At 39.2% G+C, this 141,585-nt stretch overlaps 10 protein-coding genes, 4 long non-coding RNA genes and 1 pseudogene across 25 annotated transcripts; 7 read left to right on the forward strand and 8 right to left on the reverse strand.

Moving 5' to 3' along the window:
* Positions 1-1,029: 1,029 nt before the first annotated feature.
* On the reverse strand, positions 1,030-2,624 carry LOC143882560 (protein TPR3-like). Its single transcript, XM_077386031.1, has 6 exons — positions 2,530-2,624; positions 2,330-2,355; positions 2,035-2,125; positions 1,757-1,936; positions 1,561-1,674; positions 1,030-1,478 (listed from the first exon to the last, which is right to left on the reverse strand). Exons 3-6 carry the CDS (start codon positions 2,112-2,114, stop codon positions 1,316-1,318), a joined length of 537 nt encoding a protein of 178 aa, XP_077242146.1. The 5' UTR covers positions 2,115-2,125; positions 2,330-2,355; positions 2,530-2,624; the 3' UTR covers positions 1,030-1,315.
* Positions 2,625-7,001: 4,377 nt separating this feature from the next.
* LOC143883965 (organelle RRM domain-containing protein 2, mitochondrial-like) lies at positions 7,002-18,452 on the forward strand. Its single transcript, XM_077387299.1, has 4 exons — positions 7,002-7,216; positions 12,369-12,437; positions 17,116-17,222; positions 18,036-18,452. The coding sequence occupies exons 1-4, from the start codon at positions 7,084-7,086 to the stop codon at positions 18,132-18,134; spliced, it is 408 nt and encodes a 135-aa protein (XP_077243414.1). The 5' UTR covers positions 7,002-7,083; the 3' UTR covers positions 18,135-18,452.
* A 2,018-nt stretch (positions 18,453-20,470) lies between these two features.
* On the forward strand, positions 20,471-22,114 carry LOC143882455 (transcription factor ABORTED MICROSPORES-like). The gene is made up of 4 exons (XM_077385942.1): positions 20,471-20,575; positions 20,822-21,016; positions 21,668-21,844; positions 21,933-22,114. Exons 1-4 carry the CDS (start codon positions 20,471-20,473, stop codon positions 22,002-22,004), a joined length of 549 nt encoding a protein of 182 aa, XP_077242057.1. The 3' UTR covers positions 22,005-22,114.
* Positions 22,115-22,452: 338 nt separating this feature from the next.
* Positions 22,453-31,075, reverse strand: LOC143883966 (phosphoinositide binding protein). Its single transcript, XM_077387300.1, has 3 exons — positions 30,812-31,075; positions 26,308-26,476; positions 22,453-26,201 (listed from the first exon to the last, which is right to left on the reverse strand). Exons 1-3 carry the CDS (start codon positions 30,923-30,925, stop codon positions 22,930-22,932), a joined length of 3,555 nt encoding a protein of 1,184 aa, XP_077243415.1. The 5' UTR covers positions 30,926-31,075; the 3' UTR covers positions 22,453-22,929.
* Positions 31,076-32,678: 1,603 nt separating this feature from the next.
* On the forward strand, positions 32,679-39,191 carry LOC143883967 (Rab3 GTPase-activating protein catalytic protein). 5 transcript variants are annotated; one of them, XM_077387302.1, is made up of 3 exons: positions 32,679-32,741; positions 32,923-33,008; positions 34,129-37,124. In XM_077387302.1, the coding sequence occupies exon 3, from the start codon at positions 34,284-34,286 to the stop codon at positions 36,978-36,980; it is 2,697 nt and encodes an 898-aa protein (XP_077243417.1). In that variant the 5' UTR covers positions 32,679-32,741; positions 32,923-33,008; positions 34,129-34,283; the 3' UTR covers positions 36,981-37,124. The 5 variants fall into 5 exon arrangements, 4 of the variants coding, with proteins under 4 accessions (XP_077243417.1, XP_077243416.1, XP_077243419.1 ...); XM_077387301.1 differs by having other exon boundaries at positions 32,686-32,741; positions 34,109-37,124; XM_077387304.1 differs by having other exon boundaries at positions 32,723-32,741; positions 32,950-33,008.
* A 1,024-nt stretch (positions 39,192-40,215) lies between these two features.
* LOC143883968 (BTB/POZ domain-containing protein At3g22104-like) lies at positions 40,216-44,152 on the reverse strand. Its single transcript, XM_077387305.1, has 3 exons — positions 43,734-44,152; positions 41,249-42,343; positions 40,216-40,814 (listed from the first exon to the last, which is right to left on the reverse strand). Exons 1-3 carry the CDS (start codon positions 43,794-43,796, stop codon positions 40,362-40,364), a joined length of 1,611 nt encoding a protein of 536 aa, XP_077243420.1. The 5' UTR covers positions 43,797-44,152; the 3' UTR covers positions 40,216-40,361.
* Positions 44,153-48,398: 4,246 nt separating this feature from the next.
* LOC143883969 (uncharacterized) lies at positions 48,399-52,238 on the reverse strand. 4 transcript variants are annotated; one of them, XR_013252619.1, is made up of 4 exons: positions 51,954-52,238; positions 49,803-49,866; positions 48,752-48,853; positions 48,399-48,673 (listed from the first exon to the last, which is right to left on the reverse strand). It is a non-coding gene; the product is annotated as an uncharacterized LOC143883969 (long non-coding RNA). The 4 variants fall into 4 exon arrangements; XR_013252617.1 differs by having other exon boundaries at positions 48,399-48,853; positions 51,954-52,236; XR_013252618.1 differs by lacking the exon at positions 49,803-49,866 and having other exon boundaries at positions 51,954-52,221.
* A 3,346-nt stretch (positions 52,239-55,584) lies between these two features.
* On the forward strand, positions 55,585-59,911 carry LOC143882561 (uncharacterized). The gene is made up of 2 exons (XR_013252267.1): positions 55,585-56,051; positions 59,699-59,911. It is a non-coding gene; the product is annotated as an uncharacterized LOC143882561 (long non-coding RNA).
* A 1,347-nt stretch (positions 59,912-61,258) lies between these two features.
* On the reverse strand, positions 61,259-68,541 carry LOC143883970 (uncharacterized). The gene is made up of 5 exons (XR_013252620.1): positions 68,384-68,541; positions 66,851-67,063; positions 62,550-62,585; positions 62,383-62,438; positions 61,259-61,795 (listed from the first exon to the last, which is right to left on the reverse strand). It is a non-coding gene; the product is annotated as an uncharacterized LOC143883970 (long non-coding RNA).
* Positions 68,542-71,325: 2,784 nt separating this feature from the next.
* On the forward strand, positions 71,326-91,277 carry LOC143883972 (histone-lysine N-methyltransferase ATXR3-like). 3 transcript variants are annotated; one of them, XM_077387306.1, is made up of 21 exons: positions 71,326-71,571; positions 71,744-74,376; positions 74,490-74,546; positions 74,952-76,205; positions 77,221-77,612; positions 77,699-78,250; positions 78,355-78,455; positions 79,183-80,026; positions 80,149-80,349; positions 80,498-80,569; positions 82,615-82,725; positions 82,830-82,930; positions 85,007-85,106; positions 85,185-85,280; positions 85,635-85,802; positions 85,888-86,013; positions 86,176-86,229; positions 89,498-89,745; positions 89,858-89,966; positions 90,060-90,362; positions 90,770-91,277. In XM_077387306.1, exons 2-21 carry the CDS (start codon positions 71,856-71,858, stop codon positions 90,944-90,946), a joined length of 7,587 nt encoding a protein of 2,528 aa, XP_077243421.1. In that variant the 5' UTR covers positions 71,326-71,571; positions 71,744-71,855; the 3' UTR covers positions 90,947-91,277. The 3 variants fall into 3 exon arrangements, with proteins under 3 accessions (XP_077243421.1, XP_077243423.1, XP_077243422.1); XM_077387308.1 differs by having other exon boundaries at positions 71,744-74,367; XM_077387307.1 differs by having other exon boundaries at positions 71,326-71,546.
* A 1,420-nt stretch (positions 91,278-92,697) lies between these two features.
* DPMS2 (dolichol phosphate-mannose biosynthesis regulatory protein-like protein) lies at positions 92,698-94,124 on the forward strand. Of its 2 annotated transcripts, none has more exons than XM_077386033.1 (3): positions 92,698-93,029; positions 93,593-93,735; positions 93,831-94,124. In XM_077386033.1, exons 2-3 carry the CDS (start codon positions 93,646-93,648, stop codon positions 93,981-93,983), a joined length of 243 nt encoding a protein of 80 aa, XP_077242148.1. In that variant the 5' UTR covers positions 92,698-93,029; positions 93,593-93,645; the 3' UTR covers positions 93,984-94,124. The 2 variants fall into 2 exon arrangements, with proteins under 2 accessions (XP_077242148.1, XP_077242147.1); XM_077386032.1 differs by having other exon boundaries at positions 92,702-93,029; positions 93,630-93,735.
* Positions 94,125-96,045: 1,921 nt separating this feature from the next.
* Positions 96,046-97,878, reverse strand: LOC143882456 (organic cation/carnitine transporter 4 pseudogene; annotated as a pseudogene).
* Positions 97,879-100,339: 2,461 nt separating this feature from the next.
* On the reverse strand, positions 100,340-109,110 carry LOC143883973 (organic cation/carnitine transporter 4-like). The gene is made up of 2 exons (XM_077387309.1): positions 108,589-109,110; positions 100,340-101,707 (listed from the first exon to the last, which is right to left on the reverse strand). The coding sequence occupies exons 1-2, from the start codon at positions 108,992-108,994 to the stop codon at positions 100,551-100,553; spliced, it is 1,563 nt and encodes a 520-aa protein (XP_077243424.1). The 5' UTR covers positions 108,995-109,110; the 3' UTR covers positions 100,340-100,550.
* Positions 109,111-122,833: 13,723 nt separating this feature from the next.
* LOC143882564 (uncharacterized) lies at positions 122,834-124,073 on the forward strand. Its single transcript, XR_013252268.1, has 2 exons — positions 122,834-123,264; positions 123,923-124,073. It is a non-coding gene; the product is annotated as an uncharacterized LOC143882564 (long non-coding RNA).
* A 3,460-nt stretch (positions 124,074-127,533) lies between these two features.
* Positions 127,534-132,542, reverse strand: LOC143883974 (chitin-inducible gibberellin-responsive protein 1-like). 2 transcript variants are annotated; one of them, XM_077387311.1, is made up of 3 exons: positions 132,421-132,542; positions 129,450-129,577; positions 127,534-129,284 (listed from the first exon to the last, which is right to left on the reverse strand). In XM_077387311.1, the coding sequence occupies exons 2-3, from the start codon at positions 129,470-129,472 to the stop codon at positions 127,748-127,750; spliced, it is 1,560 nt and encodes a 519-aa protein (XP_077243426.1). In that variant the 5' UTR covers positions 129,473-129,577; positions 132,421-132,542; the 3' UTR covers positions 127,534-127,747. The 2 variants fall into 2 exon arrangements, with proteins under 2 accessions (XP_077243426.1, XP_077243425.1); XM_077387310.1 differs by having other exon boundaries at positions 127,534-129,577.
* Positions 132,543-141,585: the final 9,043 nt, after the last annotated feature.

Raw genomic sequence — 141,585 nt, forward strand, 5'->3', positions numbered from 1 at the left:
TTACATCCTTCCAAGAGAACACTAAAATATATCGTTCAACCAAGATTGTCTCATTGGTCACTAGATACCACTTGGAACACTTGTTCAGTTCAGCCAATCAGTCCCACTTTTGCAATATCTCTTGCTAAAGGAACGAGCTCCTCTTTCTCACATCGAAGCTTCACAGTAAGCACTGGTGGGTCAATGGAGGAAGATTCAAAATGTCGCTGTTATTTGGGCTCACCTCGAATAAACGAACCAGCTCTTTTGTAGCTTCATTGTCTTGTTTCGATATGTTAAAAAAGTTATGTAAGATCATCCTAGGAAGAAGATTTTTGGGGCACCACTTATGTATAGATAGTACAAACAAAGTAATGTTTTGGATCATCTAAATAGGTAGAGTCCACTGCATCTTTTTCGTAAACATTATTTGCCCCATATCATACAAAAACTCGTGAAAATAGACCCCAATTTTGGTATCCCAAGAAGAGTTCCAAGTCACTTAACACATCATGCATCGGAATTAGGGTGTTTGCATATGGGGAAAAAATATGGAAAACCAATACCATGGAAGAAAAATTCTAGGGTCTAGTCGGTTTTCAATTTTCCATAAAAACTAAGAAAAATTTTCATTTTGGAAAAACATTTCCATGAAAATTAGTTTACAAAGCACAAAAAAGTTCATTTTCCATGAAAGTTTTTTTCCACTATGGACACGTTTGGCTGCCCGGAATTGGTTTTCATGATAAATTGGGCATCTCCAAGTGGGGCCCTCAGTTTTACCTCCGAAAACATTTCCTTCTTTTTTACCTCCGAAAACATATAACTTGAACCAATCATATTCAATTTTTATCAAGAGGGGCCCTCAGTTTATGATAGCATCCCCCTAAATTAACCAAAATCATAAAACAAGACCGACTCCATGCCAGTTTAAATAGGCTTGATTACCCCATGTGCAACCCAATTGAGGAAAACCTCCCGCTTTGGGATTAGACCTTGGGGTTTTAGAAAGCTAATTAATGCTGCCAATTTAGGCTGCCAATCTATGTAAGGACATCAGTTTTCAATTTATAGCTAGCCTCAAAAGAATAGCATTGTATCAGTCTGGAAACCACTAGATCTCAAATGTTAGGAATGAATTAACACTCAACTCTTAAGCACTTCATCCCAATACTATAAAGCATCTTGCAAGACTATTACCACAAAAATATGCATAAAAGTAGCAACCGATGTTGTAGACGACTATCTGGAATGTGAATAAAGTCTCACCATTTTTCATGCAAACAATATCGATTAGCCCCCATGAACAAGAGCTTAAAATAATATGGACTTGCAATTACCTTCGATTAACGAGAGTGCGTAACCTCGCATTATGGAGGTTAGGAAACTGCAGTTTGTCACGGAAAAGGGGATTTGCTTCAATCAGCTTCTTGAGCTCAGCCCATATTAATGGTCTTACAGCCTCTGTATCTCCATATTTGGAAAGTTTCTCATGTTCCCTAAGCAATAGATGTTTGTTACATTGATTTTCATGCAAGGCAAGCTAAAACGTGAATACAATGAATATTACAAAAACCATACCTGAAATTCTCAAAGGTCAAAAGTTGCGTCATCTCCTTGTATAGTTCTTCATTAGTTGAAGCAAAACTTTTCAAATCCTTTGTAAGGATCTCTAAAGCCTTTGCATGGTCATTCCTAGAAAAATTTGGACCAAACTCAGATATAAAAAAAAAAAAAAGAGTAAAGATTCAAACTATGGTAAGAAAAGAGGCCTTACTTTTCCAATGCCTCAAGGTACTTTTGCTTTCGTATTTCAAAGAAGGTCTTGGTAGAGTAACGGTTATCTTCCACTTTAGTGAACCCTGAAAGGTATGTCTCTGCTTCATCCCAATTTCCATTGCTCACCACTTCCTCGAAATACTTCAGGTTGAAGAAGAACCCAGATTCTTGCTCCAGCCTAAGCAAACCAAAACCCTAAAGAATTAAGCAAAACGAAAAAAATACAAACAGATATTGATTGAGAGGATAAAATAAACTCCACAAGAAAACACGTACGTATGAACGGTGTCCTTGAACTTCTCTTCATCGAGGAACTGTAAAATCATGAACATGAGCTCTCTACTGTGAGAAGACATTGCAGATTCACCTTCCAAGACAAAAAAAAAAAAACTCAGACCTACTCCAGAGAACATAAAAGAACCCCTGTTTCAAAAACCCAGATTGAAAACTCTCCTAGAAAATAAAGAAAGGTATTTAACCGCTCAGATGGAACAGAAACAAGAAAAGATTCAACTTAAAAGGCAAGATTCAACCAGAGAGAAAGATAACGAGGGAGAGCGATCGAGATTACCACGAAGAAGCCCAGAGCGATCAGACCTACTCCAGAGAACATAAAAGAACCCCTGTTTCAAAAACCCAGATTGAAAAATCTCCTAGAAAAGAAAGAAAGGTATTTAACCGCTCAGATCGAACAGAAACAAGAAAAGATTCAACTTAAAAGGCAAGATTCAACCAGAGAGAAAGATAACGAGGGAGAGCGATCGAGATTACCACGAAGAAGCCCAGAGAGAAACCCTAGATTTTGCAACGAAGAAGAGAAAATCTATCAAAGAAAAGAGAGGCCAAGAAAGAAAGAAGATGATCTCTTTCTCTCTTTCTGAAAAAAGAAAATAGAGTCTTGAGTTGCAGAAAGGGCTTATTTATAGGCAGAGGAGACGGAAAATAAGATAAGTAGTTTGTCTTATTAGAAATAAAGACAGCGACTTATCAAAAAAGGAGTTTACATGATAAGCACAGTGGAGTGGGCCCTAGCAGGACCGGTTACGTTTTTAGCAGACAGTTGTCTTTCCTTTTCTAACGCGGAGAGTCCAAGAGAGAAAGAAACCTCTCAATAGATTTACTATTTTAGCCCTAAGTATTTATAATTTACCCGCTATATCCTTATTTTTTAGTAAAAATACGCAAGTGGTAACGAATTAATGATACAGCGATATTTCTCGGTTCCAAAAATTACGATCACTTTATAATAAGGGAAAAATACACTTAGACCCCTATGGTTTCTGACACATTCAACTTAACCCCCAAAGTAATTTCAAAACGTGACAAGTACACCCCCTCCGTCAACTGTCCGTAAGTTTAACCTGACGGAAAGACTAAAACTAACCATGGTTAATAATTTGAGGATAAAAATACCCTCATTTGTAGAGGGATTAGGGTTATGCCATTTCCCACCGCCGTCGTCACCCCTCCGGCCACCACCTTCGTCGCCACCTCCGGCCACCGCCGTCGTTGCCATCTCCGGCCACCGCCGTCACCTCCACCACAGACAATCGAACCCCACCCCATGGCTACATCAAACCCACATTTCAAGAAAAAAACTTTGATAAAAACAAAAAATAAAGCTCTAAAACATTAGGATTTTTGTGCAAATCATTTTAATGATGTGAATGAAGACAAATAAAACTCCTAAATATAGGGTTTATGTTGATAAATCAACAAGGTTTTGAATCAAACCCCAATTTTTAGTTTCAAAGTATGAAAACCCTAATTTTCAGTTGGGGAAGACGAGGGTATTTTGGTCTTTTCCCCCACGCCGTTAGCTCCGTTCAATTAAAAGAACCCAATGAAACCACAGGGGGTCTACTTGTAACTTTTTAAACTTTAGGGTTTAAGTTGAATGTGCAGAAACCAAAGGGGGTCTTAGTGTATTTTTCCCTTATAATAATGGGGAGATTTAGTTACTAGTGGGACCAACTATCATGCATGGTTTGGGAGTTATTTAAGATTTAAATGAAATAGAACATTTGATTTAAATGAAATAGAACATTTGATTACTGAACATAACAGTTGAGGGGAGCAATGCTATGAGTTTTTACCTTTGGGCAAGGACCGGGAAAAAGACCCTAAAAAATAGGATTCATAACCAATCTTAAGGGAAAGCGATCTTAAGGGACCTAGGCCCTCTTCGATTGGGATTATGGACCAACCGATTGCAATTGTTGTAATCGATTACAACAATCAGCTATTATAAAAATAATCTCTTATGGCATAATTGTGTTCTACTTCATTATTTAATAAGTGATTAATTACCGTGAAAATCATAGATTACACGGTTTATTATGAGTAGATTTTCTTGAAAAAATTCGACAAGATCAAGCATTAAAAAGCAACAGCAAAGAAGATTTTGAAAAGAAATTACAATGGGATGGCATTAGAGATGATATATATACCACGGATGGTATGAATCATAAAAGAAAATTACAAATAGCAAGAATCTGCTTCAAATCAAATAAAATCACAGATTAGACAATCTAAACCTTCATTAAACCTGCAGATAGAGCATATTTCTCAAATAATTCTTGCCTTGGCCTCGATCTCGAGCCAAGATGACAAAAAAAGAAGAGAGAAATCCTAGATTTTGCCTATCGTACCTGTTAGGGTTTTGTAAGATCAAGAGGGAGAGAATGACGGCGCGCGATAGAGAGCTAGGGTTAGGATTTTGTGTAGAGAGAGCGCTAGGGTTAGGGTTTGGTAGAGAGAGGGGGTTAGGGCTTTGTCGAGAAAGAGAGCTGCTCGTTTTAAATGGAGTAAATCTATCGCGGTGGTAATTTTGTCATTGTGGAAATATACTGGGGTATTATTGGAAAGTAATGTCATAAATGCAGTAATCTTCGTTAGGGGTGGACATGGTTCCGATTCAACCCGAAGAACCACCGAACCTGCCTATTTTGTCCGGTTCGGTTTGGTTCTAGGATTTGGTGGTTCGGTTCCAGTTCTGGGCTCCTGGAACCGTGAGAATGCGGTTCCGTTCTGAGTTTGGGATCCTGGAACCGAGTAGGATCATATTTTCTTGAAAAAATTGGACAAGATCAAGCATTAAAAAGCAACAGCAAAGAAGATTTTGAAAAGAAATTACAATGGGATGGCATTAGAGATGATATATATACCTCGGATGGTATGAATCATAAAAGAAAATTACAAATAGCAAGAATCTGCTTCAAATCAAATAAAATCCCAGATTATACAATCTAAACCTTCATTAAACCTGCAGATAGAGCATATTTCTCAAATAATTCTTGCCTTGGCCTGGATCTCGAGCCAAGATGACAAAAAAAGAAGAGAGAAACCCTAGATTTTGCCTATCGTACCTATTAGGGTTTTGTAAGATCGAGAGGGAGAGAATGACGGCGCGCGATCGAGAGCTAGGGTTAGGATTTTGTGGAGAGAGAGCGCTAGGGTTAGGGTTTGGTAGAGAGAGGGGGTTAGGGCTTTGTCGAGAAAGAGAGCTACTCGTTTTAAATGGAGTAAATCTATCGCGGTGGTAATTTTGTCATTGTGGAAATATACTGGGGTATTATTGGAAAGTAATGTCATAAATGCAGTAATCTTCGTTAGGGGTGGACATGGTTCCGATTCAACCCGAAGAACCACCGAACCTGCCTATTTTGTCCGGTTCGGTTTGGTTCTAGGATTTGGTGGTTCGGTTCCAGTTCTGGGTTCCTGGAACCGTGAGAATGCGGTTCGGTTCTGGGTTTGGGATCCTGGAACCGAGTAGGATCATATTCCCCCCCCCCCCCCCCCCCCCCCCAATCAGATAAAATACGCCCACCCCCCAATATGGTTTCCATGAGAAAAAATACTTTAGACTTTACACTTACTGCTTGAGGATAAATTCACCCCCCTTTAATGTTTTGCTTTGCCTTTTAAAGTTTTAATCGTAAGTTATTAAAAACAAATAAAATCTCAATCGTTATGTGGAAAAAAATTATAAAATAAAGGTTGGGTAAACCCAGAACCGAACCGATCTTCGGTTCTAGTTCGGTTCAGTTCCAAAGATATATGGTTCGGTTCTGGTTCCAAATTTTGGGAACTGATTGCATATGGTTCAGTTCTGGATATACCCCAGAACCGAACCGAGCCATGTCCACCCCTAATCCCCGTCATCAAAAGCGCAAAATCAGTCAATAATCACCATTTTTTGGTGATTATGCATACAATGGTTTTTAGTTGGATCTTAATAATCACTTGATAAAATACAATTGCTTGTTAGCAGTATGAACCGTCTTTTGCGCAGTCGATTGTAAAATTGATTATAATTGACAATCGCTTGTCATTAATCCGAAACGAACACGGCATTGGAGAAGTCCACAATTAGATTACGATTATGTTTTATCGAGGGCAGTGATAAATTCACCCCGTTTCACTTTTGAGAAATTATACGATGAACGGCCTTATGAACAGGACTCATCATCCCATCCTTTGACCTTTGATCCAACAACAACTCAATTTTTGAGGAGCTATCAAGGGTGGTACCATACCACCTCTACCACCTTTAACTGTTCATATGGCCCTCCATCATATAATCTCTCAAATGGCGATTTTTATATGGTGTAATCCCAAATAGACCATTATTTTCTTAAAAGTATTGTACGGACCACACGCAGTAGGATGATCCAAACCGTCCATTTGATGGGCCACAATGTAAATAGGTTGTGTCCCGAAATTATTCCGATAGGATGATCCCAACCCTCCGATCTATATATAGAGGTTTCCATAATACGAGGTCTAGGATCCTCCTATTGAAATGATTTTTGGGAAACAACATATTTACGTTGTGACCCATCAAATGGACGGTTTGGATCATCCTACGGTGTTGTCGTACGGTACTTTTTTGAAAAATACGGGACTACAAGGGCTTACACCATGTACAATCTCTTAAAAAAAATGGATGATTTAGATTTTTTTTCAATCAAAAGGCTAGGATCATCCAACGGCCACCATTTTTGGGACATGACAACTTGAAACTAAAAAGGGCACAGCTTAGATATTCCAAATTGAAAGGCTACGATCATATCATAGACATCATTTTCCAGGCATGACCTATCTAAGAGAGATCAAAAATGAAAAGCTTAGATCTTTCCAAATACAAGGGCTAGGATCATCTTATATGTCCCTGTCTTAGGAGAAAGGCCTGTGGATGGACTTTAACTAAAAATAGAGGTGTTTTAGTAATTTACTCTGTTTTTGGCTAAAGAACGCCTCTATTAGTATTAGCCTATTATTAGGTGGGTGGGAGAGTAGGGGTGCGAAACGAAAAATCAGGAGATGATGACGGTGAGAGCGGCGGTGACCAGTGTTAGGGCGAAACGCCTTTTCTCGACCTTCTCTTTCGCAGCTCCGCCTCCTTCCGCCGCACCTTCTCCGCCCGCCGAACCTTCCACCAATCTTTTCGTCTCAGGCACGTCCCCTCCTTCTAGGGCTTTTACCTTTTTATTTTGATTCTGTTGCACTTGCTTTTAGATCCAGTACATTTCTCTTCTATCTGTATCATAACTGATTGTTATCTTTGATTTGATATTCTTGGAACATCTGATACAATTTCAGATTTATTGAATTGTGACAGCCGATTGTGATTAATGTACTGTTTGTTTTAGATTATGATTAAACCGATTGTGGAGTCCAATAATCGGTTAGGGACTCCACAATCGGTTTAATCATAATCTAAAACAAACAGGGATTAAATGTAATTTTGAGTACATTAATCACAATCGGCTTCCCGTTGAGATTATGCCAACCGATTGTGAGTCCAAAACCAATTAATAATTGGTTTTGGACTCACAATCGGTTGGCATAATCTTAAACGAACAGGGCCAAGTACAAAGGAATGTTATCTAGTTCATTTCCAGGAATAAAAATAATAAGGCAATATCATTTCATCAATCAGCATAACTGAGCAATATGGTGATTTCTTTAGCCAACTGCTGGCCAGACATTATGTTGTTGGTTACACTCTGTCGAAGTATTGCGTTTGGGTATACACCAGCATTTGTAAGTCGCAATTTATGTGTAAAGTGCAATATGATTTATTGAATAGAGAATTGAAATTCATGCCAGAGGCAATTTTTTTATTTTTTTTTAGAATTTAGATTATAAAAACGCGGTAGATGGAATGAAATAAGCTGGTTTTCAACCCAAATATTTCGGATCATGCATAGTGGTGAGAAAAGCGCTACCATTCTTCTCAAATGTATGCGTGGTTTTTAATTTTGCTTAAACATTTTGTTGACATCTTGATGTCATGAAAATTTCCCTTTGATTTGGTATATATCTTCTCTATTGTTCCCTTCTATATTAGCTGACTAGCAATAATAGATTTCTTTCTCATTAAGCTCCTAATCTGCTTCTCAAATTACCTGAGCCAATAAAGCTCTGTGGGCCCACTGATTCTTTGGTCGACCGACCTCCCTTCAGATACCACGGTGGAATCTTCTCCTTCCTGTCGAAATCCTCCCACAACAAGTTTTTGTTGAGGCTGTTCGATGCCCTTGATGACCGCAGGAGGGCATTTGAATAGAGAAAGGTAGTAAACGGGAAGATTTGATGGTACTCAATTAATCAAAGTGATCCCACCCCCCACAGTGAGAAGGCTCCTCTTCCACAGAGATAGATGATTCTCCACACGTTCAATGACTGGGTGCCAAAACCCTTTTTGGGGCCTCCCGTCACATAGCTGTAAATCAAGATATCTTATGGAGAATAGCCCCACTTGACAACCTAGCAAACTAACCAAGATATCTCATGGAAAATAGCCCCACTTGACAACCTAGCAAACTAGCAAACTGAGCCCTATCCTCCTCACTAATGTGAATGACCATCGCAACTGAATCATTTCAAAGTATATTGGTTGAAACATTCTGAGACATTTCGAAACAAACTAAAAACCAAGTTGGGTCTGTTTATTTTTGGGATGGGCATAGCATATTGAATCAATACAGTTGAAATTTTAAACGCTAGCTAGTAACAAATAGTAGAGATAACCATTCAAAAAAAAAAAAAGTAGAGATAGGCCAAAGCACATGGAGGTAGATACTAAATAGTCACTTTGTTAGATAGATTCCTTGATGTGACTTTCCTTGTCGTATCTTTGACCTTGCTGCAACTTTAAATTTCTGGGATGGGCATAGCATATTGAATCAATACAATTGAAATTTTAAACGCTAGCTAGTAACAAATAGTAGAGATAACCATTCCAAAAAAAAATAAAAAATAGTAGAGATAGGCCAAAGCACATGGAGGTAGATACTAAACAGTCACTTTGTTAGATAGATTCGTTGATGTGACTTTCCTTGTCGTATCTTTGACCTTGCTGCAACTTTAAATTTCTTCAGCAGATTTTTTTTTTTTGTTAAACACTAAATGGTTTTGTTTGATTAATATGAGATTGAGGGGAGTGTTAGTGATGCAAAAACAAAAGGGTAGAAAACTAGACATTGTAGCTCCAATACCAAACTGATGTAGGACTCATCAGGTAAGATGATTCAGGTCTGCTGGATTGATTCATAGTAGTAAAGAAAGGGTAAAGTTTAGGGTCTGGTACCACCTAATTGGAGTTCTAGGATAAGGCTGTAAGGGAACAATGAATTTGTGCGTACATATTATTTCTCTACTTGATTTTCAAATCTCACCCTCATTAGTTTTGCATTATTAATTTTGAGCATTTGTGCATACATATTATTCTAGCTGTTGCAAATTTCTTGTGTGCAACCTCAGCCATGGTGGCTATTTTTTTAAATTGTTTCAAGAAAAGGCAATTATCCCGGGAGATTTGCGGATGCTTTTGTGCAGAAAAGGCAATTTTCAAGAAAAGGCAAATTATCCTAGCAATCGGCCAACTCTGATGCTGATCTACTTGCTCGCTCTGGTGTAGATAGAGAGTCAATTTTGTTTCTTGATCCTTTCCCTCAATGAGAAAGCATTGACCCCTAGTTTTTACTGGTTCTAGTTGTTTTTATTACGTTCTCTTTTGTTGTGCATTTTCTTTTCTTTTTTTCTTTTTCTTTTTTTTTTGCTTTGCAGTGCTTTTCTTTTACCATCTCGGTTAGCTCGCTTTTTAATAATATTCCAGCATAATTCAAAAAAAAAAATGTCTGTGTTAGAACTATGCTGAATGGTAGTTTGGTGCTTCCCATCAGCGTCGGTAGTTCAGAGTTTTTGCAGTGGCATTGCCTAGTTGAGTAGATCAAAAATAACTTACAGGGTTGTACAAATGACATAGCTTAATTGCATATAATTTAAAAGAGAAATGTTATCAGCACTCCATTGTTTTGATATTGGCACTTCTCACATTATTAAACACTTTTTTGATTGGCAGTTGAGAGATTTTGGGGAATTGTAACAGCCTTTTAACAGCTAGCTGGAGGCTGTAAACTGTAGAGAGGAGTACCATTATTAAAACAAGTAACTGTGGATATCATTCCCATTGGGAAATTGAAGATAATGACAGTGTACACGACGTGTATTGCTAGAGTTCAAAAGCTACACCTAACAAAGAAAAATGATTATTTGCAATATGAATCTGATGTCTAATTTAATACTAGTGGTAGTATGCATGGGTGCAAACTGCAAACTATGCGATGCACCATTGACTTCGTTCATATGTATTTGTTTAGTGTGTACATCTTTTACCATTCAAAAAAAAAAAAAGAGTGTGTACATCTTTTATGCTGAAAGATGAAAGTCATTTTCTAATACTTCACATTGATAGGATTAAGTATAGGGGTGTAAACAAGCCGAGCTTGCCAGCTTGGCCAGGCTCGGCTCGGCTCGTTAAGCTCAAAAGCTCGGCTCGGGCTCGAACCAGGCTCGGGCTCAGCTCGGCTCGGTCAGGCTCGGCCAGGCTCGCGAGCCTTACCGAGCTCGGGTTATATTAAGTTCACACCCCTCATCTTCCCTGGACAGCTCTATCTAGTGTAATTTGACTACTTTTTTTACACTATGGGGGGTGGTCCAAGTAACAAATGGGGTTCCAAAAATGAAGTGACATATTTTGCCTCCCCCTTTCACTCCCTGGACAACCCTTTTAGTGTATATATTAATATATAGTATATATATATTTAAATATATTAAATTCTTAACGAGCCTTAACGAGACGAGCCGAGCCGAGCCTGGCCTAAATCGGGCTCGGCTCGTTAAGGATTCGAGCCGAGCTCGAGCGAGCTTCCAAGCCCGAGCCAAAATTGACACCCTTAATTAAGTATATTCTCTCAAATCAATTCCCGTGCCTTCTCCAGCATCATCGTACAACGTGCAACTAATAGAATCTAAAGTACATAGAGAGTTGATTGGGCATGATTTGGAAAGTTATCTTCTAGTGAACTGCAACCACTCATATGACCGGTAGATTGATCTTCAAAACTTAGAAATTCTCAATGTACAATAACTCACTATACATTGTTAACATAGCCACAAATATCTCTGATAGGTTAAAAAATATCGTGATATTTTGCGATTTTTTGAAAAGACAAAATTATCCAGAAAATTTCTCAAGATTTTGAAAGATCATCGACATACCTTCATATTTTATTTTTTTAACTTGAAAATATCACAAAAATATTGCGATAAGTTCATGATATCATCTGTTGTTCTAATTTTGTTCTTAAATTTTATATTCTTATATGTTTTAAGAGGAGTTCTAAAATGAAGGGCCATTTCATCCCTTTTTTGAAAGGGCACTTCAGTTTAGAACTCCTCATGGTTTAAATACTTTAATTTTCCAGTTATTTCTTGATATAAACCGAAAATTAACAAAAAAAAAAGATATCTCGAGATACACTTCTCAAGAAATTCCTGAGACAATTATTTGTGACTATGATTGTTAGGACACCTGTGCTACTTTGCCCATCTTAAGCTGAAATTTCATCCGGTGGAGAGTTTCACTTTACTATCATAAGAGGGAATATTTCTCACTGAAATTTGTACTCATGGAACTGCATGTTTGGAAGTTAATCATTTTTTGGTTTAACTTTACTATCATAAGAGGGAAAAGACATTTATATTTCTCACTGAAATTTGTATCTCATGGAACTCCATGTTTGGAAGTCCATCATCCCAAATTGGTGTTGTAATTCTGGTACGTACTACAGTTTTTGGCGGGTTATAAGCTAAAAGAACTTGTTTGTCGTAAAACTCAAGAATTAAGTATTCTTATGCATGATTACTCGCTAAAATTCTCTGTTGGATCAAGCATCTATTGGTTGATAGAATCGAAAGGATTCAACCGGATCATTACCTTTTCCTGTAAGTTAAGAAAATCTGCTAAGCTACTATCCTTTAAGTGAACTTATACTTTAAGAGAAAACAGAACCTTTGATGATCATGAATGCACATTTTCAGGTTGTTAGTTCCTTTTTTCTTCAATTCTAATTATCTGCAATAAAAATGCGTGTATGTTAATATTATTCCTTGTTTGATTGTTTCTATATTTATGTGATTCCATTTTCTGTATCAGGAATTCAATTTTACTTGTTATGGCTAAGTTATACTGACTTGAGAAAGATCCCATCTCAAATTCACATGTTATTGCTTATTTCTAATAGTGCTTGCAATTACAGGGCTCAGCAAGCGTACCACCACAGAGGGGCTTAGAGAAGCATTTTCCAAATTTGGCCAAGTTGTCCATGGTAAGCTTTGAAAATATGTAGAAAAAAATAGGGAAAGAAATTGTGGTAGAACCCATTTTGATTGTGTTTATTTTCCTCGACATTTACAACCATGCCATTTTTCTAGCTGGATGCTCCATGGTTCTGTTTATTTTCCTCTTTGGGAGAATTATTAACGAGTTTTGAATGAAGTTTACTAGTTTCTCTCAGTAGATCCAATGCATATATTCTTTGTGAAAAGAAAATACTCTCTTTGGTTATGGTATCTTGGATGCCGAGGAATTATCTAAGAGCACATTGATCTTTGATGCTGAATGCGGATTACCCTGCTCAAATACACTTTAGCCTCTTTAATTACTTTATTATCATTGCTAGTACAATGTTACTGCTGTAATTGAGCGTTACTGTGATCTCTTTTTTACAAAAAAGTAAAATTACGGAAAAGGCAGGATTGAGCCTCTAGCTCCATGGTAAAGGCTTTTGCCTTCCGCCTTGAGGTTGGAGGTTCGATCCCACCTTACCTACCCAAAAAAATGACAGAAAAGGCAACTAGGGGAGGGTTATTCCATGGATTGAAGGTGGAGAATTCAGATTTGGAAGTGAGCCAACTACAATACGCAGGTGACTTGATACTGTTTTGTGGAGCATCAATCAAGCAAGCTAGAAGACTTAGAGCAGTGTTTTGTTATGAGATATTCTTTGGCCAGTGGGTGAGTTTCACTAACTTTGCAGTTATGGAGGGTGAAGGCAGACGATGGATTAGTGGAAGAGATTGCTAACATGTTTGGGTGTGCAAGAGTGGATCTCTCTAGCTCATACTTCGCTCTGCATTTGTGAGTAGGTAAGCCGAATAAAACCCTTTGAATTTGGTAATTTAGATGTTGAAAATGAAACTTTCCTTTTGTAGGGGGGAAAAAGTGTGGGGGGTGTTGTTTTCATGCCAATGTAGTAGTTTACACTGAATGGAGAGAATTAAGAAGAGATATTTATGGAACGATAGGATTCCTTTTCCAAATATCTTGTTTGGAAAAGCGATTGAAGATTCTAGAGAGGCGTATCCACCGGGGGATCGAAGCGATTTGAAGGGCAAAAAAAAGGCGATTTGAAGCGCTCCCTCCCTAGGTCGACGAAAGCCCTAGGGAGGGAGGCGCTCTCTCTCTCTCTCTCTCTCTCTCTCTCTCTCTCTCTCTCTCTCTCTCTGTTTTTTTTTTTTGGAGTTTCGCCCTCTCTTTCTTGTCTCTCCCCATTGCTGGCTCTCTCTCGTCTCTTTTCCTCTGTATTTTTTGAGTTTCGCCCTCTCTTTCTCGTCTCTCTCCATTGCTGGCTCTCTCGTCTCTCTTCGTCTGTATTTTTTTAGTCTCGCTCTCTTTCTCTTCTCTCCCCATTGGTGGCAAGAGATGAGCCATGGAGGCCGGATTTGGAGTATGGCCCTTCCGTGGCGGCTAGATCTGGTGTCGTGGAGGCCGTGAAGCTGGATCTAGAGCCGAGGAAAACCATGGAGGTTGCCGGAGGCCGTGAAAGGCTGTGGGTTGCTGGACCTGGAGCCGTGAAAGGCGACTATAGGTGGAGCGAGGCAGTGGAGGCCGTGGAGGATCTGGGAGGCTGTGGATTGCCGGATTTAGCAATAGGGTTGTTGGGTTTGGTCGTAGGAGGCTGTGGTCTTTGGAATCAAGATCGTGGATGATGGCCTAAGGATGGGCGTGGTGGTCAGCGACAATGGAGGTCGCTGGATTCTTGATGACGGTCGTGGTGGCTGAAACTCCCTCTGCGGAGATGACTTTTGTGGAGGAGATGTAGAAGTGACTGGAGGTGGTGACCATGGAGAAGGAGGTGGTCGACGGTGGGGAGGATGACCCGCCGGTGTTTGGTGGTGGTATGAGGTGGAGGCCGCCGGAGATCCGACGATGTTGTTGGGTGGTTGGCTATCGTGCACGGTTAGGGGCGCACGATAGCTCTAGGCCTTCGAGTGGGATTTTTGAAAATTGAATTCGAAATGTGATAGAGAAGTCTGTGTGACGTGGCAGGTCATGATCTTGACTTGGTGGGCCCCACAATATGGCACTTTTGGTTGGATTCGATACAATTGAGGCTATTGGGTAATGTAAGGGGTAATGGGTTTTTCTTCTGGGCCAAGGAGAATGCTCGTGGGCAATTCATACTATGTAAATCTGGTGGAACTACTAGTCCCCGTTGTAAATTTTGCTGGTATGAATATATTTGTCAATTCTCAAAAAAAAAAAAAATTAATGGAACGATAGGGAGGAATGCTGTAAATATCATTTGGTAACATGAGATATGATCTATGAACCTAAACGAGAGGGTTGCTTTCGACTGGACGGCTGTGCTAGATAAGATCGTGATGGTCAATCATCTTCGCAATCATAAGGTATTGATAGTGACTACTGTGCTTTATGTTTAGAGGCAGGTGAAACTGTAGATCTTATCTTCATTCAATGCAAGATTAGAGGTTTGGAACTACATCCTAGAGCGGTTTGGCATGATGTGGGTCTTCCCCGCCCGATTTAAGGTTCTTTTTTATAGTTGGATCTCTATTCCATTGTTCAGTGAAAGAAAGTATTTTAGAGATTGGCATTGCTTGCTACTGTGTTTGTCTTATGGAAAGAAAGAAATAGTCGTATATTCAAGAATGTCTCTAAAGGGTTCTATTCCATTTTTGCAAAGATGATGTACTTAACTAGAAGATGGGTGCAACTTTAGCAATGTTTCAGGGACTTTTCTACCTATGCTTCGAGTCAATTTTGGAGGGAGGTTTGCATGAGTGTGGAGATGACCGGACATTCCTGCTCCTAAGTGGTCCCCTCGCAAGCCAGGCAAGTTGAGACTAAATTCCATTGAGGTTCGCAAATTCCATTGAAGAATTTTATGAGTGAGGGTCATGCGGTTATTTTTCAGCTTATTAGAAGATTGGCTAACGGTGATGCCTATCATTTGGCCCCATTAGGAGTTGGGAGAGTCCGTTTAGAGTTGTTCGATGTCCTTTCTCCTTGATTTTCCTATCTTTTGTATCTTATCCTTTTAGGTGCTTTATGTATCCGTTTTCTCTTTTGTATTTGACCACATCAGTCTCCAGGATTTCTCCCCATTTTTTAATAAAATCTATCACCATTCAAAAAAATAAAAATCTAGCCCTCCCCAGACCCTGCAATAGTGGGAGCCTCGTGCACTAGGCCACCCTTTTTTTTTATCCCCATTCAAAAAAAAAAGGGACAATCACCATCGATGTGTTTCATTTCTTTAAAGGAGAAGAACAATCACCATCAATGTGTTTCATTTCTTAAGGAGAATATACAACCAGCGAATGAGGATAAGACCTGTAGACTCAAAATTTTGATTTGGTGTTCCTACCACTTAAATATCTGAATTTCATTTTACGTGCCTCAAACACTCAGTACAGACTGTGCCTGACAAATAATTTTGTCCTTTCTACTTCACTGAAGTGTTATGGATACATGGTTTTTCAGTTTGGGCCAATGAGCATCTTGTAATTTCTATGGAATTATTAAGAGGGGTCATCTTCAGTTTCCAATATGATTCTTTTCCTTTATTAAAAGGCAAGGATAGCAAATCAGCTCCTCTTTAACATGCCAAACAACTACTATCCTCTAAAGGAAGGCATGCTATACTTCAAAGCAAACAATTTCAGACCACCAACAAGATTGTAATAAACAGTCTGTTACAAAATCATCACGAGCACAGAAAATGCAAATGAGCAGGCTCACATTTGACGCAATTTCCACTCCATGTATTCAGAATTCAATTGTTGATTAGAAACACCTCCCACGAAAACCCTCTAAAAATATCTAGTTCATGCCATGCTCTTCCATAAAAAAAATCATCCAAACATTTAAATACCAAAAATAAAAAACAGTAAAATATCTTTCAAAATTTTTTGTCCCCATACATTCATTCTTTAGTTTAAAAGAGGACCACAACCATCTGATATGTTGCTTCGAAACCACTCCTTTGGAGCTTCTTTCAAGATTATCCCCGAAACGAAGAACAAAGGGGCATCCAACAGGTTTCAGATTTCATCTTTTCATGGTTCCCCCTCTCCTCCCCCCGCCCCCCTCCAAAATCTCCTTTTTTTTAACCCCGAAATCTCTTTAAAATGACATAATTCCCCTTAATCCTTCACAGAGCATTTGGTGAAAAATGTTACAAATTTCTGTATCATGGATCCAACAGCTGGAAGCTATTTCTTTTTTAATGGCTGTGGTTTCTTTGTGGTTCCTAATAGTAGTCTGTGAGTTGATGATATCATTAAAATCTTTTAGCAGACTTCCTCTAGTGTTTAATGATCTTGTAGTTGTGTTGGAGAGGAGAAGGAAGAGGGGCAACTTTCCTGTGGTACCTCAGTATGAGCCCATGTTGAAATAAAATATTGAAATGAAGAACCAAGAAGGGAATTACGATGCATTCCTGTCTCATTATGCTCTTTGATATTTACAATAATAGCAGTGATTAGTTGATTAATTATGAGTAGAGGAATGAGGTACACGTGAAATATATACAATAACAAGTTTGGAAAACAGATAGTATGTGGAAAGTCCAAGAACAAAACTCCCTGTAGTAATATTAATGATTCTTATCAGTAAGTTTTGGATTTTGTTTCTTTTTATAATTCTCTTGGACATTGCATTGGTGAAATATTAATTCTCAGCTGATGCATGATTTGCAGCTAGAGTCGTGACTGACCGTGTTTCAGGGTATTCCAAAGGGTTTGGTTTTGTAAGATACGCGGCACTCGAGGAGGCAGCAGAAGGTATAAAGGGAATGGATGGCAAGGTGAGCTAAGATTTCTCTCATACTGATTAACCCTATGCCACTTATTAGTGACGAATACCATTTCCAGGTGTTTCTCTGCATATGTATCTCATGGAAAAAAAAAACTGCAAAAAAGATAAGGGATTTAAAATTGGCATGAATACTAATATTTCATGAAAATATTGTGATAATATTGCAATCTATTGTATAATATAAGAAATATCTGGAGAACGTCTTCTAATGTAAAAAATATCATAAATGTTTTATTTTGATAGTAGTGGCACTATATAAAGAAAATTTCAAAATCTGGGAAATGTTTGTCACTATGCTTGTTAGTATACCTAAAAATCTGCTCACTAGACCTGTCAAAATGCAACAATCTCTCGTTATGAGTGACAAACATTATTGTCTATATGAATGGAAGTAGTCCAAATGATGAATTTATATAAAGATCCATTTGTCCGATCAGGATTTGTCGATTGGGTTCTTTAAAAGCCATTTCTTGATTCTTTGAGTCCTTCAAATTGATCTAATCTGGAGGATGTTCCCTACTCTGTAATTTGTTTCAAAAGCCATTTGTTGATTCATTTGAGCCCATGAAATTGGTCTGCTCTGTTTTCTCTGTACTGGGCACGGGACATCTTGTCTCGACATGTTCTTTAGTCTGTAATTTGTCTGCTCTGTAGACATGTTCTCTAGTCTGTAATTTGTTTACTTTGTCTCGACAATAATCAGACGTGCTTTTGGATGTTTGGGTCATTTTTGGCCTTTTGTTGAAAATTCCGAGTGTTCTCACGTTCTTCTATTGTGACATATATTTGTCTTTGGATGCAGTTTCTGGATGGTTGGGTAATTTTTGCGGAGTATGCAAGACCCAGAGCGCCAATGCCACCTAATCAGACCACCGAGCCTCCTTCCTCGGGCTTCTGTTGATTGAATATGGAGTGAGTTGATACTTTCTAATATGTTTGCCTCTACTAGTTCTCCATTTTTGCCTCACAGCTTTGATGGTCTTCACCAGACTCCTATTGCCTGTTGAAGATTTTACCCCCGCAGTACTAAAACTACATGAATCTGTTGGGTTTATCTGATGGATTCGATGTATGAAATTATAAAAGCAACCATTCAAAAAAAGAAGAAAAAAAGCTGTTATAGATGTACCTTGATACATTTTTATGTGTAGCGTATTTTTTATAGAAATTGGATTCCTGCTCTCTAAGATATGTAGATGAGGTATTATCTGTTGCGAAACTTTAGTCATTCACATCGGTGCTGTTTCACCACGAGGATGGAAATCCTTGGACAAGCTGTTCCCAGATTAGCTATCCTGCATTGATGAGTTTATCTTGAAATTATCTTGTCCGTTAAGATTACTAATTTTGTTTTGGTAATATTTGATCCAAGAACAAAGATTGACATGGATGGAGGATAGGAAGTTTGTCAAAGGATAAAATAAACCCCAGGTTGCAACCCATTGGAGGTGTTCACCATGGGGATAGAAATACTTGGATAAGCTGTTCCTTGGATTGCCTATCCTTCTTAGATAAGTTCATCTTGAAATTATCTTGTCCCATGTGCTCCAATTTTATTCTGGTAATATTTTATTAAGGATCTCTCTCTCTCTCTCTCTCTCTCACACACACACACACACACACAATTGGCCATGAGTATTCCATGGAATAATTTTTCATGGTTGCCAAACGTGCCCTTACTAGTTTTCTTTATCCACTTTTGTACGTACAATTTTATAAAGGGGTGATGATAATTTTCACCCCCCTTGTTTTGGCATCATCCACCCTCTAATTGAATGCTTCCTTAGGCCTGTTGGTTTTGGATTATGAGAATTGATTTTCAGTCCAAATCACATTCAATTTTGAGTAATTGAGTCAAAATAAATTCTCATAATCCCAAACAAGCAGGGCCTTAGGGTGTCGCGACTCATTGTAATAGGTGCATACATTACAATGTAGTCGGTCCCACCTTTGAACGATCGGAACTGTCTATTTGGATCTCCTATATCCAAAGACCACATTAATGGCTCGTCCCAACATCCAATAACTTGTACTTTTCCTCATTAAACGTAGACATTACAAAACCATGGTTTTAAATTTCAGCTGAAATCCGAAATTTCTTTCAGTCAGGACTGAAACCGAAACGTTCCGAAACCGAAAATTATCGGCAATTTCAAAAGTTTCGATTAAATATTAATTTTTTTTAGAGTTAAGTGAAGCTACAAATACGTGTAGCTAACTTGGCTACACCGACGGCTTAAAATACAGTGGGCTCACATTATTTGGGTGATCCAAACCATTCATTTGATAGGACCTCACATTGATAGGGTGTGCCCAAAAAATCAGCTCCATTGGATGATCTCAACCCTTCAAACTGTGGAGGCAAAAATGGACAGATTTAACACGTCCATTTTTTCCTCCACAAATCGTAGGGTTGGGATGATCCTATGGAGCTGATTTTTGGGCACACCCTATCTATGTGAGGGCCCATCAAATGAATGGTTTGCATCACCCAAACAATGTGGGGCTCACTGTATTTTAAGCCGTCGGTGTAGCTAAGTTGTGTAGCTACACTTTTCTCTTCTTTTTATTTCTTTACAGAATTGGCCAAAATTTTCATTAATTTCAGCCAACATTTCGAGTTCTTCTACCGAATTTCGGCTGAAATTTCGGTTTCGGTGAGTACTGAAATTACACCCGAAACCCAAAATTTAAAACCTTGTCCAAAACTACATCAAGGCAATGGTTCTGGTTCACCAAAAAAAAATATACATTACTGGAAGTTAAGTTTGCATGAACGGTTTGATTTTTAGGCTATAGGAGATCTGAAGCAACACCTGTCAAATGGACGGTTCTGATTTGAGACCCACTATGCTGTAGTAGTGTAGTGTCTGTGCCTCGCAAAATATTCTCTCTTCACATGGAAAAGAAAATAAAATTGATATTTAACAAAGAAAAAAGAGTACCCAATCATGCTTTTACAAACAGTATCAATAAAGGGGTAGCAAAATATTCACTCTGTTACAGAACACCCTGACACACCTGAACTTTTTTCTAACAACACTAACAGCCATCCTCTTCAACTCCAATAGACTGCTCTTGTTCATGCTAAAACACCCAACAAGGGCAACGAACGTGATCCCATGGAATAAAAGTTCGGCCAAACAAACTCCATCCCAACATATTCCCCATCTCCCCCTTATAAATATGTTCATCTTTTGTGAATAGCTCTATTCAAAATAGTAGAAAGGTTTGAATATGGAGCAATACAAGTCTAAGAACTTAATAGCTGAGAGGAATAGAAGAACTAAGCTCAACAACAGACTCCTTGCCCTGCGTGCTTTAGTTCCAAATATCACCAAGGCAATCAAACACCCAATTCGTTTTGGATTTTGAGAATTGATTTTAAGTCCAAACCGATTATTGGACGGAAGATTGAGTTTAATTTCGAGTCCAATAATCGGTTTTGGATACAATCAACTCTGAGAATCCAAAAGAAACAGGGGCAATATTCCCCAAGACTGATTATTTTTGGGTTTTTCTTTCTTGTGTTTTCATCTTGAATTCCTTTCAACAGTCACTTACCAGCCTTGAATTGTTATTTTTCAGATGAGTAAAGCGAAAATACTTGACGATGCATTCGATTACGTTAAGGAGTTGCAGAACCAAGTGGAAAAACTACAGCAAGAGCTTTTGGAAATTTCAGATGAAGATGGAGACCACCAAGAGACTGATAAAAGTACAATAAAGAAAGAGGTTACTAAGAGTACAATTAGTCAGGGAAGAGGGATGGAAGAGAGAAAGGTACAGCTGTTTTTCTTTTCTTAATCTGATTTTTTAGTTTCAAATTAAGGAATAATCTTGTTACAAAATTAATTTACAGCCAAATTAAGTGCATAAACCATCATCCACGTCTAATTAATTGGTCAAAACTTAAGAATGGAGTGCTGAATGATACTGTACTAGAATCCATGTTTTGGGTCAATCTCATAAACGCTAATTAGGTTTAACAAGTTGTAACTTATACTAACAGTAATTGGATTATGACATTAATGCAAAAGCCTACACAAAACATATGCCTTTTAGTGCCTCACAAACTGATTAGAGAACAGACCATCAGTTTGTCTTTGAACACGATGAAGGAAGTAAAGCTCAGAAACAAAATGGTAATCCACCTTGATATGTTTTGTGTAAGAGTGCAAGTGGGGACAATTTTGGGAATTCGGATTGAGCTCTTACTATAAAATAAGGTCAGGTTTGGGTTGATCCCAATTTATTTTTATTGTAATTAAAATGCTTGATCAATGGGTCTTTGAGATCTTTAGATCACAGCTAATCTAAATGGTTTAGCCCATTACTTAGATGGTTATAGATGTTTTGTGCATGGTTTCAGTGCATAATCATATAGACAGTCTAATTCCTAGATATAAAGTAATTTGGTTTTGCTTCATACAGGTTGAGGTTGTGGTGAGTCCTATAAATGCTAGCAAGTTGGTCATGAAGGTTCTTTGTGAGAATAGGAGAGGGGTGCTTGTAAAACTGCTGGAGGCCATAAGTGATCTTGGCTTGGAAGTGACCAACATCAATGTCACAACGTTCGAAGATTTCCTTTTGAGCATGATTTGGGCAGAGGTAAGTTAGTAACACACAAAAAAAGAAAAAAAATCCATGTACTAAACCAATTACTAAGATCTAATTTTGTTTTCTTGTATGATTTCAGGGGAAGGATGCTAAAATGATCCAAATAGAACACGTGAAGGAATGGATGGTGGAAATTGTTCAATGTCTTTGACGTTTAAGTAAAATCTCAAATGTTGGTTATGTTAAATACTATTGTGAAAATGAAAAAGCTTATGAGAAAAACAATACTCTTATATTTACTTTTTCCAATATACATGGATTTTAACCATGTGTGTGAAGTGATTTTCTAGTTTCTGATATTATTGCTTTCTTAGTATTTTTTAACTACTTTGAATTAGATTCTTCTTTCTTTGAGAATGGTATTTGCACTTAATTGTTTTGATAATAGCACTCCCTTTGTTGAAATTTTTTACTGGTTGTCGATGGCTTTACGGAAATGTCTGAGAAGAATATTTTAACAGCTAATCATAAAACAAGTGTCTTTCTGTCTTCATGTCATTTTCCATTACTTGTGCTACTTGTACGGGGAAGTAAAAGGAAATGGCATGGCAAATGGAAAGGAATTAGAAAGAAAAAGAGGTGGCATGAGCCCAGGAAACTGTAAAGAAATTAAGCAGAAAATATTATAAAATGACATGTTGCGCTAGATAGAAAGCACCACGAAACTCTACTTAGATATATTACATGAAATCAATGTTTGGCAAAAGAACGCTCATACGATCCCTTTAAAATTGCAATAAAATTAGTGGGGTCGGCCTTCAGGTCAGGTCGGGTAGCTTCAACCATAACACAGCCCGAAATTAAATCTGATTCAGCCCAACCTGGGGAAATACCAACCCAACCCAAGCCGAAATCGGGTAGAACCTGTCAGGTTTTGGTTGAGACCGACCCAAGTTGTACTTCTACTTGGAAGAGTCTGGTGCTTGTTCAAAATTTCTTTATTTCCGCCATAAAGACAAGCAAGTTTATATCCATAAGACATGGATAATCACACACATCTACAAATTTCCTATTACAAGAATGCAAACTTTGTTACATCGGAAGAAGCTTACTTGCAAGATGTTCAGACTGATGTGCTATGGATTGAGCTTCTTCTCCAGCTGTTTGGCCCTGCGAAGAGCATTCAAGGCCTCGCCTTTTTTTCCCGCTTGTTTCAAGTTATATGCCAGCATCTTCTCAGCCTTGATCTGTTCGCTTAGCTGAGCTTTCTCTTCACTGATATTTTTGCTTTCAGAAACACTAACTCTCACTTCTGATCTTGGTTTTATCTGCTCAGCATCTTGCCACCCTATAGCTTTAAGGGCAGATAATAGTTGAGGATCCAGAAGATCATCAACAACTATGTCATCCATTGGTAAAGCTTTGTTCATAGAATTAGTAGAATTTGAGTCATTGGCAGCCAATTCCTCCAACTGGGTCTCAAGAGCCTTGGCTAATTCGAATTCGGAGTCAGATTCCTCTTTCCTACCCTCTCTTCGCAGCTTAAGAGCCTGCCGTTTGTGAGCAAGGCACTCCTGTTGCATTTTGAAACGATCCCGACTAGATATTGGTTTTGGAACTTGATTTGTTTTGCTCTCTTGCACGATACTAGTAACGGAGGTAGAAGTTAATACTTTATCATTACCCACAGCGTCATGGCAGTCATCTTCCTTTAGACTTTTTTCTAAAAGCCTCACATTCCGTAGTTCCTCTCGGGCTTCTGCCAACTTTCCTTCTCTCTTCAGAGCAATTGCCTTTCTTTTATGAGCTTGTATCTCTTGTCGACTAGAACCCTGACCTTTTTCAGAATTGTTTCCCTCAGAGGAATTCACTTCATGGCTTTGAACTTTATCCGCAATAGGAGTCTTCTCTTTCCTTGGATTGCCAGATAAAGTCTCATGTGTGCTACCCACTTTTTCTTCAGGACTGATTGGAATTTCTAGCTGAGTGTGCATATTGGAAAGTGAGAGAATGTCGATATCTGAATCTCCTTCATTTGAGGATTTCTCGAGGGGTGTATGAGAATAATTCCAGTCATCGCCTGTTAGTAAATCCATCATATTTACAGATTGTGCTGCTTGAGGTAAAATATCAGCATTTTTCGGAGGACTTGGTTTCTCAATTGACTGATGTTTGTATTCATTGATTTGATAAGTTTCAGGAATTGTAGTGGCAGAACTTGCCACAGTCACCTTATTTCTGTTGCTTTCTTTCCAACTCAAATCCTGCAATGGTTTAGCAAACTTTACATCTTTCATGTCAACATCAGAAACATCCTCTCTCAAACCTTCCTCACCATTCAAACCTGTGTCCTTAATTGATGGCGGTAACATAGCATCACCTAGTGTTACTTCCTCTGCATGTTCTACGTTTCCGCGTTTCTTTCGAGCAAAGATAGACCCAAAATCATCCTGTTCCTTGTGCTGATAGTCATGCGGCAGCTCCTTCTGTGGGACGTCCATCTCTGTAATTTGGTCCTCTAAGACTTTGGCCCTTCTCAGCTCTTCCTCAGCCTCTTCGAGCTTCCCTTGGCGTCTTAGGGCAAGGGCCTTTCTTTTTAAGCCCAAGAGTTCCCTTTGGATTTCAGCCTTACTTCTCCGTGCCTGGACGGGGATGTCAGACGAGATTTTGCCACTACCATGAGCAGGTTGATTGTCCATTTGTTTAGAACTTGACACTCTTTCAGATTCAACATCTTCATCTTTCCATCCTATATCTTCTAACAGTGACAATAATGCCGGATCATGCATATCTTGTTCTGATGTATCTACTTCATCTCCTTCCTCCTCAAGTGATAAAGTACTCGCAGCACTCTGATGTTTGCTTGGAGGTTCTAAATTTTTCTTACCAACATTCACTTTTGCAGCCAATGCTTTTGGTGCATTCTCCATCTCTTCCAGTTGACGCTCCAGGACCTTTCCTTTCTTCAGTTCATCCTCTGCCTCATCTAATCGTCCTTCCCTTCTCAATGCAAGGGCTTTCTTCTTCAGACCCAAAAGCTCCTTTTGGAGTACAAGTTTACTTTTTGGCGCTGGTTTAGGATCTACATCATCATCCATAGCAATAGACACAGATGATCTTTGTGCCATTTGAGGGTTAGAACTCTCTGGCATAGGATTGTGTGCAAAGGTGCTGTCTTGAGTGTTAGATTGACCCTGAGACACCAATTGCTCTATATCCTTTTCAAGTACTTTTGCTTTCTTTAGTAGCGCCATTGCTTCTGCAACATTACCAGCCCGTTTTTTGTTAAGGGCCTCTTTTTTCAGAGAAAGCACTTCACGCTTTAGTGCTTCTGGTTCCATAGGAATAGGAAGAAATACATTTTCATCTGAATGATGCACGTCCTCAGTCCAACCAATTGATTTTAAGGCTGAAACTATATCTGGGTCGTTCATATCATCAACTGTTACTTCAAAATCATCATCAATGGCAAGGTCAAGGTTTTTAATGTTAAAACCACTGTCGTGTGCATAATCCATTGAGAAATCATCATGCTTATCATCATCCATACTGCGAATAAGAGAAGACAGCTCATCATCTGACTCTTCAGCCTCAGCCAAAAACTCCTGTTCTTCTAGTTGCTTCTCTAGAACTTTAGCTCTCCTTAATTCTTCCTTTGCTTCATCACGCTTCCCTTCACGCTTTAACATAAGAGCTTTCTTCTTATGTGCAAGGACCTCACTCTTATCGATGCCACTTACGCCACTATGTAGAGAGGACTTTTGAGAAACCTCCCCAAGAAGACTAGACAATTCACCCTCCAAACTCATAGGTGGCTTTTTATTTGCATCCTGGTGCAGATCAGCGTCAGACCATCCCAGTTCTCTCAGTTCCGACGCAAGATCATCCTTTCCTTCTTTAGCTGTCGAAATTAGGAGCTTATTCTTTCTAACAGACACTTCTAGATCATCATTTGTTTTGTGGATGCCGGACAAACTACTCGAAGATGAAGCTTTTCTACGGCTCTTTCTTAATGCAATTTCTAAGGCATCAGCTTGCCTCTCTAGCTCCTTACCTCTCTTAAAGGCTTGTAATGCCTCCTCATTTTTTCCTTCTCTCTTTAGAATTCTATGTTTTTTCTTCTCTTCCACTGCTTGCTGGCGCAACTCCTCTGGGCTGCTAGACCCCATCTCGTTCGTAGCCTGATTTTGCATTCCAATGGAGGTACTATTAGGAATATCTCTATCCTCATTTTGAGCAACAGTCTCTTTGCGCAAATTTGAAGAAGACGCACTGGTGACAATCCTTTGAAGATCAGTTACCACATCACTGTCAGACTCTTTGCCTGATAAAAAGGACTGCTCTCCATCAGTACCAAGAATCTGATTCAGAACTTTGTCCTCATACTTTGTTGCCAGTTTTGTACCGTCTGAAAAAAAGCAAGCGAATAAGAGAGTAGTACTAAAAGAATTAAAGGCATTATACCACAGACTTCTATTTGACATGTCTTTATTAAACTGTTAAACAAAACCAACCTTTTCCTTCTCTATTTTTGTGTCCATATCGCATTTCAAAGCGTGCTGCATCCTCAAGTTTTTTACAAGGATCGCAAATTCTCACAGGTGAATCACCTTGACCACGCAAAATCACTCTCTGTATGGTGCAACTGTTGCAAAACAAGCCTCCACATCTGCGACAATGATGCTAATCCAGAGACAGAGCAACAAGAAGAAAAATGTGAGATACCATAATTCTCATCTTCAGAAAGTAGAATATTAATTTATTTTGGTCAAATAAGCTCTAGAGCTCAATTATGTTGTTGAATACTAAAAAGATGTCAACGCGTATACAATGTGGAGAATCTGATCTATCCAGTCTAACAGACCACACTTAAGGCATGTCTGCTACAAGAATATGTTGCACATCAATACCTTTGTAAAGTAGAGCTTTATATAACAGAAGGAAGTATAGGTACCCACCGGATTTGAACTTTTGGAATAATCCAATACACACATGAAGACCAACTTGACATAAAGTTCTATTGAAATACTCAGTAATTACAATAAAAAGTTAAGTATGTATGTATGTATGTATGGGCACCCAAGAAAATCTTTAGGCACATCAAACAATGGTCAAAACCTGTAATATTTTCAGAATACTATCATTTCAAGCTTCTTTAACTCTATGTAAACCCACTGGAATTAAATATTAGTGCATAGGAGCCTGTGAACAACACTGACAAACTCCTCAGTTCCTTGAATTCTATTTGAGAAAGAATAGTAAATGCCTGGATTCTTTCGCTTCCAGACAAACTATTATGAGCGATTTGTCAGTTAAAGCAGGATTACAATATTTTCATTACTAATGAAAGTGACAGTTTGGTCTTATTTTGTTTAATTTCACTAAAATCGTGAAGATAACATAATTCCTTTATTCATATTATAACGTATAATGTTGACCCTATTTTTTTGAATGGTATATAATGTATAATGTTGATCCTTATCATGCTAGTTTCGAATATCGTAAGATTCTCCACTGGATAACGATCAAATTTGAACTCTCAAACAGTCCATAAGGGTAATGATCAGAGATCACAAGAAGCTATTGTGGCCTCTCTTCTGCCCAATGTGGTGCCCTCCTGTTTTTGGTTCCCATCCCATTGGGTTCATCCTGTTCACAGGTTGACCCCATGGCAGCAAGTAAAGGCCATAGTCGGAAATAAGTTTCTATTTCATTCGAAATTAATAAATGAATATGGGTTTTATGCTGTGATTTATGGACACGGACACAGAAAATCCCCCCAAAATTTAGAAATGGAGACACGGCTAAAATAAAAGGTATATGTAATCATGATTTGTAAATACGGATTTGTGTGCCGAGTTTCAACACGGATAGAGTGTCCGACATGGTAAGCTTTAAAACCTAGCAATAGTGGCACAGTAATACACGTGCATACATATAAAGTTACCGACACTACTAGCAATACATTTAAATGTGACGAAAGGAGTGTCGACACGTGTCAACAATATGTTCAAAGTATCAGCAAAATCATACGTTTTATGTATGAGACAACTGAGAAGCAACTTTCATGATATTCATGAAGCCAATGAACTGACATCTGCCCGGCTTTTCCAGCCAGATCTGCACAACAAGCATCTGAACTACAAGAATATCATTTCATAACAAGAAAAGTAACCACTTCTAAAATCTGATTATGTCCATGGATCAAATTATTTCATGGATTGGATTTCACTTGACAATCTACGGTTCTGTTGCGTGTGCTTGGGGTAGAAGTTTTGTATAAATTTATCACCGTGTTTTCACATAAAGAGCCATATAGCTTGTATGATTGCAAGCTTGTCAGTCCAGACAAGCTAAATGGTTCACTCATAGTCAATCTATCCTCAACTAGTTTCTTGTTGATTGATCAATAACATCATTTAGATGCAACTGATACTAGACAACAATAGAATTTTGTTTTTTAAAAATAAAAAATTAGACAACAATAGAAATCACAGCCTCCATATTTGCATACAGTACTGATAACCAACAATAAGACGGTCTATTGTGTATCTTCCTTTCATTTATCCTCACCCATCCATACAGACTTAAATTTAGCATCCCCAGGCCATTGTTTACTAAATTCATCCGTTGAAGACCCTCTTCTCATGGTTTCACTCTCCAATCGACAATATGTACATGGATGACACTGTATTCATGGATAAGATAAACATAATGAATGAGTTTTCTCCTAGATTAATAGTCTGATAAAAGAGTAGTCCTAAAACGGATTCTATTTTTTTATTTTTTTTTAGTGCTTAAGCGGGTTTCAATATTGTTACATCAACATTGCAACTCCCAAGTCATAACCATTAGGGCACGGGGCTTAATCATGTCCTGAGTAGCAATTAAAAAACTGTTCGCGAGAGGTCAAGCTAGCAAGACTTGCTATGTATGAATATAAGTTGAAAAAATGTTGGAGGTGTTATTAAGAAGCATTTTGTATACAGGCAGTTAATGAATGATTCTCCGTATCCGCCAACGACTTGTCGAAGTAGACTGCATTAATCAAATAACATGCGCTAATTAAATAACAGTGCATTCTTTAATCTCAAACTCTTCCGTCTCCAATATACAACAAGAAAGGGAGACCAAAATGATCTGATGAGTATAGTATTGGAATAAGAATTTATTTAGTGTTTTAGGTTTAGAGAAGGAATATAACAGCAAATATGAGTTTTTTTTTTTTTTTTTTGAAAGGGAAAAGCAAATATGAGTTAAAGAACTAAAAGAAGAATTTATAATAAAAGAAGAGTTAATAATACAAGAGGTAAACACAATACTCAATAATAAAACAGAATGTCACACTTGACACGATACAAAAACATGTCCACACACCCACATTAAGTCTAAGACTTCTAGAAGGACATTTAAAAACGTCCAAAGGAGTGTCGACATGTGGACACGAGTGTCGTGTCCGACACGACACGGCACGTGTGTCGGCAATAAATTCAATGTGCCGGCTAAATCACAGTAAAAAAAGTGGTCACTAGAGGTCAAGCTAGTGAGACTTGGTATGTAAGAAAATAAGTTCAAAAAATGTTTGAGGTGTTATTAAGAACCGTTTTGTGTATATGCAGTGAAGGAATGATTCTCCGTATCTGGTAAACTGCATCATGTATATCAACTAATTCAAGCAAGTACCATGAAAACCAAAGCTATAAGTTGTCTACTAAACACACTATACAACACCCACATACAGCATATCTTGCTTGATTCTTATCTGGGTATCTTTTTATTTCTCAGTACTCATGAGCAGATGGATAATGGGGGTTAAAATCCCTTCAGAGAGGAAGCAAATGACAGAATATTACATTTTACTAGAAGCAACCATGACATTGTCACCCAGAATACCAGATTCAAGACAAATCCCATGCTTTACTTGCCACAATTAATTGAAATGCAGTGTGTTAACAGATGCCTCCTGAATAATTGAATAGATTCTGGTTGCAAGATCTGTAAGATTTACAGAAATGCGACATATACAAAAAGACCAAAAAAAAAAATCAAACGGTGAAAATCAAGGGGGAAGGAAATTGAATTGCTCCAAAGCCTCTGAATGAACCCCGTCTCCAGCAAGCTAATCCGCCACACCATTAGCCGACCTCCTAATATGGCGATAGGAGATGCGCAAACTACCCACAATATCTATAAGGATTCCAATCCTAGCAATAGAAACAGACACAAACACATGCTGTGTCAAAAAAAAATTATGGAACCGAAAGTAATTCGTAAACTAATCAACTCCAGCCAAAAACTTCAATAAACTCTTATTACAGAATGTTATTACAAGGAATTTCAACCAAAAACATCCAGCAGAAATTAAAGACTATGCATATATCTATCAATACATTCAACAACTTTGGATCCCTAGACTGCCAAATGCACTTCTCCTTCTCCATCTTATAGTCCACAAAGCCTATAAAACTACTTGATCAAGTGATTAAATTACAAAAAGCATAAAACCATTGATTCAGCCCTATTTTTAAGAATTCATCATAAAATGCTAAAATTACTAAAAGCCCAAAAAAAAAAAACATAAATCGTGCAAACACCCACTTTATCGAACCCTATCATCATTCTTAGATTCTTAATTAAAACAAGAAAGAAAAGTAGACTTGCCAGAATGTATTATAATGTCAAAATGAAAGTCATCTTAAACAAAAACAATAGCAAAGCAAGACCAAGATTTTCCGTTATCATGTCTTCCAATCATATAATCTTATTAGAAAAGCAAAGAAAAAAAAGAGAGACTTTCCAGAATTTCATAAAACCCATCTGGAAGAAAAATCAATAATTTTATCGAATATCACTAGGGAAAAGTAAACCCTAGATCAACATATGCAGAGAAACTCAATTAACAATCCAAAAATGCTAAAAGGAGATAATTTCCAAGATGGGTTTTGATACAAATAGACAGAGTAATCAAAATAAGAAACTAGTACATAGGATCGGAGCAAAAAAAAGAGAGATTAAGACCTTTCGGTTAAGAAAGGTGAACTGAGAAGAACATCCCTGACAGTGAGATGCATCGATCACCCAATTGCTGCCTCGCATCGAGGGCTTTGCAGGCAACCCGATCTTCTCCAACATCTTACTTTTTCTGTTCAAAGCAATTGAACAAGATTATGAAGAAATCCAAGGAAACGTTCAAAAAACAGAAACCCCTTTGAACGATTAATAGAATTCCTCCTCCTCCTCTTTTGTTTTTGTTTTTTTTTTTCTGACCTTCAAGATGTGGGTGATGTTGTTGTCTTGTTGGTCATCTTTATGGAAAAGTAAACCATCTGACAAAATTGCCCCTACTCTTTCAGAAAAGCAAATAGTCAATTAGAGGGTTTTGTAAACTTCAGTTTTTCGTTTGCGGCTCTGTTCACTTGTTTTCCCGGGAAAGGAAAAGAAAAAGTTTCACAGGAATCTGACATGGCATTAGGAAAAGAAATTCACGGAATCTGTGCAGGAAAAGGTTTCCCTTGACTGTTTTTAGACTATTCACTTGCGCAGGAAAAGGTTTCCATTGAAACTGCTTGCCCTTCCTTTTGCACTAGTTTCCCAGGAAAACAAAATTCGTGTATTTTTGGTCGGAAATGAAATCCCTAATGCTCTGTTTGGTTGCCGGGTTTTTTTTGTTCCTGAGAGTTTTGTGGGAGAGTAAGTTAAATTTTGGTCCCATCCCATGTTTGGTTGCCTTTTAGCACTAGGTTTTTTTAATCCCACTCTTGTAATGATTACTTGTGGGGTGAATTTTTTAATCCCACTTTTGTAATGATTGCCTTTTCATCTCATCCCAAGATAACCCCAGGAACAAAAATAAACTCAGGAACCAAAAATAAGCTTGAGAAGAATTTTTTTCTACCCAACAGTTCAAGCAACCAAACAAAGGTTTTTTTTTTCCCACCATATTTCCCAGGGTATTTTTCTCTCCCACATAACCAAACATGGGATTTTTATTTTACCAGGATACTTCTAGGACTTTTTTTTTCCCACCTATCTCCCAGGGTATTTTTTTCTCCCACATAACTCCCAGGAACAAAAAAAACCCGGCAACCATACAGAGCATAAAGGTGGGGGAAATGGGCTTTTCCATGTCATTTTTTTACTTATTGCAGAAATTCCACATGTGTAATTCTATTTTCCCTGGAAAGCAAGTGAACACCAAAATTTTGTCTTGTCACGATCTTGTCAAGGAAAAAAGAGGTTGTTTTCCAAGGATTTGCTTTCCAAGGAACGCAAGTGAACAGAGCCTACAGGTACGTCTCGGTCATGGAAGCTAAGGGTGCATGTGAGAATGTCAAGCCGGTTTGATTCCGGCCCAGCCCAACACGAGATAGTATTATTCCCTCAACCATAGCCTGAGCCTTTTGGGTAGGGGTGCAACTTGGGTCGGGCTCAACCTGAACCCAACGGATTCAACCTGATTTTGGCTCGGGTTGGGTTGGGTTAGAATTGGGAGTTAGGGTTGAGAGGCCTTGGCAACCCGAACCCGACCTCCGTCCTCTATTTTTTTTTTATGATTTTCCTAGGATTATGTTTTTCTCCTTGTATTTTTCTATTTGGCCTTAGATGAACCCTGACCCAACCCGGCTCAACCCGAACCCAACCCAAACCAATGTGGAGGTGGGTTGGGTTAGGGTTGCCCATCCTCAACCTGAGGCTTGGGTCGTGTTGGTTTGGGTTAGCCTAGGGCATAAAAAATATATATAAAAAGCAAAAAATTAAAAAACAAAAACATAGCCCTAGGAGTCTAGGACCATGTTAAGGATAAGCTATTGGCTAGCTTGGTGCTATTTTGTCAATTGTAAATTTGTAACTAACAAACCACCTCATGGCTTAATTGCACATTACCGTACACACAAATACATGGTCATAATTGTCAACAAATTTGGTGATCCTTGGCACATCGAGAAAGGTATCTGGGCTTCTTTTTCCTTCACTGTTTTTCGATTTTTTTTTTTCTTCTATTTTCATCTCGCTCTTTGTGGGTTTTCTTCTTTCGGCTTTTTAGCTTCTGGATTCGATCTGGTTTATGTTAATATGCCTTATGTTTTCTGATTTTGGTAGCTTAGGAATTTCCCTCTGTTTTTTATTAGGGTTTTTTGGTTTTGCATACACATAAGGAGATGAAGGACATACTTTACAGGTTATCCGACCAGCAATAAGAGGCTCAAACATATAGGTATTTTTCTAATTTTTTTCCTAATTATGCAATCTTTTCTACTTTTTTTACTTGAATTTATTCTCATTCACTATTTGTGGACTGGATATTTTCTTGTACATGCTAATTTATCTCTCTTCATTTTTTTTCTTGTTGGTGATGAAATAGTTTATAGAATTATTCTATATAGGTTTCTATTGTTGTTCTGATTTTTGGGTGGTCTATGAATTTAATAATTTTGGATGGATTTAGTGATACTATGTATCAACCCTGGGAGAATTCAAATTGTGATCTTTCATGTCCATCTGTGGGGCTGTTTTGGCTTTTGGGTTGCTTGTGAAATGAAAGTTTGGATCTTTTAAGAGGTCCTGATAAATTTAGTAACACGTTTTTGCATTTTGGTTTTGCTTTCTGGGTATTTTATGATATAGGGTCAAGGTTTCTTTTATTTATTTATTTTGTTTGAGTAGTGTGTGAATTGAAGTTCTGCATACAATTAGAGGTATTAATACGTTTGCCAGCCTAGTCTGTGAATCTATGGAACTCAAGTCAAATTAGTGATGGTGCTGGTGCCATCGTGCTCATGAGAAGGGCAGTTGCACAACAGAGATTCTTGCCAATAATAGGAACATTCACGTATTCATTGCATGTGCTATGATCAACATCTTCCAGTGTTTATAGTGAATTTTCTCCCTGTTTTTAAGAGCTCTTCTAATCAACGGCTTTGAAGATTGTCATCTACAAAGCTCCTAAGAAGTTTTTCCAATATGTGAAATAATCAGTAATAAATATGCTCCATATTCCTCACTACTCCAATTGTTCAACTTCAATATGATCCATTTCACGTATAATTTTTTGTTATGTTTCCTAAGAAATTCCAATATGCAATAGGATTTACAATTTCATGTGAGAAATGCGCCAGTTTTTAAGTGTACCAAAGTTTGACAACTGATGCATCTGTAATACATCCCTTTTTCCTACAATAATGGGTATTCCTAATAGTATTATTTCCTTTTATTCCATTCTCATATGATAATGGGTATCCCTTTTCCCATAATAAAAATACATAGATATTATTCTGTTTTTATTCTGGATCTTTACTTTTTACTTTTGGATTGCAGCTTTTACATTTGGATTTCAGATGTGTCTATCAACTTGCCACAGGATTGCTATTCTTTATTTGGGATTTCGATGGGGGCTTTTCTTTTGGTTCTTAATTTTCTTTCATTGTGGAAAGGTAGAAGTGATAGCATGATTGCCTCATCTTAAGAATTCACAAAAGGTAAAAGTGATAGCATGGCGGAATCGAATGTCCTGCAATCTCAACGAAAAACAAGACAGAGTATGATGAACCAATTACATAGACATGAAGAGAAGCTTGAGGGATTTGATGATTTCACCCTTGCTTCTTCATGGGAAAGATTCATTTCAGAAATTGAGGCGGTTTGTCGTCTATGGCTAGCAGATGGTCCGAAAAATTTGTTGGATAAGGGTGCAGATTGTTTGGGTTCTCCAAATCACTTATACAAGGTTAAATTCGAATTAAAGTGTGGTACTAAATGTTATTGCATAGAGTACTACTTTGAGATTAATAGTAAGGACAAAGTTGTGGAGTGGAATGATGACTTGCACAATCTGCAACTATATTTTGGAGTAAAGGAATTTTTGGTGATTGCACCTATTAGTGCTAGTGGAGTTGTTCTTGATGCACCTGAGGCTAGCAAACTACTAAGTGCGGTTGCAATCGCTTTATCAAACTGTGGCAGCACGTGGCCAGCATTTGTCCCAGTTCATGATCCTTCACGGAAAGCATACATTGGTATCCAAAATATGGGAACCCTTTTTACTAGAAGGTTTGAGGCAGATCATATTGGTAGCCAGGTTCCAATAAGGCTCATGCATTTGGAAGGACTATATGAGTTGTTTGTCTCTAAATTTGCCTTTTCCACGGTAGACTTGTCAACGAATTTTTTTAACGTCCACTTTACAATGAAACTTACTTATAGAACACCTCCCCGCAATGAAGATGATGACATACAAGGTGGGGAATTTGAAGTTACGGAAGCTGAAGGAAATTCTGAAAGCAATACTCGTAACAAAACACAGTGGGATGACGATTGTCCTTGGACAGAGTGGTACTCTGCTGAAGACCCCGTAAAAGGTTTTGAGTTGATTGCCATGTGGTCAAGTAGGAGTGTCGAAAGTTCCCTCGACATGGCTGAATTAGAAAATGCTTCATCTCACGAAGCCAAGAAATGGCTGCTACTTCCAATGTTGACCCCAAATTTAAATTCTGATCCCAAAGGAAACGTCGTTGGATTTGCTTCCCAATTGCGCCTTCTAGTAAGTGCATTGGAGTTATCTTTCAAGGCCCAATTTATGGAAGACTTTTTGTCGGGTGAAAACCCAGGTTCAGAAAATTTAAAGCCATCGGCAGCCACACCTCCTCCAACAGTTGTAGACCGTGTGCTCAAAGATCTGTTCCATGAAGGAGAGCTAATTTCAAATTATGCAAAGGCTGAACAAAAAAATTCTCGTGTCATCAAAGGCGCACCTCTAGAATCGCTTTTTGCCCAATTTTGTCTGCATTCTCTTTGGTTTGGCAATTGTCACATACGAGCAATAGCCCTACTCTGGATAGAATTCGTGCGAGAAGTTCGTTGGTGCTGGGAGGAGTCACAACCATTACCAAGAATGCTAACCAATGGTGTTATTGACCTATCAACATGTCTAATACACCAAAAACTACAAATGCTTGCATTGTGCATTGCGAAGAAGCTGAACAATCATCATGGTTCTGAAACACCTGAAGAAATATCTAGTGTTAAGCCTGAAAATATGGTGGCATCTGAGGATGTGGACCCACCAAATAGGTTGAGGAGGGGATCAGCCGGTGTCGTGGGGTCCACAATGCTTCTAAAATCTAATCAGAGGTTGCATGCGCCATACACTCAGGATGCACCAATTATGACCGAAGATATGCATGAAGAAAGGCTCCATGCACTTGAAGCTTTTGGTAACACATTTAGCTTTTCTGCTCAATTGGAGAGAGACGTTCTCTCTTTAGACATGTCAGCATTCAAAGCTGCAAATCCAGAAGCAATTTTTGAGGACTTTATTCGATGGCATTCACCTGGAGATTGGGAAGATGATAGAACTGAATTAAATGATAAATCAAGAGATCAAAATGATTGGCCTCCTCGAGGTAAACTTTCGGAACGCATGTCTGGAGGTGGGAACTCATGGCGGCAAATTTGGAACGACTCCCCACCTTTGGCGGCCTCTGAACAAAAGCCTCTTCTCGATCCAAATCGAGAAGGAGAAAAGATCCTTCATTACCTCGAAACACTGCGGCCGCATAATTTGCTTGAGCAAATGGTTTGCACTGCCTTCAGGGCATCAGCTGACAGTCTAAACCAGACCTCTTTTGGCGATTTAAAACAGATGGCAATGAAAGTTGAACAGCTCTACCTGACAATGGCATCCTCTTTGAAGCCTTTGCAAACAAATCATTTAACCGAGAAAGGTGAGTTCATTGATGACCTAAAACGGCTGTGTCTTGTTTTCGAGCACATTGAGAAATTACTTATCCTTGCGGCTTCTATCCATCGCAAATTGTTGCATGCACCGCGCCTCTCTAAAGCAATTTTTGGCGACTATTTCGACTTTTATGTTCCAAGAATGGGAACAAGCTCAATTGGAAATGGTAATGAAAAGGAATTCAACAAGAGGCAAGCTGTAACGATGTCTGAGAGAGAAGTTGTGGCAAATATGTTTACGGTGCCCACAGCCAACCAGTCATGGAGGAAAGTTCTGAGCATGGGTAATCTTCTCAATGGCCATGAACCCATTCTGAGGGAAATCATCTTTACAGTCAATGATAGTATATATGGTGCTCGGGGTTATCATCAAGAAATTGAGACACACCGCATGTACATTTGTGGAACATCCAATGATCTGCGGGTTGCTCTTTCTGTCACCTCTTGTGATTAATTTCCTTAAGAAAGGGAAATTCTATGCTCTTTGCTTATTATTGGTTTTGTTAGTGTGATTCTTTGTAAAATAAAATTGTACTTAAATGTTTTTCTAGGTGGTGCTTGATTTACATAGTAAAAGAAAAATCATTTGAATTGGGTCTATTTCTCTTCATCTTTCCCTTCCTCTCCTTTTAATTTATTCTCTGAATTTTGTGTTGATTATAAAAGCCATGCAAACCTATTGATGTAGGACTGGGAAGAGAAATAGAAGAAGAGGGAAAAGAAGAAAAAGAGAAGATTAGAACTAGAACAGAAGAATTTAGGGAGAGAGAAATAGAAGGAAGAGGAGAAGACTAGAAGAATAATAGGGGAAGAAGAGAAGAAGAGAAGAGTAGAAGAAGAATAAGGGAAGAAGAGAAGAAGAGGAGAGGAGAACTAGAAGTAGAAGAAGAAAAGAATTAGACAGGGAGAAATTCTCAATTAATCATCCAAAACTTAAAATTCCTAATACGAGAGGCCTATATATGGGCAACGGAACTAAAATTCCATGGAAAATAAAATTCCTAAAAATAACATGGAAAATAAAATCCTAGAAACTAAATAACATGGAAAATATGCCTACTACTATGTGCATCACCTATACTTTTGCCCATTCTCATTTTTTATCTGTTGAAGTATGGTGTGTTCATAACATGAGAGGTATCACATTAACCATAATGCATGGCAACAAGGAAATACTGATCGTATCGTTATGAATTTATATGCAAAAGAAGCTTAATAAATTGATCCAACCAATAAACACTATACTTTCTAAAGATCTGACCACTTTGTTTTTTTTTTCCTTTTTCCGAATGGCTCTTACCACTTCGATTTTCTACCAACCATTCTATAAAGACAACCATCAATTCACTTCGATTTTCTACTAACCAATCCATAAAGACTACCATCAATTCACAACCTATGGCTGAGAAGGCAAATAATATCAACAGAATGAGAACCCATCTAAGAAATTTATATAAATAACTGATCAAAGGAAAATTTTGCAGATTCCAAAACCTACTGAAGCATTACCTACTGAAGACATTAGCTGATATAAGTTGACATAGCCGTTTGTGTGAATCATAGGATGTGAAGCATTTAGCTCCCAAAAGATGTTCCAATAAAGGAAGTTTTGAGGAACAAGTTCACTTTGGTAGAATTATCAATATATTGCCATGTAAATACCTTATATGAGATTGAGAAACAGAGCTCCTGATCCATTGTACAACTTGGTACATGGGTTGTTTATTGAGAGACAAAGAATTACATCTGGACATTAGTTTACGCCAATGATTTACATCTTTGCTTTTTGCCTATTCTGTTGGGAGTCTACATGATTAGCATGAAATGGAGAGCCAGACATGCTTCAGATGTCTGGCTCTTTAATTCATTTACTTTCTAAAAATAGACCAGAAACTCACAATTTGCAAAGTAATCCGAGATTTCATTGTGGATACCATTCTCTAGAGATTTCCATACCCTTCTTCTCCCTCTCTAGGGATTTTTTTAAACTCTTTTTTATTCCATTTTCGTTGTTTTCTTTTGGGTTATCTGTTTTTGGCAAAAAAGTGTTCCTCACAGACTTGCCAATTTGAAGGTGTTTCGTGTCTGTTTTCGTTTGTGTGATGTCAACTTACATCAATAAACATGATGTCAACAGATATCGATAAATTTTATCTACTAAGGTTCATTGTATCTAGGAGGCAAATTCGCGAATACCAGATGCACATCAATTCAAGAGATGGTTGGAGTGAATGTTGTCTTAAGGAAACCAACTTCATTAATGCACCTTGAAGCATCATTTCTTTCGTATCTCCACCAGAGTTTCATCTTCACCTACAACATTTTCATCAAGAGAGAGTGAGACTAGTTGCAGCTGAATCAGGCTTCTAAAATTAGTTTTTTTTTTCTGTGTGTGTGACAAACTTCATGGCGATGGATCTTTTAGATCAAAGAGTAGTTGCTTTCAATTTTATGCTAAGATGGATGTGATAAAATAATGTCTTGTGGGAGGTGTACGACATGGACCACAAAACACTAGACCTGAAAATATGTCATTAGAGCAAGCATAGTGGGAGGTGTACGACATGAACCCACTGCCAAGTGTAAATAGATCAGGTCCATAAACATTGTTGGCCCTCCAAAATCTGGCCTCTTACCAAGCATGATGAAAAAGAGAGTCCCAAAGATACATTTGAGCAGTTGATTTTTACATACTTATCTGACATCAGAACTGGACCTCCTGATCACCAAACACATAAGGTGCCATGTGTGCATTTGATCACTGTCTTTTTCATTCATTAAAACAAGATCATCTCATCTTGCTAGTGACTTATTTCTTACCAATCAAATCTATAAGCTGAATAAGGTTTCTAACAAGGACTGCCTCAGTTTAAATTTTAGGGTAAACTTAGGGATGAAATATTTACCGTTTTTCTTCCCTGAGCCACCCCCTCTAGTGTATTTATGACTATGCTTTTAACACGATAATGAGGTGGCCCGGGTAAGAAAAAGGGTTCAATTTCACTTCCAAAGAATCGGAGCCTATGTGATAAATTCTCACTCTATCGGGACATAGCAAATTAGCAATTGTCGTATCAACTGAGACATACCAGTTGTTTACTTGTTTTAATGTATTCGATATAGTTATTATTTCATGAGAAATGCTAAAGTGAAGGTCGACCTATCAAAAGCAATCTCCACAAGCACACCTCATTGAATCCACATCATCAGAGCGCATTTATAATAGCCCTTTAAAAATGTTTGAAGGAATGATTGGTGCACTTTAGTTTAGTATTCCGCATATTTCATATCATGGTACCAAACACAATCTTTAATGCATTTCATCAAGTCATCTGGTACAATGTATTTGCCAACGTACGGATACTTATTTATAGTAGTTGGTATAAGCTTGATCTTATATTACCCAAAAAATCAAGAGAAATGTTTTTCCTGCAATCCAAACAGGAAATTAATGATAAGGTAGATATTTTTAGGTCCTTTTAAGATCATGCTCGATATCTTCGGCTTTCTATCCACCCTAAATGTTCTCTTTTTTTGTGAAAACTACTTGTCAACTTGCATTCTTGTGAGAGAGAGACTAAGAAAAGGACCATACATGAAACCATCTATAGAAAGGATATAATACATCACCCATCAATGAAATTTTCAGGCAGTATCCACCCACTTTTTATGAATCTGTTAAAGACACTGCTTTTAATCATCTTTACTTTTCTTAAAGATAGAAAACTGTTAGAGATACACCAACCCAAATTCTCATACTGTACAAAAGGATATGTGAATAGATAGTGAGAGAAAAGTAATATGGAAATGAAATAAATATAGATTTTTTTTTTCATCATGGACAAAGCTTGGGTAATCTAGCATTACTAGAACTTGATAATCTGGACTTCATGACCTTTGCCATCTGGGTTTGCATTTTGCTGCAAACTTTCTCCAATTTCATCACCCTACATTGCATTCCTTGCAAATGCGCTTTGAGATTTTCGTCCTCCATTGATAAATCGAGCTTTTTCCCATAGAGAATGATTTGATCTCCTCTATTGCCTTTCTTCCCTTCAGTAGATTCATCGGAGTGATTAAAGGGCAAATAACTAAAGGGTTTGAGATGATTGGTGTCATGGAGCAAGCTTTCGAGGTTGGTTTGCTGAGAGATAAGTGCTTGAATTACTGTTCTTGATGGGAATTTCGAGTTTCGAGCAAGGTGCTTGCAAGCTTCTGATGAAAGCTTCTCATAGTTCAACACACAACATATCTTCATCTTTTCTTCTTCTGATAATCCAGTATGAACCTGCACAAACAGGCAACCAGATATCATAAAAGCCAGATGTTCGTTACTAGAAATCATGCAATTTCTCACTTTGTATTTGCATTGCCATTAGCACTTATGCTGTAATTATGTGATCTTTGTAGATCAAGTTGAGAAATCTATTCTTGCAATTCTACAGAACCCTCATAACATTTTTTCAGTTATGTGATCTTTGCATAAGCAATTAGTAACTTTCAGACATTTTCTTATTGAATGTTAGCATCCTGGATCAAAAAGGGCCCTCCAAACAACTTCATGAACAAGAGGTGGTTTTACTGTCTAAAGTTACAGTAAATGTCAGACAAATCCTACCAACAAAGTAACAAAACTCACAAGCAGAAATTTCACCCTGAAACCCAAAGTTCGATAACTTAATAAAACTCATTCCTAAAATTCAATAATTCCAAAAAACGTACCTCAAGATACATGTCCGTGGCTCGGTAAATTCCATCATAGGAATCTCTAGCTGAATCAGGCAGGGCCATGGCAAGCTCGACAAATTTCAATGGTTTTAGACAGATATCCGGAGCCACTTCAGAAATATACAAGTCCATCAAGGCTCCTACCCTTTTCAATCTGGTCAAAGAAGCCCAAAATCCGCTTCTCAGAAAAGATTTCAAAAACCTCAAAACAAGATTTACATCATACAGAAAATTCATCCGAAGTGGAGAAGGAACAAGTAGATTATCCAGCGTTGCTTGATCAAGCTGAGAGCCAATCATACCCTCTAGCCTGTTCTTGCAGCATTTGCTTATATTCAAACTCGAAGCGACTCGAAGAATCCCAAACAAGCCCTTGCAAGAAACAGAGCTTCTATCAAGCAAAGATAGCAGATTAACAACAGTCTCCACAATTTTGCGCTTTTCATTGGACATGCCAGTGGAGACCCTAGACTTGAGGTAATAAAAAAGAAACCTACTGATAAGTACATGGTCAAATTTTCGGGCAATCATGGTTTTGATAATCTTGTCAATGATATCAAAGTTCAAAACCGCAATGTGTTCGAACCACCAAGCTCTACCATAGCTCTTTTTTGTGCTTTCAGTGGTTCCAGTATCGCATGAAAAACGGAAACTAGAGCTGTTTGGGGAAGATGTGGAAGGGCTTGCTTCGCTGCCTGAAGAGATTCTTACTAAAAGAGAATCCAAGTATTTCTCAAAGATTCCTGATGGATCTGCTGGGAAAAATAAATCCTGGCACTGTTTTAGCGCAACCAGGATCTCGGACCACGTCCAATAAGTAATCAGTTGAAGGGACTTCTCAGTTTGTTCAATTAAATTGTGGGAGTGAGAGATGTTCTCTGTCATTTCCATGAAATGGGCAATACAGTGAAGGAGGCTGATGTTGGAGGGTGTTATCTCAGCTCTGCCGTTATTGTAGCAGAACCTAACCATGAGCTCAAAAGCCTCTGGCCCTCCAGGTAAATCGTGGAATATCACTTTCAGCTTTGATCCAGCTGTTGGTTTATTGAATAATTTACTGAATTTACCTGAGAAAGATGAAAGAATTCTCTGCAGAAAGGGTTTCCATAGGGAATTAAAGTCAGATCTTTTAATAAAAAAAAGTAAAGCTTAAAAATGTCTGAGCAAGATGAATTCAGTTGATATCTCAAACTAATCCCATGTTAAGATTAAAAATTAATAATAATATCAGTAATTGACACATATATATAATAGCAATGTGGATACAGATTTCTTCAATAAAGTGATGATAAGCTAGAGAAAAGTCATATGGCTAGAGTGATCCAAGGAAGCAGTTGTATAAGGTGGGAGCATTAAATTAACAATCTTAAGGGAATATTGATGAGCTGTTTCTTTTCAGATTTTGACAAGAATGAATCAAGAAGAAATCAAAGACAAATATACCAAATCAAAACCCAATCCCTTTCAAAGGTGAAAGTTTTGTCGGTATCCAACCAAAGCATTAAATTCATGAAATGAGTTAGAAACTAGGTAAGAGAAAAGGAGAATCTTCCACCGTTTACTGCAAAAAATATGGTGAGAGGTCGTTATAGACAATAAATTGAAGCAATGAAATGAGGAAATCAAGAGTGCAGATCATCTCAGGAGAAAATGGCTAGAATTGAATAATGAGACTAATCCCAAACCCTCACAGAAGAGGTGAAAAACAAAGAAAAGTATAAACATTTTAATCCTTTGAAAGCAAATATCAGAGAAAAAAAAAACCAATCTATTACTTTATAAATTAAAAAGAAAAGGTGAAAAAAAAAATGGACATAACTGAGTAAAAGCACTGAAACCAGCCATAAAACAGATGAAAAGTAAAGACCCAAGTTTTAGAAAAAAATACTAAAAAAGGGCAGCAAGAACAGGAAAAAAGAAGAATGAGTTCATAACAGGGAATGAAGATTGAAGAAGTAACAGTTAATACAGAGGGAACAAACTGCTCATTCTCTATAGAAACAGAGGAAAAATACTAAAAAAACGTAAGTTCAATTCTACCAAAAACTCTTAAAAACCAATAATCAACCCATATACAAAATGAAGAAATCCAAAAGCAACTGAAAACCATATAACAGTTTCAGCAGATTAAAGAAAGCTTCAAAATAGAGATACCAGAAGATGAAAGCCAATCAAATCAAGCAAGAATTATTAATCAATGACATAATTCATCAAAACCTTCCAAAAATAAAAAATAAAAATAACAGAAACACCCATAAAATCCCAGATTAGAAACCTACCTTACCTACAGCCCAAAAATTCAAGAATACTTACCAAATACAAAATCCAAATCAAATACAAAACCCCGTAAAACAAACCAAACCAAATTCAGCAAAAGTTTGAAATGAATAAACAAAATAGAATCAACCCATATTTATTGGGAAAAAAACGTTTGGAAAACACAAACAAAAGAGGGAACAAAAAAATTAAGAAGAAATACCTTATCGACCAAGAAAAGCTCTTCCCCATTCACATCAACTTCCAGATCACAAGCCACATCCATTGTTCCAGAAAGACCCAACTCAAATCAGTCCAGCCCCGTTAATAACACTTCCCTCTAACAAACATCCTTAGATCAATCCCAAGAGACAAAAAGTGGTGGAGAAAAGAGAGGACATCAATTAAGCCATATTCTCAGATTACATATGAGACAATGGAAAGAGAGCTCTGTTAGTCAAGTAAAAGAAGCAACATTTATAAGGCGCCAAAGCCCACAATGCAGCGTTAGGAAACTGATATAAAACTAATTCTCATATCAAGGAAACCAAACAGTTGCTTTGGACTTCACATTCCTGCAATTTTCATTTTCTAATGCCAAAGAAGACAACCCAAATGAGGTTTTTAGGAAAAAGGCCAACCCAAATGACATTTTTAGGAAAAGACAAATGTTGTCGTTCTTCATCATTTTCTTATGTTATTGATCTACTGTGCATGCACTTGCAGCCAAAATACAGTGGGGCCACATTATTTGGGTGATCCAAACCATTCGTATGTTGGGCCCTGATGTAGATAGGGTTTGCCCAGATAATCATCTCCATGGGATGATCCTAACCCTCCAATCCGTGGAGGTTTCTATACAATGCCGCCCATTTTAAACCTCTAAAAATCAGAGGGTTAGGATCATCCTATGGAGAAGATTTTCTGGGCACACCCTATCTTTGTGGGATGAATGGTTTGGATCACCCAAATAATATGGGCCCCACTGTATTTTGCGCCGCACTTGCATGCACAGCTGTATAACTTTTCGTGGTATGCCTACGACAATAACAAATAAAAGTTTATTATTAATGAACAATGATTTTGTGTATAATGAAAGGATTAGATCAATAACAATAAGAAGAAGATAAAGAATGCGAACTGATCATTTGTTATTTATTTCCACACACCCTTTATTTGTCTTTTCCTAAAAATGGCAACGTCACTTCATTGTCTCTTTTTCTAAATATAAAGTCACTTTTTATACATCAAATCATTTTCCTGATATACATAATACACTCTAAAGCAAAATAATCACTGTTATATCATGATTTGAACGTGATCCCACATGGACTACTTGGTGGGCCCACTTCCATGCAGGGGATGCGTCTCAACGGAGTGCTCCATTGCATCGTGCTGACATCGATTTATAAATTTACTTTGGAAGCTATTTAATAAACCTATGGGCCCGTTTGGATACCTCATGCATTTGTATTTTGATTTGGATTTGAGTTTCGGATACAAAATACATCCATCATCTTCATGAACATGTTTTAAGAGAGAGGGAAGGAGGAGGGGATGTCTCGCTGCTGCTCGAGGAGCAGCGACCGTGAAGGTAGTTGCCACAAATATTGATGTCCAAATAATTTCTTGCAGAAAAGATTTGAAAATTGGAATTTTTTACACTGTTGTCACTGATTTGGAAATTTTTAAGATCTGATCGAGTTCAAAATGTCAACTAAATCCAAATCTAAATCTTGTGGCTATCCAAACGTGGCCTATAGGAATTCACATCTATAAAGTTTCAAATAACTAGGGGAGTAGACATGGCAAACCGAGTTTTAATGTCCATTATATTTTCCAAAAGGGGGGGAGGTTTATTTTTATTTCCATTCAGTCAGGACAAGGCCATTGGCTCAACCCATCTTAACCCAAATAAAAGTAGAAAAAGATTAAGATAACCCTTTTTTAATAACCTGAAAAAAAAAATCAGATTTATAAAGTTCTAATTGGGTTTTTCAGCTGAGGATAGCAACGGACTTTATTTTATCCTAGGAAAGATTTGCTATCCACTGTTCTCGTCAACCGACCTTTGTTCTTGGAGGTTTAACTATAAACAAAAGATAAACTGATTCAACAAAGACAGCCGATCATAAGAATCGCTAATCCAAGGATTTCTATTCCCATGATGAAAGCACATTAGGGATGTTTGGCATGGGGATAGCTGTGCCCTAATTCTTACCGCATCCTTATGATTCACTTTATTAAGAGAATAGTAGATGATACATATAAGAGGATTCACAGGGTGCATGACTACCTTTTTCATGACAGTAACCATCAATCTATTGGGGCCCACTGTGGGCAAGGCATACTTAAGAATCTCCTCCATTGGATGATAACTTTATAGCAACTACAATCCTAATCAAACGGTTAGGATTGTATGATGGAAAAGAACTTTGGGTTATGGCACCATTGGAGCTATTCTCAGGCTAGGAGACATGGGTTTGTTTTTGCTATCCTATGCTCAAGTTGACCTTTGTTTTTGGATAGAATATTAGAGGAACAAAATTGGTGAACAACAGACAAGATGTTCTAAGGATTATGCCACCCTGCTTGGTTAATTTTAGTTTAATAAAACCCTTCAGTTTTCTTGTGTAAAAAAAGTTTATTTTTTTAGTGGGTAAAAAATTTAAAAAATTTAGAAATTTTTTTTCTTACCAAACTTTTCTAGAAAATTCCAGCAATCCAAAGAGGGCCTAAAAAGGAATGGGAGATGGAATCAAAACATTTGGACCTCAAAGAGACTCCAACCCTTCCATGGGCACACACCAAAATTCATTTTTTTGTTAACCACTCCTAAATAGGTGCAACAATTTCTATAAACATGCATTTGTATCATCTAATCCATATCTCTCATCCAAGAAATTGCTATTGCTCTCTTCTTTAGCACTAATGACTTGCAAAAACAGAGACATGTTGCGGATTTCATTGTAGAAAATATCAAAGCTGGTCATCGCCATTCATGATGCATGGGAGAAAGATTCTTGGAAAGGTGCTTCTGAATTAGTGGCTGAGGTTAGAGTCTTCACACTTTTGAGCCATTGACACCTGCTACAACATCGCCTTCATGGAAAACAGCCCACCATGATCATGACAATTATCATTAGGTTTCATCTAGTGGTGTCGAGTTTTTCTACCGTACACTGGGCAGATATGTAGGCTGTTAGTCATTATTCAAAACCTGTGCCCCACATGGGTTCTTTATAGAACAAAATTTGCAACGCTTTTATGTGTCGAAGTATACATGATTGGTATAACCCTTTTAGATCTCTTTAAACATAAAAGAGAAGAAACATGAGCATCTTGTATCAAAACATGTTTGGGTTGAAATCATTTCCCTTAAAAAAATATTATAGTGTTATTTAACCATAGCTAGAGATTAACAAATTGTGAGGAAACCATTCAAAGCACTTTAGTTGGGCTAATGATCCATCCATGGTAAAGCCCTTTAATTGGTTGGTCCACATCACTGAGTATGTGTTAGATCTTTGGTGGAATGTCGAAAACCACCATGACCTGTGGAGCTGCACATGAAGAAATGTGAATATTTGAAGAGGATCAATCACTCTTAAAAAAGTTGATTGTTAGCTTTTATTGCCCTAAAAAGAAGAGAAGAGGGAACTTCTAGTGCCACTAGGTCAAATGATCAAGTAACAGACACACGGGCATAAAAGGCATGGCCTACCAAACCAGCTTTGGCACATGACCAAGAACATAATGGGATTGATATTCTTGAAAATTTTTGGAAGATGAACTATAGAGGGGTAAACTGGTGAAACAGATTAGTTTCTTTTGTGTTTACAAAAGAGGAAAGCCAATCAAAACTACATGGCCCTAGGTTTGGCTTTACAACTAAACGGGTCTTACCAATATATAAAGAGTGACATGGGATTACCCTCCCTCCCTCCCTATCTAATTTTTAAATTAGATTTAATGCGTACTCACATAGTCCCTATGCTTATGGATTAAAGAGAAAGATGTATTTCACACCACCGGACTAACCAATTCTCAAATAGTGTAACCAAAGTTTACACTAGCCCAAGATCAACGGCCGAAATAGAAGAAAATAACCAACAAGATGCACTTCAGTATATGATAAAAGAAGATGAGTATAAGAGAGGAATAGTAGAAAAAGAACTCCTGAAAATATGAAGAAAAAAAAAGTATCTGCTTCCATGTGACAGCAGCCGGGCTCACTTTTCAGCACATTTTGTCTTCATTCACGAGGTGGCTGCTGTCACATGCAACAGACCATCCACGAAATGCCTTTTGCGATGGGCGCTAGCAAATCCCTAAAAAAATAGGTCAAGTTGGCACTCTGCTTCAAACACAAGCCTGCACACAAGAGAGCTTCAATGGAGGTCTTGCTAGTGGAGAACCTCTACAAAAATGAGCAAATGGAGATTGGCTTAGTCAATGGAAAGTAGAGAGTTAATAGCATAGGAAAGTGGTAGCAGGTATGGGAAAGTTGACTGAATGACTTGGGAAAGTGGCGGTGAGTTTTGAGTTTCATAAAAGGGTTTGAATTTGAAATAGGAGAGAAGTAGGAAGAGAAAATATGGAGCAAACATGTCTAACTCACAAATGTGCAAGCTAGACCAACAAATGACCAAAATACCCTTGGACACAAAATTGCAATTTGGTCCATACTATATCTCTTAAAAATGAAAATAAAATAAAAGCTAAACAAAATAAACTTGCAAAAAACAAACTTAAAAAATTAACACATAAGGGCCGGATGGTCTGGCGGTATTTTTATAACGCAAAAATTACATAGTTTTCATGTTTGGGTAGGATTTTTGCACTGGAATTGGAATTAATATAGTGATATTATATAGAGTCACACGGATGTTTATTGACGTTTATAGATCGAAATGGTGACTTCCAAAAAAAAAAACGAATGACTGCCAAATGGCTGTTTCTGACAAACCTCAACTACAATAGAAACAGGGCAAAATTCAGGTATAGAGACACTATTCAAAGAAAGAGCTCACATAATCACCCGGACAAATAGATAAATGAACAACAGATGAGGATCTCGATTACTGATGCAAAGGTCCACTACAGAAAATGTGGAATCCATATAGAAGAGATCTTACTTCATCTTGATGTACATACCTATCTCTGTGAAAAAGAAACAATTACTAAAGATACATTGTTCATAAGTAAAGGCAGAAGAGTCTTAAGGGTAAATAATATTACTCTCGGCCTCTGCTGATTTAAGCCCCCACTGCAATCATCAAATACCGATTGGAACGGGTGCTGGCTTTGGCTGTTGTTAATTGAAGAATGCATCCTATATTCCTATGTAAAGTAACAAACACTTTGAATATGTGCAAAGGAGAAATCTCATACATTCTATTGTATACAAATGCCAAAAAACAAATGATAGTAGTAGAAAGAAATAGATGGTATCCTATAAACTCAGAGACTGATAGCTATTCTGTTGATCATTCACTCTACTTTAGAAGTGAGAAGAAAACGATGAGACTGGATCAGAAGAAAAGGCAACCAATGGCGCAAGAGAAAAATAAGACATAAATTATACCATCCACAATGTTCACAATCAGCCTATTATACCACATGTATGCATATAAATGACAAATGCATACATCATATGATGCGAACCATATATACAGAATACATGGTTGTATGTAGGCAGCAACCTTGCTGCAAAGTTTATGTGCATCAACTGAATGGACAGCGTGAATTTAGAAGTCGAATGCAAATGTTCTTCCCCATACACACGATGAGATAGACTTCAAATTTATAGATCATGAAAAGAGGAAGGAATGGGTGCTGCAGACAAATGTCTATGGTAAAAGCAGAGTACAGTACAAGAAGAGAGGAGAAGTTTTATCTTTGCTTTGACCCAACACAACAATTCTATCAATACAACATCATCTGAGAGGTGAACCACAGCAAGGCCATTTCCAGAGCTTATCCTTCAAAGCCCATGTTGGATTGCAGGAATTCATTTCCAGAGCTTCTCCTTCAAAACCCACGTTGGATTGAAGGAATTCATTTGGAAGCATTTGTACTGCATGAGTGAATGGCTAGGTGATCTCATAGCTGCCTTAGCATGCCCAAAGCTGATGCAATTACTCAAAACTTATGGTAGTTGTATGATATATAGCTTCTCGTTTCATGTTTAGTTAATTCATTCCATGAGAAACATAGAACTACAATCGTTAAAAAGCTCCATTACTTTGCATATAAGAGTATGGAAAAAGAAAGAATGCATCATGTTTACCTTGAAATGAAAAGGTGTATAGAAGCAAAATCCATTCACCATCTCACGTTCTTCTAAATTTTATCTGCAAGATTACCAACAACATCTGACCAAGACTTTGAACAAAGTAAATGAAACCAGAGTGTCTCCAAAAATATGCTGTGGCGAATTTTAACGTGTTCATATCTGAGAGAAAAAGAAAGAATAAAGAAAACACAGGGAAAGAGGAGAAAGCTTATGAGACTAGGAAATCTGAGCTTGAGTTCATGGCAGAAAAGTTCCCGGTGACATTGGTGCTAACTTTGGGGGTTCGATCTCTGATGATCTAGAGCTTTGACTATTTGCAGGGACATCCTAAAGCAGAAGCATAAATTCACAGAAGATGTTAAATTCAGGGTTTACTTCAGTGACAGAGTTCAGTTTTGGCAAGATAAATGGTGCTCAGAGAGATCCCTATTGGAAATGTTTCCTGATCTGTTTAGAGTGACATGAAGAAAAGAAACCCTCGTTCGAGGCTGTTTTCCAAAGGAAGGAAGCAGGATTTTGTGGAAAGTTAATTTCAGCTGAAACTTATTTGATTGGGACATTGATAGGGCCGCAACCATCACGAATCTTTTGGAGAATCTTTATATTGGAAAAGCTGAAACTTATGGAAGGTTGCTCTCTTGGCCGCAGTTTGCGTTTTATGGAAGAATGGAATACTTTCAAAAATCTAGTAAGAAGTGCTCCTTACTCATTTGAGAGAATTATCTCGTTAACAATCTCATGGGCTAGAATTCTCCCTTGCTTCAAATTGTACTCTCCCGTCAGATATCAGGCGAAAGTTGGAGGGAGATCTGTATGGGCTAAGATCGTGAAGGGGAGATTGTCCCGAGATGGAGCCCCCCTTATACCGGACTTGGTTTCGAGTTCTACTCTCTCCACACCCGGTTGGATGAAGCTTAATTTTGATAGCTCTAGTTTCGGCAATCCGGGTTCGGATGCCATTGGAGGCCTAAATAGAGATGAGTTTGGTGTCACCAAGTGGGCCTTCTCAAGGCTTATGGAATCAAGGACTCTAATGAAAGGGAAGTGAGGGCTGCTCTTCAAGGCATCAGACTACTGGCTAGAGAAAATCTAAATAATACTATGGTGAAGGTGACTCCCTGAATGTAATCAGGTGGCTTGACGGGAGGCACACTCCCTCTTGGAAATTCGTTGAGTTGTTAGATGAGATATTGGATGTTGTGAAGGGCCACTCGGTTCGGTTTCAGCATACGCGGAGGTTGGCAAACGGGGAGTCAGACAAGCTAGGATTTTTTTTTATCTTGTATATTAGAAATCATCAAACCTTCAAGGCTCGACATCTCATAGATGGTCTCCTTATCTCCCAAGCCAACAACATTGCAGACTTACTAGCTCAAAAAAAAATACAAGGTACAAGGCCCTATGGCACATTGATGGCCTTGAATTTATCCCTGTCGCAGCTTTTCCAGCACAACTCGCTCTAACGCAATAGAATTTACTAGTACAATTGACGCACCACAATTCATATCCCTTACTTGACCGGGCATTTCCTTTGTGCTTAACAATGTGTGTCAAGTTCTTCGTCATCCCGCTACGGATCATTGGGTCATGGTTAAGTGTAATCATGACCCAATTATCCATAACCACGGATCATTGGGTCGCAGGTAAGCGTATTCGCAATCACTTATCCTTGGTACGTTTTTCGATGCTGGCAAAGCCACTAACCGCAGATCTACTAGCAAATACTGTGTGTTTCTTAACCATAATCTTATTCCATGGAGCTCATGCAAGTTGTCCGATCGTTGCTTGATCGAGTACTGATCAACCAATGAATAGATAACCAATCTGTTAGGATTGTTGTTATCTTGTAATTTCTCATTAGGAAGATCCTATATTGGAAAGTTGTGTGGGTTTGCAATTAGAATATTTAGATATCCTTGCTTATCTCAATTGATATCAAGAGAAACAAGGGTTTGGAAAAGGGAATGCATAAAATCTTAAAAAGGGAAAACCCTTAACAATGAAACCTTCTAATAAAACAGATTTTCATTCTCTGAGATGAACAAAATGAGCATATATAAGAGACAATAGATCAAGGATTGAAATGCTTTAATAAGACAAGGGAAAAAATAGCAAATATAGATTTTTAGGGCAGAGAAAACCTACTCGAGAAAAGTATGCATTAAATCCCCACTTTATCTATCTCTGCTTGCTCCATTTCCACCGAAAGCTACAGAGAAAAACGCTGTTATAGCTCAAAACCTCATTTTTCTAGGTGTGAATTTTTCCGATAAACCCTCCCGTTGGAATGTGAGAATACCATTTCTCGTTTAGTCACATGCTATACAAAGCGTTTGGTAGTGTTTGGATTCGGGTATGGGCCCACATTATTTGGATGATCCAGAGCGTTCATTTGATTGGTCCTGACATAGATAGGGTGTGCCCAAAAAATCAGCTCCATCGGATCATCCTAACCCTTCAATCTATGGACGAACTTTCAGCTGAGGGGGCAAACCTTAAACAAAACGAAACTAGAGGGGATGTCTTTGTCACCTATAGGGGTTGAAGTGGATGTGTCAAAAACTAGAGGGGGTGTAAATGTAATTATCCCAAAAAATTATTAAGGGAGATGTTATCTGCGCTACTGAATTTATTTTGATGAGGGCACTCCTCACCTTATTCAAAATACGGTATGACCCGCACCATAGGATGATCCAAGCCGTCGATTAGATGGGCCACTGTCTAAATAGGTTGTGCCCCAAAAAATTTTCATAAGTTGATCCTAACCCTCTGATCTATAGAGGGTTAGGATCAACCCTCTAACATTCAGATCGGAGGGTTACGATCAACCTATGGAAATGATTTTTGGGGCACATTGTGGCCCATATAATGGACGGTTTGGATCATCCTATGATGTGGATCATACAGTACTTTTAATAAAGTGAGGAGTGCCCTCATCAAAATAGAGTAGTGCTGATAACATTTCCCTTAATATCCCTCGTCTATGGACATTTGCTTGAGAAATCTATAGAAATAATTTAGACTAGCTTTTGGGTCACTGCCCCAACCCTCATCAGACGCTGTACAGGGGCTTTAGGGTCAACATTATAATCATAGGGGCATAAGAACATATGATAGAAAATGAGACAAAAATATAAAATGGTAATTACATTATGCACTTTAGGAGCCAAGTCATGAATCATTGTAATATAATAAACTGCTATTAGTGATTGAATATTACCACATCAACTCAAATAATCCCCCATATCAACTAGATGTGTAGAATGTGTTCTTTCATTTAATGTTACTCGTTTTTTTTTTTTTATGGGTAAGCTGGGGTTAGGCAGGATCCGACTAGAAATATTAAAGGGAAATGATAAATCCGCCCCTTTTGATCACCAGGAACGGGGACCCCTCTCAGTCTTTGTGGCAATCAAGGGCATTGAATTCTTATGACATAAGTACAACAACCCCTCTTTAGTCACTGATACACTGACACGGGTGTTCCTGGTGATCAAAAGGGGCGGATATATCACTTCCCATACTAAAATGATAAAATTTAATGTTACTTTTGAAGAGAAAAGATATATGGATATCCTCGGGACTTTCAATCTCATCAAATTTGCAGCTTGCTTTATCAAACTTTGAGAAACCTCAAGAATTGGCTATTAGCTTTTGTGTTTGTCTGCAGAGTAGGTGGGCAGTGACGAAGCCAGGATTTATTGATAAGGGGGGCAGGTTATACATATGGGGGCCATTATGCATAAGGGGGGCAGGTTATACATAAGACTGGGCCCAATTGAGTTGGGCCTATAAAGGAGTATGGCCCAACTCAAGAGGGGCAGCTGCCCTCTTTAAGCTACATGTAGCGGACTTAAGCTACGTGTAGCTCCGCCCCTGTAGGTGTAGGTGGGTGGGTGTGACTGTGCTTGTGTGTGTGTGTGAGAGAGAGAGAGAGAGAGAGCTCCACGGTTTACATTAATCTAGAAAAGAAATGTTGCTCCGAAGCCATTATTGATGGTCCAAAGATTACATTTCCATAGAAAGCTCACCAAAATCATGGTGTTCAAGAGAATTTTTTGCTACTCTTGTAAAAAGTGCATGATTTGGTAGATTTCTAACTTCACACAAATTATCAAACGCGTGTCTATCTAAAGGCCTCTTCCACTTTTGATGATCAACGTAGGATAAAAATAACATAATGAAAAGTGTATCTAAGATAAAGATAAAGATACAAGTAGCCTTTTGGAGCTACGGTTGATGTATTCTGGCCAAATCTCCATCACAAACATTACACTTGTACACATACTTTCAAACCTCTCCGGTGCATGTCACCGTCCACTTGACCGAGTGACTTCCTGTTACTCTGGCCTAGTTCTTGTTCGAGTCTCTCCCCCACCCTTCTTCTCAACGACTCAACTCCTCTTTCACAATTGGGCCCACCACTATTCCATGAAATAATTTTTCATGGTTACCAAACATGGCCTTAGGGTGCACTGCAATGCCACTTCTCGAAGGTAGTTGTGTTGGTAAGGGTAGACAAGGTTGCAAGCATGTAATGCCACATCAAAAAGACAAGTGGAGTAGCCTCTTTTGCAACATATGTAACCCCCCCTCCCCACATGCTCGACACCTGGCGAAATGTGAACCAGCTCCTTGGATGCATGTGGTTTTCAGTGTCTCATCTTATAGGGACAACAGAAGAACACCTTTCTTCATAGGCAACCTGAAAGATTTATTACATGAAAGTAGCAAGACAATGAATATTCTGAGCCGATAGGGCAAGTCAGTGAGTCACCCGTTTAGGAATACCTACTTTTAGTTGAAATGAATACTGAAAAATAAATTTGAACTTGGATTCATATAAATAGTGTATTCCCTTTCCGAAAATTGAAGTACTGGGCGCACTGAAATTGATGGGTTGTTAGATGTTATGAGAGCCAATTTTCTTTGATGAGTGGGAAGAATTCCATGGCCTCACAAACGCTTTTGTATGGAAAAAATGAAAATGGAGGGGGATATTTTCAAAGTGCTAGCCATATATGTGGTGTACGTGAATTCCAGAGAGTGGAAACCTTTTTATGTAGTACAGAAGATTGTTCTCCTCTGTTCCAGCTCTAAATTGAAATGAGGAGTGCCCTCATCAAAATGCAATAGTGCTGATAACATTTCCCTACGTTTATCAGGCATTTAAAAACTATAGAGAAAATTTACATATTTATGATATTTAATAGCAAATCCCCATAATAATGATATGGTATTGGTAACCGAGTTGGAGACCAAGAGTGGAACTGAACAAATAGCCACTTGACACATTAGAAATCTCCCCCAATGACTTTTGGCTTTTTCTCCATAAAAAAGGCAAAACTACCCTCCTATGCCATATGGCATGTGAGGATTTGCTAGGTTACACTCTCGGTTCTACTCTCAGTCTCCATAGCAGCACTCTAAAATTTTATCTTGTTTAATATTAGCTGTAAAAGCACATAGATTTTGTATGAATTTGCGGCGTATAGTTTCCTTGGGCTAAACCATGAACGAATGTGACACCGATAGAATCTGACTGTCGGTTTTAAAATGGTAAGTCATATATTTACCCCCTTTTCTTCCCTGGGACACCCCCCCTCCAGTGTACTTATGCCTACTCTATAAGGGAGTGGCCCGTGGAAGAGAAGCGGGCAACTATAAATAAATCTTTGGAATTTACAAAAATAACCCCAGTAGCAATCAGATCCTTCGAATCTGAGGTCATTAATTGTGAATGTTAAGTTATTTAGATAAGATCAGACCCCTTCAAATAGGAAGGTTACAAAATTAGAGTAACGACTCTATAATTCTATATAAAGACTTCCGAGATTCTCATCCAAAACAACCGCTTAAGAGAGAGAGAGAGAGAGAGAGAGAGAGAGAGAGAGGGAGAGAGAGATTTTCTAAGTATAACGTGATGAGGTTCTTGAAACTAGTCTCTTGTTGCCGGCACTCCGTACAACCGGCTCCGGTACCATCGAGCACCCAGCGCAGTAAAGAAATATCCACGCTGGTGGAGCTACCATGCGCCGAGAGCGATCCCTTCACCGGAAGGAAGCGCGGGGGGCAGAAGATCAAAAGGAAATCGACGGTCTGGAGGCCATCGCTTGTCGCTATCTCAGAGGACAGGGGTGTGGGGAGGAAGGGTGAACGGACGGTCAGATCTGAAAAGGATATGGCGGGAAAAGCCCGATCTAGGGCTAAGATTCCCTCTCGTGACGACAACGACTGGTTCGGGTAAATTTTCTTTACTCTACGTAATTGTGCAGGGGGCCTGATATTCGCATCCCTTCTTTTGATATCGGCACTCCTCTTTATTTCACGAGTTTTTTTATGTAAGATGATCCAAACCGTTCATTTCTTGGCCCACAAAAAATCATTTCCATCAGGTGATCCTAACCCTCGGATCTATATAGAATGTGTAGCCCCTCTCTAAATCGGAGGGTTAGGATCATCCAATGAAAATGATTTATTGTGGCCCAAGAAATGAACGGATTGGATCATACTAAGAAGTGGGTCGTACAGTACAGTACATTTTGAAAAATACTGGACTATACGGCCACACACCATATAAAATCCCCATATTTAACACCATTATAGACATTTAAATGATAAGAAGGAAGAATAAACTATTTAGTAAAATATCCCAATGATTGAATATTAACTGAACAAAATAGGACAGGACAGGTATTTCTATCATTTTATAAAGATCTGAAATCCATTGGGATCTCTCGGATTGAACCAAGATCCGGAATCAATCCTATTAAGTAATTGAATTTTTAATTATATCCCATTGAAGTCCGTTTTGAAAGTAATCCATTGGATTAGGTTGGGCTATTCACATTTCTACCTTTCATTAGCATTAATGGACAGGATTTTCATAGGTTTGTTAATGGATCCACTCGATTCATTCAAGTCCCTAAAGTGCAATTAAAATTCTTAGAAGAGGGTGAATGTTACGTGCCTAGATGGTGTTAGATGAAGCAATTCAAATGTGTAGGGCCCACCCAAGTTGGCCTTTATTTTTAGTGTTTCTAGAGGTTGTTTTATTTTATCAAGTGGTGGATGTGTGCTAGTTTATTGGTTGGTTAGGCCAAAAATTTTAGGATTGGATATGGGCTTGCAACATATATCCATTGGATAGTCACGATCCGAATTGTTTTACCACAATACCCTCCAAATTTTCATAATGTTAATAATTCTTTGAAGGGTATTTTCGTCAAAACCTCTAATTAATAAAGTGGAGTGCGATTTCACGACTCAAAAGCGACTTCCCGCCTCTCGTGTTTTAGGGTTTTTTTTTTCTTTTGCTGTGAGATTTCAAGAAGAGAGAGGAGAGAAGAAGAAATTTCGAGCTCCTCCTCCTGCCACCGATCCCCTCCACCATCTCCCCTCATATGCCACTTTCACCACCCCTTCTAAGTCCCGGCCGCCGCTCCATAATCACCTCAAAATCGCAGCACCGCCATTGTGCTTTCATTATGCTAATCTATTGAACATATATGCTGTCATGAATATACTATCAGTTTATAATTTTGTTATTACTGAATATTATTGTTATACATCATATTCCTTGATAATAGTTATACATTATATTCATGTATGTAATTTAGATTAATTTTATTGTTTACAAGCATTATTTTACTCATAGATTAAACATAAATAAAATTTTAATTTATTTGAAGAAAATGCATATAGACACACTAAGAGTGGACTGGCATTCTAAATCTTTTCTTTTTTTTTAATTAATTGCGTACTTAGCTTAGTGGGACATAATAGGACACTCCGATGGACGGTCCGAATCAAAATGGATCGTGATCGTGACGTGGAAAGTAGGATCCGAAGAACAATCCGAATCCGATCCGACCGATAAGGAATTTGAATGGATCGTGGCTGTGACATAGGTGGATCCGATCCGAAGTGGATCTGTTGACACCCCTACTTTTCATCTTTTTCCCTCCTCAAACCTGAAAACCCAATATGAATTCATCTAAACCCTATTAATTTTCTTTCCTGATGTATCATAATAAATTTAAGGGATGTATCCATGGTTTTAAATTTCGACCGAAATCCGAAATTTGGGGACCGAAACCGAAATTTTCTGAAATTTCATTTTTCGCCATTTACCAAATTTCGGTCCGAAATTTCAATTAAATGGCATTATTTATTAAAAAAAAGTGTTACAAAATTTCGGTCGAAATTTCAGATTCGAAAATTCGGTCCAGAATTTCGAACCAAATTACCAAATTTCGGTTTTCGGTGGGGTCCGAAACGGTTACTGAAACCGAAATTTTAAACCATGGATGTATCACAATAATTTTAAGGGAATTGCTAGCGTCCATCGCAAAAGGCTTTTCGCGGCCGGTCTGTCACAATTCAGACCAGCCGCGAAAAGCCTTTTGCGATGGAGCTTAGCAAATCCCTAAATTTAGTGTTTTAAGTAATCAAATGTATTTTTTTTTTTGTTAAATTTGGTTTTTCTTATATTTTCTAGTAATTTTCTATTTTCTTAGTTTTTTTTAAGTTTTTAATTATTAAAAATACCTAAGGATGACGTCAATGTACAAATACCCTTCATTTTTTTTCCTTCATTTATTTCTATTCATAAGGGATATTATCCTAACGTTTAAAAATCCTACTAAAAACTATAAATAAGGGGGAGTGATATATTAGATTTTCTTCCTCGTGTCGTGTATTTATTAGGGAAAACTACTAAAAACCCCCTAAATCAAAACCTATATACTAGAAACCCCTCAAAATTTTCTTAATTACCAATAACATCATCTTTTGCATTAATTAGCTTTTAAGTTTTTTCTCTGCCTATTTTACCCTTAATATATTACGCTCGGTACAAATCCCTGTAATCTCTCACCTCTCTATATCTCAAATGAAGCCATTTCCCATTCTTTGCTAATGCCATGCATATATGGATGTAGAACTATGGCCACGCATAAAGATGAGGTGTAAAATATTGGGCCCACCCCAATGCATGGCCTTGGGACCCACCCATCAAGACAGAGGAAAAATGGTGTCCCCACCTGATGCATGGATATGTGTGGAGATAGTGGGACCCTACATAGGTATAAAATGGTAGATTCCACTATATTGAAGGGCTTGGGTGGATATGGTGGGCCCTGCCATATTAGAATACGAGGGGTAAAAATGTGGGCCCCCATGAAAATGATTTTTAAAATTATATTACCATGGATAGCATTCTTGGCCCGTGCTATGCATGGGTGTAAAATATTGGATCCACCGATCAAAACATGAGGAAAAATGGTGTCCCACCAACCTCATCTTCATGTGGGGCCCATTAATTTACACCCATACATGCATGGCATGTGCCAAGAATACTAATTAGTTTCCCTAATTAGTTTCCAAAAAATCCTGCAATCTAGACAGGGCCTTAAATAACATTTCACTCCCCACTTTTGGCTTTTACGACTCTCTCACTCCGTCCCTGTCTCCTACCCTCTTCCCCCTTCTAACTATAAGGACTTAGGATAGTCTGCTGCTAAGTAGATCGATCGTGACCTAGACCAAAAAGTCAAAAACGACGTTGGTCCGCTTCTTCTCTTATCTCTTAGCTACAATTTTGAAGGAATCCAAGATTCTAAAATCCGCGTATCCAAACGGCCCCAAAAAGTATAAGTCCAAATGCTGTGGTCCACCATATTGCAGCATTTGCTAATAGGCCTACGCTTGAAGGGCCCATTAACCATGCACACGTGTAAGGCGGAGGTAAGTCCAATTGATGTTTTCTTCCAAATTGGTTAAGTTGCCTGTGAAACCTCCTTATTAAACTTGCTCTTCAACATTAATTTCAGATTTATTTTTCAAATTACGCATTTTCTGATAATTATCTTTATTTTTTTCTTTTTAAGGATTGGCATGGCCCCGACGGTCCTTCCGGCTTTCACTCCGACGCCGTTCTTGTTTTAAATGATTCTGTATTCTGATTACTCTTTCTACTACGCACTCTACATAGATTGTAAAACGCAGTAAGGAGATTGTATAATGCAATTGTAAGACTTAGATTTTATACCAGCGGTATTGAATAAATCCAGGCCTGTTGGGGTTCAACTCAAAAGCAAGAATCCCACATCGGAAAATTAAAGGGATGGGTATGATCACACTCCCCTTAACGGCTAGCTTTTAAGGGTGAGTTCTACCCGGGTCCCTACAAATGGTATCAAAGCTGTGGCAGCCCCAATGTTGCTTTCGAGGACGTAAAAAGTCTCTTGGGGAAGATCTCGGTAACCCCGGTGTACCTTTGAGGGCGGTGAAGTTCCCTAGGAGAAGATCTCACGTTGGTTCCGTGTGGAGAGGAGATAATTGGGGGTTCCCCACAAAAGTAAGAATCCCACATTAGAAAATTAAGGGATGTTGATGGGCTTATAAGGGAATTGGCACCCTCGCCTTAATGGCTAGCTTTTAAGGGTGAGTTTCTACCCAGATCCCTACACCTTGCTAATCTTCCTTTCTCAAGTGGATGATAGAGAGATCTTACCAAGAATTTTAAGTTCCTCTATAAATAATTTGCATAGAGTCTTATATGTGAATGGTATTAAAGTTAAGTATACTTATTTGCGAATAATGGTTGAAGAGTTATATCAATGAAGTTTTTATATGATGTGTGTATGTACATGCACATATTTTTTTTTAAAAATACATTGAAGCCTACACCATTCGATGATCCAAACCATTCATTTGCTGGGCCCCAACTTAAATAGAGCATCCTTCAAAAACATCTGTATAGGATGATTCTGGCGTTCAATCCATAAATACAGTTATAATATGCCATCACTAGATGATAAGACTAGAGCGTCCTCCAAAAACATCTGCATAGGATGATCCTAGCCTTCAATCCATAAATACTGTTATAATATGGCATCCCTAGATGATGAGACTGGAGGGTTATGAGAATTATTTTCGGGGCAATGTCTATTTAAGTCAGGGCCCAACAAATGAATGGTTTGGATCATCGAATGGAGTGGATCTTACTTTATTTTTTTAAATGGATGCCTGTCCCCATTTGCAAATAAAATTCTACTCAACTCAACTAAGCCTTTGTCTCAGACTAGTTGGGGTCGGCTAATGAATCCTTTAGAAAATTTTCATGAAGAAACTAAAATAATCTTATTTGAAAACACAGTTAAAACATTCCCTGAATAAAGCTGAAAATTTCCCCTGAATAATATTTTAACGAATAATTCATCGATTTCTCATATATTTGTATATCAACTGAGACATTCAAAAGTAATTAAAAACACATTTCCCTTTTCTCAAATTTTTTTCAGCACTTTTCTGAAACATTTTCCAACATTTTCCTAACTTTTATAAATTTGTTTTGACCTAAGAACCAATTTTGGTAGCATCTGAAGGGGCCATTTTTGTGATTAATTCCATTAACCTTCAAATGGAAGGTCAGCATGCAAACCTAGTTGTGGAATAGTTTCGATTGTCCGATTCGTATGATTTTTTATTCATAACCCGTCCACTGCAAAGCCCACAACTCTCCACATGTTCAAGCTCGGGTCCCTGGTTCAAAACTTCCATATGAACCCAGGTCACCTCCGACATAACCAATTGATCTAGAGGCTCACCCCAAAATCACTTCACAAACTTGGTTTGCTCTATCATTACTTCTACTAGAAAAACCAATCAAATGGTCAACCAAATATACATAAACCTGTTTGGTTGTGCATTAAGCATCAGATGGGTGCAGTTTTGGCAGCTCGATAGGCTTGGTGCTTCTCGGTATTCTTACCAGTTCAAGCTCTTGCGGCCGTTGTTCCTGGTGCTTCTCGGTATTCTTACCATTTCTCCTGTTCTCATTCTGCCAAGAAATCCCCTGCACATTCATTTTCTCGGCATCTGCCTGGGGAACTTCTCTCGGAATCCTTCCCAATTCTCTGGTCAGGTGGGAAATTTTCAGGCCTTTCAACATGTCGAGCAGTTGGGAACATCATGTTTCACCCCTACACAGCCAATATGATTGATGTTAAGACAGCTATGAGACGCAAAGAGCAACGCTAACAAAAAGGTCATTCATCAAACAGTTTAGAAAATTTTGACCAAAATAACTCACTAAGTGTTCCCAGAAGGGTTGAACCTACTGATGCGTAGAAGAAATATGAATTTAACCGGTGGAAAAGGTTGCTTATTTACCAATTTAACCGGCTCGGGTTATTAGCCTTGAGTTTAGAAAGTTCTAAATATGAATTAATCATGAGACCAAGCCTGGAAAGATTTTACACAAAGTTGGCCAAGTCTCTTTCCATTAATTTAGAGAGAATCTTTCCATTAATTTAGAGAGAATTGGAACAGTGAGCTTCCCACAGAAACATGAAGTTTCTACAACTATACTGTGCAACAGGTGAACTAAATAAGTGCAGGACAAAGGAAGGGATTTGGTAAACCGATCCCTGTGAGGCATTTTATGTCTTTATGGAGACAATGGCAACATTTTGATCATATATTAAATATTTTATATGAAAGTGCAGAAGTTTTGCTAAATATAAATCCAATTTGAGAAGAGAAGAATCCACAAGAATCGGAGAAATACCTGTGCAAATCAAGGTTTTTTTATGACGATATCATCAACCCAACGTTTTTCAGGACCTGCAATGAATGCAACACCAGACGTGTGACAGTAAAAGAAGAGGCCTAGGAGGAAATTAAGAATGCTTCCTTGAAAAATATCAAAATCACAAGGGAAGGAAGAACAGTTACCAGTTCTGGTGGTCGTGCACCCCCAAACAATGTTTTCTACAGTAACAAACAGATTATACAAACAATTAAATCAATGATAACATGAGAAATAGCACATTTTCTCATCAAAATGCAAAAAGTTAGGAATAAGAGAACAGCAAATATAGAACTCCCTTTTATGAATTTTCAATTCAAGAATGAAGAATCAAATAGTTGAGTAAGGTTTTACATTTCTCAATACCAAAATCAGTCACAAGGTTCAAGCTCAGAATGCTCGATTAATGTTTTATGTGTTTTGCAGGAAAACAAAAGTATACTTCAGCTTACAAGGTATCTCTCAAAAAAAAAAAAGCTTCATCTTACAAGGGAACCTCCTTACCAATCACCATAAAGAACTTAAAAGGTGCACATGAAATCTGCTTGATTTCAGAGTAAAGGGATCGGTTGACCTCTTCATCTTCTTGATGTTGGATCTTTCTATGCCCTTCTAGTCAAGAATCAAGACCCAAATGGTTTGAATACAATGTCACTCTTTCACCATTTTAAACATTCAAAAGGTTGGTTCTTGGACATTCATAAACAAAGATTGAATGTAATGATCATTGGCCTTGAACCTTATTAATGAATGATTGAATGATATGAGTTTAAACTCTCAAGCTGTGGTGTGATACCTCTAGCCTAGGAGAAGAATCTAGTATTTTGCTTTTTTTTTTAGCTTTGTTGTGTTCCTCTTCTTCTTCCCTTACACAGTATTTTCTTTATTTCTGAACCTGTGACCATCCGTCCACCTTGTTAAGCCTTCCACTTTCACCACCGATCACCTTTCCCATCCCTTCCCTTCACCCATTGCTCAAACTTAACCCTCTCACCATCAAAATTCAATCCCCAATCAAACCCACAATTTAACTTTCGAATATTTATCAAACCCTGCAGAGCTGTCCCAGTTTTCAATCTTTAATCCATCCATTGGTTATAAACTTGTAACATAATTATAAATCTGTTACGGGTTTTACCATCCCAACAGCCTGTGGATTTTCTGTTTACAAACTTTACACCGCTTTACCCACCTAGTATAATCTCCTACAGACCTACCCTAGACCTTTCCTAGTTATTTCCCTTTAGAAATTAATTCTTGAACCGTTATATGATTGTTACCACAGTTACTTCAGATCTGTCATAAATTCTTTTACAGATCATTCCAGATTCGTACAAACTTCCAGAACTTTGTAAAACCTGCACCTTAACTAATACCCTCACTCTGATCCCTCTCTTTGCCTTTCTGTATATCAGATAACTTGCCTTCCTTTACTAACAGTCCATTACCAGACCTGTTACAGTCCATTACAGTCTATCCAGTCCACCCAGAAAGCTACACAGTTAATTTCCTAGTACCATCTGAAATTACGGACCTTCCTAACCCTAAATCAGACAAGAATGCCTCACCTTTTTACCCTATTAACAAGTTTGTCCAGATCCGCAACTCTCTTTTATACATGGCTAAACAGTCCCGAAACCATACCCTTAAATTTACTTAAGTCGGTTCCCATAAATCTATCCTGTTTACCCATTACATCCTGATCTGAACCTAAACCTGGAGGAACTTGTTTCCAGTTGGTTGTCCTACATCATCTTGGTGTCAAAGCTCAATGCCTAGAATCTCGCTTTTCCATCTTGCATCCGCTAATCAATCTCTGCGACTACAAATACCAAGATCCGCTTACCCCTTAAGCCTGGAAACAAGATCCCAACTCACCGAGTGCTATTTTCTACTCTCTTCCTTATCATTCCATTAATCAGGTATCTAAGTAGAGACTTCATGTACAAAGGCAAATTGGCTAGCATAACCTTGATGAGCGTAATCCGAGCTATAGAGAATGCAAGCTTTTCTTCCAAGGCGAGAGCTTCATGAATTATTAGTAGCTTTTATTTCATAAAATCTAACCATTTACTTTTTAATATTGTTTAGTTCACTATTTAAAAAAATCTAAATCATTCACTAACCTATGAAAACATATTTTAAGTTATATACACTATATGCATGTAACTTTTTTTTGGTAGGTAAGCTGGGATCGAACCTGTGACCTCAAGGTTGAGATACAGAGCCTCAACCATTGAGCTACAGGCCCAACCCCATAAATGTAACTTCAACACACTACATTTGTTGGAAATAGGGTTCACGTTGATCAAATCACTTGTTAACATTAAGTAATGGCCGAGGCATGATATCTGGGCTCCTTCTTGGAGATTAGTTGAAGCTTCCCAACGTACATGGGATTTTGGCAACTCTATCTCAAGGATTCAACCAAGCCAGACTCATTTTGAGCTGATCAAGATGTGGTTTGCATTACTAATTTGGGACGGGTATACTCGAGTCTCCATAAGATGGCCAAAGCACAAGTTTAAGTCTCCATGGATTGTTCAGAAATGAGTCATTAACACTATAATTTAAAAATCAATTTTATCTCTACTGGGGAGAGATCGTTGAGTTAACAGTAACACTAACTGAAAAATAAAAACACTAATTTCCATCAGAGAGATATCATTGAGCTAACACAATTAACAATGAAAAACGGTAGTTCTCATTAGAGAGAGACAGAGATCGTTGAGTAAACAGCAACTTAGTAAACCCGAAATAGAAGAGAAACTTACAGTGACAACATACGATCAGATATTCTCAAACTGTTTGAAATAAATTCATAACAAACTCACATTTGGGATATTAATCAAGGTCCCCAAAGATCAAGGCACATATTGCTCAGCAATGTCAACTAATCTATGCAATCGATCAAGTTTATCACCTTTAAGTGAAGCCTACAGATAAAAAAATAAAAACCCGACAGATCTATTCCTTGCATATGCTTCTCTTCACACTTTTCCATGTGGAACTAAACGTAAAAGTGAAATCAAAAGCTTTTCTCAAAGCAGTGTGAAATACCAAAATACCCTTGATGAGACTTTAAAAATCCAAGCTAAAACAAAGGCAATTTCAGAAGCCCTTTTCTTCGCTTTTTTATTTCAAAACACATCTAACATCATCAACTATATGCAATCATTTTTACTTTTTACCTTATTTTCATATTATCCAGCCTTCATTCTCTAGGTTATGTTTGGTTGCGGGTATTTACCTTGGAGAGTAGAAATGTGAGTAGTCAACAGGGAGGAGACAAGCATTGGATTTACCTGGAAGGCTGGAACTTACCTGGGAGAATAGTGGTATGCACTGTTTGGTTGTCAACCTCGGAGAATAGTGGTAGGGGTGTCATATATATATATATATAGAGAGAGAGAGAGAGAGAGAGACATGCCCAAGGAAATTCAAGCAAAATTCCACCTTTCTACAGATTATGGCTTGAATTTCATGAGGGGCATGGGTGACACGTCAGCAGATGGGCAATGATTAAATAGGAGACGCCCCTAGGAGTCTTCAGGGATTTCAAAGCTATATTGCCAACCAAACAAGGATTTTTGCTGACATGGCACCCAAATCAAAATCTCTAAGCCTCCATGGCTTTTCTGCAACCAAACACACCATAATAGTTCATAGGTTACTAAATTCGCACAACAATTTTTCAGTTTTTCCCCTAAATATGATATAATTTTTAACAAATATTCATGTAAGAATGTTGTGATTGTTGCCCACATAGCCTCATCAAAGTCATTGAACAAGGATTTCATTGTCAAATGCAACTCGAATAAACTCAATCAAAGGATCTAGGAAAGGATCCTATGTAAGTCAAAAATTATCATATGGATATGAAAATTGATTTTGATCTGTTGATGTTATAATTATTTAGTTAGATGACAATGTTACAATATATAATATAGGGAAATGTTATCAGCACTACTGTGTTTTGATGAGGGCACTCCTCACAATGTTACATTTCCATAGATTGATCCTAACCCTCCGATCTATAGAGGGTTAGGATCAACCCTCTAATATTCAGATCGAAGGGTTAGGATGAACCTATGGAAATGATTTTTGGGGCACAACCTATTTAGGTTGTGGCCCATCTAATGGACGGTTTGGATCATCCTATGGTGCGGGCCATACCATACTTTTAATAAAGTGAGGAGTGCCCTCATCAAAATACACAGTAGTGCTGATAACATTTCCCATAATATAATGTCTATACCATAACAAAAAAATGGGGAAACTTACAAGAATAAAGTCCCACTAATTATTTGAACACAGAGCAGATTCCAAAGAAATTTCAAAAAAGGAAACACGATAAAACAAGAAAAGAAAAGTGAAGAAAAAAAGAAAAATAAAGGCATTTGAAATAAGTTACATCCACAAAGAATTCCCAAACAAGAGTACCAACCTTTCCCTTTCATCACTCCCGTCCAATTTTTCCGATTTTCTCCATCAGTACGATCTGATCCTGGTTTTGGAGGATCCAAGTTGAAGTTCCCATATGATTCATTCACAATTTCTACACGAGTCAGCAGGTGAATAATGCCCACCAGTTCCATTATCCAGCCGGACAAGCCCCATCCACGTAAGCTATTGTTTGAAGACAATGGCTGCACCTCCGCTGCCCCACAACATGATATTACTACATAAGAAACTGTCCCACAGAGCAAGAAGAGGCGGAGTTATGGCGTGTGATGTGTTCTTCCTCCTCTTCTTCTTTTGAGTTGCAGACATGGAAAAACAGGAAAAAATTAGAGAAGATAAGGAGATTACATTTTTCTATACTTCATTTGTACTTGAGGGTAAAAAATGTCATTTAGACTGTACAACGCCATAAACTAGAGGACCAAAATGCAACCACGAGCTAGTTTTTTTTTTTTTTTTTAAGAAAAGAAAAGAAAAATGTGTTGAGATATTCTCCAAAGGATTCAAGAGATAACAATTGGTCATCATAGGAACACATGACCTCTATGTTTTTTATGAAGTTTTCAAATATTTGATGCATTCAACTCAACTAAGCCTTTGTCCCAAACTAGTTGGGGTCGGCTAATGAATCCTCTAGAAAATTTTCATGAGGAAGGTGAAAGGATCTACCTGACTCGAATTGACTAAGTCTAATCCTGATACTAGTTGGGTTCGTCTGCATGCAGTGGCGGAGCCAGGATTTATACACAAGGGGGGGGAAAAATAAGTAATTCTTAGATTTAAATTTACGTTTAATTTTTTAGTCTAATAATCAAATTTGGAGTCACAATCGGTTATCAAAATCCCAAACAAACAGGGGCTTAATTTTTAGTCCAATATAACTAGGGATATAAACACCTAGGCAGTCCGATGAACCATTAGATCTGAACATAAACGGACAGAATCTAGACACATTACTAGGATTCATGGACACATTTTGGGTCCTGTCATAGGATCCAAAATTATTTCCGATTGGATCCAGATAACTAACAGAGACCCAAACAATGTGGGCCTCCACTGTATTTTAAGCTAGTGTGTAGAGAACTCTCTACACATGTGTAGGAACCGTTTTCTCTTTTACTAAATACCTTCCAGTTTTTTTGTAACTTTAAGTTCTATTTTAGGGCATTTTAGTAAAATAAGCTCTATGCATTTAGGCTATGAAAACAATTGTCTAGATACGGGGTTTGAAAAAATCTAGGGTTTTACTTCTGTTAGACATAAATCAGACATAATTTCTACTAGGGTTGTATCTAGGGTTTGAAAATATGAATCCAAAGCATTTTATCTCAGACATAAATCAAACATAAATCCAAAGCACAGAAATACTAAGAAGAGTTAACTAGGGAAATCTCATTAATCAGACAAAAATTAGACATAAAATTTCTAGGGTTTTATCAGACATATCTAGAGCAAATTTCATCAATCACATGCTTTATAAAAGAGAAAAGGAGAAAAATAAAAAATCTGCCCTTACCTTCTCCTTCTTCTTCTTCTTCTTCAATCTCACTCTCACTCTCACTCTCACTCTCACTCTCCGACGACCGGAGTGAGAGAGGCCGAGGCGGCGAGGCGGGCGGAGAACGGCGTACGAGGATCGAGCAGCGGGAAAAAGGGTTTCTCGTGTGATTTGCACAAAAAGGTTAAGTAGGTTTTAATTGTTGGAAATTGTTTTCCTAGAAAATCTTAGAAAAACTTTTCCTAAACATACTTAAAAAGCATGTTTATTAGTTTATTTTCCCAACTCATGCCCCCCTCCCCCGCCCCTTATATGGCAAACGTGGCTCCGCCCCTGTCTGCATTGATCATTTTCTTCCATTCTCTTATATCCAAGACCATGTTCTTTGTTATGTTCCTAGCTGTCAAGTCTTTCCTCACTGTTTCTACTCAAGTTTTTTTCGGTCTGCCTTTGCCTTTTTTACTCCAACAACTTAGCACGAGTCACTTCTTCTGAATAGAGCATCCAAAGGCCTACGTTGGATATGCCCAAACCATCTTAAGCAGTGCTCTCTCATCTTCTTCTCAATTGGTGCCACCGACACCTTTTTACTTATGTCTTCATTTTTAATTCTATCTAACCTTGTGTGGCCGCACATCCATCTAAGCATTTACATCTCCGCTACACTCATCTTATTCACATGCTGCTTCTTGGTGGCCCAACATTCTGAGCCGTATAGCATGGTTGGCCTCACAACTGTCTTATAAAACTTTCCCTTCAACTTGATAGGTATTTTACGGTAGCACAACACTCCTGAAGCATATTTTTTTCCTATTTCAAAACGCAAGCTAGTTTTTTAAAAAAACAATGGGTTAAGATATTCTCCAACAGTTTCAAGAGATAACAATTGGTCATCTATCGAAGACACGACCTCTAAGTTTATAATAAAGTTTAGGTTTGGCTTGAACAAAATGAGGTGTCTAACCATGGGTATGAGAAGATACATAAAATGTCCAAGGGGAAAGACTAATTTATAACTGGAAAAATGAAAGATCTTAACAAAGATTGGAGAGTGGAGGAGGACGGTGTCATATGCACTAGGATCTATGATGACCAGGCAACATTAGTAGCTGCTTGATGCAAAAACAAAACAAAACAAAAAAACAAAAATTTTATTGGAAACTTTTTCATGAATTTTTTTTCTCCCAATGCTTAGTTATCATTTTCCAAGGAATTTTTTTTCAAAATATTTTTTTTTACATATTTTCAAAAGAAATTTTGCAAACCTACTAGGCCTCGAAATTTTTTTACATGGAACTTTTATTTTTTTTCCCACCATTTTCTCCCAAGATCCAAATGTTCCAATTCTCCTTCACCCTACTTTCTGACATTTCACGTGAAATATCATATTAACCTATAACTAATTCAAAAATTTACAAAATAATTAACCTCCTCGAAGAGGAATGCGTAAGTAGGGCATGCCTCATTGTAATACAACACGACATGCCCTCTAAAGCATAGTGGGTTTCACCTTTTGAATGATTTGAATGGTCGATTTGATAGGCCTTACTTTGGATATGTACTAAATTCGTGCTACCTATGGAGATCCTTATTTCCAATAGGGAAATGATTTTAGCACTCCACTCTTTTGTTATGTAGCGAAAGGTTCTTTTCTTTTAGGGGCCGTTTGGATACACGGATTTTAGGATCCGGGATTTCTTCAAAGTTGTAGCTAAGAAACAAGAGAAGAAGCGTACCAACCGTCGTTTTTTACTTCTCGCCCTTCTTTCTGACAGCAAGAGATCCTCCCATATTTCCAGGTTTTATAAATCTCAGGATGCAAGAGAGATTTTTAAAACCTTGATTTCTCACTTAAAATCCAAGCAACGCTGTCATGACAGCATCCAGCTGCTTGATCATCAACTCTCTTTTACACTGTTTTCAAACTAAAAATCTGGTTTCTAAAATCCGTGTTTCAAAATGGCCCCTTAGTGTTTAAAGGCCAGTCAAAGGATAATTTACATTTCCCAAAAAGCTCTAACACCACCCATTAAAAACTAAAAGACAAGAAGCTTTCGCTGCATATCAAAAGAGAGGAGTGCTAAAATCATTTCCTTTCCAATAATGTGCATTTTTATTGTTGACTATGTACTACCGCATACATGCAGTTTTGACCGCCCATGTTCAACCAGGAAAAGTACATATTATTAGCTATCGAATTAAGTGAGGGGAATTGATGCCAGGTCATTTCGGGGCAAGCGGATCATTTATCATAAAGAGGATGAGCTTCAAGAGAATGATTCGGAGTTCTTGCAGAGTGGAACCATGCAGTACCAGCCCGATTACACCTATTTCTAATCCTAAATGGAATGTAACGACGTAGGGATCCATATGTAAACATAGTATCTATTTGAGAGAGAGAGAGAGAGAGAGAGAGAGAGAGAGAAATTCCCATTTGTTTTCCAAGAACTTGGGATTCAATCGTTAAAATAAGATTCTTATTCAGATAAAATTTATTGGAAGCAAACGAGACCATACCTTTCCCTGTAAACTAGACTCTTCTTTTTATCAACAGATATTGGAAGCAAATACCTTTTATCAATTATATTCTTCCTACTTAATCCCAAAGATTACCAAACCATCCTCAATGAATCTCATTAATCACCACCACTAAATTAAAAAAAAAAGAAAAAAGAAAAAAAAAAGACCCCTTCCAAATGATAAAATCACCCTTCCCACTAAAACACATCCTTAGACATTGAAGAAGATTCTCGGTAGTAGGGATGTTTTAGTAATTTTACCAAGCCTTTCTGTATTTCACAAGAAGGAAATATACTACTATTAACCTAGTTGAGCCATCCAAGATCCGGGCCGTCTGACCGTGAAACAATTTCTATTTAATGTTACAATTTTAACACTGCCCGTTGCCCGGATCGTATATCTTAGCTGAGTACGGCTTTTCCACGTATCCTGGCTCGAGATGGTCTTTGCCTTGTTCCCGTTTGGTAATAAATAGAAGAAGGGCAAAAAGAAAAAAAAAGAAAAGAAGTCTCGTTTCGTATCTCCGAGAGAGAAAGCAAAGGAAAGAAAGAGAGAACAGATATTACAGAGAGAGAGAGAGAGAGATTTAGAGAGCTTCGAAAACCCTTTCATGGTGTATTTTGCTCCGCGAAGCTTCTGAATCTCATATCTGATCCGCCGAGTGAGTTTTTCGATTTCTCTTCTCGGTGAGTTTTTTTTCAGTTTTGTTTTGATTTTTTATTCGGACCGTATGATTTTAATTCCGTGTATTTTGTTTTCTTGTTGTGTTTCTTTTCCTGATTTCGTAACCCTACATTGCTTTCGTTTTGATTTTCTCATTGATTCGGTTGAAATCTTATGTTCTTTTTATGAAATTAGGGTTTACGTTTCTGCAATTGGATCGATCTGATTTGAAGGTACAGGTATGAGCATCGATAGCCCTAAGGGCGGGGAGAATTAGGGTTTATTTTCGGCGTTGGTTCGATATTCCATGGGCGACGGTGGAGTCGCCTATATGCCTTCGCAGCATGTTATGGAAAGATTTCCGATTTCTGAGACGTTCTGTGGAGGCAATGGTGGGTTTAGTTCTAAGTCTCTCCAATTTGGGGATTCGCAGCGAAAGCAGAAGAAGGTGGAAGTAGAGAAAGGGCAATTTAGTTCTCAGAGAGGGAGGAAAGAGGATTTGGAGAAGGGGGATTTGAATTTGGAGAAAGGGCGTAAAGGGGAAGTAGAGAAAGGAGAGTTTGTTTTGGAGAAACAGAGAAACGGGGAGGTAGAGAAGGGGGATATTGTCTCAGAGAATTGGCGAAAAGGAGAAGCAGAGAAAGGTGAAATTTTACAGGAGAAATGGCGGAAAGGAGAAGTGGAGAAGGGGGAATTCGTATCGGAGAAATGGCGGAGAGGGGAAGTAGAAAAAGGGGAAATTGTACACGAGAAATGGCAGAAAGGAGAAGTGGAGAAGGGGGAATTTGTATCGGTGAAATGGCGGAAAGGGGAGCTAGAAAAAGGGGAAATTGTACAGGAGAAATGGCGGAAAGGAGAAGTGGTGAAGGGGGAGTTTGTATCAGAGAAATGGCGGAAAGGAGAAGTGGAGAAGGGAGAGTTTGTTCCAGAGAAATGGAGGAAAGGAGAAGTGGAGAAGGGGGGATTCGTATCGGAAAAATGGCGAAAAGGGGAACTAGAGAAGGGAGAGTTCATTCCAGATAAATGGAGGAGAGAGGAAGTAGAGAAGTCAGAATTTGGTTCTGGTAGAGGGCGGAAAGATGAAGTGGAGAAGGGAGAGTTTATCCCGGATAAATGGCGTAAAGGGGAAGTAGAGAAGGGGGAGCTTATCTCAGAGAAATGGCGAAGGGGTGATCGCTCTACTAAGAAAGAAAGTAGCAGCATGGAGGAATTTTCATCAGGTAGGTTTCGAGCAAAAAACTCGCCACCTTCAGTGAAATTCACTGAGGATTTTCCTCAGAAGAAAGACTTCAGCAGAAGTGGCACTGATTGCAGTAAAAGGTCTTCATGGCGGGACACTGCCTCTGAAAGGAATTCAAAGAGCAGTTCACGTGTTTATGATGAGGAATTGGGATCCTATAGTGATGGGAAGAACAACAGTAAAGATTACACATTGGGTACTTCACCAAAAAGGCATGCCATTGAAACAGAGAGTAGCACTCGCAAACACCGTGGTGAATTCAGCGACCGTTCTGGGTTGAAAAGTCGGAGGATTTCCGAAGACAATAATCGCTCTAGCTATTCGGGTAAGTTGGATAAGTTTCATTCACAATCTTCCACCGAGCGATCTTACAGAAATAATTCTGCATCAAAGGTTTCTTCCTCGAGCAGGTATTCTTCAAGGAATTATGTCTCTTCTTCATCTTCTAGAGGTGCTTATGATAGGCATGGCCGGAGCCCAGGCCATTTAGAGCGGTCCCCACATGACCGGGCCCGCCACTATAATCACAGGGACCGAAGCCCAGCCCATCCAGGTCATTTGGAGTGGTCCCCACATGACCGGACCCGATACCATGATCACAGGGATCGTAGCCCCTCTTATTCGGAGTGGTCCCCACATGACCGGGCCCGGTACCATGATCACAGGGATCGGAGCCCCACTTATTCGGAGCGGTCCCCACATGATCGTGTCCGACATCGCGATCAAAGGGATCGAACACCTCTTTACTCAGAGCGGTCCCCACATGATCGGGGGCGGACCCATGATCACCGGGACACAAACAAGAAGAGTGGAGGGAGTGAGAGGCAGTACAGTCGGTATGGAAACCAAGGGCAGGAAGAGAGGCTTGGTTCGAGGGAAACCTCCAATGGTAGAGATTCTCGCAGGCTTTCCTCTACCATTAGACAATCACATAACGATAGTAGTTTCAGTAACAGTACCAGTTGTCCTGATGACAATGTTGAGGGTCAGTTTCACAAGGAAAAAGATTCACAGAATCCGACAGCTGTTTGCAGTGAACCTCCTTCTCAGGTTAATGAAGCTCCCCAAGACTTGCCATCAATGGAAGAGGATATGGATATATGTGACACACCTCCTCATGTCCCAATAGTGACTGAGATGAACGTGGGAAAATGGTTTTATCTTGATTATTTTGGCATAGAACAAGGGCCATCTAGATTGTGTGACCTCAAGAAGCTTGTGGAAGATGGGGTTCTTCAGTCAGATCATTTGATAAAGCATTCTGAGTGCAACCGGTGGGTAACTGTTGAAAATGCTGATTCTCTCGGGGTGCCTGATCACTTACAATCCATTGTTTCAGATACTGTAACACAGCTGGTGAACCCTCCTGAGGCTCCTGGGAATTTATTGGTGGATATTGGACGACCTGGTAATCAGCAGAGCCCGAAATCATCTGCGTCTTTGTTGCAGTCGATGCAGCACATGGATGGAAGTTTGGTTACATCAGAATGTTTGGAGGATCTCCACATTGATGAAAGGGTTGGGGCCTTGTTAAATGGTTATACTGTTATTCCTGGGAGGGAACTCGAGACTCTCGGAGGTATTTTTGGTATTTTTCTTTTTCTTCTTCTTTGAATTTATTATCTGATATGCAGTTTAATTTTCATCATTTGCATATTTAATTGTATTTGTTGTTGCTTTATGGGATTTATGCCCGTGCAGAAGTTTTGCACATGACATTTGAGCATGCAGAATGGGAAAAGTGGGGTAGTTCTGAAGGTAAGATATGACATCACTGTTTTTAAGTTTCCCATTTACGTGGAGTGACCCTGGTCATTTGTGAGCTATGTGGCATTGACATCCCGTGTTTGCTGGTGTCTCATATGTTACTTGGTCCACTCCTTAGTTCTTCAAAATTAAATACTGATTCTAAACAATGCAGCGCGAACATAACATCATATACTTTGAATTACAAAACATTGTTGTAGTTCTTTTTTCTTTATTTTTTTCCACTACACCTTGCATCCGGGACTATATCGACAACCATAATTCTGTTGTGGTAATACAGTGATGAAAATGATGATGCATGTTTTTCTTTCATCCCCCTCCTCCTCCCCCCACTCTTCCTGTCCTTTTTTCTTTCTTAAAATCACCAGATGGGGAGCTTATCGTGTGATTTTGCAGGTTTTACAAGGTTTCGAGGCGGCTCTGGTGATCCATCTGGACATCCAAGATATGAAGAATTTGGCGGAAGCTTTGAAAGCATGTCAAAAGAAACTCGTGAAACCAGATTGGTTGCACCTTCTGAGAAGGAATGCCTCTTTCCCAATAGCAACTCTAGTGATTGGATTGCCAGCCTGTGGTCCTGCAAGGGTGGTGACTGGAAGAAGAATGATGAAGCAGCAGTGCAAGATAAATTTCCTAAAAGGAAACTTGTCCTTAATGAAGGCTACCCTCTTTGTCAGATGCCAAAATCTGGTTACGAGGACCCTCGCAGGCACAGAAAGGAGGATCTATACCATCCTTCACGGAGCAGAAGGCTTGAGTTGCCGTGTTGGGCTTTTTCTTGGGCAGAAGAGAGGAATGATAGCAATGGCGACATGAACAAAAGCATGGTGATAAGCAGATCAAGTCAACTTAAGCCATTGCTTGCAAGAGGAGTGAAAGGGACTATGCTACCAGTGGTAAGGATAAATGCATGTGTGGTGAAGGACCATGGTTCTTCCCTAGGTGACTCGCGCATGAAAGTTAAAGGTAATGAGCGCCATACTTCAAGGTTTGTACGGTCTTTTTCTGCGAGTAGTGACGGTAGAAGTCCATCCACTGAAGGTGTTAGTAGACCCACAGAGGTTCATGAACATGAATTACAAGCGTTGCTAAAGTGCAGAGCGGACGTTAACATTCCAAAGGACCGTGTCTGCACAGTAGATGAATTACAGTTAAATTTAGGGGATTGGTACTACCTAGATGGCGCCGGCCATGAACATGGTCCAGCTTTGTTTTCTGAGCTAGAGGCTTTAGCTGCTAAAGGTATTATCCAAAAGCATAGCAGTGTCTTTAGAAAGAATGATATGATATGGGTTCCGATCACTACTGGTTCATTGACTTGTGGAGCTGCCCATACCCAAGAAGAAAACGGGACATCGACTTCCGATTCTTCGCAGGTTGCCGATAGTTTGATTGACATGACTTCTAGTTCATTTCACAACTCACATCCTCAATTCATTGGTTATACATGTGGCAAGCTGCATGAATTAGTCATGAAATCTTATAAGAGTCGAGAGTTTGCTGCAGCTATAAATGAGGTCTTGGATCCGTGGATCAGCGCAAAGCAGCCAAAGAAGGAATTGGACAAACACTTCCCATTTAATTCGTCAATCACCAAAAGTTCTACCGTCCTTTCTCATGACTCATCAGCCCACAAGTTCCGGAAATCAGGTATGAAGTCCTTTAACTTACGAGAAACATGCTTCCCTGGTCACCCGTCCATTTCTCTATGTGGTGAAACCATAGTTAGCAAAACCGGTGTTGTTTTTCAAAAAATGCCTTTTAAAACTCATTTTAATGGTTTGCCTTTTAAAACTCCCTTTAAAACTTTTATAGTAAGCAAAACGTTTTAAACACGTTTTAAACTAGTTGCAGACCTGTGCGTTGCACGGGAACGACAAATAAAGAAAATAAAGAATCAAATGAAGCGATTACCACGAAATCCTACGGAACTGTTAGTTGCGATTACCACGAAAGATATGGCTGAAGCACCATTCAGCACCGTGAAAATCATTCGTAACCAACTCAGAAGTCCAGGGTTGCCAGCATATGTCCTGGAAAAGAAAAATTGGAGAAGCAAAAATCAGATATCCATGACTATGGATCGAAATAAAATGATTTCATGAAAAAGGCGTTTCTTGATTAGGGGTATAAAAATGGGAGGAAGAAAAAGAGAGGAAGGAATAACTTCCTTGGAAAAGAAAATGTTGGGCTGTTTTGGAAACAAGAATCGGCACGAATAAGGAAGTATCATTTAACACTTATTTAGATAGAGAGAAGAGATATATGCTGGGTAACGTTTCCTATTTAATTTACTTGCTAATTTATTGCTTTCAAAATTTGGAATTTCGATAAGAGTGTAAAACGGGATATAGAGGGATTGCCATGTGGCACTGCCAGTGTGCAGGATTCCGTTTTCCTTATATATCACTAGACGTATTAAACATGTCTTTTTGGCCAACTTTCCAACTCTGCCCCAACTATATTCTGTCAATTACACAATTTTAAATTAATTTTTCTGTGTTTTCGTTTTTTTACTACGTTCTTTGAACCAAAACCATATTGAACTCGAATTTTTGCCTTCCCATTTTATGGCTGAATCACGTTTTGCTAACTATGGGTGAAACATAGTGTGTTATATTGTTGTCATTTGTAATCTAATATTCATTTTGTGGCCTGAAAGCAGAGGATGATGTATCTGGGGTTTACAAAGATCACATTCGTGCTGGAAAAAGAGGCCGGTTGCTATTTGATGAAAGTGAAGAAGAATACGAAATGGACGAGGACTTGCACACAATTCAGAAGAATGACTTTGACGAATTATGTGGCGAAGCTACTATCGGTGAAGAAAATAGTATGCGTCCCCAAACTGAGACAGAGAGCTGGGGTTTGCTGAATGGGCACATATTGGCGAGGGTTTTCCATTTTCTGAAAACTGACTTGAAATCTCTTGCCTTTTCTGCTGCTACTTGTAAGTGCTGGAACACTGCACTGAAGTTTTACAGGGATATTTCCAGACAGGTTGACTTCTCATCTGCAGGCCCCAACTGTAATGATTCCATGTTCTGGAATATTATGGTAGGTTTCCTTTCTGGTTTATTAGTATATTTGGGCTTTTTTTCAATTGTCTTGGTCTTAATATATGTCTTTATTTGGCCTCACAGAGTGGTTATGACAAAACAAAGATAACATCTGTTATCTTATTAGGATGCACCAATGTTAGTACTGGTGCACTTGAAGAAGTTCTCCAATCATTCCCTTGCATATCTTCTGTAGATATCAGAGGCTGCAGCCAGTTCAGAGAGTTGACTTACGCATTTAAAAATGTGAAATGGATAAGAAACCATGGCTTACGCAACACCAAAATTCTTGAAGGGTCGAATTCGAAGATAAGGAGCCTTAAACACATAACTGAGAAAAGCTCTTTGAATTCTAAGGCTTCCAAAGGCTCTAGTGAACTGGGAGATTATTCTGATCAATATCCCAATTTGGATAGGAAGGATCCAGGCAGCCACACATTCTGGCAAAGTTGTTACAAGCGTACAAAACTACTTGATGCTAGAAAGTCCTCATCGGTGCTATCAAGGGATGCTCAGATGAGAAGGCTGTGGCTTCGTAGGAAATCTGAGAATGAATATAAGAGGATGGAAGAATTTCTTGCTGTCAATCTGAAGGATATCATGAAGGAGAATACCTTTGAGTTTTTTATACCGAAGGTATACCTCACCTGTTGATACTTAATTACAGAGACACACTGTAGTACACCTGTTGAACTTTTTTTCTTTCATCCATTGGATTCTTATCACTTTCCTCTATTCAGGTTGCAAAAATTGAAGATAGGATGAAGAATGGTTATTATAAGTGTCATGGATTAAAATCTGTTACGGAGGATATAACTCGAATGTGCCGGGATGCATTAAAGTGAGCTTACTTGCTACATTTGATACTTTAAAATTTAAACTTATTCAGAGAACGTTCCTGCTCTTTAAGGGAACTATCTCAAATTCCAGACTTCCAAAACTGCCCCCGTAATTATGAAAGCTACCCTCGAAGTTATTTCTTTAGATTTTTGGATCAATCTATTGAAATGGTAGTCCCACATTGTGGAAGGACTGCTTTTAATTTTTAGAAATTCTGATAGTTTGTAATGATTTTCTGTAAAGTAGGATCTGTAATTCTCTCTGTCTCTCTCTTTTAAAAAAAAATAAATAAATCAAAATATGCCTCTATTTTTTCCCCACTAAGGGCACGTTTGGCTACCATGAATTTTTTTCCACAATAAATCAGTGTCTCCAAGTGGAGTTGAGGGTGAAGCGGCCAAAAATCAGGAAACAAAAATCAGGAAACTTGTGTCTCCAAGTGACGGGAAGTTGCTAAAAATCAGGAAACAAAATACTTTACTCAAAATAGCATCAAAATTTTCCTGATTTTTAGCCACTTCTCAGGCTCATCTCAATCGTGCCCTCTCAAATCTCTTTCCTCATCCCACTGCCCTACCCCCCTCTCACTACTTGGATACACCGATTTATCACGAAAAAAATTTCCTGGCTGCCAGACATGGCCTAAGTGCTGTAAATGTCCCTTTCCTGACTTTTATTTTGTATTTTATGAGACAAATTTTGTGATTACATAGATTTTGTTAATGCAGAGCAAAGAATCGAAGTATGAAGCACATTATCATGTTGTTTTTCCAACTAGTCACAAGCTTGGAAGAGAATGCCAAATCATTTCATGAAAGGGATGAAATGATAAAGTCATTGAAAGATAGTCCAGTTTCAGGGGTTTGTTCAGTAGCCTCCAAATACAAAAAGAAACACAATAAAGTTTTGAATGAAAGGAGAAGTGCGATTAGGAGTAACGGGACATCATTTGTCAATGGTGGCATTGATTATGGAGACTATGCATCTGACCGGGAAATTAGAAAGCGCTTATCCAAGTTGAATAAAATGGCTTTGAATTCAGAAAGTGAAACTTCTGATGACCATGACATTTCTGAGGAAGATGTTAGGGGTGATCATGAGACTACTGATTCAGAAACAGAAAGTGACCCGGACATCCGTTCAGATGGCGGTACTGGGAATTTAAGAGATGGACCTCCGTTCATGGTAGATGAGGCCTTGGATTCTATGAGTGAAGATCGCGAATGGGGTGCTCGTATGACAAAAGCAAGCCTGGTTCCTCCAGTTACTCGTAAGTACGAAGTCATTGACCAGTATGTTGTCATAGCTGATGAGGACGAAGTGCAACGGAAGATGCGGGTTGCCTTACCAGATGATTATGCTGAAAAACTCAGTGCCCAGAAAAATAGTACGGAGGAGTTGGATATGGAAATTCCTGAAGTAAAGGATTATAAACCTAGAAAGACGCTTGGAGATGAGGTCCTAGAACAGGAAGTCTATGGTATAGATCCTTATACTCATAATCTTCTTCTCGACTCTATGCCTGAAGATTCTGAATGGTCACTTATAGAGAAGCATTTGTTCATTGAAGAGGTAAGCATGGTTTGGGATTATCAGCTGCTATTCTTTCATTATTATTTGTGTCTAAATTTCCGTCTTCATTTGTTGTTTGGTTGGCGGCTTATGAATCATTGGATTGGCGATGTTTCTTGTAGGTTCTTTTGCGGACTTTGAATAAGCAAGTTAGACACTTCACTGGTACTGGGAATACTCCTATGGTATATCCATTGCAACCTGTTGTTGAAGAAATGCTAAAGACTTCTGAGGAAGGTGATACACGCATTATGAAAATGTGTCAAAGTATCTTAAAGGCCATGCAAAACCGTTCCGACGACAATTATGTTTCTTACAGAAAGGTATGCATGTGATGTTTGAACTTTGAACCAAGTGTCATTACCTGGACTATTTTGTACTTTTTCAGCTGTTATTCTTGCTTTCATTTCACCTGTACTCACTCTGTTTCTTTCCGTGTGCTACTTGCCTTTTTTGGGTTTCGTTGATCAGGGGCTTGGAGTGGTTTGCAACAAACAGGATGGCTTTAGTGAAGAGGATTTCGTTGTGGAGTTCTTGGGAGAGGTATATATAATAAGTTGTTGATGATCTTGGTTATGAAGCCTTGTGCATTATGTTTACCATTCAAGTGTTCAAAGACAAAATTGCCTATTCATCTTTAAAGTTGGTCAGTCTAATGTTGCACTCTACATTGTAGCACAACTGCATAAGTGTATTGGTCTCTCACATGCATAAGATAGATCATGTGCAGCCAATCTGGGCCTATCAGATTGGGCTTCATGCAGTTGAATTATGATACGATTCAAAAATATGAATTATCATTGTTACGTGGAACTAAGTTGACATTTCTGAACTCTTGGAAGTTAGAAGATTATCGCAACCTTTTGTTCTTCAAATTGCTGAGAGTCATATTGTGAGCACACCCACTATTGCCACTTACCTACCACAGCCTTACATAATTCATATCTTGTTTGCTGTGTTACCAGGCACGGATATTGATGTATTTGCTATTTAGATACTTGTTCTCACTCCTTACACATGCTAATATCCAAAAGGGAGAGTGCGCTGTTATGGTTAAATCATTTTTATTTTTCTCTAAGCAATTTCTGAACATGTTTAAGAATTAAATTTGAGCAATTTCTCACAACATTCAATTACCAAGGGTTTGAAAATACATGAGTTTTTGGATTTGGTTAGAAAATGTTACAAAAATAGATTTTAATTCCGAAATCCAAACTATTCATCCATCTGTATAAGTTGGCCATGATAATGTAGACCATTAACACGATTAATGTAGACCAAACAAAAGTTGCCGATCACATTACAAAAGAACCCGATTATAAGTTGTTTATTAAGCATTCACCAAAAGGGCGCACACACTTTTTGCTGAGCATGATGAGAGAACAAGGTAGATAAAGACTGCTCCTAAGGTTTATAACTCAGAGTTTTGCGAGTTTCATTTAGGATGTTGGTTAACAATTGAAAAGTGAGAAGGTATCACTTTGGACTGAGTACAGGGTTGGCATGGTGTCCTAGAAGTACCCTCTCAGATTCAGGTATTCTATCTAAACTGATGTGTTTGAAACTTTGAATATCATAAGTTGCTTGTCCATACTTAAAATCATGTACGTTTATGATTCTGAAAGACGTATCCTCTCCTTGTGACTGAGGGTTTGTTATATTTCAGTGACATAGGAAATCAATTCAGTGTTAGTGGGTTTAGAAATACTTGGCTTAGTTGGCGTTCAAAAAAAAAAAAACAGAAGAAGAAATACTTGGCTCAGAATCACACTTTTCTGTTGTTCTCTGGAAGATTTTGGATTAGATGTTAAACATTAATTGAATAATAACATGACTTATTGTTTCATAAAGCTTGGAATTCCTTTTCAGATTTTTTTGAATGATGAAGCTTTATTAATGAAAGAAAGAGAAAATGGGTCCCTTGACTGAGTTTTTTAGATTTGTCCTCTTTTGTATTTCTTTTTTAGAATTTGATTTGCAAATGGAAGTTTATTGATCCGAGAAAAAGATCTCCTTTACGATTCAGTTCAGAATAGTCCTGATTTCATATAACAGTGTTTGGAGTGTTCTGTAGCGCAACATATCTAGACACTAGCTTTGAAGGGTCTAGGTGACACTGTCTGTCAGTTTATTACATGCTTCGAGAGCATTGTGTTTGTGTTGAGAAAAGCATTTGGCCTTTGCACTGGCACATTTATTCTGGCTGCTGTAGTTGGCTTCATGTTAGCCAAAGTGCACCTATTTTCAACATTTCTGATATTGTAAGGGGTTTGCATACATTTCCTTATAATCAACTGAGCAAGTGAGCATATGTTGTTATTTGAAATTCTTTTTAATATTTAAGGACATGCTCCTATATGCTACATGTTCTTCCTATTTCCTTTATCTCATTTAGACATTTAGTTTTTCCAATTTTTCCTAGTCGCTTGTGAACCTTATCTTTACATCATATAGTTTGCTTTTGTTTATTAGTTATTGTAACTAAGCATTTTTGTTTCTACTCAGACTTTTTGCCATCATGGAAACAAAGAGGTTTGATGAGCAAAATTAGTTGTATTAATTATGAGGCTGACTTCAATGCCTTCCAGGTTTATCCAGCTTGGAAATGGTTTGAGAAGCAGGATGGTATTAGGTCTTTGCAAAAAAACAATAAAGATCCAGCACCTGAGTTCTACAATATATATTTGGAGAGGCCAAAGGTGTTTTGCTTACTTTTGCAAGTTATTACATGAGTTTTATTGTACAGGTTCCTTCTGGATATCTCACCAAATACAGTCATTTGACATCTTTTTTTATCTGGCAGGGTGATCGTGATGGATACGATTTGGTTGTGGTTGATGCTATGCACAAGGCAAACTATGCAAGCCGAATTTGTCACTCTTGTCGACCTAATTGTGAAGCAAAGTAAGTTCAAGAAATAATTCCATTTTCATTATGTTACTATAGCCGATTATGGGGGTTTGCCAGTAGAACAAGTATCATTATTAGAATTTTACAATCAGGGCATATAAATGACTTCTGGCACTGAATCTTGGATGACATGGCTGGGTAGTCCAAATGCTTCTAATTTTCAGTTTGCTTGTTGGCTTTTGATGCTGGCTAAACCATGATGACAATGTGATTCTAAAAACACACACAGTGTACAAATTTATTTCACTTTCTAAACGCTTCATACATGGCTTATTGTACTTTTAGTCAGTTTAAAGGAAAGCCTTTAACATAAGGCCACGTTTGGATACCAGCATGATATAGATTTGGATTTAGTTGATATTTTGAACTAGATCAGATCCATAGAATTTCCAAGTCAGTTACAACAGTGCAAAAAATTCCGATTTTCAAATCTTTTCTGCGAGACATTATTTGGAAATCAATATTTGTGGCAACTACCGTCACCATCGCTGCTCCTCGACGTTGCTCCGGCAGCAGCGAGACATCCCTCGCTCCCTCACTCTCCCTCTCTCTCTCTCTCTCTCTCTCTCTCTCTCTCTCTTAAAACATGATCATGATCATGAAGATGATTGATGTGTTTTGTATCCAAAACTCAAATCCAAATCAAAATACAAATGCATGAGGTATCCAAACGGGCCCTAAGGGAATTTAGAAAGTCAGTGTGCACCATTACTTTGGCTGCTTCTTCTATTATATTTGTCTATAATAGCTTGTCGGTCCAACTACTCTTTCTTTGGTGCCTAGCTCAATTGGACATCTCTTACCTCTATCTGTTGAGATCCGATTGCCAAGCGATGGAAAAGTAGATGTTGCATGAGCTCTGATGCAATTCTTTAAAGATTGTGTTAAACGCATAATCCCAATGCGGTGTCATTCTTTACTACTACAGGAGAAGGCCGACCTCATTCAATCCGTACCCACGCATGTTTTTGTATGTGCAAGATCCATCTTGTCGTGGACATGATTTTATATTTTTCTTTGCGCGATCGGTGTATAAATAGGACGTTGCATGCACGTCTTGCTACGTATTGCTCAACTGAAAATCGACGACTTATGGGATCTTATGTCTTGTATCTGAAGATACTCTAAGGCCCTGTTTGGATTGCAAGAAAAGCATTTCTTGTGGAAATTTTTTTCTCTAACTTTTTTCTATTTCCTCAATTTAAAGGGAAATGATAAATTTTAGGGATATTATTATAAATTTAGGGCCCGTTTGGATACCTCATAATCTGTATTTGGATTTGGAATTGAGTTTTGAGTTTTGAGTGCAAAATGAATAGATTCGGCAGCTCATGTTGAGGGGGAGAGAGAGGGAAGGGGGTACTTCCTAGTGGAGTGGAGAGGTTGAGGAGCAAAGAGAGTGAAGGAAACTGCCAGATCTGTGGATTTCCAATTTCTTATTCCCACAGCAAACTTCGAAATCTGATTTTTTTCACTGTCAGCTGCTGAATTAGAAATCCAAGAATTTGATCCGATCCAAATTACAGTGCAAAAAGGGCTGCAAATGTGAGAAATCCAAATCAAAATCTTCTCGGCATCCAAACGGGCCCTAAAGGTTCCTATAAATAAAACTTAAGCTGTGGTGGTTCAAGTCACTTTTTTTCTAATATATAATCAAACAATAGAAAATGATGAAATTTTGGGAAAAAAAATTTCTTTTCCAAACTTTTCCAAAAAATTACTGCAATCCAAACTGTGCATAAAGCCTAAATGGCTAAACCATCTAATAATCATGGTATATTCTTCTTGTGTGATGGTGTGGGTAAATTTGGATTGAAGTTCATGGATGTATATTCATGCTATTTTTGGCTTTGCTTTTGCACATCTATTATGACCATGCTAGTATTTTGCAAAAAATTAAAAATAAAATAAAATATTGCATGGTATCTTCTGCACGTGTGATTCTGACTTTGTTTTTTTTTTCCAATCTTCACGTTACTTCAAGTCAGTGGTATCTTTTTGTTGTTCTTGGATTTTTTTGTAATAATCTGGGGTTTTTGTACTGATCTACTAACTGCTCCATATAAACAGAGTTACTGCTGTAGATGGCCAGTACCAGATTGGAATTTACACTGTACGGCCAATTGGTTATGGCGAGGAGATCACCTTTGATTATAACTCTGTAACAGAGGTTTGTTTTCCCTTAGTGCCTTTATTAGTAATAATGGAGGAGAATTTCTTATTATTAATATTCTTAATTTCTGTGCAGAGTAAGGAGGAGTACGAAGCTTCTGTTTGTCTGTGTGGCAGTCAAGTTTGCAGGGGAAGCTATTTGAACCTGACCGGTGAAGGGGCTTTTCAAAAGGTCAAAACTTCAATGCACTTACCTTCGGTGGTTTCCTTCTTTATTTTTGAATATTGTAGAAACTCAATTGATATTGCTCAGTGCCTTATCTTACCAAGTTGGAATGATGTTTTCATAGGGTCCTTAGTTAACGCTTGAGATGCTGAATCTCAAATCCCCCCTTGTACACTATTGACATTTTTCATTTTGTTTCTTCTCATGAAAATATTGAAATTTTAATCTCATTTCCACTCGTTGGAGTCCAAAATCTTGTTGGTTTTCATGAATCTGCCATCTTTACTTAGAGTTCAGTTCATGTTGCATAGCCTTTTTATTTTTTGCATAGCTTCTGTTAACAGATGTGATTTTCACCAGGTGTTAAAGGAGTGCCATGGGATTCTAGATCGACATCAACTGATGCTAGAGGCATGCGAAGTAAACTCTGTTTGTCAGGAAGATTATATTGACTTGGGAAGGGCCGGTTTGGGCACTTGCTTGCTTGCTGGATTGCCTGATTGGCTAATTGCATATTCAGCACGTCTGGTATATATTTGGTAGCTTATTCTCATTTCACAAGTGGGATTAACTGTATCTGTTTGTCATCTGACACATTGTATTCTGGATTAAGGTGAGGTTTATAAATTCGGAAAGAACAATGCTTCCTGAGGAGATACTAAATCATAATTTGGAAGAGAAGAGAAAATTCTTTTCTGATATTTGCCTGGAGGTTGAGAAGAGTGATGCCGAGATTCAGGTGAACTCCAATGACTGCATTTTTATGCTCTCTCTCTCTCTCTCTCTCTCTCTCTCTCTCTCTCTCTCTCTCTCCCTCTCTCTCTCTCTCTCCATATATATGTTTATATATCTATTTGTTCTGCGAGGTTATCTTAATCTTTTTTGTTTTTCCATGAGGCAGGCTGAGGGTGTATACAACCAAAGGCTTCAAAATTTGGCCCTTACACTTGACAAGGTGATTAGCTTTACTTATTCTTTATTAAGATATGTTTTACTTATATTAGCTTTACTTATATGCATCGCATCTTGCCTTTTTATAATATCTCAAAGCAAGATTTTAGGATGCCTTTTCTTTATTAAGACATTTTTTTCAGAAAACTATTTCTGCTTCCTATTCAGTTGTAGGATCTCATTTAACAAGCTTTTGATGTCTTCATTTTAACAACAAAACAATTCCATCTTTTTTTAATGGCTCCATCTTGTACCAAGAAATATTTTTTTATTGTTCAGAATACACAATTTGCTCAATAGAGAAGATCTGGTGCATATTTAAGAATAATCAGTAGATTTTAGGCCACACAAAATCATAGTCGATACCATGTCAATTGTTCTTAATCAGTGAGTATGAGACTCCATTGGCTCTGGGTATTGAGAAATACCTACCACATGAGCCATCAAAAAGTATGCCAATTCTTTTTACATACTTTTTGTGGAAAAAAACATATTTGCAAGGTAAGTAGAGCTTGCCCGATAGGCAAGACAGGCCTAGAAACAGCCTTCCTAGGTAATGTATCCACTATCTTGTTGGCTTCTCTCAAATCTGTGTGAATTAATATATCATCTCTCTACTTCAATCTGAAGCTGGCAGCAATTTTTCATGGGCTTAGGCTATCCTTCCTACCCCCGAGCAATTAACATTTGAAGGATTCTTCTCCCAAAGCTGACCCCTTTCAATTTCCATGAATACCTTGCACCAAGATGCCTCACAATTCTTTCCTAGATGAGGTCCAGTGGAATGGTACACCATTTGATATCTTGTACGATCTTTCTTTCCAGTAGAGATGCTTTTATTCTAAAATACTTATTATCTCTTCTGTCCCAAATCCCCCTGAACACCACAAAGGGAAATCCACAAACTTACCATTGCCAATTGGAGCTCTGTCTCTTTGACCCCCTTGAGGGTTGTGTTTTTTTGCGTCTCTTTTTTATTTATTGTTGACCATCGATCATCTAGGTTGGGGGCCTCTTCCTTTTTCAATAAAACTTTCATCACTATTCAAAAAAAAAAAAAAAATTGTTACAAAATTAGGTTAGATGTCTCATGAAAGATGGATGCCAATATCTAAAATGGATGGTTCTCCATCTTCCTAAGAAATGATTTAAGAAAGCCCCCTTACTAGCACTTTTGATGTGGTGTTGGTGTTGAAGTGCTGAACTTCATATCAATGATTCGCTTAGCAGAGAACAATTTGGCTTGCATCACCATGATATACAATCCAGATAGTTTTTGGACCAGCATTGACTGTATTCTTGAGTAGAATCCACTTAAGGTAACTTATGCAAGCAGAGTTTGCAGACAAACCTACAATTCAGCTAATTTTAAGAAAAAAGAGGGCCGACTGAGATACAAAAGTAGGCCCCAAGTAGACCGAAACATCGTGCTAACATCAATGGTGGGCCCTATAGTGTTCTGTTTTTCATGACAATCTTCAAACAGTCATTATGGTTTTAGTGATTTTTATTTAGTTCTAGACTGAAGCTTAAGCTGTTTTTGGTGGGCAATGTCAATGAAAAATACATATAGCATTTTGGGACAGGTGAATTTCTAAGATGTATGATATGTCTGTTCAGAGTTAAGCAAAGATTAGAGTCTTATCTTAGATAAATATAAGTACTTTTTTGGAAGTTTCTTATTAGAGAAATGATAGTGGTTTTTGTTTTGGGTAACACAAAATACACTTCTTTATTTTATTTTTTCCTTCATTTAAGTAGAACTGAGGCTTTACTTAGGTTGATTAAAGGACTGTAATTTATTCTCTGTCAGTTGCCAGGATTAAACTAGGGTTTTTGGGTGTTCTAGGCCTATACATTTGAGGTTCTGATCTACATTTGGACAGGTTGCTGAATAATTACAAGTTCTTTGTGGTTGCTTTTACCCTACTACAATAATGTTTTGATCGAATTTATTTCCATTTTGTTTCTTTCAAGTTCTATCATGCACAATTTGATTGGTCGGTTTGTGTGATTGTTCGATTCTCTAGCAACTCCTTGCTTTTGGATGTTTCCTAGTTGTTTATTTGCTTAAACAACTCTGAGCATGAAATGATCAAGTGTTTGGAGCCTGGGATGAAATCTTTGCTCAATCACCAAATCTGAGGAAGTCTGGAAACACCGTCAAGACAATGACGCATATAGCCTCCCCACCTTGGGTTTCTGGTCATATCGATGGCGTCTGTTGGCACAACAGACAGAGCATTATTGATCTGGTTGATTCTTCTACATAAAGAATATGAGCTTTTGGAGATGTACTGGATATAGTATACATTGACTGCCCCCTGGAGGTATCATGATGGCCCAAATCAGCTAATTGAAGAAGGCTTTGCCATGATGCTCCGTAGTTTCATATAGCAAGTCTCAAATTTGTCTGGTGAGCTGAGAATTGGGGGTATAAAAGTAAACGGCAGTCATTTTATATTTTTAGATAATCAAATCTTCTGATTCCGCTCGGAAAAATTAATTTGATGCTATAGCAATGATTCTGACATGCAGTCAGGTGTCTGATGATTTTTAAATAAAAAATAAGAGAGAGAATGCAGATAGAAAATAAAAAGAAAAAGAAAAAACAGCAGAATTGAAAAGCATCATCTCTTCAAGATGGAATCGAGAGGATTTTCGGATCATTGCATGGGCATATGGATTGGGGTGTCCATTGTGATTTTTACAAAGATCTTAACCAAGAAGAAGGCTCATGGAACTCCTTACTAACTCCTTACTAACCGGCCAACGCTTAATCTCGAACCTTGAGGACAAGGTTGATTTTAAGGAGTTTGCTTTCTAGCTGTTTGGTATGGGTGCTAGTCTTAGAGATAAGGGTTACGGTATCTAGATTGGCTTGGGTAGGACTTGTAGAGGAAGTGGTCAAGTAGCTGCCACGTGAGTTTTCTATTTGGTATAGATAATATGTAAGTAATTATTTTTTTTTCAAATTAGTGATGAAATTTATCCCAAAAAATGTGATTTTGCACACAGAGGAGGATTGAACCTTTTCTCCAAGTGGGTCAAGAGGCTGATCTTCTCTCTTAGAAGATCAATCACTTTGCGAATTGATTTATGTTTGTAACAACTTGTATGTACCTTTCCTCTTCATGTCTCTTTGCCCCGCTTCTAGGTTCTAGCTTTAGCTGTTGACTATCATAACAATGAATGTAGGTTGTTAATTTCATCTTTTTTTAATAATTTTTTCAACTGTTTTCATTTTTGTCTGACTACAAGTCATGTTTCAGGTAAGATATGTCATGGGATGTGTTTTTGGGGATCCTAAAAAAGCGCCACCACCATTAGAGAAGCTTAGTTCTGAAGCTTCCGTTTCTATCCTTTGGAAAGGGGAGGGCTCACTAGTGGAGGAACTACTACAATCCCTGGCTCCTCATGTGGACGCAGACTTGTTAAATGACCTAAAGTCCAAAATTCATGCCCACGACCCTTCTGATTCTGATGACCTTCAGAGAGAGCTTCGGAAGTCTCTATTATGGTGAGATCCTTTTGCAATTTTTTCCACTTGATACAAGTATACAACTAATCTATGCTGCTACTTACTGGAAACATTGCCATTTATTTGCTATTCCCTATGACTCTGATTCCAGGTTGAGGGATGAAATCCGAAATCTTCAATGTTCAAACAAGTGTCGTAATGACGCTGCCGCTGACTTGATTCACATGTATGCCTATACAAAATGCTTCTTCAAAGTTCGGGTGAGTCCTTCCTTCTTTCCCACTTCAAAATATACAAATAAAATTGGACAATATTGTTTAGTGGTTGAACACTCTGCTTGATCACACATGCAGGATTATCAGACCGTAACATCTCCACCTGTTTATATTAGCCCTCTCGACTTGGGTCCCAAGCATGCCGATAAATTGGGGTCTGGTTTCCAAGAATATTGCAAAACGTACGGTGAAAACTATTGCTTAGGGCAGTTGATTTATTGGCATAACCAAGCCAATGCAGAGCCTGATTGTAGCTTAGCAAGAGCAAGACGAGGTTGCTTGTCATTGCCAGACGTTGCATCCTTCTACACAAAGTCCCAAAAGCCAACACGAAAACGTGCCTACGGCCCAAGAACGGTTAAATTTATGCTCTCCAGAATCGTAAGCTCCACCAATAATTCAATGGTTGATTGTGTGGTTGCTTTGTCTTTTTTGTCATTTTGTATTTTCTAGCCTTGATACAAAATACATATGTTCATCTCCTAGGATTCTACTTTAGAAAATTGACAAGCATCATCTCTCATATCATATATTATGGATGAAATATTAGGAGAGAAATTATATGGTGGCCGACCGTGCACCAACAAGGGCGGGAAGCCCACTCTTGATATTCGATCCAACAGCAGCACCCTAAAAAGCTAAAAAAAAAAGGGCTGCTGTTGGATCAAATATCAAGGATGGGCTTTCCACCCTTGTTGTTGCACGGTCGTCCACCATATAAAAGCTCATATTAGGAAATGGTAAATTATAACCTGGATGCTTAACAGAACATCGTTGTATTTAAACAGGAGAAACAGCCCCAAAGATCATGGCCAAAGGACCGTATATGGACGTTCAAGAGCTCTGCGCAGATATTTGGCAGTCCGATGCTAGACGCAGTCATGAATAAATCGGCATTGGACAAGGAGATGGTTCATTGGCTGAAGAGCAGGCCCCCTATATTCCAGGGGATGTGGGACCGGTGATACGATGATCAATGCCTTTGTTTTGGAATGATTATTTTTATTCTATTCCCCAGCTTACCATTTTGATGGTGGTGAGTTGGTAATCATTTCAAAATATCCTTCAGCTCCCTCTTCCAATTCTGGTGTACAGGTTTTGTATTTACTATTCATCATTAAGTAGTGCATTGGTTAAGTTAGTTTCGAGGATGCCATAGTTGTTCCTCAATTTTTTGTCTCATTCTTGTATCTATTTATTTTAGATTTCTCTTTGTAGTACCGAAGTCCCGTGAGAAAACCTACTCACTTTTTTCAATAGGCACAAATTATTCTTGTTTTCTGGCTTTTCGTCTAAGTCCCTTGAGAAAACATACAGCACAGATTATTCATGTTTGGCACCTCTTTTTCTGCCTTTTCCTCTCATTTAGTTTGAGATTAAGATGATTGGGGACAGTCCGAGATACCCATCTTAAGAAGTCCTATATGTAACTTGGCCCAAATTATTCTAGGTAAAATTTTGTCTTGGTGACTTGGCCCAATCCTATTTGTACCATTAGTGACAGAAATGTTGTATAAATGCACTCCCAATAGTGGCACCCTGCTCGTAACTCGTGACACTTGTACAATTCCTAGGAATCTCTCAACAGCCAATGGAAAAAAGTGGTTCATTAAATGTAAGAGTGCCACTAATAATTATCAAAACGAGGGAGGGCCGTTATAACTTGGGCTTGGTCTTGGTCTTGATGAATGTGAACAGAGCTCGTTGGGTTCACTTGGAGACTGCTCTCAGCAAAACAAGGATTGCAATAATCAGGGATTAGGAAACCAATTTTTTGGATGGTTGCAAATTTTATTCAAAAAGGAATATGGGACTCAAATAGTCAACCCAAGAAGATACAAAAGAAACAAGAACAAAAGAGAGGAAATAGTACAATAAAGGCCCAAATTATATGGGCAAGAAATCAAACCACTCCAAGGCATGCCTCTCTACTCCATCTCTAGCCAAACCATCTGCCACACTATTAGCCAATCTCTTGACGTGATTAAAAGTGATTGAGTAAAAGATCTCATCAAAGAAACGAGCAAGCCTCCATGGGAGGACAGAAGAGCCTCGCCTCAAAGCCAACTAATATTATTTAAAGAGTCGTCCTCTGCAATCACTCGATCAAGGGCTTCCTTTTTCGGCCGAATAATCCCTTCATGAAAGGCTCTGACTACAGTTTCGCTAGCGTCAACCAAACCTATTGGCCTCGAAAATGCCCATAAAATATCACCCCTTTAGTCCATTTATGACTACTCTTTTACCCTAAAGAGGCTTTCCTAAGAAACAGGGGTGAATGTATCATATCCCCATTTTAATTAGGACAGTGATAAATTGACCCCCATATAGGACAGTGCAGAGAGAGAGAGAGAGAGAGAGAGAGAGAGAGAGAGAGAGAGAGAGATGGGGGTCGATTTATCACTGCCCTTTAATTATCATTAACCAAAGGGTTAGTAAAATGTAGTCATAGTGGGACTAGTCCCAATGGAGCAGATTATGGTGCCCCTTCCCCTCCCCAATTAGATCATGGCAGCCGATCACCACACAAATCTTTGGTCCAAAAACCCATCGACGCGTAAAGCTACTACCCACTAGAGTGCCTCTATTATCGAAAGACCTTATTAGACTAGTTTTCCAACGCTTTCCAAGTAGCCATGGAGTCACATTTATATATGAAAAATTGAGATCGGGTTACCTGCACTGGGCAATGTTTTTTTTTTTTCCAAAAAAGTTTATAAATTTCATGAAAAATCGGATCACCTTCGTGAGACTATGGGGGTACACTGATAGAGGAAAATAGGATAATGCCCCTCTTTAGTTCGCCCACCTTATAAGTGGGGCGCATTATCCTATAGGGGGCGAAAAGATCATCTCCCACAGAAAAATTGATTTTAATGAATAGAAAAATTGTTTTGTAATGAAGTGAGGAGTGTCATTATCAAAATAACGAAGTCTCTCTCTCTCTCTCTCTCTCTCTCTCTCAATTCTCAAACCCTACCGTCATTTTCATATTTACGAGCAGCAATAGCCATCGGCGACGGATTCCGTAAAGCTAACCTGCAACAGGTTCCGCCTTCTCTCTCTCTCTAACCCTAATTTTTCAATAGAAATAGAAAATTTATTTACTTTCTTTTAATTATTTAAATTTTTAAAGGATTAATTATGGTTCATGAATACACGATCACAATTACAATTCTTCCTCGATGCATTTGTCTCAATTGACCGAGGGCATGTTTGGATCTATGGAAAACACATGGATTTTATAATCCATGATTGTAAAATCCTGGATATTGCTAGCTAAAACTCAGATTTTATTAGCTAAAGCCTGGATTTTACAATCCAGAAAATGTACATGTATCTAAACCGTAGTCATTGTTGTTAAAATCTTCAAATTCTTTTCAAGTTAGATTTTGTTTTATCAATAAGAAACCGATGTAATAGTTTTGTGGGTAATATTTTATGACTGAATTCTTTTCAATGTCTGAATTATTTTACATTGTCTGAGTGTTTCTTGTGATCTTCATTACTGCTGCTGATTTCCATTGACACCATCAATTGACTCAAGTTTGTACAAAATGTTAGAAATATGTTTTGAAGCTCCTTCAAAAATCATTTGGTTTGTTTTCTAGACACCCTATGCGGAGATACTGATAGGATTATCATCAGGGGAAGAAACGGCACAATGGATTTGGCAGACAGGGCAGTTGGGTTCTTACTATCTTTTATCAGCTTATCAATATTCGCTTATTACACCTTTTGGGTCATCATTTTGGTCAGTTCCTTGCTTGCTGTTTCATTTAGGGTTTACATTTGGATTATTCTCTTGCAGTTCAAGTGATTCAGTTTTAATTTTCTGTGATATTACAGTCATTTGTGGACAGTGATCACTTTATACACAGTTACTTCCTTCCCCAAGAATTCGCGATCATAATACCGGTTTTTGCTGGTGTTGGGCTTCTCAGTCTATTGTGCATGTTTATTGGGTATGTCATGCTCAAATCAAAGAAGAAATCTGCTTGAATCAAGTTTGTAATGTCTTTTCCTATGCAAATATCAATGAATTACAGATAGCCTGGTTGTTATTGTTTCTCAAACATTAGATGGTCTGGAATTAGCTCGATTTACACTGCACGGTAATATAGCCCATTTACTTTTTCGTGATGTTAATTTGTTGTGGGTTTAAACAAGAACCACAACTCAAAAAACCCCATGAAGAAGGGCTCCTGCACCATCATACAAATACTGAAATGTAACACAAGCTAGATATACTAAATCTAGAAATATGAAAAATATAGAAAAACTTGGAATTCTCTTTTCTCGAGCAGCATTTAGTTGGCATGGGTTTAAGCAGATATTACCGATGATAAACAGAAGTGTTTTTTTCTGGCTCCATTCATGCAATCCATCTTGATTTCCTGGATACATAACTGAGCCTTCTTCTCAAGGGATCCCAACCCTCTCACATTCGAAGAAAGAATCTTCATTGCCAAACTATCTTTTTTGACTTTCCCCTAGAAGGATATTCCTTCCCATTCTACCTCTTCCTTTCTTGATGAGGCACCTTCATAATTAACTTATGACTGGAGGCGCACCATCTCCCTTATCGTTTTTCTCGATGACTCGGATCTTCTATCCTCTGTCGGATCTCGCTCTATAATTCCCTATGTTCAGCCCTTTGAAAGATCCTTCTCCAGTTACTCTTCAATTCCCGGAAAAGATAATCCCCAGCACCCTGCTAGCTTCCACCACGCGGTTTACAAACAGTTCATTAAGGTGCCTTACTGGTCCTTGCCAAGCTATCAGATAAGCTTCCTCTTCTTCAACGTGAACAATAGCCAGTTGATTTAGTTCCCTTTTGTCCGATCTGTTTTCCCCTTGTTTTTTTTAAATAGCTGAATTTTATTGAATGAGAAAAGCAAGCCCACAACCGAGGAAGTCATGGAAACAAAGAAACGAAAGATACACCATGCACTATAAGAGCAACAATAATCAGGACGGTAAAAAATAAAAAATATTCAACTAGGGGCGCTGCACTCCAGATCAAGCAAGCAGGTCCCCTTCCCCATTAGCTGACCCCCTAATATGTTGGAAGCGCACTGCGTGGCCCTCCACCTGGTCCAAGATCTCATCATCTCTGAGAATCTTTACAGGTGAGGATGTCTCACTTCCATATATTAGACTACGTTGAGGGATTCACCTCCGCAATAAGATTGTTCATATGTCCTGCAGCCGTTACTCTAATGCCCTGAAGGATAGCTCGCACGTATGCCTTAATGGAACCCTTGTTTTGCCCTTGTTTTATTTTACTTCTTTTCTTTTTTCTTTATAACTTCCTCTCTTCTGACATCTATATTCTACAATAGCCATTTGATTTCCTGCCCTGATCGTATGAAGCTTCATCTTGGGAAGCTCTCTGGTCACCTACCAGTCTACCACCATTGAACCTAGTCTTTTACCCTGCATCGAACCAGAAGATTGCAAACCAACAAAACTCACACTAGATCTAGAACACGTACTTGGGATGGCTGTCTCTCTTGACTCCTGGGCATTCGGCCTGCTGAAAAGAGTGCCTCTAGTTGAAGTCTTCTCCAGGTCCCCCCTCATGGTAACATCCAATTCTGGCCTGATAGGATCGAAATAATGCCTCAGCATTTCCTCTAGTTCTATAGGAAACTCTAGTTTCAACTACTTTGCATATTAGCCAACACTAGATCTGTTATTTTGAACCTTGTTCCTAAATATTCTACCGCATTCATCAGTTTATCTCGAACCCCTATCATAAGGGTATCTGAGATCTCCTTTCAAGGAGCATTGGAAAGCATAGTTAGCTTACCTTCTTGGATCATGCTCAAAGACGTTTCATGTCTCAACATACCACACACTGGTCAAGCATCCCTGTATGATTCATCAGCTTCTAACCTTTTGATCATCCCCTTCTTGTCATGAGGTATCAAAAACCATGATAACATTTTGCATGGTTTGGGCTATTGTCTAGCTTGATGAACTGGTTCTATAATAAATTAATAATGCTTTAAAAAAAAATAAGAAAAAAGATGAAGAATGTAGTCATAGGTAAAGAGGACAAGGAGGGAAGAAGAGTAGATGAGAATGGTGTTAATGTTTAATATGATAATCTTCAGGACAGTTGCAAGCCCTGAAAAATTGAATAGCAGAAAATTTTTGTCCTGCAGTGACCAAGCCATCACAGATCCGCCCTTACATTTTTGCTTTCCTCCATACCAGCCATTGTGTCATACAAGGGCCTATTCAAAGTTTCTGGCAGGTAGAAAGCTAGCATTCCTCCGGCGATCCTACAAACTCCGAACATTGCAAATGGTACTCCCCCACCCAAAGGCCAAAACCACCACCAAAGGTGTCAATATTGCGCCCATTTGAACAGATTGAGACACAGACCTGAGTGCAGTTGGAAATAACTCTGCCATATAAATAAACAGCAAGTTATAACAGTGAGAAGATGAAAGAGCAACACTTAAGATGGTTTGGGCATATCCAACATAGGCCTTTGGATGCTCTAGTGAGAAGAAGTGACTGTTGCCGAGTTGATGGAGTAAAAAGAGGTAGGGATAGACCGAAAACAACTTGGGTAGAAACAGTGAGGAAAGACTTGAGAGCTAGGAACATAACAGAGAACATGACCTTGGATAGGATAGAATGGAAGAAAATGATCCATGGAGACGGATCCAACTAGTGTCAGGAGTAGACTTAGTCAATTTGAGCCGGGTAGATCCTTTCACCTTCTTCATGAAAATTTTCTAAAGAATTCATTAGCCGACCGTAACTAGTTTGGGACAAAGGCTCAGTTGAGTTGAGTTGTTATAAGTTCCTGGCATTCCAAATATGCCCAAAATCCCACACACCATACGGATTATGTTTATTGTGCCACATTTTTCAGTAAGCTTCCGGTCGCGCCAAAGATCCCGCTAACCCACATTGTTCCCATTGTTAAAGGTTTCCTCCCTAACCTGTCCAACAGTAGTGTCATTAGTGTAAAAGAAGGCATTTCAGCCACGGCGTTAAGGGTGACATTGAGATAGAGGTTTGTTCTGAGGTTGACAACGTTTAGGCTAAGGCCATAGTACACTAAGGATGTTAGGAAATGGATGATCACCATCAAGATTAGCCGTGTTCATGTGACGTCTGAAGAACGTCAATAATCGAACCTGAGATAGCGTCTATGTTTGTCAAATCATCACATTTCTCTGTATTTCTGTTATCCAGAGTAAGCGAAACTCTTCCAGGGAGGTATTTCCTGTTGCTCTCCGCTATTGCTCGCATGACTTTCATGGCACTGGTGGTCTTTTCGCGGACGAGATACTGCCGTGGAGATTCGGAGATGAAAGGGACAAGATTGAGGAGGAAGAGTAGGGAGGGGATGGAAGTTACAATGTAGAGTCTACGCCATGATTGGAAAATGTAGGCAATTCCGGCAAGTATGAGAATTCCGTTTGAGAAGAAGTAGAACGTCGACATCCCGATGACACTCCGCTTTACTGGGCCGATAGGCTCTGTGGCAAGGACAAAGGTGCAGAGGCAGACCCCACCGGTGCTGAAACCGGTGAGCATACGGAAGAACACATAGATCCAGTAGGCTGGTGCAACTGCTGTTAAGCAACCAAAAATGAAATTTAAGACACAAATGACTGTCAGGGATCCTTTTCTTCCGGGGATGGAGTCTGAAAGATGCTCTAATACCCCTACACCTGAAATGCAAAATGTAAAATTAGTTTTTCTTTTCTATGTCGACTGTTAATTAACATTAAAATGATAGGTGGAAGCTCTACCAACAGCACTCTCGGTTGATAAAATCAGATTCTTTTTTTGTTTGGAAAATTTTCATGAAAACCGTCCCGGTTGATAATAGATTGAAGGATATTTTTATCTCTATTCCATCCATGTGTACTTGTTGTGAAAGGCCGAAGGAAGAGGATCTTGACCATGTTTTTGTGTATAGTGATATGGCTAGAGCTATCTGTGGCTATTTCAATTCATACTTACATGTGCCTATGATTGAGAACCAAGCCATAAATGCTAGGCTTATTCAATGGTCTGACTTGTCTAGGAGAAGTAAAACATCTTTTGGGTTTGCTTTGAAAGTCATCCCATTCATCAGCACTTGGGAGATATGGAAGAAAAGATGATGTAGACGCATGGAAGGTAAGGCCAAACCTATAAATATTATTATTATTAAAGTGGTATAGGAATGAGCAAAACACTTGTTAGCTGTTTTAAGCCTTCTTTCGATTGCACGCCGATTTGGGCCTTTGGGGATTTATTAATATGATGCCAAACCCGACGAAAATTCCAAGAATGTGTCAAGTGAAGTGGATTAAGCATTAGTAGAATGAGTTCAAATTGAACATGGATGATGCCTCCGAAGGTAATCCTGGTTTATCAGTTGGACGAGGAATCATAAGAAACCAAAAAGGTGAAATTTTATTTGGGCTGCACGAACATGCACCGAATAGAAATCTGAATTAATACACCGAGGGGCCGTTTGGATACGCTGGTTTTAGAATCTTGGATTTCCTCAAAATTGTAGATGGGAGACGAAAGAAGAAAGAGACTAGCTGTCGTTTTCTGATATCTCACCCTTCTTTCCGACAGCAGGAGAGCAGGAGATCGCTCCATGTTTCCAGGTTTTAGAAATCTCAGGACGGGGGAGAGATTTCTAAAACCTGGATTTTTCACTTAAAATCTACGAAATGTTGTTAGTACAGCAGCTTGATCATCAACTCTCTTTTACACTTTTTTCAAACTAAAACCTGGATTCTAAAATCCACGTATCCAAACGGTCCCTAAAGAAATGATCAAAGTGATAGTGGAGAATTATACTGAAGAAAAATAGAGTGCGAATAAATAAGTCTTCAAAAACTGAAAACTTGAATATGTTCTCGGGTAAAGTAAAAACAATTTGATTAAGGTAGGGTTGCTAGCAGAACAGGAATCCAAAGCTCGAAGCCCTCTATCATGTGCACAAGATGACAAGAAAACAAAAAAGATAGCACGTGTCCCACAAACTCTTAGAATAAATGTTGAGAGCTTGAACATTGGTTACATGGATATTTTGCAGATCTTGTTCGTTTTGGTTTCGAGAAATGATTTTGAATCCATAATGGACCATGGAACTTTGATTTTGGAGATCATACCAATATAACCATGGGTTTCGGTCTGTTACATTGTTGCTGGTGCACAACTAAAATGTGATGACCCTATTTGCAAATTGTCAAACTAGAAGACTGTTTTTGCAGATAAAGCAAAGCATAGGACTTCTTTTGCAAAAACTCCTTTTTTTCATTTTTATTTTGAATCGAAGGAGAGTGGAATCCCAACATATACTTCTTAAATACATGGACATTGCATCTATATACTTTCCTTTGATACATATCTAAGGTTTGGACCTATATAAATCATGTTAGGCAACTATTGTCATTCCGGGGAATGAGAACCACAGAATCAAATAGATTGTCTTAAAAATGTGCAAAGAGGAGGGAAAAAATGGATGGAAACAGGTCTGGTAGGGATTTTTTCGAGCTTTTAGATTTTGTTCATTCTTCCCCAATGCAAAAATGAGAGAATAAAAGTGGAGAATGGTTAGTTAAAGTGGCACTTCTACAATTATCAATTCACCCAACTTAGGGGGTTGCCACTGGCCATGAAAGTGTTCCTCTTTCTAATTCCGACAAGGTCTGATTTGAGATGGGTTCAGTCAAATTAGGAAATCACTATCTGTCAAAGATTCTGCACATGTTTATCAAGGGGCGCATACACAAAGGATCAGTGAATACACAGGATCATTCACATCTCCTTCGCTTTTAATCTTATGCGATGCTAACTGAAGGAAAAGTAAGTTAAAAAGTAGAGGCTCAGTTTAGTTGGTCCTCACTGGATCTAGGATGTACCATTCCTGATTCCAGGGAGTGGAAGTGGTAGGACCCACACCCCTTAGCAGGCAATCTTAAATGGCATAGAGCATCTAATGGTCCCAGTTGATTCTAGCAAGGTGGATCCCACAAGATTTTCATATCAATGGCAGGAAGCATGATCTGGTCAAGTAAATGATCATTTCACCTTTACCCCTACTTCATAAAAAAAATAAAATTGTGCTTTATTCAGATCATCAAGCCCTTAAGTATTTTCAGACAGAAGAATGTGAATTCTAAGCATGCCAAATGGAGCTCATACCTATTGGAGTATGCAACTACTTTCTTCTCAAATACATTGCTGGAATTCACTGAGCCAGAAAGTATATCTTCTTCATTGAGATTTGTCGGTTTTGAGCAGTTGAAGTGTGACTATGATTTTGGAATCCTATGCATTAGGGTCGAGAGTACACGCATAATTGTTGTCTAGGCCAATTATAAAGACGAATTTTGCAACCATATATAAACCTTCAAAGTTGCGAGGACATAGGCCAACGGTTTATATACATGGAGTTCTTCTTACATACCTCCCAAGTTATTGTGATATTCACTGACTATTTTCAAACAGGATATAAATTCTGGAGATATTGGGCTTCATAAGAGTATGTTTCTCGAATGGATGTTTGCAAACCCAAGACAAAAATCATCACACGTCCACCCTTGCATTTTCACTCTCCTCCATCCCAGCCATTGTGTCATACAAGGCTTTATTCAAAGTTTCCGGCAGGTAGAAGGCTAGCATTCCTCCAGCAATCCCACATACACCAAACACTGCAAATGGCACTCCCCCACCCAAAACCACCACCAATGGCGCCAATATCGCGCCCATTTGAACAGACTGCGACGCGCACCCGAGCGCCGTATTCCTAACAACAGTTGGGAATAGCTCTGCTGTGTAAATAAACAACAAGTTATAAGTTCCAGCCATCCCAAATATCCCCAAAATCCCACACACCATACGAATAATCTTCATTGTGCCAACGTTCTTCAACAAGCTTCCGGTCACGCAAAAGACCCCACTAAGCCACATTGTTCCTATTGTTAATGGTCTCCTCCCAAACCTGTCCAATAGTAACGCGGTTAGTGTAAAAGCTGGCATTTCGGCCACGGCGTTAAGGGTGACATTGAGATAGAGGTTTGTTCCAAGGTTGACGACGTTTAGGCTTAGGCCATAGTACACTACTGATGTTAAGAAATGGATGATCACCATCAAGATTAGCCTCATTCGTGTCACGTCCGATCGAAGAACGTCCACTAGTGAACCCGAGACAGCTTCTTCATTTGTCAAATCTTCACATTTATGTATATTGTTGTTATCTAGAGTAAGGGAAACTCTTCCAGGGAGGTGTTTCCCATTGCTCTCCGCTATTGCTCGCATGACTTTCATGGCATCAGAGATCTTTCCGCGGACGAGATACCACCGTGGAGATTCGGAGACGAAAGGGACAAGGATGAAGAGGAAGAGTAGGGAGGGGATGGAACTGACTATGTAGAGTCTACGCCATGATTGGAAAATGTAGGCAATTCCGGCTAGTATGACGATTCCGCCGGAGAAGAAGTAGAACGACGACATTCCGGCGACCCCCCGCTTTATTGGGCCGACGGGCTCTGTGGCGAGGACAAAGGCGCATAGGCCGACGCCACCGGTGCTGAATCCGGTGAGCGCACGAAAGAGCACATAGATCCAGTAGGCTGGTGCAGTTGCTGTTAGGCAACCAAAAATCAAATTTGAGACACAAATGACTGTTAGGGATCCTTTCCTTCCGAGGAAGGAGTCTGAAAGATGCCCAAATACCCCTGCACCTGAAATGCAAAAATTAAAATTATTAGTTTTTTTTCGTGTGTGTGTGTTTGTTGTCTACTAATATAACATGAAAATGATAATTATCAAACTGAGAACCTACACAAAAGACAAGTGGTTTGATATCCAATTTTATTATTCTTTCAACCATATTTTTATGACAACAATGCTTAATAAAATGACAATTATAGTAGAAATGATAACAGCAAAGATCCCAAATCCGAAAAGTAAAGAGATGTGGATGGCTTATAAGGCACCCTCCCCTTAACGGCTAGCTTCTAAGGATGAGCTCTACCCTGGTCCCAAGTCCCAACAATAACATTAATGATTGTCCCAACAATAACATTAATGATTGTTTTAGACATATTCCTAAACCTGGCATCTCATCAAATTGTTTTCATATATATATATATATATATATATATATATATATATATATATATATATATATATGAGAAAACGGTTCCTACACATATGTGTAGAGAGTTCTCTACACACTAGCTTAAAATACAGTGGGAGCCCACATTGTTTGGGTGATCCAAGCCATCCATCTTAAAGGCCTTCACATAGATAGGGTGTCTACAAAAAATCAGATCCATAGGATCATCCCAACCCTACGATTTGTGGAGGTAAAATGGATGTCTTTAAACCTTCACAAATTAGTCCATTTTTTGCCTCCACAGTTCGAATGGTTAGGATGATCCTATGGATCTGATTTTTTGTGGACACCCTATCTATGTGACGGCCTTAAAAATGAATGGTTTGGATCACCCAAATAATGTGGCCCCCACTGTATTTTAAGCTAGTGTGTAGATAACTTATCTACACATATGTAGGAACCGTTTTCTCTCTCTCTCTCTCTCTCTCTATATATATATATATATATATATATATATATATATATATATAGAGAGAGAGAGAGAGAGAGAGAGAGAGAGAGAGAGAGAAAACGGTTCCTACATATATGTGTAGATAAGTTATCTACACACTAGCTTAAAATACAGTGGAGGCCCACATTGTTTGGGTGATCCAAGCTATCCATTTTAAAGGCCCTCACATAGATAAGGTGTCTACAAAAAATCAGATCCATAGGATCATCCCAACCCTACGATTTGTGGAGGTAAAATGGATGTCTTTAAACCTTCACAAATTAGTCCATTTTTTGCCTCCACAGTTCGAATGGTTAGGATGATCCTATGAATCTGATTTTTTGTTGACACCCAATCTATGTGAGGGCCTTAAAAATGAATGGTTTGGATCACCCAAATAATGTGGCCCCCACTGTATTTTAAGCTAGTGTGTAGATAACTTATCTACACATATGTGTAGGAACCGTTTTCTCATATATATATATATATGAGAATAGAGTTCCTAAGGTGTCACCTCATATAGCTTATATGAGGTGGCGCTTAAAAACATAAGGGGCCCATTTTGTTTGGATGATCTAACGCATTCATTTGATAGGCCCTCACATAGATAGGGTGTGCCCAAAAAATCAACTTCATAGGATCATCCTAACCCTTCCATTTGTAGAGGTTGAAATGGATGGGTATAAACCTCCATAAATCTGCCCATTTTTAACCTCCATAAATGGAAGGGTTAGGATGATCCTATGGACCTGATTTTTTGTAGGCACCATATCCATCTAAGGGCCTTTCAAATGAGTGGTTTCGATCACCCCAAAAATGTGGGCCCCTTATGTTTTGTGAGCGCCACCTCATATAAGCTATATGAGGTGACACCTTAGGAACTCTATATATATATAGGGATTAGTGTTCCTACATGATCGTGTAGATAAGTTATCTACACCATCGGCTTAAAACACAGTGGTCCCACATTTGTTTGGGCGATCCAAACCATTCATTTGATAGGTCCTCACATAGATAGGGTGTGCCCAAAAAATAAGCTCCATAGGATCATCCTAACCCTTCGAACTATGGAGGTAAAAAATGGACAGATTTGTGAAGGTTTATACCCGTCCATTTTAACCTCCACAAATCGAAGGGTTGGAATGATCCTACGGAGCTGATTTTTTGTTCAAACCCTATCTATGTGAGGACCTATCATATGAATGGTTTGCATCACCCAAACAATGTGGGCCCCCACTGTATTTTAAGCCGATGGAGTAGATAACTTATCTACACGATCGTGTAGGAACACTTTTCTCATATATATATATATATATATATATATATATATATATATATATATAGAGAGAGAGAGAGAGAGAGAGAGAGAGAGAGAGAGAGAGAGAGAGAGAGAGAGAGAATAGAGTTCCTAAGGTGTCACCTCATATAGCTTATATGAGGTGGCGCTTACAAAACATAAGGGACCCACATTTTTTGGGTGATCCAAACCACTCATTTGAAAGGCCCTTTGATGGATATGGTGCCTGCAAAAAATCAGGTCCATAGGATCATCCTAACCCTTCCATTTATGGAGGTTAAAAATAGGCAAATTTATAGAGGTTTATACCCATCCATTTCAACCTCCACAGATGGAAGGGTTAGGATGATCCTATGAAGTTCATTTTTTGGGCACACCCTATCTATGTGAGGGCCTATCAAATGAATGCTTTGGATCATCCAAACAAAGTAGGCCCCTTATGTTTTTAAGCGCCACCTCATATAAGCTATATGAGGTGACTAGGGGTGTAAACGAGCAGAGCCGAGCCGAGCTTGGCCAGGCTCGGGTCGGCTCGTTAAGCTCAAAGGCTTGGCTCGGGCTCGGCTCGGCTCGGTCAGGCTCGGCCAGGCTCGCGAGCCGTCGCGAGCTTTATCGAGCCGGGGTTATAAAGTGGTTATAAAGTTTCGCACAGTTCACTAGCAAAAGCAAATAAAAAAAAAAGTCGAGCCGGGGTTATAAAGTTTCGCACAGGTCACTAGCAAAAGCAAATAAAAAAGAAGAAGTAATGATTACAAACGAAAAGTAAAATAGCTGAATTATAAAGTTTAAAATGAAAAATTACCAAGAAAAGGTACTAAGTTATGACAATTAAGAAAAAAATACCAAAAAATACTAAAAGTTATGACAATTACGGAAAAAAATTAATTTCCAATTTTTCACAACTGTTCGTTTTTGCAGATGATGTTGACATGACATACTTACGTTTTTGTTTTTCAGAGACATGACACGAGCCTTAACGAGCCGAGCCGAGCCAAGCCTGGCCTAACTCGGGCTCGGCTCGTTAAAGATTTGAGCCGAGCTCGAGCCGAGCTTCCGAGCCCGAGCCAAAATTGACACCCTTAGAGGTGACATCTTAGGAACTCTATTCTCATATGTATATATATAAAAGCTGGGAGGAAAAGTCCAGACATTTTTGAATTTTCTGAAAATTCTGTCGAATTAACACCTCAGCTGAAATAGAGTAATGCCTCATATGCCCTCACATTCCTAAGCCTTTAAGTTTCAAATACCATGCCCTCACATTCCCAGGCCTTTAAGTTTCAAATACCATGCCCTCACATTCCCAGGCCTTTAACTTTCAAATACCTCATGTGCCCTCAAATCCTTATCACCTTTACACATGAGCATTACTCTTTTACCATTAATCCCTTTGTTGCTATCTAACAACATCTATGTCTATGAGAAATTATTTGAGGGTAAATTCGTCAATTGATTTGTCATTTAATACGAAAATAACCGACACAGGGTACCTGTATATGACAATTACGGAACAAACTACCAAGAAGAGGTATAGACATATGACAATGACAAAAAAACTACATGATATTACCCATGCGGGACAACTTGCAAAATATTGACGGATTCCAAACACCTGAAGAGAAACAACAATTATGGAAACCTCGATCGATTGGAGGGCTAGGATCAGCCTATGGAAATGATTTTACAGGCACAACCGATTGATGTTGTGTGCCATCACATGGACGGTTTGGATCAACCTATAATGTGGTCCGTACAGTTCTTTGTCAGCCTGTGCATCGATTGGAGGGCTAGGATCAGCCTATGTAAATGATTTCACAGGCACAACCGATTGATGTTGTGTTCCATAACATAGACGGTTTGGATCAACCTATACTGTGGTCCGTACAGTTCTTTGTTGGCCTAGAAAACTTTTTCTTTTGCATTTTTTTCATTACTTGGTAAGTGGTTATGCATACTTTTTTGCTTATTTTTTCTATATATTTTTAACTATTTTTTGTGTGTATCATATTCATTTTTTTTGCCGTGTCATGCATCGTACGTCAGATCTTACTAGTATATATATATATATATATATATATATATATATATATATATATATATATATATATATATATATATATATATATATATAACATCTACCTCTATGAGAAATTATTTGAGGGTAAAATCGTAATCTACATACAAAAAGTACCTACACAGGGTAACTGTCTATGACAATTACGAAAAAAAAAACTACCAAGAAGAGGCAGAGACATATGACAATGACGAAAGAACTACTTTATATTACTCATGCAGGATACTTGCAAAATATTGACGGATTCCGAGCACCTGAAGAGGAACAACAATTATGGAAACCTCTATCGATTAGCGGGCTAGGATCAACCTATATCGATTGGAGGGCTAGGATCAACATATGGAAATGATTTTACGGGCACAACCGATTGATGTTGTGTTCCATCACATGGACGGTTTGGATCAACCTATAACCTGCTATACATCAGAGGGTTCGGATCAACCTATGAAAATTATTTTTGGGGCACAACCTATGTAGGCAGTGGCCCATCTAATGGACAGTTTGGATCATCCTATGGTACGGGCCATATCGTACATTTAAATAAAGTGAGGAGTGCGATCATCAAAATACGGTGAGTAGTGACATTATAAAATATGGTAGTGAGGACATTAGCACTATATATAATTTAAAACCATCGTTGTTACTTAGATGTTCACACGTGGGTCGGGTTCAACCCGAATTTGGGTTGGGTTGGGCCGGGTTAAGCTTTTTCGCAAATCGGGTTGGGTTGGGTTGGGTTGGGAAAAATCAACCCGAATTATAAATCGGGTCGGGTCGGGTTGGGCTGTCGGGCGACCCGACCCGACCCGACCCGAAACCCAAATTTGGGTTCCATCTGAAGAAGTTTTATATGTGTTTTTCTTTTTCAACAGTGAAATAGGCTCCACAGTCCACAATGGACGGTTTGGATAATCCTATGGTGTGGGCCATACCGTACTTTAATAAAGTGAGGAGTGTGATCATCAAAATATAGTAGTGCGGATAACATTTCCCTTTGTTAATTGTTAGTCCCTGTTTGGTTTGGATTTTGAGAACCGATTGTGAGTTAAAAACTGATTATTGGTGACTCACTATTGGTTCTCAAAATCCAAAACAACCCGGCTTGAGTTGAGGTGGTCAACAATTGGTACCATATCAAATCGGGTCAACCCGACCCAACCCGAATTAGGAATCATATTGGGTCGGGTTGAGGAAATTGCAAATTGGGTTGGGTCAGGTTGAACCCAGTCGGGTTGGAAATCGGGAACTACTTTTCCTTATTCACTATGTGCGGGTCAAATTACAGAAAGTTGGATATTACGAATGCGGACACCTGTAAAAATATTGACGAATTCTGGGCACCTAAGTGGAACAACAATTATGGAAACCTCTATAGATTGGAGGGCTAGGATCAGCATATGGAATTATTTTACGGGCACAACCTATTTATATTGTGTTCCATCACATGGACAGTTTAGATCAACCTATGATGTGGTCTGTTTAATTCTTTGTCGGGTTGTGCATCGCACGGGGTTTTTTGGTGGTGTATATATATATATATATATATACAATAAGCTGGGATGAAAAGAGAAGCGTTTTTTCGATTTTTTTGAAAATTACATAAGAATTACACCTCACATTTTTTGACTTTTTTGAACAAATGCACCCATTCAACTCATATAATTTCAATCCTACCCCCCTCTTTTATGCTTTTAACAAAGGCACCCATTAAAGCCGTATAATTTCGATCTTGCCCCCCTCAAACTAAGAAAATTACATAGGAAAACTTTATAAAAGGTAAGTCTCTCTCTCTCTGTAGTAATCAAATATCATCATATTATAAAAGGTAAATTTCTTTCTAGAGTTTAGATAAAGATAATGATGAAGTACGAGACAAATCCATCGAATTCACAAAAAAACAAATGTATGGAGACAAAGGAAGGATGCCAAAAGAGCCGTGCTCCTCACGTGACTATTGAAACGGATACCAAAAGAGCCGTGCCCCCTCACGTGGCTATCCAAACGGATTTGTTGACCTTCTCTCTTCCTTTCCTATCTTTACTAATCTAGTTATGTTTTTATAACTAAGAGAGCTGGTTCACGTTTTGCTAAAAAAAAACAAAAAACAAAGGAACACATGATATGTACAGTACAGGCATACCCACACAAAAAAAAACATGAAAGAGCCATTCAATTTTTGGTTCCCCACCATCTTTCCCCAAAAATGAATGGCTTTAGATAATCTATTCGTGTGAGCCACCGGTACTTTTCATTAGAAAATTAATATACAGAAGAAACACCATAATGAGAACAAAGAGAAAGGGGTGCTCATCTCGAATACACGTTAAAATCACCAAATTGAATACACGTTTTAACTCGGTTTGAACTCAGAGAACTCGACCCTGTTAAAACCGAGTCAATTTGGGAAACTCTCATAGCTGACTTGTGAGTTATCTAATATAGAGACCATCCAAGAAGGCATTTGGCGGATGGGCTGTTGCATAGATTTTGTCTTATTCATTTAATTCATCTAAGCTGGCTGCTCTCACATGCAAAATTCAAAGCGTGAAATGGCTTCTGTGATGGTCCCTAGCAAATCCAATACATTTATATTTAGAAAGAGAAAGAGAAAGAGAAAGAGAGAGAGAGAGAGAGAGGACTAACCGATCATACAGCCGGCAAAGAAAGCCGACTGAGCCAGGCCGACCTTATACTTGTCTCCACAGACGAGCCCCCACTGAGCCACGGTCGAAGCCCCCGAGCCACCGACCCACTCCCACGTACCAGGCTCCAGTCCACATACACTCGTAGAACAACTCTGACCGGGTCGAGCCGTGCAGACCCAAGCCGGCTCACGATCGGCGAAAATCATGACCATGGTATGAAAGGCCTCAAGAGCCCAAGCCAAACTTGTTAACACAAAGTGTCTCAATTGCCACACACCCAACTCTCCACAGTATTTCTGCAGCATCTCGTCTATACCCATCTTCTCGTTATCATCATCCCCGTTGGATTTTGTTACCAGGACCGTCGAGAGATCTGAGCCGTCTGATTTAGTTGCCTCAGGCATCTTTGCTCCCACCACGACTAGAGACTAGAGAGAGTGTTGAATTCTATCACGCAAACGGAGATAGAGGTTATATATAGATCTGTCTTTAGGACACGTCGCAGATTTGAGATGTCGTCTAATCTATTACACAAACGTTAAGGGAGTGAACATTGTTTATATGGTATCTTTTGTCCACCTCATATGTCCCACTGTTGGTTTTGGATTTTGAGAATCGATTTTGAATCTGAAACTGATTACTGAAATTACTTAAAACTGCTTTTAAAATTACTATGTTTACATATGGATCCCTACGTCAAAGACCACCGTTGTCAATTCTATCCCTGGAGGATAAGACAAAATTGGCAGAAATGGGAGAGCGAGAGCCACCCAAATCAAATCAGATTTGGTTTGATTATGAAGAAACTTATTTTGCCGAATTGTTTCTTCTTTGTTCATAGGTTTTATTTTCATCAACTATCATTCCACCCAGTATCCGAGGTTAAAAATGGTCCTACAATTATCATTCCACCCAGCTTTTGGTGGAAGCCTTGATAGTGTTTCCCTACAAATTTATTGGATTTCAGTGTTGAGAAAGGATAGGAGAAAATAAATGAATAAAGAAGTTTGGGTGGCATCAATAAAATGAATACCGACAAGGTCTGATTTAAATGGCGTGGGTCAAATTAGGATAGAGATATCTGTCAAAGATTCGGCACATGCTGTCAAGCCGTGGGGATATGTGCATACACAGACAATCAGTGTATGCACTTGGATCATTCCCATCTCAATCGCTTTGATGGAAAAGTAACTTTAAAAAAAAAAAAGATAAAAGAGGAACAGTTTGGTTGGTCCTCACTGGATCCAGGATATACCATTCCTGATTCCCGTGAATGGAAGTGGTAGGACCCACATCAGATATGCAGTCAATCTTACCATAGAGGTCCCCGTTGATTCTTGCAAGAAAGGAAAGACTCTTTTATTCATTATATCATACGATCAAATTTCCCTGAGGCTACATTTGTATAAGAAAAGAACCTATAAAGTTCTAAAAGTCTAAACCTTAAACAAAAAACTAACACTTTTGGACCAAAATACCCTCACTATACAATCCTGTAATGCATGTGCGGCCATTCAAAACACTCTTAAACTCAAATAATTTTAAGTGATTGAAATGGGAAAAGACCCTACAACCCCAATGACTTAAAAACTATACAAAACACTATATAATCACTCATTTAGCTGCCTCATGGGACCCATTCCTTCATTGGACATAGGCACCACAGTGATTCTCCATTAGTTTCCCTCTCTTTGGGACGTTGTTGTAGAATAGATGACCCCACTTAACTTTGAACCGTCGTTTCTTCTCTTGGGTGCCTATTAGGCCTACAATACACATCAATGGTCTCCCATAAGTGTAAGAAATTAAAACTCTCACACAATCTACTGTAAGTCTTCAACATACCTAATACCATCAACCTTCCAAGCACTTGTCTAAGCACATTTGAAATGGTAGTGAAAATAAAAAGACAAAGGTGGTCTCAAACACCCAAAATAATCTTACGAAGATTAATTCACAAGGATAGAAAAGTAAGAAGAGTGTTCAAAAATTCTTCACAGACTTGTCCGAGTTCGCTAACTTCTCATCCCTATGGCTATCAGCTAAGTGACACGGAGTTTGGCCCGGAAATGTTTAAAGAATGGATCCAGAGCATGTCCATTTAAGCTTTGTTACCCAACTCCACAAAAAGTAAACAAACTGTAGATTTAAATAACTGCATAGATAGAAGAAAAGAGTCACGTCATTGATAAATACAATACTCCCACAAAAAATAGTGCATTACAATGGCTTTCATGAAAGGGGACCAAGAATCTATGCTGCCATTCTTTCGTAACTGACTTCCCTATCATGGGATTACTTAACCAATAAATATAACCCCATGACATCCGAAAATGATCCACTTCTTGCTCCAGAAACCCCCACGGCCATTTGAACAATATGTGAGGTTGTAAAAGGTCATGCGGCCCTTGTAAAGGGATGCATAAGTTCCTATTATGCTAAGTTCCTTCTCCTCATGGAGGATATCGTACATCTGGAGAGAATCAAATGCAGGCAGACTTACTATCTAAAAGGTCATGCCCTTGTAAAGGGATGCATATTCCTCTGCCTTCATCTCTTCAAGAATTATTACAAATACTGCACCTAGATAGGATTGGAGCTGAATATGCAAGGTTGTAAGCTTGTAAGGAGGCTATGGTCCTCTTGTGTTCTCTCTTGTACTTTTGTTTCTTTCTTAATAAATTCTCGTGGGGGTCTGCCTAACCCCAGCTTGCTGATCAACGGAAAAAAAAAAAAAAAAAACCCATTTGAACAATAATCATTCAGTATAGTTCAATGTTTCTCAAACCCATAACCTCTATTTGGAAGCGGGAGGGACTGACCTATCAATTCAGTAGTGTACAGCCTCTCCCAATTTCTCACCATTCCATGAGAATCATCCTCTAGTCCCTTTGCACACTATTTGAAGGTCCTTTACAAACTGAGAAATTAAACAATGAAATTAAAAAGAATGCTGTTAAAAATGCTCATCTATACCATTTATAAAACCATTCAAAAAAAAAATTAAAAATCTATACCATTTTAAAAAAATGCTCATCTATTCTTGGGTACATCTAAATCCTAAGGGTAATCATGTTAATATTTGTCTGTTCAGTTTGGTCTATCTGTTATTTACTCTGTTAGATCTGAACCAATATACTATCTAGCCCACTGTACACTATCAGATTGATCATATGTTCAAGATTTACAGAATTCTCTTGAGCATATTTTCCTTATATCTGTCCTACATCAATGTTCATATAGATTCTGCAGTGAACAGCACTCGTATTTTCGTCATTCACATATTTAATAACTGGATTGTTGATCTTGTAATGTTTATATCTAGTTGAGGTAGCATTATAAGGAACACTCTTTACTGAACATCCATTTTGAGTGATATATGTTTGTTTCTTCCAGGTATTTTAGTCCCTGCTTTTTTGGTGGAATAAAGTCTTACTCTCTATGGAATGAAGCTCTGCTTTTTTGGTAATCTTTCTATGATGATTGTGTTGTGAACTTGATCGCTAGGCTGCTTGAAGATATTGCTCTGTGAGGAGGGTTTAGAGGGGGTTCAACAATGGGTCCCAACATTTTATTTGTTTCAACTGTTCATCTGATGGGCCCATCTTTGATCTTTGATAGGAGGGCGCCAAATTTTTAAATGGGCTAGCCAATCTTTTATCAATTCGCCCCACTTTTGGACCTTAAAAAGGGCATTAGTGATGATATTTGAAGAAAACAATTTATTGTCTAGGGCACCCAAGCTTTAAATTTTTTTTCCATGGAATAAAAAGTAACACTAATTGAGAGATATTTAATGTACACTCTCGGCATAAAGAAGCTTGTGCGAAAAAGCATTTGGAATCCGATTACAAACCCGCCCTAATCTGGCATTTGGTTCAAAAGAACGAAAAGAATCCTGGAGGAAATTTGGCAGCATATGTTTTCCGCCTCAAAAGGTGGTATTCTAATTCTGCCCCGGTCGGAATGAAATTTTTTTATTTTAAATTTTGTCTTATTCCGTTTACAGGAGAATCAGAATACAAATCAACATATGACGCTGATCCTAATTCCTGATTCCGGCGAACAAATGCAGCCATGAGGCTTTTTTTTGGGGAGTGATATCCCCCCCTGTGGATATTTCCCCCCTTTAACAGAAATTGTTAACTTTTATGCTTTTGGAGTTTACGGCTGCTTCTCCACACCTTCATAAAAGTTAACGAAAACTCTTTTTTGCGGGGGGGGGGGGGGGGGGTTGTTGAGGTTGTGGATTTCCAATTTCTTATTTCTACAGCAAATTTAGAAATCTGATTTTTTCACTGTGAGCTGCTGAATTAGAAATCCAAGAATTTGATCCTATCCAAATTACAATGCAAAAAGGGCTTCAAATGTGAGAAATCCAAATCAAAATCTTCTCAGTGTCCAAACGGGCCCTTAGGCCCGTTTGGATACCCACAAGATTTAGATTTGGATTTAGTTGACATTTTGAACTGGATCAGATACTAAAAATTTCCAAATCAGCTAAAACAATTCAAAAAATTCCGATTTTCAAATATGTTATGCGAGACATTATTTAGAAATCAATATTTGTGGCAACTTCCTTCACCTTTGCTGCTCCTCAACGTTGCTCATGCAGTAGCGAGACATCCTTCCCTCCCTCCCTCTCTCTCTCTCCCTCCTCTCTCTCTCTCTCTCTCTCTCTCTCTCTCTCTCTCTCTCTCTCTCTCTCTCTCTCTCTTAAAACATGTCAGCTCACGTACCGCTTTAATGGGCGAACAGCCCAACCCTTGGAACATACTACAGCCCCAGGTGGCGAAGAGCCGACATCGAGGTGCCAAACCTTCCCGTCGATGTGAACTCTTGGGGAAGATCAGTCTGTTATCCCTTGAGTAACGTTTATCCGTTGAGCGACGGCCAATGAAGATGATGGATGTAGTTTGTATCCAAAACTCAAATCCAAATCAAAATACAAATGCACGAGGTGTCCAAACGGGCCCTTATTGAATTTCAAAATCAAAATTTAGTGGAAAGGGAAAAAAGATTGGAAGAAGAGGATTTGAAAGATAAATAATTATGAATATTGGATACTAGGATGTTGAGAACTTGACTCCTGGTTTAGGATTTTCTATTTTATTGAAATTTGCAAGCGAAGTTTATGACCCGCTACAATAAATTTGTAACCCACCAACTAAGCCATTCACCATAACAATCTACCGGACACTACATTAAAAAAATTAAGAACCTATTAATGTCTTAAACCAAATTTTAAGTAGATATTTTAGAATAAAAAAAGGTAGGTAATTTCCTATAATATCTACAATATTTGACCATCTCTACCACCAATGGCATAAACAAAATCACCAAGTATTGTTGAGGCCACATATCCCTTGCAATAGTTCATTGAATCAGAGAACATCCAAGAACTAGCGAGGATCAAGTAGTTCAATGCTTGACACCATTTTGTGGATGACCTACTTTAATGTGGATATCAGTGTGTGTGTTTAGGCTGTTGATTTTCATGGTCAAAGAGGAAAGGACATGGAATGAGGAGGGTAGATTGCGGTGAATGAGCAGGATATTTGTAGAGGAAATGAGTTTTTTGGATGACTGAGCAAGAATGAAGCTTCCTCTAGATATGAGCTCTAAATAGTTCCACATGAATCATTGAGTTTTTGAGCATTGAACACTTGAACATTGCCCGTTACGTATTTCTTAAGGATTTAGATGCAGACTTACCCCATAACAGCTCTAAATAAACAAACCATTTTAGACGTTTAGCCTAATCTTAGTCAAGATCAACTACTTAATTCTTGTTTCTTTTTTCTTTTTGTGCGTGTTCTGTACTCATTTAGTTATTATAGGAACAACACTTTTTTATACGAGGAATGCTAAACTGAAGGTTGCCCTTGCAAACATCCAGCCTCAAGGGTGCCCCATGGGATCCACGTCACCCAACAACATTTTATAAGGGCGAAAGGGAAATGATATCCGCACGATCATATTTTGAGTTTTCACAAACCATCTTACCTTTAAGTATTTAAAGAGCAGTAAAAAGGGTATTACATTTCTCAAAAAGCTCTCACGACCCAATTAAAAAAAGAAAAGACAGCTATGTTTATGCAAATGTCAACATATGGTTGTGCTGATAACATTTCCCTAAAGAAATGATGAATCTGGTTGGGTGACTTGGGATCCAATAGGGTGCCTTTGGGGCTGAGTTTTTGCAAGGTACCCTTAAGTTTAGCATTCCTCTTTTTATATTGATTTGTATTCGATTCGTTTAGCAATGTCTAGATAAACAAATAAGTAGTCAAAGTAGCCTTTTGTTCTTATTGTTTGCTTCCCCGGTCAAAGTTGTTGATTGTTTTGTTAGGTACTCACCATGAAATAAGATTTGGGCCAAGACTCAACACCGATTACACATTCAACGGCGAGCACTTCTTTTAGCACGAATAAGGATATGGGCAGATTAGTAGTGGCCCATTTGGTCAACAGAAATGATTTCAACATAAATTCCGCATTATTAATAGGGGTGCAACTCGGGCCGGGTTCGTGTTCAGGGTTTGGCAACCCGACCCGAGTGTAACCCGACATTTTTATGATTTTTTTTTTTTTTAGGATTAAAAACTCGGGTTGGGTTGGGTCGGGTTGGAAAAAAGGGTTCCTTAGGTCAGGTTGGGTCGAACCTCATTGGGTTGGAAATTGCGTCAGGTTGGGTCAGGTCCGGGTTGGAAAAATGGGTTCCTCAGGTCAGGTCGGGTTGGGTTGGGTTGGGTTGGCCTCAATCCAACCCAACCCGACCCGAGTTGCACCCCTGGCCCTATGAATCCATATGCAATGTGGGTCCCACCATGTGCCAGAAAAAACCAATAACATAATGTCGTTATCGGAAAATTTTCCACGGTCTACTCTTAGCAATGGTTCAAAAGTTGGAAGGTCAAATTTAAACACGACAAACCCTTTCCCATTGCCAAGAAGCATCTCAAAGCATATATAGTACATCTTTAGTCAAATGTAAAACTGAAAGAGCTTGTGAACATAGGTACTAATACATGGAAATTGTCCCACCAGATCTTAGAAATCTTTTTTGTTTGCTTTATCTTTGTCTCCTAATGGTTGACTTGACTAGTGTCCCGGGTCTTTAGTCTGACCATGGCGTACGCATGGCAATGTGAACACCGAAAGACAAAATGGCCTTGTGATACTAGGTTACTAACTTAGCCGTAAGTAGTAGCAGTAGGGTGCAACTTGGGCGGGCTCAACCCGAGCCTGACGGGTTCAACCAGGAAAAAAAGTCGGGTTGGGTTGAGTTCAGGTTGGGTTCGGGTTGGGTTTTCTCAACCCGGGTTGGGCTCGGGTTGAGGGCATTGGCAACCCGACCTGAGTGAACTCGACATTTTTAATATATTGTTTTATTTTTTAAGCTTAAAATCTCTGGTTGGGTCCGCTTAGGTCGGGTTCGGGTTGGCAAAAAGGGCCAGGTTGGGTTGAACCTCGTCAGGTTTGAACTCTGGTCGGGTCGGGTTCAGATTGAGCAAAATGGTTGCTCGGGTTGGGTTCGGGTTGCACCCCTAGCCATAACTAATAACTATGGAAGCAATTTCGGTCGGGTGGGGTTGAGCTTTTGCATTAAAATGAATTGGAATCAACCAAAACCCGACCTGATTTTATGGTAAAAGCTCAACCCAAATTCCCCAAGATCAAGCCTAGTTGCATCTCTACTACTAACTATAGTCTAACCTTTTGTTTGTTTTATCTTTGTCCTGTAACTTTTCTAGTGTAACGGGCCTTCAGTATGATGAGAGGTCCATGCGGTGATGTGAACAATGTTGGACGAAATCGCTTCGTGAAACTAGATTGATGACTGAGTGGGGAATTGCCCTAACTCTAATCTTGCTATTTAGCCTGATGGGGTGTAAAAACTGCAGCCTCTCACAGGCCGCCACCTGTCCCAGAGTAGGTGAGCTGCAGCCTCTCACAGGCCGCCACCTGTCCCAGAGTAGGTGAGCTGCAGCCTCTCACAGGCAGCCACCAGTCCCAGAGTAGGTGAGCTGCAGCCTCTCACAGGCCGCCACCTGTCCCAGAGTAGGTGAGCTGCAGCCTCTCACAGGCCGCCACCTGTCCTGGACACCTGTCCAGGACACCTCACCAGATTTTCCCTATAAATAGGGGATCAAAGCTCAGACCAATGGGTAATGCGAAAAATCCCTTCTCTCCCTAAAAACTCTTAGACATCTCCCCTTCACTCCTGCTCATACTGACTTGAGTGTCGAAGGGCCTGTCCGGAGTAAAACCCGGTCTGGTCTTCTGACCTCGCTTGCCTTGTGCAGGACTCAGCCCTCATAGCAGGACTCTTTCTCGACCACCTCACTCCTCGTTCACTCCGGTCCCTCAGGACTCAGCTCCCCTAGTCATCCAACTCAGCTCTTACATCACTGCTGTACCTGTTACCGATTTTAGGTCTAACAGATTGGCGCCATCCGTGGGACCCCAGAACTAAAAGCTGTCCTTACACATCCCACTCACAAAAATGGCAGGACGCAAGAGTACGCGGATGCCTACTGCGCGGGCGCGGACTACCCAAACCGCGCTACCCCGCAGGACTCGGAGCGAGCGAATTGCATCACTAGTAGTAGCAGCTTCTGCTACAGTAGAGCAGAGCCCGGCTCGCTCAGAACATCTGAATCCCTTGCCCACCCCGGAGCAAGTTCAAGCTCTATTTCAACAGATGACAGCTCTCTTTGGGCAGTATCAGCAACTGCTTCAGACGCCTTCACAACCTTCCCCAGAGGCTCTGCGATCAGTCCAAGAAAGGCCAGACATCCACAGGGGAGAGTCGTCGCGCCATGGTGAGGATCGAACTCACCACTCCACCAGACAAGTCCATCACCCCACAGCGAGACATTCCCAAACAGAGCCTCACCGCCGCCAAAGGTCGCGGTCCCGCTCCGCACAAAGGCGCCGAGCTCATGAAGATCGTGCACCACCAGTGAAGTCCCGGCCTCGTCGTAGGAGTCTGGAGAGTCAGTCTGGCTCCGCGGCGAGCCAGTATGTGGAAAGGATCAGGTCCTTGGACCACAGGACGGATCCGCTACTACAGAGAATGGAGGAGATGGATCATCGGATAGAGGAACTGGCGAAGGACCAGAGCCGGCCCGTCTCCAGGGCGTTCTCAAACAGGACGCCGTTCACTGATGATGTTCTGGGTGCCTCAGCACCCAGAGGGTTTAAAATGCCCGTCGTCCCTCAGTATGACGGCACTACAGACCCCGTGGACCACTTGGAGACATTCAGAACAATGATGCTCCTCCACGGAGCTTCCGATGGCTTTCTTTGCAGAGCATTTCCGACGACGCTAACTGGCGCGGCAAGAGACTGGTATTCCAGGACCAAACCGAACTCCATCAGCAATTTTGATGATTTTGGAGAGGATCTTGTCCGCCACTTCATGAGCAGCCGCAGGCCAAGGAAAACAACAGCTTCCCTGATGGCCTTGCGACAGGACGACAACGAGCCTCTGAAGGTGTTCGTCCACCGATTCAACAGGGAGGCACTTCAAGTGCCAAATCTAGATCCCTCAGCAGCAATGAATGCGCTCCTCGTAGGCGCCAGGTCTAATGATTTTCGTCGAGCGGTGGCTCGACAAAATCCGCACTCACTAGCGGATCTTATGGCCGGGGCAGAAGAGTACATAACGGTGGAAGAAACACTGGCAGCTCTTAATTCAAATCGGAGGATAACCTCTGAAGAGAAGAATCTCCCTAAGCAGCGCAGGGAGGATAAACCTCCCAGGAGAGAGAAGTCTCCGCCTCCTCAGAGAAGAGAAGAAAACTTCACGCCTCTCAACACCTCCAGAAAGCACATACTGGCGGCGATCAGCGAAGAGGAGTTCGTGAAGTGGCCTGCTAGAATGATCTCCAAGGGAAACAGGAGAGATCATTCAAAGTACTGTCGGTTCCACAAGGACCACGGCCACGACACAGATGATTGTTGGCAACTCAAGGAGGAAATTGAGCAACTCATCAACCGGGGCTATTTGAAAAAGTATATCCGAACTGACAGCCGCAACCAAGAGCGCAGAGGAAAGAGCCCCCAGGGCCGCAGCCCTCGAAGATCACAGCAGCCCCCTGCTCGGGACAAAACCCCTCAGCCGGCCAATGCTCAGCCTGAGGCACCCCGATCTCAGCCAAGGGGGGTCATCGGTACAATTATGGGTGGGCCTGCCGCTGGGGGCACCTCCTCTACCGCTCGCAAAGCATATGCACGGCGAGTTAACGCCGTGCACACAACCAGCAAAAAGACGAGAGCGGAGAATGAGATCTCCTTCTCAGATGCAGATCTGGATAATCTTATCCTGCCCCACGACGATGCACTGGTTCTAACCATGCTCGTTGCCAACTGGGAGGTGAAGAAAATCCTCGTAGACAATGGGAGTTCAGCGGACATTCTATACTACCACACCTTTGAGAAAATGATGATAGGCGACGACCGTCTGAAGCCGGCGAACTCAGATTTATTTGGCTTCTCCGGAGAGGTCGTGAAAGTGGTGGGGCAGATCGAGCTCCCTGTTCTTGTCGGAGACCCACCTTGTCAAGCTTTCGCCATGGTCAACTTTCTGGTAGTAAGGGCCACTTCGGTCTATAATGCTATCTTAGGACGGCCTGGCCAGAATTTGATTCGTGCAGTGGCTTCGGCTTATCACCAAAAGATGAAGTTCATAACCCCCAACGGCGTGGGAGAAGTTCGAGGAGATCAACCTCAATCCAGGGAGTGCTACGCGATGGCACTCAAAGGCAAAAATGCAGTGAAATCACTGCCAATCGAACTGCTTGATGTAAGGGACGAGCTCAGGGAGACTCAACCCACTGAAGACCTCCTCTCCATCCCGCTATGCCCAGAAGATAGTGAGAAAGTCGCTCTGATCGGCTCCTCTTTCAGCAACAGCACTCAGCACCAACTCACTAAGTCAAATCGTCCTGCATGAAAGGTGATTTTGTAAATTAAATTTATGTTAATATGAATAATATAATCTTTTTGCATACTCAGTCTCCCTCTTGTATCTGGAAACCCAGTTCATAAAACTTGGGTACTCTTTGGAAACCCAGTTCAATAAAACTCGGGTACTCTGGAAACCCAGTTCGCTAAAACGGGGTACTCGCTGCTTGGTTCGCCACGGCTCGTCTCCGCAAAGATCGGGAGCTCACTCCTGGTCCGGAACCAGCCCGGATGCAAAAACCATCGCCGCCTAGAAACCCAGTTCACTAAAACTTGGGTACTTTGGAAACCCAGTTCAATAAAACTCGGGTACTCTGGAAACCCAGTTCGCTAAAACTGGGTACTCGCTGCTTGGATCGCCACGGCTCGTCTCCGCAAAGATCGGGAGCTCACTCCTGGTCCGGAACCAGCCCGGACGCAAAAACCAACGCCGCTTGGAAACCCAGTTCACTAAAACTCGGGTACTCTGGAAACCCAGTTCGCTAAAACTAGGGTACTCGCTACTTGGAACCCCAGTTCGCTAAAACTAGGGTACTCGCTGCCCGGAAACCCAAGTTCAATAAAACTTGGTCATCCTAAGCCGTTCAGAACATCTCAGGCCGAACTGGATATGACAAGTCTCGCTACAGGACAAAATTCAGTCCGGCCCCAGCCGGACTGGATATAACGCGTTTCAGCAAAACGACAAAAAGCAGTCTGGTCCGAACCGGACTAGGCGCAAGACGACAAAAATCAGTCCGGCCCCAGCCGGACTGGATATAACGCGTTTCAGCAAAACGACAAAAAGCAGTCCGGTCCGAACCGGACTGGGCGCAAGACGACAAAAATCAGTCCGGCCCAAGCCGGACTGGATATAACGCGTTTCAGCAAAACGACAAAAAGCAGTCCGGTCCGAACCGAACTGGGCGCAAGACGACAAAAAATCAGTCCTGTGCAAGCCGTACTCCGAATTCCGGACTGAATACGACGAGTCCTACAAAACGTCAGAATCAGTCCGGTCGAAGCCGAACTCCGTACTCCGAACTCCGGACTGAATACGACGCGTCCTACAAAACGTCAGAATCAGTCCGGTAGAAGCCGAACTCCGAACTACTCCAAGCTCCGGACTGACAAAATCCGGACTGCTCCAAGCTCCGGACTGACAAAATCCGGACTGCTCCAAGCTCCGGACTGATAAGCTCCGGACTGCTCCAAAATCCGGACTGACAAAATCCGGACTGATAAGCTCCGGACTGCTCCAAAAGTCGAACTGACGAACTCCGGACTGGATCTCCGGACTCAACTTCCAGCCGGACTCCGGACTGGATCTCCGGACTCAACTTCCAGCCGGACTCCAGACTGGATCTCCGGACTCCACTTCCAGCCGGACTCCGGACTGGATCTCCGGACTCAACTTCCAGCCGGACTCCGGACTGGATCTCCGGACTCAACTTCCAGCCGGACTCCGGACTGGATCTCCGGACTCAACTTCCAGCCGGACTCCGGACTGGATCTCCGGACTCCACTTCCAGCCGGACTCCGGACTGGATCTCCGGACTCAACTTCCAGCCGGACTCCGGACTGGATCACCGGACTCAACTTCCAGCCGGACTCCGGACTGGATCTCCGGACTCAACTTCCAGCCGGACTCCGGACTGGATCCCCGGACTCAACTTCCAGCCGGACTCCGGACTGGATCTCCGGACTCAACTTCCAGCCGGACTCCGGACTGGATCACCGGACTCAACTTCCAGCCGGACTCCGGACTGGATCTCCGGACTCAACTTCCAGCCGGACTCCGGACTGGATCTCCGGACTTAATTTTCTGACTCACTCCCAGACAATGCCTACCCATTAAGAGAATCGATTAATCACACTTTCCCAAGTCTCTCAATGACTTGGAAAACTGGGGGGCAACTGATGGGGTGTAAAAACTGCAGCCTCTCACAGGCCGCCACCTGTCCCAGAGTAGGTGAGCTGCAGCCTCTCACAGGCCGCCACCTGTCCCAGAGTAGGTGAGCTGCAGCCTCTCACAGGCCGCCACCTGTCCCAGAGTAGGTGAGCTGCAGCCTCTCGCAGGCCGCCACCTGTCCTGGACACCTGTCCAGGACACCTCACCAGATTTTCCCTATAAATAGGGGATCAAAGCTCAGACCAATGTGTAATGCGAAAAATCCCTTCTCTCCCTAAAAACTCTTAGACATCTCCCCTTCACTCTTGCTCATACTGACTTGAGTGTCGAAGGGCCTGTCCGGAGTAAAACCCGGTCTGGTCTTCTGACCTCGCTTGCCTTGTGCAGGACTCAGCCCTCATAGCAGGACTCTTTCTCGACCACCTCACTCCTCGTTCACTCCGGTCCCTCAGGACTCAGCTCCCCTAGTCATCCAACTCAGCTCTTACATCACTGCTGTACCTGTTACCGATTTTAGGTCTAACATAGCCCATAATTTATGTAAGAACAAGTGACACTAGATTGATAAATTAGGCCTTGTTTGTTTCAAATTGTGACAGCCGATTGTGACCTCCCCATCCAATTATTGGCTCAAAATTAAAGTTAGGGCATCTGATTTTGAGCCAATAATTGTGAGAACCGATTGTGAGTGCAAAACTGATTATTGGACTCAAATTTACGTTTAATTTCGAGTCTAATAATCAGTTTTGGACTTACAATTGGTTCTCAAAATCCAAAACAGAAAGGGCATATGGATTTTGCGGACTGATTGTGAGCCCAAAAGTGATTATTGGACTCAAATTCAAAACTGATCATTGGACTCACATTTTGTTTTAGGCCCTGTTCGTTTAAGATTATGGCAAGCGATTGTGAGCCCAAAATCTATTATTGCACTCAAAATTACATTTAGATTTGAGACCGATAATAGGTTTGGGGCTAACAATTGGTTGTCACAATCTCAAGCGAACAGGGCCTTCAATTTGAGTCCAATAATCACTTTTAGACTCACAATTGGTTTTCAAAATGCAAAACAAACAGGACCTCAGTGGTAACTGCTAACTTAACATTCGATCTCTTCTATGATTAATCCTAGGAGGAAAGAAAAAATCAAGGACAAATATATTGAGATGGACAAGAAAAATCAAATCATGAAGTAACTCAAAATTACACGGCTTTAGCCACCATATTTGACATGCTAGGGCATTGTGGGGACCAAGGGAACTACTTTTTTCTCCCACGCGTTTTTCCACTAGAAAACACATATGAGCCATGTCAGCCATGTCGGCATATATTAGACTAATCAAAGTACTCTGATCACTAAACATGATCTAACCAACTTTAATTTTCATGTAACAAAGTAATTAAGAAAAAAAGGTGGTGGGAGATTATAAAGTAAACAGAGGGGATTTTCACAGCATATCTCCTATATATAGGTGGGCTTGTATGTGTTTGTTTTGTGAGGAAAGATGAGGGTTCCAGTGCTATTGTTGGTGGTTGTGGTGGTGATGGGAATGTGGGAGGTGAGGGTCGCAACTGCTATGAGCCCGAGCCAGTGTCACGTAGAGAGGAATGGATTGGTGAACGCATGCAGACCTGTGCTGTATGGGAGGACTCCCACGGCAGAGTGTTGCCGTCGAATAAGGGCTGGACATGTGGAGTGTGTGTGCCCCATTATTACACCCCAATTGGCCGCACTTGTCGATGTCAATCGAGCAGTCAGGATCGTTCGGGGATGTGGACGCCCAGTCCCGCGTCACTTCAAGTGTGGGAGTAAGCTCCTCTCTCTCTCTCTCTCTCTCTCATAGTTCAAAAACTCGAAAACCTGGGGTGGGTCTAGTTGAGTCAACTCAAATCTTAGAACGAGTGATTGCTGACTCGATAATATACCTATACATATTTGTTCCATTGTAATGCATGAGAGGTACAGACCATAGTGGTTACAAACCTGTTTTTCACTTCTCATGCCTGATGAGTTGTTGGCGAGTCAACTCGTTTTACTGCACAAAGTTGAGATCACTCGGACTGGTTTGGAGTTGACTCGACCAGTTTTGGTACCGTGCTCTCTCTAGCACACACGTTATAGATGCTAGAAGGATAAATATCATCTTAAAAAATTCTACATCTAACTTATTAAAACATTAGAAGGAAAATGATCTGATCTGATGAAGTAGAGAGTACCCAAATTCTCATGACAGGATGGGTCTTGCACAAAAATAGAAAAATTGAGTTTGGTTTGGGTGCAAAGCTAGGCATCGTGGTCAGCCCTTTGGGTCTAGACCATGTAGAAACGGGTGGGGTTCAGCTGGACCTCAGCCCAATCTGAGTTTCACCCCCTTTAAAGAAGAATTTAATTATCCTGTAAATGTTTGATGAGAGAAATGCAGCATCTTCTTTTCTATACTTTACCAACTGGACTCCTTGTTTGCAGGTATCACTACACCTTGAATAATACAAGGTTGGAGGGCGATGCAGTGAAGATGCTCGGGTTACTAATCTATGTGTCTTAATCATGTCTGTGTGTCTACGTATGAGAGAGTTTCTTGTCTACTCCATCCTTATAATAAATAATATTTAAGACATATGGTGGGCTTGCAATTCCACAAGTAGATCCGTGATATCTTCGAAGCCCATTCTTTTTCCTATTTTATTCTGAAAAGATGCTTAGATACTCATTGGGCGACTTTTAACGCTTTTTTGACGTGAAATCACGTTAACAGGGGGGCGAATGCGGACTGGGGGAGGTGTCAAAATATCATCGAACTTAATTTAGGGGCTTCATATCTATAGAAAAGTGCCAAAAGGAAGACACTTTTAAGCTCTCCCCAAAAGGCATAGTTTGGGCCCCACTTTTAGCTTGTTTAAGTAATCAAATCCCTTAATCCGAGCAGCAAAGATACGGGAACTTGGATGATCCATCACCCTTTATTCGTCATGTTCTATTTAAGGCTTGACCGAGAAAAGTAAACTATTAATTTTTGGGGAAATGATACCCACGTACCCAACTTCTCTAACAGTGGTGCCAAGATAGGACTAGACTATACACCTAGTTGCCTAAGTTTATCAAATGGAAGAATCCTCCTGATCCTTTAACTCTAGTGCTCAGTGTTATTCAGAGGTGGAGGTGTGAGATGAGGCATTTTTCCTCTGGAAGCATGAGGTGTAGAATATGAGGCCTAAATGATGAGGGAAAAATTCCTAAAACACCAACTCATATATTCTCTAAAAAACCCCTTCTTTCTCCTTCATATTGGTCTTAACAGTCATACTTCCCTTAACTTTAAGTATTTTCTGATCTCGTTTCTGTGTAATTCTAATTTTGCTAGCAAAAAGAAAAAAATCATCCTGTATTTAGTTGTAAAATCTGGTCATAAGCCACTAGAAGTCAGGACTTTTGTATCAGTCATGATTTAATTGGCCTTTTATAAACAATTTGTGGGGATTATCAGCAATCCTTACAACCCAAAATAAGAAAAACAACTCTGAAGTCTGAACTTTGTATCGCCCATTGTTTAGGCCCTGTCCGTTTGAGATTGTGGCAGTCGGTTGTCATAATCCGAAACGAACAGGGCATTAATTATTATGCATTTCTGGTTGTAAGATTAGCAGACGATATCTGGAACTGCCAATGATCAAAGCATATTCTACAAGTTATGTAAGGAACGAGATTGGTTCCAGTAGTCAATGGTGTAATCATAGTTTCAAAACTCTTCTGCATCACTCTTAACTCGCTGTGTATACTCCCTTTTACCTTAGCCGTGTTTTTGCCTCAGTCCATGTTTTTTCGGTCATTCAAAACCTTTTCAACTCTCGAGTTATGACTGCATCAACGGAGCACTGAATCATACTTGCCCTACAAAGTCATTCAAAACTTCTTTTTTGTGACTGCATCAACAGAGCACTCAAGTGTGAGCACAGCAGTCAATCACACGGCACTAATACTTTGCTGATTCGACTAGGATTTACTTTGGCTTCATTTTGGTCCTCATCTGTGTTTCGAAACATTCAGCAAAGCACAATGGATTTGTGGTGTAGCCGGGACGAAGAATGTGTTGGGGTTGTTCGCGTTGTTGGCCTCCGATCGAATAAACCTTAAAATCCACAACCACAAACGGGTGTTCTACGAATCCACGACGAACAAGTAAAACCAACACTCTATCTAAAGAAAGAGGAATGTGATGTAAACTGGATCTTAAGAGTGGATTAATTTATTATTAGGTTGCAGGAGTTCCTATATGAATCAGTTGTAAATGGAAAAAGCGAGGGAGATATGATTCGGAAATACAAGAAACTTGAAAGAATGAAGTATTAATGAACAGAATTTCAAGAAGAATATGGAATTTAAAACAGGTTGTATGGGTAGAAAACGTCAACCAGAAATACAAGTTGAAAAGAGAGAGCGGAAGAAGTCTCACTCGACCAAAGACTCCGATTCCTCTTACTCGAATTCCTTCCTAAGATAAACCTCAAGATCACTGCCCCTAGGGAAATATTCCCTCTCTCACTCCAAAATTTGTCTCACACTAAGATGGATCTGAAATGAGACCTCTCACCTCTATTTATAGAGGGAGGGAGGGACTCTTAGCCTATCATGTGCTGCCAACTGTCCATGTCCAGCTGGCTGGCACCCCTTGGTGGTTTGCCATGTGGTCCCCAATGCCAAATGTCAGCCCAATATTCATGGACAGCTGTCTTGTGGTCCCTCCATGCCACATGTCAACCAAAACCAATTTCCATGGGGTTTGTGATCCCCCTCTTGCTACTCTTGCATCTTGCCACATCAGCCTCCTTTCAATTAAGCCCCTTGTACAAATCTAATTACATCCCTAACACGTAACTTAGCGGTGTTAACCGAATAGTGATAGAAAAAGACAAAAAATATCTATTTGCACGATTTGATCAGAGGGCTATGATCAATCTATTAAAACGGTTTTTTAGGCACAACCTATTGAAGTTGTGATCAATCAAATGGACGGTTTGGATCATCCTACGGAGTGCCCATACACCATTTTTAAAAAAAATAATGTTTATTTTTGGTTAATTTCGGTTATTCGGTTAACCGAATTTTTTTCCCGAGATAACTGAAACCGAATAAATAAAAACCGAACCGAACAGACCGAATCAATTCGGTTCAGGTCATTTAAGTTCGTTTATTTGGTTAAAACTGAATAATGAACACCCCTACCCACACTACATCACAACACAATGCATCCTACTAACAACATACAGACACAATACAATATACCAACAACTAACCATGCCTTCAAACCATTGCTGCCCTCTCTTTGCCTCCTTGCTTCTCATGCTTTGGGTATTCATCCTCATCAAGGACTGGGTCTACATCAGAATGTTACAGGCCAAAACACAATGGATTTGATACCTGTTTCAGAGTCTTTGAACTTAGATGCTTTTCCTTTTATTCCCAGTCTGATAACAGCACAATTTATTTCCCGATGTTCCTAGTTTGGTGAAATGTTGGTCCAAACCATGTAATTGAAGGTCCTGACCAGATCATTGTGTGGTCCAGTTCTTTAAGGGTGTGTTTGGGTGCACACCAAAATTGCAAATTCGGTTGGGCTGGCCAAATTGCAATGTTGGAACCAAGGTTTTAGATTTCGGTGTCGGGGGTAATTTCAGTCCTCACCGAAACCAAAATTTCAGTCAAAATCCCGAAATTTTGGCCAAAATTCTGTAAAAGGGCTCGAAATGTCGTTTTTTGCACAGAAATTTCGGTAATTTTGGCTGAAATTCTGTAGTCGTTAAATAATTAATATTTTATCCAAAATTTCACCGAAATTACAGAAATTTGGTAAATTCGAAATTACCGAAATTTGGTAAAATTCGACAAATTCGGTTTGCGGCCGAAATTTATAACCTTGGTTGGAACACATCCCAAGTGCACCTTACCTTAAAATCGTTCAGCCACAAATTATCAAACCTGATATAAGCAAACCAAAAAACATGGTCTAGACCAAAAACCCAACCCAACTAAACACACTGGAAATCAATGATTTCTGGCAAATATGACTGACCAAGAGAAACTAGCAGTATCACTAAAATCTCAGCATTTCATAGAAAAAATGGCAAGGTGTCTATCATCTGTCTTGGCCAACATGAAGTTATACTAAAAGCAGGGTTTCAAAGAAGGAAACCTTTACAAAACTTGAAGAGAAAGAGAATCTTACATCATGTCTAAATACACTAGCAAAACATACAGGTGGGTCTAGGTCAACATCTTACATGTATCCGTCGCTCGTCAGTGCCATGCAGAGGCTGAAATCAAAGCCCGATCCTTCCACCCCAAGAGCATAGCCCCATCCTTCTCCACCAGAGTATAGTTCTCAGAGTAACACCTCAACAATGACCTTATGACTGAATTCACGTAAGAGCTGAGTGGGTATGGCTGGAAACCTGCCATGCTCAGCCTAGACTTCCATTTCCCCAGCAGCTCGTGCCTTTCAACCCTATCCTTCCTCTCGCACGCGATGATATTCACAATGTCTCTTGCCAGACAGTGTTGCTCAACATTAATTCGCTCCTTGCTATCCCTCCGCAGAGTGTCATCAATTGATTCAAACATGGCAGAGTAATAATTCAGAGTTTCCACGAATCTCATAAAGAATGGGGTTGTGTTCGTGTTCGATTCCTGTTCGACCAGAGTAGTCACCTTGGGCGATAACGACTTGACCATTCTCAGCAAATTGTCTCTCGGGTTGTTCACATCCACACTCTCATCGGGTGTGTGGTGAAGTTGAAGGGTGAAAGTTACTGCGAGGGCCTCCCCGGGTCTAATGTCCAGCATTTCCCGTCTAACATCAGTAGCAAAGACAGGCAATGCATGGAACTCAACTGGAATATTAAACTTCTCAGATATTGCAGCTAACCGCTTTCCAACCGCCTGTAAACCATCTCCACGAGCAAATTTTGAGATAGGATCATCGATCCCTGTGATCCGTACATGTGGTGGCCCACCAGGCCTTGCTGCCAGTGCTTGTATTAGAGTAACCCATTGAGTCCCCTGAGCAATCTGGAAGTCAATAATGTGTATGTGATCCTCATTTCTTACCGCTTCAGCAATTGCTCCATTGGCTGCCATGTAACCAAACTTGAAATATGGGCAAATTTCATATAAAGTATGCATGTATGAAAGCAAGTCCGAACTTTCTGGCTCTCTGCACCTCAGTGCCCGATAGATGTTAGTACCTGAGGCCTCCTGCCTAGCTACCAAGCCCTCTACCATATAAGCACCCAGACGTTGAATTGGTTCACCGCAGATGGAAACAGCACTTCGGACCTCTTGAATTAACTCTTCGAAATTGTCCATCCTGTTCTCAGAGACAGCCCTTGCACACTCGATCAGCAATAACTTCAGATCACCCCGTGGAGTATCCTGTGAGTAGGTGTTGTTATCGATCACTCTCTGACGTTTCTCTGGCTGAACTCCATGGCCTTGTATAGGGTACTTTCCAACAATCTGTGGCTGAGGCTGAACCACTGTGACCTCTTGCTGAGACTCATGACTCCACACCCTCGATTGCTGCTCTAAAGCTTGTCCCTGTAGGTGTTCATCAGAGGCAGAACAAGGAATGGAAGGTCTGTTGGTATCTGGGCCCATAAGATCAAACTCTAATTCCTGTAAAGCGCTCTTCATGCTGCAAATTGCATCATGCGGAACGTGCAGTCTCTCTTGAAGATTAGGTGTGGACCTCTGGAATGAACTGTCAGTTTCTAATGACAATTCACAAGAAGGGCTGATCCCTGAGAGGTTCTCCGTGGAGCTGTAATACTCCTGGCTGTTGCTCAACATAGAAAAGGAATCGTAATCAAAGTGGGTTGAAAGAGGTGAGTCAGGCGAGTTCCCTATGTCAAATTTCATGGGCCCCAGCATCCATTCAGAATAATCTAGAGTACTGGAAGGAGTAAGCTCATAGGATATGTCTGTACTGGGTATACAGTACCTTAAAAGCTGGCTTGAATCCATGCTAAGGGAACAGCATGGAGATATCGCTGACCCGTTATTGCTGAGCAGCTATGTTCTTTACTGCAAAGATCAATACAGACCTTTCTCTAAAAGATTGAATTCAACCTGCAACAATAGAGACCCTTCATAAAGAGAATGCACAAGATACTATAGAAGGTTGGAAGTTTTATTTCTAAAAGTGTGAGGGCAATCCCCTGTTTTACTGATTGATTAGCATTTAGGTTGCTGCAGTTGTAGCAGTTATATATTGTGTGCATGTAGGTGCGCGTCCAAAAAGCAGGGAAACATCTGTTTGTGTCTGGCAAGGTGAATTGGTAACTTAATTTTATACAGCAGTATAGGTTCCATACAGAAGATAGTACCAGTATTATTCAAAGATATTGCAACCAACACATCACATCTCAAGTTGCTCCTGAAATCATAGAATACCTAACATAAACAGTCTCAATCACTTTGTCTCATAATGTGCGAGAGTTAGTGTGCGAGACGGGGGGATTAAAAATTCATACAAATTTTATAGAAATTCTAGTCACCAGACTCTTTAGGACCATTGTTTTATATTCAAAATTCAATTTTAACAAACAAATTGGCCCTTACATAGGTTTGGCTTCCCAACACCTCATGATTTGCGGAGAGAATGAACAACGATGTTCAAGGTGGAAAAAAAAAACAGTGCTCAAAACCGAATCCGTGAGATTTTGAAAAATCAGATGGATGAAGTGGATACAATTACCATGCATAGAAGTTGTTCACGTGCACAAGAAGGTTTTGGATTGAAGTTTCTGAGGTGAAGATACTTTCAGAAAACTTATGTGAAACGTGTAAGCTATCAAGTATCAACTACTGCACTAAAAAACCAGAGTCCACTCAATCAAGCAAACTAAAATGTATTGATGTCAGAAAATTTTTCACTGCCACAATCCAGACATATTATATCCCCAAAATAAGCTTTAGTATTGATTTTAATCATGTCACACATATCTCCAATATTTTAAAAAATAGATATTTTGCAATTTTTTGATAAAAGGGCAAAACTCTGAAATGTTCCCGAGATTTTGAAAAATTTTATTTTTTACTGAAAAAATATCATGAAATTATTTTTTGTCCTACTTTTTTCCAAAATCTTATATTTTTATACATTTTAAATATTTATTTTCCAGTTTTTCCCAATATAAACCCAAAATAAAAAATAAATAAAAATATTGCAAGATACACCCTTCCTGAGATATTCCCGAGACAAATATAAGTGACTATGATTTTAATAAAAAAAAAGGTTTTATTGTGGTATCTATGAATTTTGTGAAAAAGATTGGACTTAACAACTCAAGGAAAAAAGGTTGTAAGCACCATCAAATTGTTTCCAGAGGAAATAGTTAACGTTGTTTGATGACAGCCAAAAAAAAAGCTCTTGTGTGCCCTCATAGGTGCAATTCACTGTTGGAAGATCAGGTTAAAACATATGCTGAGAATAAACATAACTAATTGTAGAGCCAGCCCATCCATAGGTATTTGAGAGAGGTACATGTGCCGAAAACAAATATCCTATCAAGATTTGAGAATAAATATCCTATTATGAAAGTATATCCTTATTCTTGAAACAAAACTCTGACAATGATAAGAATTTTTCACAAAGGTGAAAATGAAAATATTTGTTGCACCCATCATTAATCAGAATAGGATGTGGGAGCTTCTTCTATTTTTTTATTTTTTTTGAAAGATAGGATTTAGGAGCTTCTGTTTGGCATTTTCAAGCATGTCAACTTTGATGAGAGTGCCTCAAGAGTAACATTGATGATCAAATTCCTCTTACAAGAAAATTGTTTAGAGCATCGTCTAGCATTCCCAGCTTACATTTCTTTAGGAGGAAGATTGTTCCACAAATGTGCAATTAAAATGTTTCTTCTCAGTCAATCCCATTTAAAAACATATGATTTAGTGTCAAGTGGTACCAAGTTGGGTCTCCTCGGGAGATTACTAATTATCATTGTCAATCAAGCTAAAAATATCACCAATCAAGTACAGTTCAAGTTTTAAAAACATGTTGAAACTGCTAGCATAAACATTTAAAATACATAGATAGCTCCGGTAAGCATTCGACCCAAAGGTATAATTTATATTAGGATATATCAACTCAGAAAAGCTTCAGTGGTTGTCAAGAAAAAAGAGATGAAATTTCCTATCTTCAAGGAGAAGCACATACTGTATTAGCAACTAGTCAAGGGAGCGATTTCTAGGAACATAATCCTTTTTTGCACAGAAAAGAGCTTCTTATAGTTTTGGTGGTTGGATAATTTTTTGCACATAAAAGAGCTTCTTAAGTGGTGTGCCTTTATAGTTTTTGGTCACTGGAACCAAACAAGACCCCATCCCAAAGAGACTCTAGTTAAAAGTTTAGCTACATCTGATCAGACCCTTTAGAGATCATTCCCTTGAAGGTTTCTCATCCTGTACAGAAAACTGTTTCCCTTAAAATTTCATATTGCATATTTTGGAATTGCAATTTTAAATTTTGTTTTCAATTGTTGATCCTCAAACGGAAGTTCAAAAATCCACCTATCCCAATTGATTCAATCTGTTTGAAAATAGAAGGAATCGACAAATATTAAAAAAACCCTAATTTAATCACTACTAATTTTCTTATTTTCTTCTCTCTCTGATATAAAAATTAAAAAAAAAAAAAAAAACCCTAATTTTCAAACGACCTGTCAGGCAGAAGTTCCAGCACTCAGAAATGAAACACCAAAGAAACAAATACATAGAAGAAAATCATCTGAACGGAACCTAATTCTACTAAAAGAATAAAACCCTAATAAAACATCAAAATCAACAAAAATTCACCACACAACAGCAATTTCCCTCGAGAAATTCATCATATCTGATCCATATATCTTCCAAAAAAAAGTACAAAACAAACTGTGCAATAACAACTAAAAGATTCAGTAATTCACCTGAGATTTCCTAAATCAGTACCAAAATCTTATTTTTCTTCTCTTTTTTTAGTTTTTCTGTCTACTCTTTTGTTCGTTCCTCTGTTCTGTAGGGGGATTTGAAGAAGAAGAGAACGTGCAAAATAAAAAGAGTAAGAGAGCTTCGAGTTATATAGGAGAAGAGATAACGGTAACCGTTGGTCTTAACGGCGATATGTGGTCAGCGCTCACATACTTTGAAGGACACACGTCAAGGTGTGACGAGGGACCGCACCGCCAACACGCTCACATGTGTAAGAATCATTCCATAGGGACTGCTGCATGAAGCGCATTCCGCTTATGTTAGTTGAAGTAGATGAGCATTACTAAAATGCGCTGCCATGAATGGTGGTGACGTTTATGCCGACTTTGACTCTGACACATGCACCACGTCACAGTGTTAACATTCGTTTTGACCAACATGAATGTTCGCCGAATTGGAGCAAGTGAATGGAAGGGAAATGATATATTCACCCCCTTTTTTAACTTGGGACAGCCCTCGGTAAAGAAGATCATTTTTATACGAGGAATGCTAAACTGAAGCGCACCCTTGCAAAAACCAGCTATAAGGGCACCCCGTTGGACCATCTCACCAAATTGCAATTATAGTGGCTATGAAAATATTAAATATTAATTACGATAGGGCCCTCTTGAGTTTTGCATTCCTCTTTTCATATAATCTTATTTGCAAATGGGTGATTAATGCCATTTTGGACACCACTAATTATATCATTTATAGACCTATTATAACTAGGGATTTTGCTAGAGGCCATTGCAGAAGGCATTTCTCAGGAGCAACCACAAAGGTTCAGATTTTGTCTTATTCATTCACATTGAGGTGGCTGCTCTTATATGCAACAGCCCAGCCGCAAAATGCATTCTGCAATGGTCCCTAGCAAATCCCATACAACTGAGAATAATCATATTAAAATTCAAATGTGACTATGATATGGAAATAATTTTTTTTTGAGGTCTGAAGTTTTTAGTGATCTTTCTCTTCAGAGGAATGGGTGCACCTTTACTTTTTCGATGAAAAATCTATGAAGCACATCTTCATTCGCTGCAAAGGAGGTGCACCCTATTTAGTCACAAGTGTACGAGTTGTCTGACTTTCAGCTGGTAGCATCTACTTCTAAGGTGGAATATGCTTGAGAGGTATTGTGGATGGAAAGGAATGATTGGGCTTTGGAGAAAGAGATTTCCTTAACCCATTCTCTGGATTGGATGATCAGGTTGTGGTTAATTGGGCTCGGCAACATAATGACTTCGAGTAGGAATTGTATTTTAAGGAATTGGGAAACGATCATGGAATGCTCCATTTCTAAAAAGAAGAGGCTATTGATTTCGAGCCCTCCCTCAACTCATGTTAAGAGGCTGCTGTTGGATCAAATGTCAAGGATGGTACTTCCATCGTACCACCTTCACAGGATTTGACGGTCGGCCACCTTATAATTTCTCTTAAAAAAAATATAGTGATCTTTCCAATGTTCTTATCCCACGCTTAAAGAGGTCATAGATTTTAGAAATCGTGCTGTATATCGAATCAGACAAGGGCGAGATGTTGAAGATTAAAAAATAGAAGCGATTTTGTCATAGACCATGCTGAGCCGTTTTAAAAGGAGGGCTTATTTATTAGGATAACGTTCAAAATTCGGCCAACGATGTTTTATGTAGCCATATAGGGAACACGAGTGTTAATGTACTAATTTAATAAAATTATATGACTTTAGCAAGAGAAATGTTACATAGTATAGAATATAGAGCTAAACTCAGAATATGTAGCCCGGTCAATGGGCACCCTGATGTTTAATAATACGGGTAAGGGGCGGAATCGGTTCACATTTCCACCCATAAATTTTAGATACTTTCACCATGTCACCTTGTCCTATTTCTTATACATTTGGGATTTGTTACTTTAAGCTAATTTCCAGAGTATTTCTCAATTGGTCTTTGCAGGTTATGACATGATCAAAAATTCAACTTTTTGAAAATTATTTCTCAAAAGTTCAAAAATAGTGCAACAAAATTTTCTGACAAAAATGCCATTTAGTCACTTATGAGGTCATGTGTTTATTCCTTTTAAAGGATTTTTGGGACATGTTTGGCTGCTAGGAATTGTTTTTCATGATAAATTGGCATCTCTAAAGTGGAGATGAGGGTGAAGTCGGCTAGAAATCAAGAAACAAAATCCCGAAACTAGTCTCTCCTCTGGCGAGAAGTTGCTAAAAACCCGAAAAAGTTCGATCTGGCTTTGAGTAGAGTTTTTTGTTTCCGGATTTGTAGGAACTGTTCGTCACCCGAGATACTAGTTTCAAGATTTTGTTGTGTGATTCTTAGCGGACTTCACCCATATCTCCACTTGGAGATGGTGATTTATCACGAAAAGCAATTCCTGGCAGCCAAATGCGCCCTTAGTCTTAACCATTTACATGTTAAAAATGATTCAGTTTCTTATACATAGAAAAAAGGGTCAATAGGCATCAAGGTGGCAAACGGGCCGTGCCGGCACGGATAGCTACAGTGGCCGTGCCGGAACGGCACGAAGTCGCGGGCCGTACCGGGCCTGGTTGGGTGGCCTGGCAGGCCAACACGGCACGGCCCGTTTGCCAAGGCACGACACGACAGGCACGGCACGACCCGTTTGCCAAGGCACGGCAAGGCCCGCGAGCCCGGTTCCCCTTTAGAAAATGTTTTTTTTTTTTGGGAAAACCCGAAAATACCCCCCAAAAGTTGTTTCAAACGGCTAGTTTGTGGGGTATTTTCATCCAAAACATATATTTACATAAAATCTTGAAAATACCCCCCAACAATTTGGGGGATATTTTGGAATTTTCATTGTTTAAATCTTTTACATTCCCTAAATAACCTCCCCAACAACTCTTTTTTGTGGATATTTAAGTCATTTCATGTCTTTTACCAAATTAACCCCCCAACAACTAGTTTTGGAGGGTACTTTGGATTTTTATTGTTTAAATGTTTTACCTTCTCTAAATACCCTCCTCAACAACTCTTTTTTGGGACACGTTTGGCTGCTAGGAATTGTTTTCATAATAAATTGGCATATCTAAAGTAGAGATGAGGGTGAGTCGGCTAAAAATCAAGAAACAAAATCCCGAAACTAGTCTCTCCTCTGGCGAGAAGTTGCTAAAAACCTGAAAAAGTTCGATCTGGCTTTGAGTAGAGTTTTTTGTTTCCGGATTTGTAGGAACTGTTCGTCACCTGAGATACTAGTTTCAAGATTTTGTTGTCTGATTTTTAGCGGACTTCACCCATATCTCCACTTGGAGATGGTGATTTATCACGAAAAGCAATTCCTGGCAGCTAAATGTGCCCTTAGTCTTAACCATTTACATGTTAAAAACGATTTCAGTTTCTTATGCATAGGAAAAAGGGTCCGTAGGCGTGATATATGTCGACATAAATAGAGCAGAATTATTGATAGCTTTATATATAGAGAGTTAAACTTGTTGCGATTCATGATGACTAGAGGTGTAAACGATCCGAGCCTAGCCGAGCTTGGCCAGGCTTGGCTCGGCTCGTTAAGCTCAAAAGCTCGGCTCGGGCTCGAACTAGGCTCGGGTTCGGCTCGCCTCGGTCAGGCTCGGCCAGGCTCGCGAGCCTTACTGAGCTCGGGTTATATTATGTTCACACCCCTCATCTTCCCTGGACAGCCCTACTAGTGTAATTTGACTACTTTTTTTACACTATGGGGGGTGGTCCTAGTAACAAATGGGGTTCCAAAAATGAAGTGACATATTTTGCACCCCCCCTTTCACTCCCTGGACAACCCTTTTAATGTATGAATTAATATTTAATATAGATATTTAAATATATTAAATTCTTAACGAGCCTTAACGAGCCGAGCCGAGCCTGGCGAGCCGGCTCGGCTTGGCTTGTTGTCTCCGTTTGGTTGCTAGTTAAATTTTGGTCCCAGGAAGAGTTAGTTAAATTTTGGTCCCATCCCATGTTTGGTTGCCTTTTAGCACTAGGTTTTTTTTAATCCCACTCTTGTAATGATTGCTTGTGTGGTGAATTTTTTAATCCCACTTTTGTAATGATTGCCCTTTCATCCCATCCCAAAATAACCCCAGGAACAAAAATAAACTCAGGAACCAAAAATAAGCTTGAGAAGAATTTTTTTCTACCCAACAGTTCAAGCAACCAAACAAAGGTTTTTTTTTTCCCACCATAATCCGGTCAACCAAACATGGGATTTTTATTTTATTAGGATACTTCTAAGACCATTTTTTTCCCACCTATCTCCCAGGGTATTTTTTTTCTCCCACATAACTCCCAAGAACAAAAAAAAACCCGGCAACCAAACAGAATATTAAGGATTCGAGCCGAGCTCGAGCGAGCCTCCGAGCCCGAGCCAAAATTGACACCCTTAATGATGACTAACCAGTAGGACTGCAACACAGGTTGATTTTTGGGAATTCGGGTTGAGCTTTTTACCTTACAAATGTTTTTTAGGAGATGTTAAATTCGCACCCCCTGCAGGATAATTCGCACCCGTCTAACGTTAAAAAGTCTGCCACATACTTTAACCTTAAAAGGGGTTCGAATTTATCATCACCCATACTTTCACCCTGTCACATATATAGGCTGTGGGCTCGCAAATTGCTAAGGGTGGAAGTACCTAATTTTGAGGGTGGAAATAACAGCATCACAATTACGTGAGCGTGAGAATGTATCATCACCTTCCAACATTGTACTAAGATGGTTTTGACTTTTGAGCAGTGGAAAACACGTGAAGATTATAAAATTATTGCGACAACGGGTCTTGCTCACGGCTGACGCTAGTAAAGTAAGATTAGTTTCGAGGGGACGAAGAAAAAGATGGGAAACTCATCATCACCACCACCTTTGAAAATAACATCTGGTAAAGTTTCAACCAGGTATCGAAATGTGATGGTGATAAAGAGTTTTGAGAATCATTACAAAAAGATGTTGAAAATACATCTAATCTCCGGACAAAAGTCCATTGAGAATGATATCCGGAAAATCTAATCAGTCAAGATTCTATTGGCGAGTATTTCCACCAGAATATATGGATAGGAAATAGTAGTGCCCTCCTATTCTCATCATCTAAACCATTCACTAACTCTAGATAGGCCTAGGCTTAAAATTATTGTCCATAGGCTGATTCTAACCCTTCAATTTATGCAGGTTTCTATACCATCAGTTTTTAGACTATCTATTTTACACCAAATATATGGTTTACACCAATTCAATGAAAGGAATTATATCAATATACTGGAAAATAATGTGTCGTGTTATTCAAGAGATAATTAAGAATTTCAAAGTACACCTACAAGAGTCGGGACGAGTATTGGGTTTTGGGTTGTTTTTTTCTTTAAACCCGACCAAGACCCATGATTTCAGAACCCGACCTAGGATATTTTTAGGTCAAGTCGGAGCAGTTCACGAAAAAACCGACCCAAGTTGCAACCTTAGTTGCGACACAAAATTACTTCAGTCTGAGACCGTTTACCTTCTAATTGAGATGCAAGCCTAAGCTAAACATAAATTATTCAGTCAATTGGAATCAAATTACAAACTAAGTATTTAGTAATGATTTTGTGAGGTAAAGTTGTGAAGAAAAAAAATGCAGTAGACTAGTTCTATGAAATTAAAAAAATTAGCTTCTCGAGCAAAACTAACTCACGCTTCTCCAAACTCATGTTTTCATCATGTCGGTAAAAACTACATGCATGTCGGCATATTCACCCAAGCTAACATTAAACTCCCGGCCCGTAGCTTTGATAAACAACTTAGGATGTTAATGTATGCCACATGTTTGCCTAGTTGGTAGGGGCCCACTGCCTATATTTTGACTAGAAGAAAATGCTTACTGTACGGAAAAGATGAATGGGTGGGGCCAACCACATGATAGAGAGGTGTGGGCCCACAGTTAAGAATCCATCTTTCTTCTTCTCGTGATGGTCCTGACTATATATGCAAGAGTAATAAGGCTATATATGACCAAGGTAGTTGAAAAACTTCCGTCAAAGACTATTGGGAAATGAGAAAGATCTCTCATAGCTTGGGGAATAGTGTTTTTTTGGCAACCATACTTTTTTTTCGTAAAAATATTAGCTTACTATAAATGTTGTAAGTGTTGAGAGAGGGGTAGTGAGAGAATTGAGAGGGCAAGAGTGAGGACAGGGACGGAGCCGATGGGGGTCCAGGGAGGGCAATTGGGAAATTTTTTAAAGCCTGTTTTTGGTAAATCCCAGGATTCTTATCCGTAAAGTGAGTTTTATTAAGCATTTTTTTGGTAACACCTATATTATAGCAATTTTTTCTTAACTCTCTCTCTCTCTCTCTCTCAACAACAAAATATCTTAGAAATTTGAGGGCCAAAAGCGAAAATAATTGAGATTTTATATTGTGTGTGACGGTATGTGTTTTTCAAAAAGGACTGTACCCAATTTCGTGGGATGATCCAAATCGTTCATTTGTTTGGCCACAATGTAAATAGTTTGTGCCCCATAAATCATCTTCATAGGATGATCCTAACCCTCCGATCTAAAAGGGACAACCTCTACAGATCAGAGGGCAAGGATCATCATATGGAAATGAGTTTTGGGGCACAACCTATCTATGATTGGGCCCAACAAATGAACAGTTTTGGATCATTCCATGAAGTGGGCAATTTTGTGTGAGTTTTTCAATTATTTGAGATGGTTAATATTGTGTGAGTTTTTTCAATTACTTGAGATGTTTGAATGTGTTAAAGGGGCGATAAATAAAGTCAGAATACTTTTAAGATTTTTTCAGTTATTCAGGAAATTTTGTAACTTCGGATTAATAGGTAAATTTCGGATACAATTATATGTGGTTTTGTATTAGAGTTTCAATGAAGGGTTTGAATTTGCAATAGGAGGAAAGTAGGAAAGATTGGAGGAAAATGGGGCAAACATGTGCGACTCGCATATGTGAAAGCTAGGCCTACAAAATGATCAAAATGCCCTTGGTCAGAAAATTACAATTTGGTCCTCACTGCATCTCATAAAAATAAAAATAAAAATAGACAAAACAAAATGAGTTTCTAAAAATACACTTTCAATTTAACAAATTTTAGATACTAATTATATGTAGTTTTGGATTATGGAACATTCAGATGGCAGTCACAAGATCAACTATCTCGATCCAAATTCCACATGGACGGTGTAGATGAAAGGGACAAGACTGAGTTGATCAACTGTACAAGTCACCAACACTCGCGCGTCTCCATCCGAACTCATGTTATGCACGTCAGCACATGTGAACATGCATGCCGGCTTTTGGAAATCTGCTCAAACTCTCCTGGAATTGACAACTTTAAGGATGTGAATGTATGAAGCATGTGTGCCTTAATGTGTGGCATGTATCAATATTGGGCATGATGTGGAGCCCACTATATTTAATTTGACGGAAAAGAGTTACAGGGTGGGCCAACCACCTGCTAGGGATATCTGGTGGGCCCACAATTAAATTTTCATGTTTCATGCTCTGATGAATCCGGACTAAACGCAGGAGGTCAAATGTTAACAAGGGCCCAAGTAGAGATTCCCTCACTCCTAAGTTGAAAAACTTCCCTTAATAAGACTTTGAAAGAAGAACTCACGCTTGATGAATAGTTTTTTACCACTATGTGGTGAAAAGTCATATGCAGGTAACTATCACAACCTTCATGGTAACATGACAGAATTCTCCTTTCTGCAACAAGAACATGACCCTTCACCAAAGCACAGAGTAAGAGTCTCCCATGGAAGACTGTTGTTAAGGCCCCACATGAACAAGAGGACTGCATTAATTCAGTTTGAGCTAAAAGTAACCAATATGTGAAAAGCACTAAACATCCGTCTCAGAAAGTCAGTTTTACAATCAATGGTTGGTAGGGGTGCAATTTGGAGTTAAACTTTTGCTGAAAATTAACGCAATCAGTTGAGCTTTTGCTAAAAATGAATTTGATTCAACCCAAACCGGACCCGATTTTATGGTAAAAGATAAACCAAAATTCCCAAAAATTTGACCCAGTTGGCTATGGTCATGACATTACATCAATACCAATAACCCGTTTCAGCAAACTTAGAATGGGCGCAAAACAAATTTTACGCCCATTTTATGTCAAAATAAACTTTCCCTAGAAGAAAAAACTTACCCCACTGTCACTGTTGACAATCCCATTGTCCTCCCCACCTTAGTTGGAAAGATGCCACCAGTATCACTAGTAGCCTTGGCCAGTCAAAAGATGCTCACAAGATGCTAGAAGAGAGAGACAATAAGTGTTCATATGTGTTACAAACCCGAATCGGTTCGTAACGCGATTGATCTTCTTAAAGGGAAGATCAGCCTCTTGATCCACTTCCAGGGATGGATCAGTCCTCCTTTGTGCACAAAGACACAATTTCTTAAACCAGTTTCTTCATTCCTTTCCATTAACAGTAATATGTGTTTATATAAAGCACTTAAACATAAACATAGAAAGATCTGGAAAGACCTTATGATAAGAATAGAAATAGCTAATTAGAGACTATCCTAATCTAACCTAACTACTAAATATATTAAGATATGATCTTATTCACTAAAATATCTAATTAACCTATTCCACTAAGTGGGACCCATCTAGGTATGTATCAATATGGTTTACAAAACAACTAACAAAGAATTTGAATCGACCCAAACCTGACCTGATTTTACAGTAAAAGAACAATGAAAATTCCCAAAAATTTGACCCCAGTTGCATCCTTAATGGTAAAAGGCAATGGTCATGACATTACATCAATACCGATAACCCGTTTCAGCAGACTTAAAATGAGCGTAAAACAAATTTTAGGCCCATAAAATTTGTTTTACACCCATTTTTTGTCGAAAGAAACAGAGCCTAGAAGTAAAGACTTACACCATTCTCACTGTTGACAATCCCACTGTCCTCCCCACCTTAATTTGGAAAGATGGCACCAACATCACTAGTAGCCCTAAGTCAAAAGATGCTCAGAAGACCCTACAAGAGAAAGGCAAAAATTGTTCCTATGGCTTTAAATTTCCACTGAAACCAACATTAAACAACTTAAATATTTTCATTCACATCTCCACCTAAACTGAAACCGAAACGACTGAACTGCCTAAACCAAAATCATGAGAGTGATTGTAATATAC

The sequence above is a fragment of the Tasmannia lanceolata genome, unplaced genomic scaffold, assembly GCF_043159265.1.
Source record: "Tasmannia lanceolata isolate RefF3 unplaced genomic scaffold, GAP_Taslan_0.1 ptg000008l, whole genome shotgun sequence".
Taxonomy (NCBI): domain Eukaryota; kingdom Viridiplantae; phylum Streptophyta; class Magnoliopsida; order Canellales; family Winteraceae; genus Tasmannia; species Tasmannia lanceolata.

Bases quoted from the DNA above. Each gene is read 5' to 3' on its own strand.
- LOC143883973 (XM_077387309.1), bottom strand. From the start codon at position 108,994: ATGCCTGAGGCAACTAAATCAGACGGCTCAGATCTCTCGACGGTCCTG. The intron at 101,708-108,588 runs GTTAGTCCTCTC...TTTGCATTTCAG, and splicing joins CTTTGCCGGCTGTATGATCG to GTGCAGGGGTATTTGGGCAT.
- LOC143883974 (XM_077387310.1), bottom strand. From the start codon at position 129,472: ATGGATTCAAGCCAGCTTTTAAGGTACTGTATACCCAGTACAGACATA.
- LOC143883972 (XM_077387306.1), top strand. From the start codon at position 71,856: ATGGGCGACGGTGGAGTCGCCTATATGCCTTCGCAGCATGTTATGGAA. The intron at 80,027-80,148 runs GTAAGCATGGTT...TGTTTCTTGTAG, and splicing joins AGCATTTGTTCATTGAAGAG to GTTCTTTTGCGGACTTTGAA. The intron at 82,726-82,829 runs GTGTTTTGCTTA...TTTATCTGGCAG, and splicing joins TATATTTGGAGAGGCCAAAG to GGTGATCGTGATGGATACGA.
- DPMS2 (XM_077386033.1), top strand. From the start codon at position 93,646: ATGGATTTGGCAGACAGGGCAGTTGGGTTCTTACTATCTTTTATCAGC. The intron at 93,736-93,830 runs GTCAGTTCCTTG...GTGATATTACAG, and splicing joins CCTTTTGGGTCATCATTTTG to TCATTTGTGGACAGTGATCA.
- LOC143883966 (XM_077387300.1), bottom strand. From the start codon at position 30,925: ATGTTGGAGAAGATCGGGTTGCCTGCAAAGCCCTCGATGCGAGGCAGC. The intron at 26,477-30,811 runs GTCTTAATCTCT...TCTCTGGATTAG, and splicing joins TCACCTTTCTTAACCGAAAG to CATCATTGTCGCAGATGTGG. The intron at 26,202-26,307 runs GTTGGTTTTGTT...GCTTTTTTTCAG, and splicing joins CAAAAATAGAGAAGGAAAAG to ACGGTACAAAACTGGCAACA.
- LOC143882560 (XM_077386031.1), bottom strand. From the start codon at position 2,114: ATGTCTTCTCACAGTAGAGAGCTCATGTTCATGATTTTACAGTTCCTC. The intron at 1,937-2,034 runs GTACGTGTTTTC...TGGTTTGCTTAG, and splicing joins TTCAAGGACACCGTTCATAC to GCTGGAGCAAGAATCTGGGT. The intron at 1,675-1,756 runs GTAAGGCCTCTT...AAATTTTTCTAG, and splicing joins TACCTTGAGGCATTGGAAAA to GAATGACCATGCAAAGGCTT.
- LOC143883965 (XM_077387299.1), top strand. From the start codon at position 7,084: ATGATGACGGTGAGAGCGGCGGTGACCAGTGTTAGGGCGAAACGCCTT. The intron at 7,217-12,368 runs GCACGTCCCCTC...TTGCAATTACAG, and splicing joins CACCAATCTTTTCGTCTCAG to GGCTCAGCAAGCGTACCACC. The intron at 17,223-18,035 runs GTGAGCTAAGAT...CTTTGGATGCAG, and splicing joins TAAAGGGAATGGATGGCAAG to TTTCTGGATGGTTGGGTAAT.
- LOC143882455 (XM_077385942.1), top strand. From the start codon at position 20,471: ATGGAGCAATACAAGTCTAAGAACTTAATAGCTGAGAGGAATAGAAGA. The intron at 20,576-20,821 runs GCAATCAAACAC...GTTATTTTTCAG, and splicing joins TAGTTCCAAATATCACCAAG to ATGAGTAAAGCGAAAATACT. The intron at 21,017-21,667 runs GTACAGCTGTTT...TGCTTCATACAG, and splicing joins GAGGGATGGAAGAGAGAAAG to GTTGAGGTTGTGGTGAGTCC.
- LOC143883967 (XM_077387302.1), top strand. From the start codon at position 34,284: ATGGCGGAATCGAATGTCCTGCAATCTCAACGAAAAACAAGACAGAGT.
- LOC143883968 (XM_077387305.1), bottom strand. From the start codon at position 43,796: ATGGATGTGGCTTGTGATCTGGAAGTTGATGTGAATGGGGAAGAGCTT. The intron at 42,344-43,733 runs GTATTTCTTCTT...CCCTTTCTGCAG, and splicing joins AGCTTTTCTTGGTCGATAAG to AGAATTCTTTCATCTTTCTC. The intron at 40,815-41,248 runs GTACGTTTTTTG...CTGTTTGTGCAG, and splicing joins CCACGGACATGTATCTTGAG to GTTCATACTGGATTATCAGA.